At 39.9% G+C, this 144,179-nt stretch overlaps 4 protein-coding genes across 9 annotated transcripts in view; 3 read left to right on the top strand and 1 right to left on the bottom strand.

Annotated features, from left to right (window-relative positions):
• Positions 1-19,510, bottom strand: part of map6a (microtubule-associated protein 6a) — a 27,129-nt gene extending 7,619 nt beyond the window's left edge. For 4 of the 6 annotated variants that reach the window (XR_016117786.1, XM_089016509.1, XM_089016511.1 and 1 more), the window contains exons 1-4: positions 19,407-19,510; positions 18,518-19,225; positions 5,886-6,099; positions 3,649-3,863 (exon numbers count right to left, since the gene is read on the bottom strand). Coding sequence is in view for 5 of the 6 variants with exons in the window: in XM_089016509.1 (XP_088872635.1) it covers positions 3,649-3,863; positions 5,886-6,099; positions 18,518-19,215 (1,127 nt within the window). In the remaining variant the exon portion in view is untranslated. The other 2 variants (XM_089016513.1, XM_089016510.1) reach the window with 2 other exon arrangements.
• A 2,536-nt stretch (positions 19,511-22,046) lies between these two features.
• On the top strand, positions 22,047-41,838 carry mogat2 (monoacylglycerol O-acyltransferase 2). The gene is made up of 7 exons (XM_089016514.1): positions 22,047-22,179; positions 22,299-22,431; positions 23,497-23,675; positions 33,185-33,389; positions 36,481-36,655; positions 36,865-37,064; positions 40,750-41,838. The coding sequence occupies exons 1-7, from the start codon at positions 22,165-22,167 to the stop codon at positions 40,902-40,904; spliced, it is 1,062 nt and encodes a 353-aa protein (XP_088872640.1). The 5' UTR covers positions 22,047-22,164; the 3' UTR covers positions 40,905-41,838.
• A 4,415-nt stretch (positions 41,839-46,253) lies between these two features.
• On the top strand, positions 46,254-61,666 carry dgat2 (diacylglycerol O-acyltransferase 2). The gene is made up of 8 exons (XM_089017288.1): positions 46,254-46,413; positions 47,724-47,852; positions 48,094-48,201; positions 50,712-50,782; positions 54,787-54,991; positions 56,341-56,515; positions 60,027-60,229; positions 60,332-61,666. Exons 1-8 carry the CDS (start codon positions 46,374-46,376, stop codon positions 60,484-60,486), a joined length of 1,086 nt encoding a protein of 361 aa, XP_088873414.1. The 5' UTR covers positions 46,254-46,373; the 3' UTR covers positions 60,487-61,666.
• A 5,408-nt stretch (positions 61,667-67,074) lies between these two features.
• uvrag (UV radiation resistance associated gene) lies at positions 67,075-131,283 on the top strand. The gene is made up of 15 exons (XM_089017521.1): positions 67,075-67,429; positions 70,412-70,529; positions 70,709-70,743; positions 74,045-74,206; positions 74,416-74,490; positions 74,581-74,666; positions 77,523-77,628; positions 83,124-83,250; positions 94,267-94,351; positions 95,697-95,784; positions 96,002-96,062; positions 100,586-100,751; positions 110,062-110,137; positions 122,957-123,048; positions 128,934-131,283. The coding sequence occupies exons 1-15, from the start codon at positions 67,325-67,327 to the stop codon at positions 129,745-129,747; spliced, it is 2,196 nt and encodes a 731-aa protein (XP_088873647.1). The 5' UTR covers positions 67,075-67,324; the 3' UTR covers positions 129,748-131,283.
• Positions 131,284-144,179: the final 12,896 nt, after the last annotated feature.

The raw sequence follows: 144,179 nt of genomic DNA, 5'->3' as shown, positions 1-144,179 counted from the left end.
CGGCCCGCGAAAGCAAATCAAACTTGTTAAATTCCATGATGATTGCTAAAATCTGAGCCAAAATTTCATATTTTTGGAAGTCAACCACAATAAAAGTCATTATTCTTGACTTCAGATTTGAAAACGAGTTATTCATTAATTTGCTGTGTGCTCTATATGTAATATTTGAAGGGATTTAAACATTCTAATGGGTTCCCCAAATTCATATTGGCCCTCGAGAGGAAACCATAATTACAATGTGGCCTGCGGCAAAAAATGACTTTGACACCCCTGCCATAAAACATAATTTTCTACTTTCTAATTTTCTAAGCCTTAAAAGTACACAAAATAGACCTGATTTTATGTATAATAAATGTGGTATAGTATTATGATTAAAGAAACTGTACAGTACAATAAAGTCATTTTCTTTACCTTTGTGATGGTTGTTAATGGCTTGATGGAATGGAGTGTTCGGTTTCCTCAGCATTAAACACTTGATGAGGAACAGAGGCTTCTTTCAACATCTTGAGGAATGATCCCTTGTAGGTGCTTTCTCTGTGATAAGTGTATCTAGTTCATCAATTGTGATCTGTTCAGCTGGGTTAATAGCTTTTTGCATCAAGTGTACAGATGACTTGTGCGGGTTATTTGTGGAGCCTGATTGATGGGATATTTAACCTTCCAGTCTACACTCTGCTTTTGAACTATCAAAGTTGAAATGGGTCATAATTTCACTGTTTTCTATCCATTTTCTCACCATTACTTGTTTTGTCCCCTTTACTTTTTTTGTTTCAAGCTCTGTCCTCTCCCTTTCATGTGTGTGTGTGTGTGTGTGTGTGTGTGTGTGTGTGTGTGTGTGTGTGTGTGTGTGTGTGTGTGTTTTTCTCTCTCTGTCTGCATATCTCTTTAATGTTCAACCCCCGCCCCACACGGCTGGGTTCTTGACCAATCACGTGGCTTTAACCAAAGAGGCCATTTTGTTTTTTGAGAACGGCCTCACTCTCTCTGTCTATAACCCCATCCCCCACCGCTGCGTTCTTGACCAATCACGTGGCTTTAACCGTCACGTGGCTTTAACCGAAGACTGGGAGCGGGGAATACAGGACAAAAAAACTCCGCTGCCATTTCCTTGTTTGGAGAAAGGGCTCATTCACGAACGACACATTACTCATTGTGGCAGCTCCGTGTGTATCCCGAAAAATAGTTCGTATGCCAAGGTAAAATTTTCAGAAAGGTAATGTTCGTAAACCGAAAAGTTCGTAAGCCAAGAGGTTCGTAAACCGAATTCCCACTGTATGTGGTAAAAAAAATGTGCATGGTCAAGCGCTTTATTACATCTTCAGCTGTTGTTAAAGCGCTATAGAAATCAATATGTACGTATGCATTGTATTGTAAGTGAGCCGCAAGCGTAATATGAAGAGACTTTTCAGCCCCACGCAATAATAGTTACCTCTGCCCAGCGTTAAAAGTAGTTATGTCGTATGACGTTAACAATATCGTTCTTTTCGAAATTATATACAAATTCCTTGTAGATTAATCAGAATCAGAATCAGAAAACCTTTAATCGTCCCAAAATGGGGAAATTTAATGGGATTAACAAATTAACGGCTCCATTATACTGTGTATGTTACGCACGTGTATCGTGCTCTACCAAAGCTAACATTTGTTAAGTGCATACAATAGTGATTACAATGACATTATTAAAAACCATCTTAATTAGGTCGCCTTTTACATGAAAACTTTAAACCACCATTAAAAAAAAAAACTAAAATTAAGATTATGTCTTTACATTTTGGAACCTGGTATGTTTCACAACATACCTCTTATACATACAATATACTCAGCAACCACCATATTTAAGATCCTGGACATTAATAAATTAGTTTTAAAATCAACATACTGTACTTGCATTAAAAAAAATTGACAAGCAACAATAAATAAAAAATAATAATGTCAATATTATAACAGCTAATAATAGAAAATAAAATTCTTCCAGTCATTCATTTTCTGATCCTTTCTATCTTTACAAGGAGTTTATGCCAGCTGCCTTCGGGCAGTATTCGGGGTACACCACGAGATCATTGCCAGCCAATTGCAGGGTACACATAGATGAAGAACCATTCACACGTACAATCACAAGAAACCAGAATACACAGAAAAAACCCTCGCGAGCCCGCACAACTCTACACTGGAAGGCCAGAATTGAACCTTGCACCTATGTACTATGAGGCAGACATTGTAGCCAGTCGGCCATCGTGCCGCATCAAAGTCATATACAGATATTAATACAGCTAACATCCAACTTACGACCGAGTTCTGTTCCGAGCAAACGGTCGTAAGTCAAAATGGTCGTAAGTCGAAATCCATTCAAAATGTTGAATAGAGACTCGGAGGCTAAATGACTCCCACACTCCCCCCTCTGGTGCCGTCACACGGTCGATTGCTGTGCGAGCGTGACATGTTGGCTGGCTGGTCAAAATTGTCGTACGCTTTGCCTATCGCGTTGCGGTGCCAGGCCTAGAATAAAAAAAATAAAAATAGGGTCTGGAAGTCATGGTCGTAAGTATGGGTGGTCGTAAGTCGGATGTTACCTGTATCATAATTTTACGATCACAAGCTTGGCTTTTTAATTATGTTGGTTCCGCTCATGATGACATGAATGTGTATAATATGATGCAATTTTACAGAGGGTTCAGTTTTGCTATTAATGATCGCATCACTACGTTGGCTTCGGACCAGTGGCACTAATAGCTTTTATGTTTTATGTGACCCTCAAACACAATTTATTTTAGCACTGAACTCCCCCTGCTTCAAACCAATGAAGATGCTATTTCAATTAGAATTCCCTTGGAGACAATCTGAATGTAATATGCATATTCATAATTTTAATGCATAATCCGATAGAGTGATCCAGCTTGTCTGCTGGCAGCAAATTAAGTAAAAAAAATGTATTGAACTAAGCTCATCTAAAATAGGCAAGTGAGTAATAATGAGGTAAAAGCTCCTGGGGATACAAACAACTGCAAGTTTCTCATTGAAGACAGATTTAGCGATAAAGTCACAAATAATTACGATCATGCAATCGAACCTAAAGCATGAACGCATAAACAGCAGCAAAGAATGAAACAGCAGCTACAAAAAAAAAAAAAAGAAAACGATGTGGATCAGAGACACATGATTAACCAGGCATCACATTTATCAAAGATCTTCAGCATTCATCATTATTTCTATTCTGTGCTTCCAACCATTGATAATCTTTGATAAACTCAGAAGGATTCGCTCAGTCAATCAAGCCAGACACCAGAAGCGCTTGCAGTCGGTCGGCCTCATGCAAGTTTATCCATTGCATCGGGTATCCAGGCAGCCTGTCGTCCATAGCAACCGAGAGATGGAGGCGAGCAGAGTGGGGGTGGCGTCGAGTAGGAGAGGAAGGAAAAAAAAAACACTCATGCCCGCGTGTGATTGCAACGATCCAAATTAAACAATGAACATGTCACCTTATTCTATTATAGTACAAGAGTACAACAAGAGAAGGAGGGAAGGAGGATGGGAGAAAAGTAGAAGCAAAACAAAGGATGGCAACAAAAAAGAAAAAAAAATAGTTTTGCAGCCTCTGTGTTTACTTCCCCCCGAAAATATTGGATATGAAAGGTGCTAAATGGTTTTTACTCTTTCGCTTCAGCCAGTTTGTTGTTCATCTCTTTACTTTTCTCCTTGTCGCCCAATGCTGGCCGGCTCACGGGCTGGTTCTCCGAGGTCATCTTCCTGGAACCCCTCAGTGCCGCGCTTTGCTTATCTTTGGCTTTCTTCGCTGGCTTGCTTTGGCTCGATGGGACAGCCCCCGGCTTTTTGGGTTTTGTGCGAGGGACAGTAGACCTGTCCACCTGAGCAGATCGAATAGCAGACATGAGTGGAAATGCCGGAATTTGTGTTTTTTGTTTCCTCAGATCACTAACTGCGGAACAGTAAAGACAAGAAAGCTTTACAGTCATTGTGTGAATGTCGAGACGAGTTTCCAATATGGGAGACGAAGGGTGTTTCACTTTATGACAGAAAGCAAAACAGAAAGCAAACCAGGTATTGGAAAAAAATTAAACCAGGTTGTGGCGAAGGTAGTGTGATTTTAACTCATTCACTGCCATTCCCGAATATATTCAGGAATTGAAAATATGATGTAGAGCGCCATTCCCGAATTTGTTCGGATTTTGTTTTGTCTTGTTTTTGTGCCGATAAAGTGCTGACCAGACCTCTGGCAATGTTTTTTATCCTTCCACGAGGGGGCAGCATCTCCCTTTCTTCCATGTTAGCGGTTTGTTCCAGCTTCAGCTGTTGTTAAAGCGCTATATAAACCAATATGTATGTATTGCATTGTATTTTTGTCACGGTTTGCAAGGTGGTAATGGTTGTGGATCCCAAATAAGCAGGCAGGAGGGAGCAGCAGGTTGTAATTTACAATTTGTATTAAAATAAAGTCAGGAACGACAACAAAATCTAAAACATCAAAGTCATTCGAACAGAAACAAAAAAAGTATCAAAGAAAACCAGGTGTAAAAATCTGCCAAGATGAAACAAACCTGACAGGGTGAAGCAAACACATACAATGACCCGACACGGACTGGTCGTGCCGTGAGTCCTTTTAACTGCCACTGATTGGAACGACCAACACCTGTGCAGCTGCCGGCGGAGCCGACAGCGCTATCCTTTGGTCGCCAACCAGAACGTAACAGTCTGCCACTGATTGGAACGACCAACACCTGTGCAGGTGCAGGCGGGGCCAACAGCGCCACCTGTTGGTCGCCAACCAGATTGTGACAATTTTGGACAGCCGCCCTCATTTCAAGCGCATATAACTTCAGACCCATATAATTTAGGACTTTGCCTTTTTTTGTGATTAAAGAAGAGAGTCTAAGGTTTCTTATGCTGCATTGAACGTTTATGGAGTCCTAAATCTCAATACTCTGTGTGGAATTTGAGTGAAAATGACACAGACCCTGGCACGACAGTGGACACATCTGGCAGTGAATGAGTTAATAGATTCGATCAAAACACATTGAGAAATATTCTGTGCTCCGTACAAATATATTTAGATAGTATTTCATTTCTAAATATGTAACATCAGAATCATTATAGAAATCAATTCATTGAATGCATTATTATTAGTATTACTATTATTATTTTGTAGTATTGTGTTTAGTATATATTTAAAAGTACAGCTGTACTGTGGAGCAATGAGCATGTGTGTCTTCAGGGGTGCACTTCGAAAGCTGACACATGATTGATGGTTGAAAGCGGTCTATACCTGCCTTATTTTACCCAATTTCTCATCATCCGCAAGTGGAGATCTTGCAGTACCTTATGAACAACCTGCTTTGCGCACAAGCATATCCTGTACCCACTCCAGCGTGTCCATTATGCTTTTGACATTTGGGCCACACCTTCCCTATACTGAATTCAAAGGGAGTGAGGGAAGCTGGTTTGAGTGGCCAAGAATCAAGTCGGCTGAGTTCACTCCCACAATGGCGCAAATGCCCATTTTCTAACTGCGCTGTGAAAATGCAGAAAGAAACTCCTTCCATGCAGTTACTTTGACTCAATTTGTGTTAGGCATGAAAATAGAGCTCTCTGTGTCAGCAACCACTGATGATTCTATGAGGTAGTTTGATGGCAAAAGGTATTATTCCATCTGCTAGACTGACAGTAAGAGCCCTGCCACGGCACTACAGTGAACCCCTGCTAAAAATCTTTATAGTTGCCGAAAGATGCAGAACAAGCAGTACTTTCATCCAAACTAAATCGTTCAGCATTCACCGGTAATGTCTAAGGGTAATTGCAAATGTAAACATTTATGGCTTAAAGCAATCCATAAGGTTACACTTATAGTTCACACCCAGCAGTTCACTGTGCACCTGTTTAATGGGGTCGATGTATGGCTCGCTGTATAAGCTGCGTATCCTCCTCCTCTCGTGGGCCTTATTGTCAGTAGGTTGGAGCGGGGCTTGTCCCTTAAATGTTGCATTGTAGCTGGTTTCCAGGCTGGTCTTCTCATCCGGAGGTAAGTACTGTGACTTGGCACGGATCATCTGTGCAGGCTTTACGTCTCTATAAGCTTTAAATTCGGTTCTGCAAGGAGAGAAGGCAAGTGGTCATCATTGTTATTATTATTATTTTTTTAATGACAGTGAGTTTCTAAACAAGCATACTCTTGTAAATCCTTTTTAACCATATTCACACTGAATCAACTAAGTTATTTAACCCTTTCAGAGTGCCACGATTTGCAAGGTGGTGATGGTGTTGGACCCCAAAAATGCAGACAGGAGGCAGGAGCAGAGTGCATTTGACAAATTGTGTTAAATAAAGTCGCCAGGAACAAAATCTCAAAAAGCAAAGTCAACAGAACAGAAAGGTCCAAAGTAGCACACAAAACAAGGAGTAAAACCTGACAGGGCGAAACAAGCAATGACCCAACCATGAATGGTTGTGCTGGCAGTCCTATTAACTACTACTGATTAAAACGACCCACACTTGTGCAGCTGCAAGCAGGGCCCGACAGTACCACCCGTTGGCCACAAACCAAAACGTGTCACAGGCACAGCGGTTACTATAGTGGTCAGCAACTAGGTTATAGTGTGCATGAAAGTGGTCATACAGTTTTCTCAAGTATAGGTAAATAAATAAATAATAATACAGTGATACCTCAGCTCACGAACTTAATTAGTTCCCAGAAAGTGTCTGTAAGGCAAAAAGTGCCGAACATTTATTTCCCATAGAAAACCATTAAAAATGAGAATAATCCTTTCGCAGGTCCCCATAAAACATAATTTTCTACTAAATAAGCCTTAAAACTACACAAAGTATACCTTATTTTACGTATAATAAATGCGCTATTGTATTGTAATTAAATAAATAAACTGTACAGTATAATAAAGTCGTTTTATTGACCTTTGTGATGGTCGTTGATATAGTTGCCTCTTGATGATATCCGAGTGAAGTTTGCGGGCTTTCTCTCCCATAATACCCTCACTAACACTGTCCTTTGCTAGCTGGTTTTCATTAATCCAAATCAACTGAACTTTTTCAACCTCTTCTATTGCCTGAGACCATTGCTTAGACAACACACGTAGCAATGGTCGACTTGGCTTACTGGTACTGGGACGCTAAGTCACACAAGCGCACACCTTGTTCATGTTTTTTCGATGATCTCCTTCTTCTGCTCGACCGTAATTTTCTTTTGTGTCCTCTTCGTATTAACACTAGCCTGTGGTGGGGTCTTTTTTGGTCCCGTAATAGCGAAAGTACTGCACTCCATAACAAACTGCATCTGTACTCAAAGAACGGAGGTGACAAAAACAAGTCCCCCAGCCACCGTGGCGCTGTGTTGTTTGGTTCGTCCGCCTAAAACTAGTTTGTTAGCCAAGACCATAAGCTTGCGAATTTAATGTTCGTGAGGCAAAACGTTTGTGAGCTAAAGCGTTCGTAAACCGAGGTATTACTGTAATTGATGATAATGGATGGATGGATTGACAATACTAAAAAGGAATTTCTTCTTTTCAAATTCCATGTTTGGAAAACAACAAATGCATCTAACCCAAGTTTCTGGTTTTGGGCAACCTCATGGTGAATTTCAGATTCCATCTCAGCTTCCAAAATACAGATAGACTCTGATTTTTTTTTCAGTCATATAACTCAAGGCGCCCGTTTGTGAATTTGGCTGAGAGTTCTGCATCAAGATGGGCGTTCCAGCCTAACGAGGGGATGTCCTTTGCCGTGTGCTGGTGCCAGATCAAATTCATATTGAAACTTTTTGTATTCATTATTTAGATTTTGCTCTATGTGCATTGAGTGCTTTGAGTCCAACAATGTCAATGACGTGCACGCCGCTATAAAATTACTCTATGTGTATGTACTATTTGATTAAAGTCCGACATTCAGACCATGTCCCTAACCCTGTCAGACCATGTACCTAACCCTGCTTCATACTAATCCGATGACGCATATCAGTCTTCCCCTTTGGCTCTGGCGGAGTCATGAACGCACAGTGTAAACAATTGTGAGGCACATTTCAAGGACAACCAACGTCACTTTTTTGTTTTTTAACTGACATCAGAAAAACGTTTTATAGCATCTAAAATACCAAAAACACACAGTATGATATTTTCAGTCAAATGCAAAACACCAATAAAAATGACTTAAAGTGTCCAAAATCAGCAAAAAATTGAGCTGCGAATTGGGCATTTTCGGAAAGTCCCGCCCCCAGTTTGTGACGTCACGCCATGACGTCTTGCATTGCTAGTGAATCAAAACAATGGCTTCAGATTCAGAGAATATGCTTTCTTGTTACACATCCAGTTATGAATATGATTCAAATAGTTCTGAAGAGGAAAGCATACATGTTTGCAATCGATTAAAGAATTTATTTGTGCCATTTTGAGGCAACATTGGGGGTAAATCTCTCACCCAAAAAAAGAGGCACAAAATGGCGACCTCCTGTGGCCACCTCCGTTTCCACAGGCTGATAAATTCCTTATATGGCGCTTGGACGCCCTCTTCTCGCCTTCTGGCGGCTTTTGGGTGCAACACGAGGTCCCCAGACCAAACGAGTACAGCAAAATACATTGACGTGATGGAAGGACCGCTACAATGCGTCTTTTTTACGGTCAGGGGCGGTCCTTTAGTGACGTCACGTACGGACTCGTCACCAACTCAAAAACAAGAATCCTGAATATTCAGCGCATGTCTTAAAACGTAAAATATAGCTATATGCGGTGGAATCTTTGTAAAATACGCTCAGTAGAAGTCATTTGAAGCCATTTTACAAATTATGGACACAACTTGTCCGGGGACGTCGGTTGTCCTTTAAATATCCTTGCTTCCAGTGTAAATGAATTAAAGTGTTGCATTACGCAGTAGCTTCAACCACAGAGAGAAGAGGTCAATACTTGGCCACCGTCCTTCTGCATGCATTCCGAAAAAGTCTACTTACGAAAATAACAAAGTCAACAAATGTAAGGAGATGGTGGGATGCATTCTATTTATAGACATTTTGCACAAGTTAAAAGCTGAATGCTATAATGAGGTTGCATTTGGAACAATTACCCAACAATGCCTGAAAATGCAATTTTAAGTATGTATTTTACAACGCTTTCATGAACAGTCAATGCTATGTTAAAATTGAAGATGGAAAAAAAGTCATTTTAGGTCCTCACTGATATTTAGGAGGTTATAATTGCATGTTTTGCTTTTGGGTCATCGAAAATAGGCCAGTATTTCACAAAAGCTTTCCATGTTGCATGAAAGCAACATTTACATATTCAAGTTAAAATACAAGTGGATCATTTTGAATTCATCTTCCAGTTATTTAGTTTGCATGCATTTACATTTGAATGGCTATTCTGGCAGAAATGTGTTTTTACATTTATTAAACAAGCTACAGGGTGAAATGGCATCATGTGAAAAGAAAATTGTTCACAACACAAAGGCTGATGACTGGGGCATTACCCAGAGAAAAGAGAACTACCGGTACTACCATCAGTCCACTGGGGAGAGGGAAATCACACACAGGGAGTGATTACATAACAAGACTTAGGCTTGCTTTCAGGGCCAGGATCGACCAAGGGGCTGCATCGTAAAGACGGATTATACAATGGCATCCAAGGACGATGGTAGAAAACATTTATATGACACTACAGGGTACATGATGGTAACATACTGTAGATACCATTCATGGTCAGTGGAACAATAATGAATGTGTCCCTGAAGTCCTTATGTGCTTGAGAATTTTTGATACTTTTTATATTACAGTGGAACCTCGGTTTTGAACGACTCACAGTTCGAACAAATCGGAGTCCGAACAAAATATTCGAGAAATTCTTCCGGTACGACGTGTGAGTGCGTGCGCGAGGGTGGGAGGCTGAGCGGCGTACAGGTGTATCGCTCTCTTCGTGACCAACTGTTGTCGCTTGTGGACGTGCTGCGTTTTGCTCTAGCGTTTAATATAGGTGTACGAAGAGACCGGTCCAAAGAAAGTAAGTGCTGCTACAAGTGAAAAAAAGGAAAGTAGTGCATACAACTATTGCATTTAAGAAAGAAATAATCGCAAAATATGAAGGAGGTGTGCGAGTGTCTGATCTGGCGAGGGAATACAGCATGGCGAAATCTACGATCAGTACATTATTAAACAATAAGGAGACAAGGCTGCAAAATCTAGTGATGTGGCCCTGGGAGTGAGAGCAAGTGTCATTGGATAGATTTTTTTAAGAGAAAAGAACATCCTGTAGCCGAGTCATCCGTAGCTGTCACGTTCCGAGCGAGAGTGACGGCAGCTGACTCGTCAGAACGTAGTGGAATGTTTGGGATCCCAAAGCATGTGGGAGAGATGTACTACCCAGGCAGGATGTTTATTCACAAATAAAAGAAAACACAGCGAGTAAGAAGGCAGGGGGTGATCCGACCCGCTTACTACGCCAAAAAGCAAATGGCACACGAGGGTGCAAAATTACGCAATCCCGGAAGATGACATAAATTTACGGGACGCAGGGAAAATACCTCTTACACTTGCGCATCGAAGGAAGAGTCCAGGTACGGTGGCGAGTTGAGTCAATCATCCGGCATTGGCAAGGTGATCGCGAACCATATAAATGCCCCGTGATTAGAGAATTGACAGCAAGTGGAGGGCAGCTGGGAGAGGCAGCCCTGCCCCCTCGCTGTCAACTCGCACGTGATAGGAGCAAAGAGATTTGAACGTGTGAGCCCCCTCAGACAGAAGAGCTCCCAGAAGTTTTTATGGAAGGGGACTCCTTCCAAACAATAAATTTCCTTCCTCCGTCCGCCTGCGCCTTCTGCTGACCACCACAAAGGTAAAAAATCCTATTCATAATTCTTTTCTTTCCAAATGTACAATTAGCCTGGGTTACATTTATGTTTGTTATTTGTGTATTTGCCATTTTGCTTAACATTTTCTGAGATATACATTGCTTTTCATGTGTTGGTCAGCATTTTAATGTGCAATTGCATGCATAAAATAATGTATAAAATACTGTACTAAAAAGGTAAACATTCAGGGTGTTGGAACGGATTAAAACGATTTACATTATTTTCAATGGGAAAAATGGTTTCGGTGTTCGAACAAATCGGTTTTCGAACAGGTTTCTGGCACGAATTATGGTCGAGAACCGAGGTACCACTCATTGGAAAGAAGCACCGCAACAGATAAACATGCAGCACATCTGTCTGGGTTTGCCTTGAAACCACCAAAATAAAAACAATAATGTACATTTGCCTAAAATACTCTTTCCAATACTGAGATACGGTACTTCACATATAGACAATAGAAGAATTTAAAGGACAACTGACGCCTCCGGACAAGTTATAATTTGTAAAATCACTTCAAATGACTTCTACTGAGCGTATTTTACAAAGATTCCACCGCATATTTTACGTTTTAAGACTGGCGCTGAATATTTAGGAAGTCTTGTTTTTGGGTTGGTGACAATCCCTGACGTGACTGACCGAGAAAGCGACACACAATGCATTTGGGGTACTTTGTCTGGTCTGAAAACTTCGTGTTGATCCGTGTTGATGGCAAAATTAGAAGGAAAACACATAAATAACGCGATGGTGAATCGCTGTGTTGCGCCACGACTACTATTTGATACTAGTTGACACAAATTCCCAGAAGACAAATCAGCCCATTTCCAATGGAGCTTGGGCGCCATCTTGTGCATTTTCTGGGACGCTGCATTGGAATCCTGAGGGCTCAAATTGACACGGAAGGACTTCGATAGCAAACACTTATGCTTTCCTCTTCAGAACTATTTGAATCATATTCATAACTGGATGAGTAACAAGAAAGCATCTTCTCCAAATCTGAAGCCCTTGTTTTGATTCTAGAGCAAGGCAAGATGTCCTGGTGTGACGTCACGAACAAGGGGGCGGGACCTTCTGAAACTCGCCATCTCCGAGGTCATTTTGTGGCAGTTTTGAGACACTTAAAGTCATTTTTATTGGTGTTTTGCATTTGATGAAAAATATGAGCCTGCGTGTTTTGGGTATTTTAGATGCTTTAATACATTTTTCTGATGTCAGTTAGGAAACAAAAAAAATGGTGTTGGTTGTCCTTTAAGAACATCTCTAATATTAAGTTTTTTACCTGTTGTCTGCATGCATCATTGCAACACGAGCTACTCTTGTCAAAGTGATATTTCCGCTAACCCGCTGTGGTGGTTTATGTGCGTAAGAAAGCGTTCTACACTGCAACCAATCACTCGAGCTGACAGGAGTGGGAATACGCCAGGACGCAGCATGCAACTCTGCCTGCATGTGGCACAATATGGGCTGCTATACTTGGAAGACTCACATAGCCGAGCTGTGTTATTGGTGAATAAACATTGTCACAATGAATTTGCAAGCAAAGTAAGCAAAGAACAAATATACATATTTGTTCTTATTGAATATGAGATTTGAAAACAGGTATGGACCTACTCACAATAATTTTCCCATCTATTAATGTATTACCATTTTGTTGTCACAGAAGGACGCCATTTTAGAGAAGGCTGACAACCTCATAAGGCTCAATCAGTTAACCCTCAAAACCCACCTATTTTCTATTTTTGTGGTCATAACCAATGCCCCGTCACATAACAATATATTCTTTGGTGCCATTTTGTGGCATCTTGCTGCACACTACTTTGGAGTGATCTGAGAAGCTTCATGTCAAGGGTGTCAAATATGTATTTTTCACCGCGGGCCACAATGTAGTGACAATTTCCTCTCGAGGGCCGTGATGCATTTGGGGAAGCCATTAGAATGTTTCATTTTGTTAGGGCAATTCGCTATACGAACAGATTTTAAACATCTTTTCTGTTTCGGTACACACCATTTTATTTTCTCGGACTTCCTGTCATGGTGTAACATTTTGCCCGTGTTTACATTGTTTTATTTTCTCGGACTTCCTGTCATGGCGTCCATCTTTACAAAACGCTCTCCCAACCAGCCCCTCCCGCATTTTCTCTTCCCTCTTCACTTCTCCCCTCGGGCTGCCTGCCCCTCTGGGGGTTGGCAGTTACATTTTGTGCCGTCCCAAAGATTAAAGAATCTTTTTATTCTTACTTTCCATTCCTGCTTCATAAATAATGACCCTAACACATCTCCTCCGCATATTACATACAGAGCACACAACAAATTGGTGAATAATATACCTAATAAGAATAAGACATTTCATTCATAAGCGCCTTTTCAAAACCCTCCAGGGCACTTTACAGTCACAGAATAAGTTTCTTAGTTTTGAGCAGCAGCAGCCAGACGCGCCAGCGTTCATTCAACAAGGCCACCTCTCCTCCAACAGGAGGCAATTGCACCAGTAAAAATGCAAAGGTACATGGCAATACACTAAATAGATATATTTTTTTATTTTTACGATGAGCACTTACATCACAATAAACACTTGCAAAACGTGTCATGGTTGACATTAAAAAAACTGTAAAAGGTCATAAGTCTCCATTGGTAGATGTAGAAGGGCACGATCTTCTGCTAGCTGACTATCTCACAATTGGAAGAGAGGAAAACTGATGGGTGCCCAAACCTTTTTTGACTACTTTTCGATCGAAAGTATCCATCGGTCCGTTTTTAATGCGTACGTGCGTATCTGCACACACTTGCACATGCAGATAATGAGCAACAGCCATAACTGGCCCTAAAATGAATGAAAAAAAAAACAATAAAATAGGCACGACAGTTTAGAAAAATGATTTCTCGATGACTAATTTTCAAATATGCACTCGAGAATAATGACTGTTATTGTACGTCTGTGTAAGCTCTCAGTCGTACAGGAGTGGTCCATCGATGAGAAGGTTTCTTCAGCCGTCATCTGTACAAAAGTACTTTTGTACAGATGACGGCTGAAGAAACCTTCTCATCGATGACTGTTATTGTAGTTTACATGGCACAATTTGAAATATTGGTTCATACTTTAGCACTTGAAATGATTGATTTGCTTTCACGGGTCGAAAAAAATTATGTGGCGGGCCAGACCTGGCCCCCGGTCCTTAACTTTGACACCAGTGCTTCATGTAGTGCTCTGGTGCCATTTTAGTGTCTAGGAATGATTTTGAAGAAAATCACGGGGCTTCGTGTTATGCTTCGAGACTATCATCTGGTATCAATAGGAAATTATATGATTTTTTTTCCCGGCAATTAAGTCTGCATTTAGGTCTTCATTGCCATAAATAACAGAATTTCAAAACAACCCTTCACACTCAGATTTACAGTTCGGAGCAATTTGGAGTGGACAATTAACTCCTCAGGGATGTTTTTTTTATATAAGAGGAAGCAAGAGTACCTGGACCCTGGAAAGCACACAGAGAGACCATGCAGATTACACACGTCCAAGGCTAAAACGAGATCTGCACCTTTGACAGCCTTAAAATCCCGCCAACTTTTTTTCAGGCTCAAGTAAAATGTTGCGAGAGTGCTCAGCGCTGATAAAGCACGAGCAGTGTCTCCCGGAGTATTCCAGGGAATCAATGAACCCACAGGACCTCTGTGAATTCCTTTTATTGTTGGATCAGCGGCCATAAAGACTGGCTTTCAATCAATACTCGCTCATCCGGCCTGTCAGATCGCATCTCCTCTTTAGGGCAACGTATGATATGACACAGGTGAGTCATTGGCCACTATTAGCGGTAGCCTTTCATGTATGTAAATGATGGCTCAATCCGTATTTCATGCAAATCATTCAAGTGTATATACTGTATAAATTAACTGTTGTAACATGCGGGCAATATGATATTAAATAAAGCAGATTCTGTCTGAGCTGACAAGGTACAGTTGGAACAAATGACTATCTATTTGCTATCTGGAGAGCTAGCTAGCTATTAGCTATCTAGCTGGCTACCTAGCTAGCTTTCTATTTGCTGTCTATTAGCTATCTAGCGAGCTGCCTGGCTATCTAGCTGGCTATCTAGCTATCTATCTATTAGCTATTTAGCTAGCTATCTATTAGCTAGCTAGTTCACTTTCTATCTATTTGAGTTATTCCGGGTTGAGTGGACGCTGGCGTGTGTGGCTGCCGCTGCTGACCCATAGCAAAAAACTTGGCCCGTGACTGTAAAGTGACCTTGAGAGTTTTGAAAGGCGCTTATGAATGAAATTTATTATGATTATTATTATTATTATTATCAGTGGAGATTTTAAGATTACATTTGGCAACAGTATATGACCCTCGTTTAATGACAGACAACTTCAAAATCAGAGCAGTTTAGACAATCCACTGCACATTCTGGGAAGAGTGATATCCCACGGTTTCTAGTGTTGTGCTCCATTTTTCTTTTGTTGGAGTATTTTTTTTCATTTCTGTACTCAATGACAACGCAATGCTTGGAAGACTTCTTTAAGAGGATAATTTTCAAAATCTGCAATATTCAATCACTTTGCTGCTGTGGGCTCCAATCTGCTACCAAACTCATCCAGCAGGCGGAGGAGGATTTGGGAGACGTTTTGGAAAGAAACGTCTCTTCTGAAAGAAGATGGTTACAGTTCCCTGCAATAAAAGATGTTATACTATAAAATGGGAAAATATAGTCATTCTGAACTCGTTGAACCTGCAGCCTCTGCTTTGACGTCACCGAAAAAAGACCAAAAACACTTTCAGATGCTATTTTCTAACATTCGCTTTGTGAAAGTAGAAAAAAGAGATCTCTTTGTCACTCCAGATGACACAGTGACAAAGTAGGCTTTGTCTGATTTGAAAAAACAAGACCATGAACAAAAGGCTCAGGCAGCTGACATCGCTTCACTCCTGGCTTTTATCAGGCATAATATGGCATTTAAATGAATCTTAACCCTTTCATGCACCCTGTAACATGATAACCTGATAAACTGTCCAATGTAGTGACCGCTGTCCCTGAAAGGGTTAAATATGACTTTACCAAAGCAGTAGAAAATATCCACATAATTGAATGCAGTTGTAATTAGAATCAGAATCACCTTTATTGGCTAAGTGTGTAGAACACACAAGGAATTTGTCTTCGGTAGAACATGCTGCTCGACACAAGTATTGTCATAAAAAAGACATGACAAATAAGTATGGAGGACACTAATAAAGGCTAATTTAATCTAATCATATTCCTTAGTTTAAGTGGTAATGTCTGCTGGATTTGGTGCACATGGACCGGTAGCGCCTGCCTAAGGGGAGTAGCTGGAAAATGTGGTGGGCAGGGTGCGGAGGATCCAGTAGGATTTTACCCGCGCTTGTCTTGATTCTTGCAATGTACAAGTCCTCGAGAGTGGAATGATTTGTTCCGCTGACCTAACTGTCCGTTGAAATCGGATTTTGTCCATTTTGGGGGCGGCCCCGAACCAAACCGTGATGGTCCAACACAGGATTGATTCGATGACTGCCATGTAGAAATGGGGGTTTATTTTGTAATCAATTAGACTTTCTTATTCTGTGCCTTTTGTTTTTGCTTATACGAAGTGCTTTTTCTTTCCATTGTTTATCCAGCTTCATGATTGACCCTCACGTTTTTAAGTATTTACCTCTTAAATTTGTGAGTGTGTGAGTATACAGATATACGTATTCAAGTGCCAACAATTATCTGTTTTCAGGAAATCAGAAAACTTTCTGACACGGTACTTCAGTCCATTGTACAGTCGGAGCAAACATGAATGGTAGTCTATATGTATGTGCTTTACGATTAACTACCGATCTGTTACTGTTTGTACGCCGCCTCTTGCCTGAAGACAATTGAGATGGGCTCCAGCTGACGTGTGACCCTAATGAAGACGAGGGAAATAGGAAATGGATACATGGATGGATGGTCCATTTTCCACAGAATGTTATAGCAGATGATCGGTGATGTTGTATGTTGGCTAATAATAGCTTATCTGAATTAGGCTTATCTGAATTAGGCAATGATGAATTGAAAAAAAATGCATCAGGTCATGAACACTATATTTGGTGTGGTAGAATGAGCGGGATCAAGGTTGCGATGGCTGGATAGCGTTTTGGTTAAATGCGATGCAGGTCACAAGTTACAATGTTTGAAACTTCACCTGAATTCTTTTTTTACTCATAGATACAAACTATATACACCATATGGCACTGTGCAGCTGGAGTGTAGTCATTAATGTTTCAAGTTGAAAGAATTATTTATCCAGAGGAACCGTATTCCAAATGAGCACTTATGCCATTTCAGCATATGCTGTGTGATATATGCCCACCACCCATAATGTTAACCCACAGTTGACCTGCTTTGTGACTCCACTGGTAGCGTACGACAGAAGTTCGGGTGGGCTTGTGTCGTGCCATGTGGAGGGGGACAGTGCCCTGGGGTGCACCCTGCTCCACAAAATACACACACGCACGTACGCACGCACATGCGACAGCGGGTCTTCAACTAACTGAATTGCTTGACACACTAATCTCACATGGCATCAGACCACATCATCAGCAGTGATTCTTCCTATGGCAACTGAGTCATAACATTCACTTTATATAAAATTGCCATTTGTATTGTTTCAATTTCACTAAGAAAAAACAATGTTCCTCTCCAAGGCAATGACTTACTATTTGATCTAAAAAAAACAATGAATCGCAAAAGCTTAATACAACAATGCGCAGTGACTGACATGCATGGCTTAATGCTTCGTCATCCTCTATCATGGTTGTGAACATTACATAATGCAGATTACTCTAGTTGTGATGCTATGCACCCATCTCTTTCGACACAATGATATGATGAAAACATGTTGTAAAGTATTCTCTTGGTTGTTTTACTCTCTCCCTTGGGCTGATTTCAGTTCAAGTCTATCATAAAAAAAACAACCAAAAAACAAGGTGCAATATTCACTATTAATACAACTTTATCATCACGAGAATGTCAGTAATAGGTCAAATAGAAGAAAAATATAAACAAGCCAAAATATGCTGCTATCACTAACATAAAAACACTTTTGTATACATCTTTAGTGGTTTTTAATGTGCTCTACGGTTTTATCTACAATTTTATTGATTTTACCATGTAGGTCTTGACTCATTTGAGCTACCTTACGAAGCTCCAATGTGCCAGGTCATCGACAGGTAATATCAACTGTGTTTGGGTGGGATCAAAATAACTTTTCTTGCTTGCTGGGAAAAAAATTAAGACTGCAGCAAACCACAAATGTCATGAAAAGAGATAAATATGTTCATTATACTATTTTCTCACACCTAGGGACAATTTAGAGTGTTCAATCTGTCTGCCATGCATGTTTTTGGAATGTGGGAGAAAAACGGACGACCCAGAGAACCCCACACATGGACCAGTGGAAAGCATGCAAATTCCACATGAACACATTGAACTCAGTACTTCGGCACTGTAAAGTTAGCCTGCTAACCACCCGGCTATCTGGCGCCTTATGGAAAAATATTGTGATAAAATGAGAAATTGTGATGTGTTAATTCAGCTTCAAGGAGGCGAGAACTAAAATAAACTGAATTCGGGTATCAGGAGGTGACAGGGGGGTTCCTTATACAAGTAAACCAGTGTTGCGTGTTTCTACTCACTTATAAGAGCTGCCGGCTGCAATTTCCTGTTTAATTTGCCTGTTGACGGCATCTGCAGCTGCCCGTCCTTCCCCTTCCACCTTGAGTTTTTTCTCCCCATTTGCCTTTTTGCTCGACCGCTTTTTCCTTTCGTGGCCCTGGATGAGGTCTTTCTCTTGCACTTTGTCAGCAATGGCGCTCTTCTCCATGCCGCTTTCGGCGTCTGCTAGATGCTTTTTCCCATGTCTGGATCTGTCTAGTGGCCGGTTGTCACCCGCGGAGATGGTGACGGGCGGTTTCGGTATCCACGGGTGGTCGTACCTTTTCGGAATGGGCCACGGTTTGTAGTCTTTCTGGTATTGGGTTTCGCTATTGAACGGTATTTCTGGGCCGTGGTACTCGTTCTTGGGTTTACAGCTGGGTTCGGGTCGCACTCGCCAGTGTTTAAAATCCTCCCTCATGACAGAGCTGCACACTCGCTCCTCCGACACGCACCTCCGCTGCGCGCGTGGACCTGCGGTGGCGGTGCGACGATGGGTACGAGGCGGCTGGGTTTCTATGGCGACCCCGGCCCGTAATGGAGGCTGTAGTTGGACGTGCTGCATCTCCGAGGCGTCTGTGTACTTCGTGAACACCAAAGGCACCGCAATGTCAGCCTTGTCCATCTGGTTCCAGAAGCGGGCCATGCAGCACGCCCTGCTAATGCAGGGCCACGCCATACTGGGCTTCCTTGAGAAAACAGTAGACGATAAAGAATCAAAATGGTCCAAATCTGTTTTTTTACGAGATGCTGTTTACGATTGAGGCAAGACAGTATCCCAGCTAAGTCCAATGTTTTTTTCCGTTACGATTACAATAAACGCTGACCCATCGTACATTTACAGTACAACTCCATTGCAAATCATTTCACCTTAAATCGCAACGAGATGTTTCTGCTCAGATGTCGTCTGTGTCCGCATCCTCTGTGCTATATCACTCCACTGCAAGGAAAAAACGGCCCCGCCCTCACCCGCTCAACATAGGGAAACACGAACAAGGAAAAGGAGGTCAAGTTAAATTTAAAGCGGATTTCCGGTTCTATCATCTGATATTGGCGATAATTTAAGACCGAAATGTGGAAAAACACGAATGTCATGATATCATTTTTGTTGTTAAGAATATATTTTCAAGACTTAACCCACTGGCGTTTCAATTTAAATCATATATACGGAATAACTCCCTATTCTAGTCGGGCATTTTTTATTTGTTTTGAATAATAAAACTATTTCCGGTTACCAACTCTAAGTGTTTAACGTAAAAGTCTTGAAAAGGTCGCCTTCGAACTGATGATCAGGGGGATGATCAATATTTATGACACTCGCAATGACGAAATGATTATTTAAATCTCTGGATATTACGTTTATTTTGTTTTTTTTAAGTAATTTTATTAGAATCAGAATCAGAATCATCTTTATGTAGAACACACAAGGAATTTGTTTCTGGTAGAACACGCGAAGTGGCACTATACAGTTCCATTTTGGCTACTGTTGAAAGAGTTCAAAGAGTTAATGGCTTGGGGGAAGAAGCTGTTTAAATGTCTGCTGGATTTGGTGTGCATGGATCGGTAGCGCCTGCCTGAGGGGAGTAGCTGGAAAAGGTGGTGGGCAGGGTGCGGAGGGTCCAGTAGGATTTTCCGCGCCCTAGTTTGGATTCTTGCAGTGTGCAAGTCCTCGAGAGTGGGTAGGGCGGTGCCAATGATTTTTTCCGCTGTCCTAACTGTCCATTGAAGTCGGATTTTGTGCATTTTTGTGGCGGCCCCGAACCAAACGGTGATGGAAGAACACAGGATGGATTCGATGACAGTCGTGTAGAAATGTTGCAGCACCTCCTGTGGCAGGCCATGCTTCTTTAGCAGCCTCAGGAAGTACATTCTCTGTTGGGCCTTTTTCAGGATAGAGTTGGTGTTGACCTCCCACTTCATGTCCTGGGAGACTGTGATTCCCAGGAACTTGAAGGTCTCAACGGTTGACACAAGGCAGTTGGATAGAGTGAGGGGTAGCTATGGTGATGGATGTTTCCTGAAGTCCACGATCATCTCAACTGTCTTGAGCGTGTTCAGCTCCAGGTTGTGACGGCTGCACCAGAGCTCCAGCTGCTCCACTTGTTGTCGGTACGCAGACCCGTCGCCGTCTTTGATGAGACCGATGACCGTGGTGTCGTCTGCGAACTTTATGAATTTGACAGCTGGGTGCGTTGAGGTGCAATCGTTCGTGTAGAGAGAGAAGAGCAATGGAGAGAGGACGCATCCCTGCGGGGCTCCAGTGCTCGTGGTTCGTGTTGTGGATGATATATTTCCCAGTCTGACCTGTTGTGTCCGTCCTGTCAGGAAGGTGAGGGTCCACTGGCAGATCGTAGGGGAGACACCAAGCTGGAGAAGTTTGGGGATGAGGAGTTCTGGGATGATGGTATTGAAATAAGTTCATGTTGATGCCATAACATTTTTGAGAAAAATACATAGGCAGGTCAGCAAAAATAGTAGTTTTTATGTTTTACAATCCAACACAAAACAAATACTGTACATTGATTTATATAACGTTTTAACAACATATGTGTCGTGTGTACATCTAATTTGTTAATAAAAATGCAAACATGAACAGTTAACCATTATGATTTTCCACCACTGTGCCATGACATACGTAACTGTGGTTTGAAATTTCTTATCTAATTACAAAAAATCTATTCATTTATCTACCTATACGCCAAATGTATTGTTGTAGGCAGAAGTAAGGTAATCAAAAAGTCTTCCACAGGGTGGTTACCTGAATTCAGAATTCTCTAATAAGAATGTGGAATGAGGATTGGGACGTTGTTTGTTTGGGGGGCAAGGGGGAGGTTAAAAAAAAGACAACATTTTATCATTGTTATTGTCAATTGAATTACTCCATCAAAAACAAAAGAAACAAGGAAAAAGATGAGTTGAAGTTTGCCAAACACCGGCCTTGTTTTTCAATGGTAGCTGATATGTACAGTATGTGTGTGTGTGTGTGTGTGTGTGTGTGTGTGTGTGTGTGTGTGTGTGTGTGTGTGTGTGTGTGTGTGTGTGTGTGTGTGTGTGTGTGTGTGTGTGTGTGTGTGTGTGTGTGTGTGTGTGTGTGTGTGTGTGTGTGTGTGTGTGTGTGTGTGTGTGTAACAAATATGTAAACAGGCATGGTAAATATGACTACAGACAGAAAAGGATATTGCTGAGCCATTTTGATCATGTCAAGGGTTTTTGTGAAAATGGCGAAAAGCGATATTAAGCAAAATGCCAGCAAATAACAACACAGATTTGATTTCACTTTCCGAGGCCCAAATTCATTTTTTCCACATGATTGGCGATTTCCCCTTTCACAGAATGGCCATACAACATAGCATTTGCCACTTTTCTCTGTTTGAAAACAATTCTAAAGCATTTGTCACTGCATATGTGCAATTTATCTTCTTTGATCATCTTGAGATGTAGTTTTTTCTTTTGTCAGCCAGATGGTGCTGCCTGAACAAAGACATCCATTATGTTTTATGAAGCCTGCCCTTTGCCACAGACCGTTTACAAAAAAAGGCAAAGCAGGAAAATCTTTTTGCTCAGTGTTAATATACGCTCACTTTTGAATGTTCTGTCTTGGTTCGTGGCTTTCTGGGTCAAAGACCAGATGTGGTGTGATATGGTAAGCGAGATTTATCAAATGATACTTTGAGTGTCTGAGATAAGGCAGTCAATCAGGAGGTGATGAAAGCTAGGGCAGACTTTGGACCTTCTTCATTGCCTCATTTTCCTTCCCACCAGCTTCGGTTCTGCAAGTTGCCTGTCTTTCCTTCGAGCAACATGAAGATTGATTTTGCCCCAGTTGGCGTCCCCCTACACAGGCGACTACAAACTGTTGCCGTGTTGCAATGGGTTTTCTCTTTCGTTGCTTTAGGTAAGTGTATTTTATCACATTTCTGACTGTGCATATTGTTGAGTCCAGAGATTGGCATTTAATATACACTACTAGTGCAAGTCTACTACTCTTAACCCTTCCATGACCTAACTTGATAACGTAAGATGTCGTCTGTCGTAACCACTCAGCTCAAACGGGTAAATTTTTGTAGAAGACCATGTTTCAATTGAAACACTTCATCAAATGTGTTTTGCACTGACAGTGTATGAGTGGAAGTTTCTTCCACTTGCTGTAAGTCTCTTCTGCCAAGGCAATTTTGTGTCCATGAGAGGGAGCCAGACATCAAATGAATGAAGCATTAATGAGTTGTAACATCACCTCGCATATTCATGGTTCGGTATTTGTAAAATCAACTATCTACATGATTTTGGGGGAAATTACCCTTCACGTTTTGCTGGAAAAAAAATCCACCCTTTAAAAAATCAACTAAATGCTGTTTTGGTGAAGCGATGAACTTTGCCACCATCTTGTGGGATCTTTGTGCCATGGAATTGGGGAAGCATTGAGGAGACTTGTGGTGATTTTCCATTTTCACGGGTGTGAGGTCAACGTCATGCAGCAAATGTTTGTAACTGCATCAACACATTGTGCAATCATGCCGCTTTCTCCTCAGGCTGATTTCTTTAGGCCCGGGGTGTCCAAAGTCGGTGCTCGAGGGCCGCCGTCCTGCCTGTTTTCCAGCTCTCCCAGGAGCAACGCACCTGATTCAAATCATCAGGACCATTTTGATGCTGCTTCACAGCTGGCTGATGAGCTGATCATTTGAATCAGGTGTGTTGCTCCTGGGAGAGCTGGAAAACAGGCAGGACGGCGGCCCTCGAGGACCGACTTTGGACACCCCTGCTTTAGGCATTGGCCCGCCAACCTGACTGACTGTGTGACTTGATTTTATAGCTGAATAGCTTCAAAATCTGAAATTATATTTACATCAAGACCATCTGTGACAGTTTTATTGGGGGTTTATGATATTATGACATGGTTTATGAGGATCAATTCAGTGTAATTTGTAAACACTAATATATATATATATCTTTGTCTCCTCAGCACCCACATGCATCGTCATGTTCTTCTTCCTGCTGTTTACACGTTACTGGTTGATCAGCGTGCTCTATTCTGTCTGGTGGTTTTTTGACTATGACACTCCCGCACGCGGAGGGCGAAGGGTACCCTACTTGTGCGGAATCAAAGTCTGGGACTACATGCGGGATTACTTCCCCATCAAGGTGAGATGAAGACTGCTGCTGTTATTGATTTTTCAATTTTCAATGATTATTCAAAAGGGTCTTCCGAATTGAAATTGTCGGTAGGCTTTACCTTCAGCATTTCCCGAACAAAATATTTTCATATTCATTCATTCATTCATTTAATTTGATCTCCCCTCAAGAAGTGTCCCTTTCTGTGTCTTTGCTAGCAACAGGTCCAAAAACGCCCCCTTTTATTCCTGTCACGCATTGCAAGGTGGTGGTGTTGGAGGACCCCAAAAGTCAGGCAAGAAGGAGGCGCGGGTTGTATTTGAAAAAATGTATTAAAGTCGGCAGGAACAAAATCATCAGAACAAAAAGGTCCAAAGTAGCAAACAAAACCATCCATAAAACATGACCTGAAGAAACAAACCTGACAGGATGAAACATCTAATTACTCTGAATGGTCGTGCCAGGAGTCCTTTTGACTGCCACTGATTAAAACCAACACGTGGGCAGCTGCAGTGCCACCTGAAACGTAAATACATCAGAGAATAATTCTTCATCATACATTGTGACAAAAATATAATTTCGCTGTAATCTTAAATTCTTGATCAAGTTATTGGTGTCATTAATAGGTCAATGAGTAAACAGTGTCTAAGAATTTTGACTAGAAAAGTGTGACGAGTTAAAGCCTGTTTTAAAGGTTCCGTTTAAATGGCAAATTGTACAGTATAAGTTAGTTGGACTTCACCATGAATAACAGCAATTCGGAGATTCACGTTAGTTTAATAAGGTAAATCAGGTTTTCATGTTCTTATAAGGTTGCATAATTCGTCGTTTAAATATTTTTAAAGTGAAATTAGTATTCCCGAGTTGTAAAACAATACTGAGAATGTCATCACAATATTGTTTTGACCCACTTCAACTTTTGCGTTGAAACAAAGATGATCAATGATTTGAGCTAACTTTTGGTTCTGTGAGTTAATAATCGTTTGGACTGACATTTGCAAGTAGAGCGAACTTCAAATTTTTGACAGCGTCTTGGTCCACATTTTTTGGTTTGATGAAAGAAAATATGACAGTAAGCATAAACATATTCATTTCGACTCTTGGTTGATGAAATCCAACTTTGTAAATGAGGGATGAAATGGTCACATTTTGTGTCTATTCCTTTAAGCAGTGTCTGAAACTCATGACAAAATGTTAGCGGACACCAGGACAGACAACTCTGAAAAATTGCCTGCCCGGCCATAAAGTTGTCTGCCCCATTTTTCACAACTTGAAACACAATAAGATGACATTGTTGCGAAGTATAAAGGATATTTTTTTAATTAAGGAAGTACCTACCACAAATTCTCCCTTGCTTAATTTATAGTAAATATCCCTTGCTGAAGATTTTGCTCCAGTTGTTTGTCGTCATGGTGCACAATGCAATGTTTGCGTTGCGTTGTGTGCTAAAAGCCACGTGGACTCCTCTTTCTAAGCGCCTTTCAAAACTTTCAAGGACACTTTACAGTCACGATATAGTCCGAAGCACGAAACAGGCTTCTAATGGGCTGCCGAACGTTCGTTTGGCAATTTGTATAGTCGGCACAGCATCCCATCAGAAGCCTGTTTCGTGCTTCGGACTATACAGTGACTGTAAAGTGTACTTGAAAGTTTTGAAAGGCGCTTAGAAAGAGGAGTCCACGTGGCTTGTAGCAATTTGCTTGTAGCTTTTGCTTTATTGAATAAAACAAATGTTTGATTTGGAAAAAAAACAATCTTTTTTCTTTCCCTGAAAACGTTTTCGGCCACTTGGGCCGAGACGTTTTGCAAGTTGTACGCCCTACGTAAAAGTTGTACGCCCTGGGCCTCCGGGCAGACGTTATTTCAAACACTGCTTTACCGCATGAAAAGGGCCAGGCAGTCCCAAGGCAAACAATTATGCAAAACGACCAAATCTTAAAGGACAACCGACGTCTCCGGACAAGTTGTGTCCATAATTTGTAAAATATCTTCAAATGACTTCTACTGAGCGTATTTTACAAGGATTCCACCGCATATAGCTATATTTTACGTTTTAAGACTCGCGCTGAATATTCCGGAAGTCTTGTTTTTGAGTTGGTGATGAGTCCTCACCCTACGTCACTGAAGGAACGCCTCTGACCTAAAAAAGGACACATTGTAGCAGTCCTTCCATCACGTCAATGCATTTTGTTGTACTTTGGTCTGAAAACTGTAGGACCAAAAAGAGGCAGAAGAGGGCGACAAAGCCAAAATTACAAAATTAATTCCTTACATGGAGTAAGGAATTAATCAGCCTGTGGTAACGGGCTGATTAATTCCTTACAAAGCTTTGTCGCCATTTTCTACCTTTTTTGGGTGCGACATTTCCCACCCCTGATGCCTCAAAATGACGCGGAAGAAATTCTTTAATCGATTGCAAACATGTATGCTTTCTTCTTCAGAACTATTTGAATCATATTCATAACTGGATGAGTAACAAGAAAGCATATTCTCCGAATCTGAAGCCATTGTTTTGATTCTCCAGCAAGGCAAGACGTCTTGGGGTGACATAACGAAGAAGGGAGCGAGACCTTCTGAAACTGGCCACTTCCGGGTTCATTTTTTTTTTCAAATTTTGGACACTATAAGTCTTTTTTATTGGTGTTTTGCATTTGACTAAAAATATCATACTGCATGTTTTGGGTATTTTAGATGCTATAAAACGTTTTTCTGATGTCAGTTAAGAAACAAAAAAGTGATGTCGGTTGTCCTTTAAAACTTCAAGTGAGAAGCTGCATTCTTTCCAAACGCCAAATAAGACCAATCAAATACTATTAATGATCCATTGTATACATTTATACATGACTGAGTTCTCTCCAAATATCCAAAAAAATCCCCCAAAATATTGATGATCAATTATACAAATGTACAGAGACACTAGTTTTGAATTAATAAAAAAAAAAATCATTCAATGAGCAGTTGAAAGTAAAGTGTAAACGCGGGGTGGTGTTACGACACTGCTGTCTTGTCTTGCACAATGCTGTCCTGGCTGCTCTCCACTCACTTGACACCCAACTGTCACTGAGCTCAAATTTCACTCGCATGAGGATCGATCCCCGCCTCTCACTCTTCACCAAATGAAATGAATGAAAAATGAAATGAAAAAGGCAGATTTCAATATTTCTCTCATTAGCATTTTGAACATTTTGTGTTCACAAGCATCGGTCTAACACTTTCAGATTTCTGAACGAGGCAATTGTTTCTGACGGAATGATTTGATTCAAGATTTCACATTTTAGTTGTATTTTTTTTTATTATTAGCTCTGACGAAGTTGTAAGGAAGAATAAACGTCTGACTTCAGGGCGTCCAACTGAGGTCCTACATGTTTTCCAACTCTGCCTCTTGCAACACACCTGATTCAAATGAACTGGTTCAATGCCAGGCTTCCACCGAGCTTCATGATCAATTCATTTGATTCAGGTGGGTTGAAATATTTGCTGGAAAGCATGTAGGACAGTAGCCCCACAGGACGTGAGTTTGGCACTCCTTTTGTCTAAATTCTAAAACAAGCATGGTTCTTTGAATGCTGTCAGGCACATTTCCTAGTTTAGCCTGTTGTGTCCCTCTTGTGGTTAAGCACGCGTAGTGCATGCTGGATTCGTATTTCCAGTAATCCCTCATATTTCGCGGTAAATGAATCCAAGTCCACAGCTGCTGTGGACTGCAAATTTCCCCATTGTGGGACGAATAAAGGTATTCTGATTCTGATTCTGAATCTGAAATGGGGACAGTACCACTCGCAATAGACAACAAATCCACGAAGAGGTGTTATATAATAATAACCCACATGATAGGACACAAGGGTGACGAGGCTGAGAAGATGCACAGCCAATCCACGTGGCTATAAAATATGGGATATCGTGCTGTCATTGGATGATGTCAGCGCTGAGAACCAATCAAGCCACAGTCATATACAAAACCTCTGAGTCATTCAGCATTTTTTAAATTCTGAATGTTTATATTCCTGAAAAAAATATCCGCGATGCACTGAAACAGCGATAAGTGAACCGTGAAGTAGCGAGGGATCACTGCACAGTATTTTGTGATTGACAGCTTTTGAGCCAATACTTGATGCTACACTTGATGTTATATTTTAAATTGGGGTTTCAACACAGAGCACAGCTTTTGACATATTTGACAAGAGTGCAAAGTTCATTCCGCATACCAAACCAAAAATGCTTCTTGGCCAGAGAACATGGACATGAAAAAGGCACCCGAAAAGAAAAAGAGAAAAAAATCATTCCATTGTTTTTATACTAATGTACAAAACGTACATTTTAGTACAAGTTTTATAAGCAATAAGATCTTTTGTTGCATTTTCCCCAACATCAAACAATGGGTTTAAACCTATGTTTAATTTTACACTGTCTCATTAAATTTCAAATATTTTGGACTGTTTCCTGCCTAACCAGTTAATTTCCAATTATAAAGATGGAAAACCTGGAAACACGAATCAATGAATCATTTTCTTACCTTCATGTTAGTTTATTGAGTAGATCAGTTTCAGATGAGATGATAAAAAATGTTTTGTTCTTCAATTCTCGGAAATGTCGTTTCTTATGGAAATGACCTGATAAAAATAATCTGGAAGTAGTGCAGTTGTTTGAAATATTTTTGAGTCCCTGGCTTTTCTTTTTATCATGTCGTTTCTTATGGAAATGACATGATAAAAAGAATATTGAAGTAGTACAGTATGTGTTTTGTAAACGTTTCAGAACTGGTTTCACAAAAAAACTCTTTCAAATCAAAAATACAGCAGCGCCTTGAAATATGAGTGGATAACACGGGTTTTTGAGATATTAGTAGGACTGCATCAATTTTTGCAGTTTTAGAAACAATATTTGAACACAAAAGGTGGTGCAAAACTTGAAGACAGGCAATACAATAATACTCACAATTTTTATCATAAATTAAAAATGACGAACGTAGGCAATATCACAATACTTATATTGCTTCATAAATAAAACATAACAAATGTAAATTCCTGTTGAGTTATTTACAGAAGCAGTAGTGCAAAAATAGAGTTGTTATCCTTCAAAATACAGTAATGCCTTGAATATGAGTGGATGACATATGGTTTTTTTTTTTTTGAGACATGAGGAGGACCGCATCATTTCCTTCAGTTTTAGAAGCAATGAATATTTGAACACAAATGGTGGAGCAAAACTTGAAGACAGGTAAGATAATAATACTCACAATTTTTGGCGTAAATTAAAAGTGACGAATGTAGGCAATACAATAATCCTCATATTTTTTGTATGCTAAATTAAAAATAACAAATGTAGATTCCTGGTGAGTTATTTACAATAGCGGTAGTGGTAAAACAACGTTTTTATCCTTCAAAATACAGTGATACCTTGAAATATGGGTGGACGACATATGGGTTTTTGAGACATGAGGAGGAACGCATCATTTCTTGCAGTTTTAGAAGAAATGAATATTTGAACACAAATGGTGGAGCAAAACTTGAAGACGGGCAATATAGTAATCATGTTTTACCCTAAAAATGACAAATGTAGATTACTGGTGAGTTATTTACAGAGGCAGTAGTGGTAATACAAGTACTACTGCTCTTTATTTACTTTATATAGCTGCATGAGTGCATCATACTCTCTCTTGGTTTTAGATTGGTTGTCCTGCCACCACTCTTGTATAGTCTCTTGCACGGCGTAATCAATGAAGCTTGTAAATGTCAAAATGTGTCGTTTTAATTAGGGTCTGAAGCATAACATTTGTAATGCCAACTCGTGTAACTTTTCTTGGACACTTAGTACAGTATAACGTTAAAATAACTTGCTCACAATTCTTCAGTTTCTTCATGAGGTCCAAAATTTCTAGTCTTGAAATCTCAGTGCTCCCACGTGGCATTACCAATGTGTTAGTTCCACTGTCATCTGACTCCAGGTGGATAAGAGAAGGAGTGTTCTTTTCCATTCATTTCATTGGTGTCTTTTAACCGCTGTTTCTAATTATACCATGATCAGGTTTTGACGAAACCAGCTGACGCATGATCACTAAAGCCTTCTTTGGAGAGAAGAAAAGGAGAGATTGTCCTTGAGAAATGTTCGAAAATGCCCTCTCATTAACTGTGCCTTCTTGTGTTTTTAGTTATGTAGTGGATGTACTTCTTATATGTGTAGATACTGTATGACATCTGCTTGTCAAATATAATGTGTGAAATGCCATGAAGTCAAACAGTTGAAAGTAAAAGTGAAAGTGAAAAAGATTTGGTCATCTTAGGCAGGATACATTACTCATCGCAACTGAACACAACTTTATTTACAAAGCCCTTTCAAAAAAAACTGCAACTCAATAATATGTGCTGTACAGGAAAGTACAAATCAGCCATATAAAAATACAATGGTTTAAAATAGTCAAGACCATAAAACATGAACACTTTCACCGCCATGTGAAAAAATATGTCCAGTCTAGTGCCAGGGTTTTTGTCATTGTCACTTGAATTCCAGGACCAACAGAATATTGAGTTTTAGCACTCAGTCAGTATAGCTTTACAAACCTTAGACTCTCTTTTTTCATCTGAAAAAAAAAGTGAATCCCTAAATTATATGGATCTGGAGTTATGCGAGCTTGAATTGAGGGCGCCTGTCCACAATACAATGCAATATATAAATGTTGGTTTATATAGCCCTTGAACAACAGCTGAAGCTGGAACAAAGCGCTAACATGGAAAAAAGGGAAATGCTGCCTCCTTATGGAAAACAGAAAACATTGCCAGAGGCCATGCCCAGCGCTTTATCGGTACCCAAGCATGAAAAAACAAAACCCGAACAAATTTGGGAACTCTACGCAGTGAATGAGTTAAAAAAACAATACCAATTTGTTGGGCAAAGATTCAAAATATGCGTTGAGTTTTTAAGATAGATGGGGGGGAGGGTTCCTCCCTGAACCTTCGTTTAGTTCTCGCTACCACCAGTAGCATTTGGCCCAATGACCAGAGTCACAGGGCAGATATAGAGAGGTGGAGAAACTCAGAAAAGTCGAATGGGCTGAGATTTCTTTGAGATGAAAGACAAACAAGAATCTTCAAATGAGTTTATGGCTGACTGCATATTTTCGCACTGGTTCAGTACCAATTAAATCCAGAGCCAATGTTGCCGTATTATTTTTTTTACACTTTAGTTTGATTCCTTATCAAATTGCTAAATGTTAATAATTTTGATGCCCTTTAAAGGACAACCGACGTCACTTTTTTGTTTCTTAACTGACATTAGAAAAACATTTTATAGCATCTAAAATACCCAAAACATGCAGTATGATATTTTTATTCAAATGCAAAACACCAATAAAAATGACTGAAAGTGTCCAAAATCTGCAAAAAAAGTGAGCTGCGAATTGGGCATTTTCAGAAAGTCCCGCCCCAGTTCGTGACATCACGCCAAGACGTCTTGCATTGTTGGAGAATCAAAACAATGGCTTCAGATTCTGAGAATATGCTTTCTTCTTCCACATCCACTTATGAATATGATTCAAATAGTTCTGAAGAGGAAAGCATACATGTTTACAATTGATTGAAGTCCTTCCGTGTCATTTTGAGGCACCTGGACTGCAATGTAGCGTCCCAGAAAAGGGGCTCAAAATGGCCACCGAGCTGTTGTTTCCACAGGCTGATAAATTCCTTGGATGCCCTCTTCTGGCGGCTTTTGGGTGCAAAACGAGGTTTTCAGACCAAACAAGTGCAGCAAAATACATTGACGTGATGGAAGGACTGCTATAATGTGTCTTTTTTTGGGTCAGGGCGTTCCTTTAGTGACGTCACCTACGGACTCGTCACCAACTCAAAAACAAGACTTCCTGAATATTCAGCGCGAGTCTTAAGACGTAAAATATAGCTATATGCGGTGGTATCTTAATAAAATACGCTCAATAGAAGGAAGTCATTTGAAACCATTTTACAAATTATGGACACAACTTGTCCGGAGACGTCGGTTGTCCTTCCATCAGCGATTTCATTGAGGCGACACATTTGAAAAATCTAAGAAATTTGAGAGGGATCTTTTGATTACAAACATCAGGATCTGTCACTGAAGCTCAAACCAATGATTAACCCAGCTTGAGGGCTGCAGCTAAATGCCGCACAGCACAAACAATGTGGAACTAAACCAACACATCTCTGAACTCTCTTGACAAGAAAATCGTTGAAAAAAAAACTGATCTGTCATTTAGCAGGCGATTGAATAGAGAACATAAAAAGGACCTTGAAGTTTTGAAAGGCGCTTATAAATGAAATATATTATTATTATTATTATTATTATTATTATTATTATAAATGAAAAAAATGTGTCACATGAAGATGTGAGATGGTATCTCAGCCCCCAATCAAATCAAAACACTTTAACTTTGAATTACTGTACAAATCTCAGCAAGTCACTAGGTGGAGATTATTGTTTTTTTTTACCCCATAAAGGTGCTGCAAAACAAATGACACGAGGACAGAGATCAGTGCTGATCGTGACCTCCAATGCCATCTCTATAGTTTCTGCTGGGCTCAGTGAAACATGTAAACAATCCTTAGATTAGATATGTTATATCTTACTGTGTTGCCATGAGAGAAAATACTACCTGTTTTGCAGAATTCATTCTATATACTATCCAAAGTACATGTTTGTAAAGGAAATGCATTTCATGGGTCACCCTCACAACATTAAGATCTTGAAATTGGTAAACAAAATGTCTGATGCTTGTCACAGGTAAGGCCAAGAAAATGAAAACAAGAGTCTGTATTCTCTTTTCATGACAACATTTCTTTATAATTTGCTCCAACAGCCCCACTGGCCATTTGAGTCCTTTTACATCGATCTGTCAATAAGGCAAACAATGTTTCTTTTTTTAAATTAGGATTTGTTAATGTAATGTAATGTAATTTGTTTACATAAATTACAACTATGATCAAAATATAACCAGTTTGACTGACACCGTCAGGTATTGTGCCTAAATCAATTCTGAATAGTGACAAAAAATAATAGGTACTGTTGACTTTTTTTTTAAACATCAGAATCAGAAAGCCTTTAATAGGCCCACAGTGGGGAATTTTGCAATGAAATATATATTACATGAATTAGCGTTCGTAAAACAAGGCTTTTATGATTAAGGGACAAGTGCATCAAGTATTACAAAATTCTAAATGAATGATTCTGTCCTTTCATCTTCCTTTCATAACTTTGCTGCTGTGAAATGTAAATTTCTCCACTGCGAGACTAATAAAGGTAAATCCAATCCAATACTGTACATTGTAACATCTACAACAATCACTGTATGCATATATGTACTGTATATGTAATGGAAGGGATGTCGGATATTGTTGATTGCAGCATGAAAGAGTGCAAAGAGCAAAACGTGCTGGTGAAAAAAAGATAAGGCACATACTGTATGAGCTCAACACAGCTAATAATAGGAATAAGCCCATACGTACTGCTGTACAAAATTCCACTTAAAAAATTAACAGTTGGAAAAATACATATTTGTTTTAATTTTCCCCCAGTTGGTGAAGACAGCTGACCTGGACCCTCGACACAACTACGTTCTTGGCTTCCACCCCCATGGAGTCCTGGTGGCAGGAGCCTTTACCAATTTCTGCACCTATTCCACAGGCTTCAAGCAATTATTTCCAGGCCTCACCCACTACTTGCTCATGCTGCCCCTTTGGTTTCGAACCCCATTCTTCAGAGATTACATCATGTGTGCAGGTTTGTGTGAATTCGACTGGGGATGTATCCATACAAATCTTGAACAGAAGAAGAGGGCAAAAAAGCTCCGTGTAAATTGTCTCCTGGGACGTTTTGTAAGCATACATCAAATACACTGTAGAAGTCTTGGCGCAACACACAACGATTCACCATCGCGTTATTTATGTATTCCTTCTAATTTCGGCATCAACACGGATCAACACGAAGTTTTCAGACAAAACAAAGTACCGCAAAATGCATTGAGGTGATGCAAGGTACGTCCTTTCTCGGTGAGGGGCGTTCCTTCAGCGACGTAGGGTGAGGGCTCAAAAACAACACAAAAACCAACTAAAAAACAAGACTTCCGGAATATTCAGCGCGAGTCTTAAAATGTAAAATATAGCTATATGCGGTGGAATCTTTGTAAAATACGCTCAGTAGAAGTCATTTGAAGCGATTTTACAAATTATGAACACAACTTGTCCGGGGATGTCGGTTGTCCTTCAAATACCAATACACTGATCCCCTTTACCAGCCTGAGATTTAGCGTATGGAGTATCTGGAATAGGGGCCATGTCAGCCATGCAGAGGTACTTTCACTCACCTTTTACATCAACGACTGAAGCCTACTCAGATGAGAAGCATCACATCTTTGTGTCATGGTTTGCAAAGTGGTGATGGTGGGTGTGGATCCCAAAAACAGGCAGGAGGGAGCAGCAGGTTGTATTTGACAAATTTTATGAAAATAAAGTCAGCAGGAACAAAATCTAAAACATCAAAATTATCTGAACAGAAAAATACAAAGTATCAAAGATAACCCAGAGTAAAAGTCTGCCAAGATGAAACAAACTTAACATGTTGCAGCAAACACATACACAGCATATAATGCATACAATGCACTGCACAATGCAATGACCCAACACTGAATGGCCGTGCCGGGAGTCCTTTTGACTGCCTCTGATTGGAACCACCAACACCTGCGCGGCTGCAGGCAGGATCGACAGCGCCACCCGTTGTTTGCCAACCAGATGATGACACTTTGATGACAACCAGAATACTGTAGTCCGTTTGTGCTACAGTCATCTTCATTTTGGCCATTATGTATTCCTTTGACATTGTACCTGTAATGTTAGGAATGAGATGAATTCTCCATGTGACAGGCGGAATTTTAGGAAAATGTGAGGCAACTGTCACAGTAGGTGAGGTGGTAGTGGAGTAGGTGGACCCCAAAAATCAGGCAAGTCTGACCTTGACACAATGTAGTCATCAAACACTGAGGAAACAAAATCCAAAACAGGTAAAGTCTGGAAAACAAGAATTCCATGAACAACAAAATCCATGGCATAAGCCAAAAAAAAATGTGACATGACAATCAATAAACCAACAGAAGCAGTAGCGCAACAATGGCAGAAATAACAACAATGAGCCAACCGAGTGGTCGGGCTGGGAGTGCTTAAAAAAGAAAATCTACGAATGACTTGATGACCAACGGGTGTTCCACCAACCGAGCCAGCTGTTGGTCCCAAACAAATCAACCGTGACAACAACTAGGAACACAATGGAGTTGGATGTTAAAAGGGTCAAATAAATTAAATTATTCACAGGAATATGTTCCCTCGATGCCCATCGTAGTCTAAAAATGTCATTCTGATTAATATTACATATATACGATTTAAACTAAGCAACATGTATCGAGTCATTCTTAATCCATCTCAGGAAGCGGCCATGACATCAAATGACATCACAGTTGCATGATCAGCCAGGTACCGACCAATAGTAGGTTTGAGCTGCGTGTCTACGCCAGTGCTTGAACCGTATGTTCATCATAAGTACAGCTATCTGGCTAACTAGCTATCTATCTTGCTGTCTGTTAGCTATCTATTAGCTAGCTAGCTTTCTATCTGAGTTACTTCCAGGTTTAGTAAATGCTGGCGCATCTGGCTGCCGCTGCTCACCCACAGAAAAACGTATCCTGTGACTGTAAAGTGACCTTGAGAGTTTTGAATGGCGCTTAGAAATGAAATGTATCATCATATCAATCACAGTTCACCTGTTTTCAGGGGTTGCTCATGCAACGTTCACGAGCTGAGTCGTGATTGGGCATCACGTGAGCCCCTGTGCAACTGTGGTATTATTTACAGCACAGGTGTCAAAGTCAAGGCCCGCGGGCCAAATCCGGCCCGCCACATCATTTTTTTCGGCCCGCGAAAGCAAATCAAACTTGTTAAATTCCATGATGATTGCTAAAATCTGAGCCAAAATGTTATATTTTTGGATGTCAACCACAATAAAAGTCATTATTCTTGACTTCAGATTTGAAAACGAGTTATTCATTAATTTGCTGTGTGCTCTATATGTAATATTTGAAGGGATTTAAACATTCTAATGGGTTCCCCAAATTCATAACGGCCCTCGAGAGGAAACCATAACTACAATGTGGCCCACGGCAAAAAATGACTTTGACACCCCTGATTTACAGGATGAGAGGAAGTGGCAAGATAGACACCAGCTGAGATGGGTGAAAGGGATGGATTATACTACTTAATTCATATTCAACAAATGCAATATTACTTTTAAACTAGTTAATTTCACTTGCGCACCAAATCCTGCAGAAATTTAAACAGCTTCCTCCCCCAAGACATTAACTCTCTAAACAGTAACCCAAATAGAACTGTATTGTGCCTCCATTTTTCTTATGATGATACTAGTACACCGTGTTCTACCAGAGACAAATTCCTTGTGTGTTCTACATACTATAAATAAAGATGATTCTGATTCTGATTGATCTTTGAAATGTCCGTTTTCCTGATGTTGGCCTCATAGCATTGCTATGACTGTCATAAGTAAGCCCCTCAAAAAGAACATCAAATGCACTGACCGAATCACTTCCTTTTCAATGAACTCCATTGTCATTTTTTGTGGTACGCAAATGTTTCATAAGCGTTCATTTGAACATCAGACTTGATTCTTGAAAAGTTTCAAAACGTGTCCAAATTGATTGGGTCAATACTCGCTTGTACAACCTCTGGGCTATTAGATGTTCCGCTACATTTAATTAATATTTTCCTTCATTGCCAAAGATTGCGGAGTTATGCTTGTTTCTGTGCTGCAGGTCTGATTCCATCTGATAAAGAGAGCGCCAGTTATCCACTGCGGCAGAGGGGTGGTGGAAATGCTGTTGTCATCGCTGTTGGTGGAGCTCCAGAGGCCCTCGATGCCCACCCTGGAACGTACAATGTGCTCTTGGCCAAGAAGAAAGGTTTTATTAAAATGGCAATGGAACACGGGTAAGTGCCTGATTTTCCAAGCTTCTGTGGCTTACTGACATGATTGCATCAGTCTATTCATTTCATGCCTTTTGCAGAATGAGTGTGAACTTAAAAACAGGGGGTTATTCAAGTCACACTATTTATTTCCTGGAAAAGCTTGTCATATGATTTAAGTGCAGTAAATGTCAAGTAATTACTAATAGACTTATTATTATTATTTTTTGAAGAGCTCACCTGGTTCCAGTCTTCTCCTTTGGTGAGAATGAGGTTTTTGATCAAGTGGGGAACTCAAGAGGAACCTGGCTTCGAAGTGGACAGGAGCAGCTGCAAAGGATCATGGGTATCTCCCTGCCACTGTTCCATGCTCGTGGGATTTTCCAATACTCCTTTGGTCTCATGCCATACAGAAAACCCATCCATACTATAGGTGAGTAGACGAAGATAGACTTTGACTGATTTGACCTATGAACTGTGGGCACCAATGCCAACAGCGCCCACATTGTGTGACGTGGGCCAAAAATAGGTTACTGGATGAGCTTTAGACTTTGGTCCAGCCAAATTGGCTGGCGATATCCTGACCTACAATCTGATGTATTTCCCAACCTGATTTTGGCAGAGCGACGTTACGAATTTGTACATTGTAATAGGAGTTCGTAATCACCATTTACTATGAAATGGCCGCCCACTACAATGTTTAACATTTACAGATGTAAAAACACAAACATGTAACACAGTTTAGACATATCTACATATGTGTCTATGAAGGAAATCTGATTTTCATAAGACACAAAACAAATAACGACTGCATTCCGACTTTATCGCTGAAAACATTTTGTCAGTAAATGGGCAACTGCTGCAGACAAAGCCGTCAATTTAGGATGTGTGACGCCCTAAAGTCGTTTACGATCGTCTTTCAATCTGTTGGCCTCGATCTCTTTCATGATTTGTTGTTTTGTTTGCATTATGGATAACTGTAAAAATGGTTGATTTTGTTCATTTAGATGAGATTAGTTTTAACAGAGAGACTAGAGAAATTTACATTTCACAGCAACAAAATAATGAAAAGAAGAGTGAAGAAAAAGAAGTGTGAAAAACAAAATACAGGAGCTACTGTCAAGGCAGCCACACTCGCGTTGTCATCTTGCAGTCAAAAGAACAAAATTAAAAAATAATATGACAACACATTCGATCCTAAACACTTTCTGCACCCTCTTTGTTGCATGAAGCAGTTCTAGATGAAAAAGGAGAGGATCAAAGCGTCCTTTTCACCAATGCGCCAGGGATGTCATGATGAAATATGCACATCTGCAACAAGCTAAGTTTTGATAGCAAACACGAAGCTGTAGTATCCATTGAAGAAAATAGAGTGTCTCACATCTCCTGTCCCACGTAAATCCGCTTCAATTCCAAGCCGCAACATTTCCACATACGCACTGGCGGCCCGGTACTCGAGTTTAGTTATTATTATCATTATAATTATAATTATAATTATATAAGTAAAATTATTTGCAAATTTCCCCATTGTGGGACGAATAAAGGTTTTCTGATTCTGATGGTGAAATTAGAAGGAAAACACATAAATAACACGATGGTGAATCGTTGTGTGTTGCACCAAGACTACTATTTGATTCTCGCTGACACAAATTCCCAGCAGACAAATCAGCCCATTTCCAACGGAGCTCGGGCGCCATCTTGTGCATTTTCTGGGACGCTACATTGGAGTACTGATGGCTCGAATTGATACTCAAGTACTTCTTTCATCGATTGCAAATATTTATGCTTTCCTCTTCAGAACTATTTGAATCATATTCATAACTGGATGAGTAACAAGAAAGCATCTTCTCCGAATCAGAAACCATAGTTTTGATTCTAGAGTAAGGCAAGGTGTCCTGGTGTGACGTCACGAACAAGGGGGCGGTACCTTCTGAAACTGAAACTTTCTGAGGTCACTTTGAAGTAGTTTTGGGACACTAATTCATTTTTATTGGTGTTTTTCGTTTGACTAAAAATATCATCCTGCATGTTTTGGGTATTTTAAATGCTATAAAACGTTTTTCTGATGTCAGTTAGGAAACAAAAAAAATGGTGTCGGTTGTCCTTCAAGGTTAAACCAAGTAAGACAGTTTTGGATTTAAATTGGATTAGCCTTTATTAGTCTCACAGTGTAGATGTTTACATTTCATAGCAGCAAAGTTATTCAAAAAGAGAGTAAAGGAAAAGAAGAAGTAGAAAAACAAATACGTACAGGAGTTGCAGTACAGGCTCTCGCTGCGCCATCTTGAAGTCAAAACAACAAAAAAACGAAATAACAAATAATGTGACACAACTTAAAAAATGCAGGAATTCAATCTTAAATTAAATTACCCTAACAAATAAGAAGGATTTTAGAGATGGCCCTTGATGCAGTTCCACCTCCGCATTGAAGTTTTCCATCCCTCTAGCGCAGGGGTCGGGAACCTATGGCTCGTGAGCCACATATGGCTCTTTTGATAATTGCATATGGCTCGGCGATAAAACTAAATACATATTCTCGCCTTTCATTTTCTCGCTTTTCATTTCCTGTTGGGGCCGCAGTTGGCAAAAAGCGCAATTTTGATTGGATAATACTCATGTGTGCAATTGTCTCTATGCGTCACAGGTGCATCCATTCTTTTGGCTCCCACCGTTGCGCTTGTCTGTCTGTGTGTGTGTGCGTGAGTGTGTGTGAGAATTAATTGTAGCAGATGAGAGAGAGCTTTCCAGAATGTTGCTTGGGGCAAAGCACATTTTGTCCAAATCTGCTCAGCGCATGAATAGAACATTACACCTGGAACGAAAGAAAGGTTTTCCGTCTTATCAATGAGAAGATTGTCCCGCCGTTTCCATCGGCAGCTTTCGTCATGGAAAGTGGCTGGTTCCAATAAAACTAAGTCTCTTCAGTCCGCTTTCACGTTACAGGATGTAGATCAAATCATTTCATGGGCTTTTTTTTTGGTGTCATAGTCATTCGTTATTAAGTTAATGTGGGAATATTTTGCCTTTGGCCTTCCCTGGTTAATGACGTTTTACGTCGAAAGTTATTTCAGGGTGACTTCTGCATAACGGTTGGCAAAGGGCTATTTTGTATGGTTCAATGTCTTGAAATGCAATTCTTGGTTTGAGAACGAAAGATGAAGTTTTGTCAAAGCATGATTAAAGGACAACCGACGCCTCCGGTCAAGTTGTGTCCATAATTTGTAAAATCACTTGAAATGACTTCTACTGAGCGTCTTTGACAAAGATTCCACCGCATATAGCTATATTTTTCATTTTAAGACTGCCACTGAATATTCAGGAAGTCTTGTTTTTGAGTTGGTGACGAGTCGTCACGTCACTGAAGGAACGCGCCTGAATGAGAAAGCGACACACAATGCATTTTGGGTACTTTGTTTGGCCCAAAAACTTCGTGTTGATCCGTGTTGATGGCAAAATTAGAAGGAAAACACATAAATAACGTGATGGTGAATCGTTGTGTGCTGCACCAAGACTACTATTTGATACTAGTTGACACAAATTCCCAGCAGACAAATCAGCCCATTTCCAACAGAGCTTGGGAGCTAACTTGCGCATATTCTGGGACGCTACATTGGAGTCCTGACGCGCTTAAATTGATACGGAAGGACTTCTTTAATCGATTGCAAACATTTATGCTTTCCTGTTCAGAACTATTTGAACCATATTCATAACTGGATGAGTAACAAGAAAGCATCTTCTCCGAATCTGAAGCCATTGTTTTGATTCTCAAGCAACGCAAGACGTCTTGTCCTGATGTCACGAACAAGGGGGCGGGTCCTTCTGAAACTGAAACTTTCTGAGGTCATTTTGAAGTACTTTTGGGACACTTTAAGTCATTTTTATTGATGTTTTTCATTTGACTAAAAATATCAGCCTGCGTGTTTTGGGTATTTTAGATGCTATAAAATGTTTTTCTGATGTCAGTAAGGAAACAAAAAAATTGTGTTGGTTGTCCTTTAAGGGATGGTGTTTACTAGAGTGGACAATTTATCATGTTATCAGGTTACAGGTTATCATGAATGGTGCATGGGCACATATCACAGTCATTTACACTATTGCACCTTCTCACGTGTGTGCAGTCGGGCGACCCATCACGGTGCAGAGAAATGAGAAACCAACGATGGAGGAGCTTGATTCCCTTCACCAGTTGTACATGGACGAGCTCAACCAACTCTTTGAGCAGCACAAGACCAATTACGGCGTGGATAAGGACACTCACCTGAACTTTGTCTGAGCAGGACAACTTTTAAGTTGATATTTATTTTGCAAAGTTGTGGAAAAAAATTAATGTTGATTGGCTTTATAAACCCCAAATGTATTACTGGATGGTAAATAAAATGATTATGGCTATGTAACCAGGTGCCCCAATGCATGTGTATAAGAAATAAATGTGAACAATGACACTTCAGTACATCAAGACTTTTTTTTTGCATGAGGTTCTTTTTGTAAAATGACACACAAATATGTCCATTGTGACCCAAATTTAGGTCTTGTCTCTTTCAGTTAACTGTCTGGGTTTTGGTATTTTGTCCTAACTAACATTGAGACAGTGTCAGCAAAGATGCTGTTTAAATGATCATGGATTACATTTTCCTCCAACAGTCACTGCCATTGTTTTAAGTGCCGATCTCTGATTTATTTGTAATACTTACTGAAAATATACCTTGTTAATTTCATAAACTGTCTTGAAAACATTTTGGAAAATTATAAAACATCTCCAAATCAAAACTGCTTGATTTTACCTATGATATCCATCACGCTTTTTATACGAACTCTGCAATCTTATCAAAACACAACGTCAACCTGGATATTGTTTGATTACTGTAGTTCTGATGAAGCAATTATTCTGGTGTTGGACTGGTTTCCCAAATTGATAAGACTGTCTGTGAACTTTGGTAAATGCTCTTTTATGAGATGTTTGCTTGGGCTGGATATTTCCAAACTGAATGTCTGTCTGGCTGGACGATGCCCTTATTCTTTCAACACAATGCAGACTGTATGTGTGTGTGCGTGTGCGTGTGCGTGTGTGTGTGTGTGTGTGTGTGTGTGTGTGTGTGTGTGTGTGTGTGTGTGTGTGTGTGTGTGTGTGTGTGTGTGTGTGTGTGCGTGTACGTGTACGTGTAGTTGACCAATCACGCTGTTGCAGAATAAATACAGTACACTTTGGAGCACTGGTGTCAAAGTCGATCCCTGGGAGCCATATGTACCCCACATTACTTTATATAATAATAATAATAATAATAATAATAATAATAATAATAATAATAATAATAATAATACATTACATTTTAAGTGCCTTTCAAAGCTCTCAAGGACACTTTACAGTATATACAGTTTATATGGCCTGCAACTCATGGTGACTGAAATGTAAATTGTCATGTGTATGAAATAACTTTTGACATTTTGTTCGCCTCATACCTCTTATCTCAAAAATCATCGAGTAACAACAAATGGTTGACTTAAGCGATTTCAAAAGGAGTCATCCATCCATTTGGTGTGTACAAATAATAATACCCAAGAAACATTCATTCAGTTTCCCTTTCGTAACTGCCTTCTCTAAGGGAAGATGTACAGTAACTCCAAAGTGGCCCATGACAAACACATGAATTTAATACCAATTCTTTGGAACAAGTGTGTCAAACTCATTTTTTGCCACAGGCCACATTGTTGTTACAGTTTCCTCTCAGGGGCCGTTGTGAATTTGGGAAAGCCATTGGAATGTTTAATCCACCCCATATATTACATATAGAGCACACAACAAATTAATGAAAAAGCAGTTTTCCAATTCAAAGTAAAAAAAAATATGATTGCTATTGTGGTTTATATTGGACAATTTGAAATTTGGGTTCAAACATTAACAAGCATCATGGAATTTCACAAGTTTGCTTTGCTTTCGCGGGCCGAATAAAATGATGTGACGGGTCAGATTTGGCCTCCAGGCCTTGACTTTGGAGGATATATGGAACAAAAACTTCGCACAAAGGCAGTGGATTCATCTTTTGACAATTTGTGGGTCCAACATTAATATAATTATACCGTAATTTCCGGTGTAGAAGGTCCACCAGAGTATAAAGCGCACCCCCAATGAATGGTGTATTTTCAAACACTTTCCATGTATAAGACACACCGGACTATAAGGCGCACCTTCAATGAAAGAAAAAAGCCTTCTAAATATAATACGTATATGAATACATAATGGTTTTCCAAATATGAGGTACACAACATAAGGCGCTATACAGAGGAGGCTGGGGTTACGCACTAATTCTTCTACAGGGGGAAATGCAGTCGCTGGCTGTTGACAGTAGTTCCCAGACCTGTTGTGGCTCAATATTACTGCACATATAAGGCGCACCTGCGTATAAGGTGCAGGGTCCAGCTTTTGAAGAAAATCAAGGTCTTTGGGTGCGCCTTATACACCGGAAAATATAGTAGTTGTTATGTACAAGTGATAAAATATCCATCTGCCCGGTATCCATTTTCTGATTCTCTGAATCCTCACTGTGGGGTGTGCTGGAGTCATCTTCGGGCAGGAGGCTGGGGACAACCTGAACTGGTTGCTAGCCATTCGCAGGGTGAATAGAGACAAACAACCATCCCTGCTCTTAATCACACCGAGGTACAATTTAGAGTGTTCAATCGGCCTGCCATGTATGATTTTTGGAATGTTGGAGGAAATCGGAGTACCTGGAGAAAACCCACACAAACACGGGGAAAACATGCCAATCATCTTTTTTTTTTTTTCAAAGACACTCCTTATCATGAAATAATAAAACGTGTGTGTTAGCATTTGATCTGAACAGTCACGGTTCGCTTTGACACTGTACAGAACTGATAAGTGTTTGGCCTCTGCTTGAGAGAGTCAATTTGAGGTCAGAGTAACACTATGATAGACTTATTTTTGAAGAAAGTGATCAAAGGGCAAAATAGCACCGCCGTGCTTATCTTTGATTCCACCTGGAAACAAAATAAAACATATTGGCAAAACTCCAGGCATAGACATAAATACATGGTGAGACAGTAGAATGATTCTCCGGACATGTTATTTGGTAAACTGGCACCGATCAGTGTGATCAATCCATAATTTTGCTAACATTAAAATAAATGTTGTATATATTAATTTACCTTAGACCATGACGTCTCTGACCCACTGATCATCTCCTCTTTCGTCTAGAACTGCTTCATGTACTGAAGTGTTTGTCTTGTACTTAAACATCACAGATTATATGCGGAAAGGCGTTAATATTATGCAACTTTCCATTTGTTCATGTTCCTGTTATGTTTATAAATTGGCTTTGTATTAGCTATTATGTGAAGTGCTTTGTTACTGCAGCTGTTGTGAAAGCGCCATATACATTAGGAGTTATTGTATTGCATTGCATTGCATTGCATTGCATTGTATTGTATTGTATTGTATTGTATTGTATTTTCTGTCAATATACACACTCACATTAGTGACGTGACTTTGTGTTACTTCCGGGTTGAGTGAACGCTGGCGCGAATGGCTACCGCTATTCACCCACAGAAAAAAAAGTTCTTATCCTGTGACTGTAACGTATATAAATAGTGATGGCATTGAGCTGGTTAAAAAGGCAATGGATTTGAAGTCACCAGGATGTGGATCGACATTCCATGTATTTTGCTGGACACTTGTCGTTATGAAGTGATGCACATGTGCCTTATTATTTGTACATTTGTTTTATTGAAATAATGCAAACATTCGAATCACATGTTTCCCTGTTCATCTCTTTTTGCTAAGGATTGATTGCACAGCAACAGTATGCACTCCTCCATGGGATTTCATCACACTGGATATAAGCGGTGTGATGAAATTCAATTTCTATTTGCTTAATAAAGTCTTTTGCCATTTGTGTCTTATGCACATATAGTTCATCGTAAAATTCTGACTCCAGCATGCCCAAGAACCCAGACAGCTTTTAGACATTCCTTGACTTGAGCTGGCAGTGAAGCAATGACTCCCATCCATCAAGCAAAATGTTCTTGCAATTATACTGCAGATTGCATTTTGCATTGCAAACATTTGTCAATTTGACCCACTGAACACTTTCGAAATCTTGTTTTTTTTTCTTTCAATTTGGTGACTCGTGTTGCTTTTGCAATCTAAGGTACCCAGACATATGCCATCAGGTAAATTTACACTTTCATGCATCATGTAACCTTATATTAATGTGTCCCAGAAATAATCTTTTTAAGTTTATACAGACGAAATGATTGTTTCTCCTGAACACATTCCCAGTCATTTGTGAGCATAGTAAATTGATTGGATTTGATTGGATTTGTCTTTGATTTGGATATATATATATATATATATATATATATATATATATATATATATATATATATATATATATATATATATATATATATATATATATATATATATACAGTGAGACCTCAACTTACAAACACCTTAACTTACAAACTTTTCGTCTTACAAACGTCAAATTTATGAAAATTAAACCTTATAATAAGCACTATTTATAATACACACCCTGGCGGAGTGATCTTCGGCGGAAGCACCCGACCGAACAGCACCAACAGTCCTTATGGAAGGTGACTCTCCTTCCATAAGCCATCAAAGACCATCAAAAAGATAAATAAAACTTTATTTTACAGGACAGTTTATTTCTTTAATTACAGTCCTCATGCAATTCCCTTTGACCTTCGACCTCCGACGCCATTCCATCAAGCCATAAATGACCATCACAAATGTAAATAAAGTGACTTTATGATACAATGCAGTGTATTTCTTTCATTGCAATACAATAGCATATTTATTATACATAGAATAAGATATATTGTGTGTAGTTTTAAGGCTTATTTAGTTGAAAAGTATATTTTATGGAAACCCGGGAACGGATTATTCCCATTTTAATGGTTTCCTATGGGACATTTTTTTTAGATACACACTTTTCGCCTTACACACTCTGCCTGGGAACCAATTAAGTTCGGAAGTTGAGGTCTCACTGTATATATATATATATGTTTGCCACCTTTAATCTAAGTGATTATAGGGAGGCATGATGCTCGACAGTTTAGCACATCCATTCACGACATGGAGATGCAGGGTTTGATTCCCGCTCCGCCCTTCCTGTGTGGTTTGCATGTTCTCCTGGTGCCCCCACCTGATGCCTTTGGACATCTGGGATAGACTGCATCAACCTTGTGACCCTTGAGAGAACAAACAAATCAGAAAATAGATGAATGAACCATTTTTGCCCTAGAAGAGTAACACTTTCTTTTTATTTCATTCATTTATTCATGTCATTGTCAATCTTGAAGGGGTTACTGTATTCATATTCAGAAAAAAAGTCATACTCATTTGGTGGAAACAGAGTCCCCCGCACCCCCCACCCCCGTCCCAATCACTTTTTTGACTGTTTGTGGCTGCTCCACATGACTTGACTTCGACTCTATGAATAAAAGGTGCAACTGGGACAAGTTGCACACCCACGTGTTGTGTGTGTTTGCTTAGAGCACGCCGTTAAATTCACCCACGTGCACACGCGCGCGCACCCGCTTGACTCCTCCCCAGCAATGATTAAATGCCGACCGGCCGTCTCATGTCCTTGCAGTTGAAATCAGTCATGACGGGGGAGCCGTGAGCTAGGACCTTTTCGCATCGTAGCCTGTAGACATAGTACATCCGATTTTCTTTCCTGGACGGTGTTGACAAACAAGAAACATGAAGACCATCCTTGCCGCATACTCGGGGGTGCTTAAAGGTAAGCACCGGTGCACGGAAAGCTGCAGGTATTGCCTGGATCAAACAAATTAGGTGCCATTCCTGGACACAGCATACTTAAATACCACTATGAATATATGTAGTTCGTACATGCTCGATTTTATGATTAGAATAGTGAATGCAATGTGTTTTTATATGTTGTGATATTATTTTTAATGTGAAAAATAAATAAATGACAAATGTTTATGTTTTGGGTTGATAGATCCTTCCAACGTTGTATACTTAATCCAAAAATACAGCAGTAAGTGATTTTGAGACACAAAAAACTTTGTCCAAACATGACAGCTCCTGTTTTTCCTAAATATGTAAATTTATTACGGTGAAGAGAAAAAAAATAAAGAGAGCTGTCATATAAATGTACCATGTTTTCTGCTGTAGAAGGTGCACCAGAGTATAAGGTGCACCCCAGTTGAATGGTGTATTTTCAAACGTGTTCCATCCATAAGGCGCACTGGACTATGAGACGCACCTTCAATGAATGACAAAAGATTTCCAAATTTAACATATCGATATGTTATAGTTTTACAAATAAAAGGGCACATGACATTATAAGGCGTGACAATAGAGGCTAGGGTTACGCACCATTTCTTCAACAGGGACAAATGGACATCGTGGTTGCTGAGAGTAGTTGCGAGACCTGTTGTGGCTTCACATATAAGACGCAGGATAGTCATATGAAGAAAGTCAAGGCTTTTTTTCTGGTGTATAAGGCGCACCCTTATACACCAGAAAATACGGTAGATCTTTTCCTCCTCATGCTTTTGTCCAATCCACACGTGCCGACTGTCACTCTGCTGACGAGGGTATGCCAAGTTTGTGTACTTTTCTGTCTGATGACCCCTTCGATCTGGATCAGCGAGGTCATTGGAGATCAACTGCCAGTAAAATGGTTTGCTTAAGTGGTGACGGTGGACCTAAGTAGTCATGGGGTCTTAGTTTTCAGGTACGGTGCTCGAGGGCTGGGTTATTTTCAGTGTGGAATAATGAGATTAGTCAAATCTGCGGTGTGTTCCTGTTGGATCACAGTCATACTTGACTCTTACCATGTATAAGTTGTTCCTCCCCCACTCATGCAGTCTTCTCACATGTTACTTCATGGCTTCAGTGTACTTTGTAATTGGACTGCAAAGGATGGATGGAAATAACGGTTACTTGTACTTGGATTTAATTCTTTACAACACTTATTTATGAAAGGATGCGATCACCAAGGCTCTGAAGATAATTTTGCGGCCTGGGAAGCTCTTCGAGCAGCTAGAAAAATCTTCTTTTATTTCCTTTATTCCTATCTAGGCACCGGCACCAGCATCCTGTCCTCCCTGCAGGACCTGCCTTTGGCTTTCTGGCCATGTGGATCCAAAATAGAGAAACATCTCCAGGTCATCTCTGTGCTGCAGTGGGTCATCACTTTCTTAGCCTTGGGTATGTGCAAGTGTGTGTGTATATCTATGTATAATGGTACATTTCAATTAAGATGGAAGAAAATCAACAAAAACTTAAAGAATTAGCATGTAGTCTCATTATTGCCAAGTAGGTCAGTTCAGTAAGCTGCATATTCCTGCTCGGGCCTTGTGGAGATTTTGTCCTCTTTAAACTGATCTAATTGGATACTTTATAGTTCCCACTTTTCACAGTAACCCATCCCTCTTGTTGTTTTTTTCAGGGGCAGTCTGCACTGTGCTGCTAATCTACATGTTCTGTACCGATTGTTGGTTTATCGCTGCCCTTTACACCTCTTGGCTCATTCTTGACTGGAACACCCCCAAACAAGGTATTTTCACATTTTCTCTCATTGTTGTTATGAAGAACAAACATGTGATGTGATTCTACTAATCTCATGATGATGGCAGATTTCCGGGCCATACCCCTCTAAAAATCTGGTCAGAATTTGAACAAAAAAGGACATCAATTGCGTCATTATATCACCAGTGAGCGGTTGGGGTTTTTGAAGTATGAAATTGATTTGGAGAGTCGCGTACAAAGATTCTGCTCTGTTTGGTAATCAATGCTTTGAGTGTCCATTTTTGCAATTGCGTGAATGAATGAAAAGACTTGTTCAGAAAAGTGACACAAGAGCCTGAATGCTGACAAAAAACATGCAGAATTCTACAAATTTTCTTTATTTTTGGTAAATTTATGATTCGACTGATGGGATTTTTCTGCCCAATGTCAGCGGCGGGTGTTTCCGTAATCATGAGTGCTATTGACCGACTTTCACCGCAAAGATGGATTTTTATAATCTCGAGATTAATTTTGTGAAACACAAAATTTAACACAAATAACTTTATTGCAACATGTTTTAAATCAATCGTTTACAAATGCTAACGACCAAAATTTGCCATGATTAGCAAAACGCTGGATTCACTCGTTCAAAGTTTTGAGATCTGCATCATAAATGTCCTCAAAATAACATTTTATTAAAATCAGTTCAGCTTTCTGAAAGGCCTATGATAGATTCAAAAATGCATTTTATACGGATTTTTATGACAATACAGAGTTGGACCATGAAAGTTTTCAATTCATAACATAATATACATTAAAAGGACAACCGACGTCTCCGGACAAGTTGTGTCCATAATTTGTAAAATCGCTTCAAATGACTTCTACTGAGCGTATTTTACAAAGATTCCACCGCATATAGCTATATTTTACATTTTAAGACTCACGCTGAATATTCCGGAAGTCTTGTTTTTGAGTTGGTGACGAGTCCTACCCTACGTCACTGAAGCAATGCCCCTCACTGAGAAAGGACATACCTTGCATCACCTCAATGCATTTTGCGGTACTTTGTTTGGTCTGAAATCTTCATGTTGATCCGTGCTGATGGCGATATTAGAAGGAAAAGACATAAATAACGCGGTGGTGAATCGTTGTATGTTACACCACGACAACTCTTTGATATTCGTTGACAAAAATTCCAAGGTGAAGAATAAAACTATTTCCAATGGAGCTCTGCCGCCATCTTCTGCATTTTCTGTGACACTACATCTCAGTCTTGATCCCTCAAAATGACCCGGAAGACCTTCTTTAATCGATTGCAAACATTTATACTTTCCTCTTCAGAACTATTTGAATCATATTCATAACTGGATGTGTAACAAGAAAGCTTATTCTCTTGAGGTGAACTGGGTGCGGGACTTTCTGAAAATGCCCAATTCGCTGCTCATTTTTTTGCAGATTTTGGACACTTTAAATCATTTTTATTGGTGTTTTGCCTTTGACTAAAAATATCAGCCTGCATGTTTTGGGTATTTTAGATGCTATAAAACATTTTTCTGATGTTAGTTAGGAAACAAAAAAGTGATGTCGGTTGTCCTTTAAAGCCATATTGCATTGGTAAGGGAAGTGAGTCTGCTTCCTGACTACTGTACTGTTCAGGTGCCCTTGAGCAAAGCACTAAATCCATCACACATCACTAGCAATGCTATACTGTACAATACCATGCTACACTATACTAGATTCAATTGAATAATTACTGTTACTAACTACGATTAAACAAACAACTAAATAAATACGTAAATAAATAAAGAAATACATAAACACATACACAAATACATATATAAAAAATAAATACTAGTGCAGCGTGTTCGACCAGAAACAAATTCCTTGTGTGTTCTACTACTTGGCAATAAAGAGGATTCTGATTCTGATATAAATAAACAAATATATACATAAACAAATACAACATACGTACGTACATAATAATATTAATAATAAGTGTTAATAATACTTTTCATTCATATGCGCCTTTCAAAACTCTCAAGGACACTTTACAGTCGCAGGATATTTTTTCTGCGGGTACACATACAGTACATACATACATACATGCTGAACATACATTAGTATATATTAATATATACATACATACTTATATATATATATATATATACACACACACACACATTTTATAGCATCTAAAATACCCAAAACATGCAGGCTGATATTTTTAGTCATTAGTAAATACAGTAAAGTCTCGTTATATCGATATTCAAGGGAGTCCGAAAAATATCGATATAACCGGGACTATCGATATATCCGACCCTGTTTGCATGTAATTTCCTCCGTGCGTGCATAGAAATAGTATCGATATAACCGGGACTATCGATATATCCGATATCGATATAACGAGACTTTACTGTACATACATACAAACTACAGTAAAGTCTCGTTATATCGATATTCAAGGGAGTCCGAAAAAATATCGATATAACCGGGACTATCGATATATCCGATATCGATATAACGAGACTTTACTGTAATTGCAATATTTTTCCGAACTAGGTGGGAGGAGATCTTCCTGGGTGAGAAGTTGGACAGTGTGGACATACTTCCGAGACTACTTTCCAATAAGGGTGAGAAATCGCAATGGTTTGTTGTTTATCACTGAGACAACCTCACCTTTGATCAATCATCGAAGTTCACGGAATGGCCAATCTTAGTCACTGGGAACAAAGAAAAAAAACACTAACTGCTGAGCAAGTTTGTTTTTCTGATGATGTTTAGGTATGACTTCACAGATGAAACTTATCAGAGGTTCACCTATCGGCTGCGTGTTAACGTGTTGATGTAACTTTGTCCTGACTGATAGACTAAAAGGTGAAAATTGTTTTTTTCTCTTTTTTTACACAGTATCCCCCTACATCACAGTCCAAAGCCCGAGTTTTTATCTTCAGATTTTGGATGTTACTAGAGAATAATAATAATAATAATAATAATAATAATAATAATAATAATAATAATAATAATAATAATAATAATAATAATAATAATAATAATACTTTACATTTTAAGCGCCTTTCAAAGCTCTCAAGGACACTTTACAGTCACAGACAAGCATAGGTACTATACTAAATAAAATATAATCACAAATAGAATGCAATAAATAAAATACAATTATAAATTGAAACAAGAGAGAGAGCTACATAGAAAAGGCAATTTTAAATAGGTTGGTTTTGAGATGGGACTTGAAGGTGGGAAGAGAATCGATGTTACGAATGTTGGGAGGAAGTGAGTTCCAGAGTTTGGGGGCAGGGCAGCTGAAGGCTCTGTTACCCACCGTGCTGAGACGGGCAGGGGAGGAGGGCACACAGAGGTGGAGGGGGGAAGAGGATCTGAGGGAACGAGACAGAATAGAAATTTGAAGGTCAGATAGGTATGAGGGGCAAGGTTATGGATAGCTTTAAATGTATCAAGAAGAATTTTAAAGTTGATTCTATATTTGAGAATTCATTGAAGACTAATGTCCAATTACTCTTCAGTGAGATCCACAAATACTGTGCAGAAAGTACTATCTACAGTGTGTTGACGAAGCCAATGGGATGGACTTGAGGTGATGCCGTTCGAGGTTGAACTTTGTCCATCACATTGATCTGTACTTGGGTTGTGCCCTGTGGACCTTAGGACCATTTTCTGTGTTGTTGTTGTTGTCATCTTGACAAATATCAGTGATGCAAAAGGAACAAATCCCAAGCGTAGAGCAATCTTTGCTGAGGTCTGCTTTTTCAAGTTAATCTTTTGAAATTGTTTCCAATAGGCCCTCCCCAACACACAAACACACACAGACACACACACGCACACATACACACACATACACACACAGTCACACACGCACACATATTCCCGTTCCAATGGTTTTGTGAGGTCCGGATAACTCCAGATAAAGAGTGAGGACCACCGTTGCTGATAAGTTTAGAGAAGAACTAGTGTTCCATTTGAACACTAAATGTCACCCCATTTCCCACTTCAACGTCTTTATAAACAAAGAAATAAAAAGTGGATTTGAAACTGAAATAACAGCAGGAGTGAGGTTTCTGAATAGCTACATTCAAAGTCCTCACCCCTGTAGTCAATTTGGTTAAAATATCGTTTTACTTTTTGTGGTATGAACTTTTTCCTCTCATTAACCACGCACACACACACACACACACACACAGAAACACACATCGTGAGTAAAAAGTGTGTGTATCCAGTGAAATTAAAATACACACCAAAAAATCATTTTGGGTGAATTTGAGAGGACCTCTCTGAAACTTTAACAGATGGATATATAGACCCTCTAGAAGCCTTTAGAATGAAAAAATGTGAAGACGGCAGAAAGGTCCTCACTTGTCAAAAATGTCCTCACTACGTATGGTCTAAAATGTTAGTGGCCCTCACAAGACTAGTCATACAAACACACGCACACATACACATACATACACATAGACGCACACACTGCATTTTAGAAGTACAGTACCGGAATATTTCTGCATCCATTTGCGAATTAGTTCCTATCATTTGTGAACAACTAACTGTTATTTGCATGAGCTCGAGTCTGACTGAGCAAAGTTTAAAGGAAATCAGGAGTTTGACCATTGCGAAAGCAGTGATACGGCGCTCTGGGCAAATCTCAAAAGGCTCAGTTTTTGTTGAAAGGCCAAGAAAGCCAAGAAAGGTCTTCCTTGGCATTGATTTTACTCACCATGACAACCAGGTGGAGTTTTGTGATACAAAGGGGATCTTGAATGTGATCTCATTTGTTAATGTGGTTATGCAACTGTTGTTTGAGCAGCTCCTCATTATTGTGTACACGTTGAGTCGGCTTTTAAGAATGCCGGACAGATCAGGACACAGTTGACGTCGTCTCGTTCAAATTAATTGACGACCATAGCATGCCGGACAGATCAGGACATGGATGAAAAGGTTTCTTCAGCCGTCATCTGTACAAAATTTGAAGGTTTCGGACGTTTCGCTTCTTATCCAAGAAACTTTGTCAGCAAACTAAAGTCTTACTGGTAGTTTAGGCCCTATATATATTTCCCTACTGTCCAGACATGGCGGTGCCGGACTCTGCTATGATAGATCCCTGCTTTCAGGTTGGGGGGAGCAGAGGACTACTCCCAGCCACTCCACTGATTCTTCCTATTGTTCTGACTAACGACTGGCCTGAATGCCCCACTTCCACCGGTATCACCTCATCAGTATTACTAAACCTAATTTGCCTAAGTAGGCTGTTGTACGAACGATCCAAATTGAACCTCACCCCACCAAACTGGTTTAATGAAGGATTTAGTTGTTTTATGAAAATTGCTTTTTTTACTCCCCTTTCAAACCATCTATGTTCTTTCGCTAAGATTTTAACCTCATTGTCGTCAAATGAGTGGTTGCTAGCTTTTAGGTGCATATGTACTGCCGATTGAGGCCCACTAGTATTATCCCTGCGATTGAGGGCCGAAACGACCAGTAAGACTTTAGTTTGCTGACGAAGTTTCTTGGATAAGAAGCAAAACGTCTGACACCTTCAAAAAAGTACAGATGACGGCTGAAGAAACCTTTTCATCGATGACGTAGATCAGGACATGGTTGTAGTCATGTTCAAAGTAATTGACGACCATAGCATGCAAAGTTTAAATTTGTAGTACGTGTACAAAAATTAAACAAAAAAAACTGCAAAGTTAAGTGTTATGTCTTGTTCATGTCAGCCTGAACCGGTGCACGGGAAAGTACTGCACACTGGGTCATTATTTTATAATGGCAGATGAGGCATTTGATAAGGAATGACCTGGTTTCGTCATTCCTGAGAGAGAGAGAGAGAGAGAGAGAGAGAGAGAGAGAGAGAGAGAGAGAGAGAGAGAGAGAGAGAGAGAGAGAGAGAGAGAGAGAGAGAGAGAGAGAGAGAGAGAGAGAGAGAGAGAGAGAGAGAGAGAGAGAGAGATATTGGTCAATTCAAACACTATTTCAAATGAATATCGATTTTATGACTTATTTCTCAAAGACAGTTTCATTCATGTGTCTGAACACATACCCTCCAAAGACTTTACTTTGGAGTGCTAAAGGATCCTTTTTAAATCGCTACCAATATCTCAAATTATCATACGTGATAACAGAAACATTTTGCAATAAGTTTGTTAACCTGTTTACACACACTTGAGAAATAATTTAGCAAATATTGATTTCAAAACTAGTGAGCCACCATTTTGGATGTGTGCGTGCGTGTCTGTGTACAAATATGATGTGATGATTAAACATTTATTCGGTTGCACTGTTGTAACGGCCCTCCGAGGGAAGATGTAACTCCAAAATGGCCTGCAACAATTTTTTTTTAATTTTTAACCAGTATTTATGTATATGCTTATTTGTGTTTTGTTTTGGTTTTGTTTGTTTACAGATTTCATTGCATTTTCAGCTCATTGGAGACATAGTTGTCTGACATCGGCTAACCAAATGTGCATTTTTTTGGAACGCCCTCAATGACTTTATGTACTGTATTTGTGCAGACAAAACACATTGTCATGGACAAACAAAATAAGAGTTGCGTTTACGTTGGGATATTTTTTGTCTTTGAAACCTGCCTTTTTCTGTTTCTGTTGTTCCCCAGCTAATTAAAACCCACAACCTGCTCCCCAATCGAAATTATATCTTTGGCTACCATCCCCACGGCATCTTCTGTTTTGGGGCTTTCTGCAACTTTGGGACGGAGGCCACAGACTTCTCCAAGAAATTTCCAGGCATCAAACCCTCTCTAGCTACTTTGGCGGGGAACTTTCGAATGCCTGTCCTCCGAGACTATCTGATGTCTGGAGGTGAGCGTTCTTCTGTTGAGCTCTTCTAACGTGCTGATAATGCTGATAATTTTATCTGTCAGACAACAAATCTTTGCCCTTTTGCACAGCTGAAATTGCTTCTGTTTACTTCGCTTTACTTTGTTCGCCAGAACGTGATTGAGTAAAGGTGTGTTTCGATTTAAGGTTACTGTAGGACAATGTTTCCCAATTTTAGAGCAAGGATCCATATACATGTGCAAGTCAAACACACTAGGAAATACTTCAGTAGCGTTAGGTCGGAATGTATCCAGACTGAAAAATGTGTGGTGTGATTTAGTACGAGTCCACTAGAGGGTAACATTAGCCAGGAAATAACTGACCAACCTTTCTTAATGATGTCCAGTTTTTCTTGAAAAGTCTGTTTTGAAAATGGGTTGAACAGTAAATCTCCAACCAAATCTATTTCTTGTCCTCCTTCAGCCGTTGTGGGTCGATAAAACAGCTATTAAATCAACACAATATATTTGCTTATGCAGCTCGCTAGCGAAATGGTGTGCTAGCTCTGGCCAATGTGCTCTTGTCACGTGGAGCTTGTGATAAGAGCAGTTTTTGCTAGTGACTAGCCAATCATAGTAAATGGCTACCAACGCCGTCAAGAAGGCATTGATACCCATTTTTTGTTGCCAACTCAAAATCGGATTTGTTCAAGCAACAGTTTGATCAGCACATTTGATGCACTTAGGCCCGCAGAACTGATTGTGACGGCGTCCAGGTAGATTTCTCCTCCCTGGTAACAAATGATGTCTGACATGTGATTGGTTAAATGCTTAAATACGAAAACACACATCTGGAAGCAGCGCAACAGGGGAAAAGTAATGGAAAGAAGCTGAAAGACAATTTGGAATTATTTAATTAGAATTCATGGACAAAATATCACTGACATCAGTGATTGATTCGGATAGACAAGCAGAGAAGGCTAATAATAATCAAAATGATGGGTCATTATGTATTTTGGTTTTCAGGTCAATTTTTAATATCCATGAAATTACAGCGAGGCGACAAAGTCAAAAATAATATTTGCTGTTATTTGGGTAAACGGCAACATATTTTATATTTCATTTAAGAAAAAGCTAAATTGTTACTCAGAAATAAAATATTACACATGATATTCATTTTCATGAGATTAAAAGGTACTGTATAAATAGGGGATGTGTGGATAAACGAACAAAAAAATAATAAAAATATAAAAGTAATAATAACCTTCATGTATCCATGCGATAAAATATATATTGAATTATTTATTAAAATTTTAAAACAAACCTATTAACAAATCACAGTCTTGATCCATCCATTAACCAAACTGCTTTATCTTCCCTCAAATGTTTCAGGGATTTGTCCTGTCAACAAGAACTCCATTGACTACCTGCTGTCATGCAACGGCACAGGAAACGCAGTGATCATTGTTGTCGGAGGCGCAGCGGAGTCGTTACACAGCGCGCCGGGCATGAACTCTGTCATCCTCAAGAACCGGAAGGGCTTTGTGAGAATGGCACTGCAAAAAGGGTGAGTGGGAACAACTTGGCATGATCCATTTTCAGATTCAAATATTAGTTAGCGCCACAAGTCACATTGTAGTGATGGTTTCGTTTTGGGGGGGTGTTATGAATGTGGGGAAACTATTAGAATGTTTAATCCCCTCCCCATATTACCTATAGAGTGTACAACTAATTAATGAATACTTAGTTTTCAAATTTGAAGTAAAAAATAATGACTGTTATTGTGGTTCACATAATACAATTTGAAATTTTAGTTCAGACTTTAGCCAGCATCATGAAACTTCACCTGCTTGATTTGCTTTCGCTGGCCAAATAAAATGATGTGGCGGGCCACATTTGGATTGGATTAAGCCGTGGATTGATCAAAGTTATGAAAGAGGAAAGGAAAGGAAGAAGTAGAAAAACAAAATACAGAGCTGCTGTAAAGGCAGAGACTCTCGCAGCGCCATTTTGAAGTCAAAAGAACAAAAAAAAAAAAAAAGAAATAATATGACAACACAAAGACAATCATCGAATCCATCCTGTGTTCTTCCATCACCGTTTGGTTCGGGGCCGCCACAAAAATGGACAAAATCCGACTTCAACGGACAGTTAGGACGGCGGAAAAAATCATTGGCACCGCCCTACCCACTCTCGAGGACTTGCACACTGCAAGAATCCGAACAAGGGCGCGGAAAATCCTACTGGACCCTCCGCACCCTGCCCACCACCTTTTCCAGCTACTCCCCTCAGGCAGGCGCTACCGATCCATGCGCACCAAATCCAGCAGACATTTAAACAGCTTCTTCCCCCAAGCCATTAACTCTTTGAACTCTTCAACAGTAGCCAAAATGGCAGTTTTTTTGACGACGATACTAGTGCAGCGTGTTCTACCGGAAACAAATTCCTTGTGTGTTCTACATACTTGGCAATAAAGATGATTCTGATTCTGATTCTGATCATTGATTGATCTCCAGCGCTTTCTGCTCCCTCTTTGTTGTGTGAAGCAGTTTTAGATGTAAGAGGAGAGGATCAAAGCGTCCTTTTGACCAGTGGATCAGGGACGTCATGGTGCAATATGCACGTCTGCTACAAGGCAAATGTTGAAATCAAACATGAAGCTGTAGCATCATTTGACGAATACATATTGTCTCACATCACCTGTACCATGTAAATCCGCTTCAATTTCAAGTTGCGACAGTTCCACATACGCATCGGTGCTCTGCGCTGACGCTCCTTTCTTCTTATCGCGGGATCCTCAAGCCAGGCATTCATCCGGCAGCAGACTGTCCAGGAGCACTGAACTTTCCGCTGAACAAAGTGGGACTGTGAAAATGTTATCCCAATCGCCCCAGAGCTGTCCAATGATGACAGTCAAATGGCACCAACATTCCTCCCAATCAAAAACAGTGCTGGCATATTCGTGAATTTGGCATTGAATTGACACCTGTGACTTAGCGGAATTTGTCAAATCAAAGTTTTTCTAGTTCCAAGCACGTTACTGCAGGGCACGTGCTTGGAACTAGGGATACAAGCGCCTGTGGCAGTAGTACATATTTTATCGTTAGTGGCTTGCAAAGAACCCAAACAATCCTGATTATGTCAAATATCACTGAGGATTATGAACGAGTTTCACCTTTTAAAGCGGATTTGAGCTAGGTAGAAAACAAATGCAGTTATGCAGACATATTACAACATAACAGCATTGTAGAAGTTCAGACAAATAGCCTCCTGGCAGGATTAAACATCACTCGCAATTAAGCTAATAACTCGACTGTTATTATTTTTTAATAAAGTTGGAGCATAAAATTCAATTTGACACTGCAGTTCTGGATGGGAAAATCAAGTGAAATATTGAATGAGGCTATCATTTCAAAACATAGATGTGGTTCAATAATTCAGTTGAAACTTAATATTTTGACAACAAAAACAAACCTGACTGAGCTTTCACCACATTTGATGCAGGGTCACATCTGAAGCACACTGATGTGTGTGTGTGTTTCTTGCTGGCAGCCATAACAACAACTTCAATCTGTTTTTTCTAATTGTTGTCCATCCAGTAGGCCGAACAGCTGTTCATGCCTTCTTTAATGTGCGGGCAATGTTGGTAAAGGACAACCGAAACCTCCGGACAAGTTGCGTCCATAATTTGTAAAATCACTTCAAATGACATCTACTGAGCGTATTTTACAAAGATTCCACCGCACATAGCTATACAGTAAAGTCTCGTTATATCGATATCGGATATATCGATAGTCCCAGTTATATCGATACTATTTCTATGCACGCACGGAGAAAATTACATGCAAACAGGGTCGGATATATCAATAGTCCCGGTTATATCGATATTTTTTCGAACTCCCTTGAATATCGATATAACGAGACTTTACTGTATTTTATGTTTTAAGACTCACACTGAATATTCAGGAAGTCTTGTTTTCGAGTTGATGACGAGCCCCTAAGTGACGTCACGTAGGGAACGCCACTGACCGACAAAGCGACACACAATGCATTTTGGGCACCTTTTTTCGTCTGAAAATTACATAAATAACGCAATGGTGAATCGTTGTGTGTCGCACCAAGGCTACCAATTGCGGTAAAACGCATAAAGAAGGTGTAAAGTTGACACAGATTCCCAGCAGACAAACCAGCCCATTTCAAACAGAGCTTGTGCGCCATTTTGTGCATTTTCTGGGATGCTACATTGGAGTCCAGACGGTATGATAAGGAAGGACTTCTTTAGTCGATTGCAAACATTGATGCTTTGCTCTTCGCAACTATTTGAATCATATTCACAACTGGATGAGTAACAAGAAAGCATCTTTTCCGAATTTGAACTCTTTTGATTCGCTCGGGCCAGTTTGTGACGGTGTATCCTCGTGTGACGTCACAAACAAGCGACGGGACTTTCTGAATCTCGCCATTTCTGAGCTCATTTTGTGGCAGTTTTGAGACACTTAAAGTCATTTTTATTGGTGTTTTGCATTTGACTAAAAATATCAGCCTGCATCTTTTGGGTATTTTAGATGCTATAAAATGTTTTTCTCATGTCAGTTAGGAGACCAAAAAAATGGTGTCGGTTGTCCGTTAAATGTAACATAATAAAATTTATGACATAAGCGTTCTGGTGTTCAAGTGGTTACCCCATCGACCTTATAGTGCAGAGTTTGTGAGTTTGATTCCGACTACAGCCTACCTGTGTGGAGTTTGCTTATTCTCCCATATGCCTGTGTAGGTTTACTCTCTCTCCTCCCAGTACTCCGTTTTCCTCCTACATGCCAAGAACATCCATGGCTGGCTGACTGAACGTACAAAATTGTCCCTAGGTTTGAGTGTGAATGCGAATGGTAGTTTGTCTCTGTGTGATTGGCTGACAACCAGTTCAGGGTGTCCCCGACTACTCCCCAAAGACAGTTGGGATAGGCTCCAGCAACCCTTGCGACCCTAATGACGATAAAGCGGTCTGGGAAATGGAGGGATGGATGGATGAAATAACATGCCATCTATTTGATGATATATATTTCTGTCAATGTTCTTAGGTCTGACTTGGTTCCAGTGTATTCTTTTGGGGAAAACGATGCATACAAGCAGGTAATCCTGGAAGAGGGCACTTACTGGAGAACTCTCCAGAAGAAGTTACAGAAGTTGTTAGGCTTCGCTCCATGCCTTTTCCATGGATGTGGCCTCTTCTTTGGCAACTCCTGGGGTATCGTGCCATACGGCAAACCGATCACAACCATTGGCAAGTGCACTTCAGCCTCTTGACACGTAATACACCAATTGACTAAACAGTTCGCCACAATGATCAGTGTGTTTGATTTTTTTTTTTTTTTTTCATTTGCAGTTGGGGAGCCGATCACAGTGCCAAAAATAGAGGATCCGTCAGATGAGATGGTGGATCTTTATCATGCTATGTATGTTAAGTCCCTCCAGTCCCTGTTTGACAAATACAAGACTCGTTTCGGCTTGAAGGAGAGTGACATTCTGCACATTGAGTGAAAGAATTAAGGGCAAACTGTAAACATTGAGATCTGTGAAACTTCTAAAATATAGATTGTCCACAGGGATTGGCAGGTTTTGAGAAAATGGCACTTTGGCTCTGACCTATATTTGAACATGACACTGTGGAATCCCTAAACCCAAGTGCCTTTTGTGTGTATATTTACATTTTCGTCCTGAAGGCATCCAACTCAGTATTGTGTGTGTCATGTAAGTGCAGAGCTGAAGGTAAAGACTTAAAAATATATGCGTTCACATAATTCCCCACAAAGCTCTGTAAAATGTTCATTTTTAAAAGCACAACCAATGCATATTAAGTGTACCGCTATCATAATCTAATGCACAAACCCAAAGATGAATGGGGTTGCCGGTCAAAGACCTAATGTGTCCGCATGAACGCACATACATCACCAAACGTCTTCTGAAGGAAAGCCTCTATGTCTCCATGGGATTCCTGTGTCTATGTGTTTTTTTTATTTTAGACTGCCATAAAGTATTAATTGTATTCAATATCGAGGAAACAAAGCCTGTGTCTGTGCTTGTCTGTTGAATGAATATTTCCATTGCACTTTGTCTCACCGATTCTATTCCAGGGGTATCGTCACTATATATATATATATATATATACATATAAAATAATGTTTTGACATTGAAGATGGTTCAAGTTGGTATTCAGGTGTGAATGGATGTGTTCTACCGTGAAATGTTCAGTCGTGGCCTGTATCCGCAAGTGCTTCTGGAGGGTCTATGACTGCAGTCCAGAGAGATAATATAAATAAATATACTTGTTTTTAATTTGAAAGCATCCTGGATTACTTTTCAAACATGCAGTCAGTGTTAATTGGGCAAAAAGGAAGTACTGTAAATGTCTTTCATAATGCCTTATTTGTATTACCGGATATTGAAAGGTGTCACTCTTTCATAAAAAGTATGATGGGCTGCATGCCAAAAATCATCACAAAATTTGGGTTTGGGATTTTTATATTTTAAAGGTAGGTGTTTATTTCTGACTGTCATTTGGAGAATGTCCAATGGTTTTGCCATTGTGAATTTAATATAAAGTGCAGTTTAATTCATGTTGATACAACTGCAAGTATTGCACGGCAAAGATTTGTCTGTTTGATGTATGACGTGTGCCGAACTATCTTACATTAAATTAAACTTTTTTATATTTTCAGAAGCAATGTATGTGGACTTTTTTTCCATTGGACAACAGAAACAAAGTCATTCTCTTGCCATCCCTTATAGCTTAAAATGTATTTCGGCTTTTATATCTGCACCAGAATACAAAACACTTTATTCGCCTCTTACAAACTAAATACCATCCAGTACTTTATGCAAACAATTCTATCTGTTGTTGTATCTTAAGTCTTATCTGAGATCTTTCTCATTTTGTTCTGAGCACTTTATCGGCAATGTGATGTCTATTGCCGCTAATTTTATGAAAAAAAACGGACACATTTAATTATCCGGAAGTTTTTAATTCACACGATTAAGAAATTGCACAAGTTGGTAATTGTGCTGGCATTTTGTTCTTGATTGGCGCGGTGACATCAATGGCGGTGAAAAATCACGTTTTTGATCCGCTACATCTTACAACGCTGCAGTGTAAAATATTTTCAGAGGACCTGAAGTTGAAATTGAAAAATAATGCCCTCTTGGGGACATATTGAATATTACACTCACTCAAAATTAGCCAGGTCCACTTGACATTCAATGGAGGGTACCGTACTGTAATTAGATTCGATTCGCCTTTATAAATCTCAGGGTGGAGAAATTAATTCCACTCCGTTGTCGTTCACACCATCAAATATTTTTCGTTTTCTCCCATATCACAAAAAGTTGGGATCATCTGTCAAATTCAGTCTCAGTACTGTATTGTGGTTTTGAGATTCATCGAGTACACTTCTAAATAGTGATATTGCACTCATAATGCTTTACACCTCAATACTCTATTACAAAAGCGTGACTAAAAAACACACGACAGTGAAGGATATGAGTAATGATTCAACCTTCATGTAATTGTTAAATCTGGAAAGATGCACGCCATGATGAGCAAAAGCCTAAAACGGAAGCATGCGATGCATTTTAGCAGCCGGGCAACTATCGTATCTAATGGGTAAGGGTTTAAAGCGCTTCTCTGTGTCTTAGACATTACTTTTTTTGCCAGTGACCTAGGCAAACACGAAAAAACTTAATGAGAATAATAATAACAACGCCTAAAGATATAGCCCAACAGCACTTATCGTAACTTACTGCAGCAATCATAACTTCGATGGCAAGCCACACGGCACCGTATGTTAATATTTTACCTGTTTTATTGTATTATTTTTAAAATATTTTTTTTCGCGTGAAAATAAGAGAATAATGTAATGTGATTTGGGGGCATTGTACATTGACACAAAAATAGATATTAATACCATGCACAACGACACAAAATGTTTGTTTTCCCCCCTACCCCCCACCCTTCGGATGATGTAGAACCAGTCCACCATCGATATTTGGGGTTCATGGAGACATAACTTGATGCCCCCAACCCCGAGAAACAAAAATCAGGAAATATGAACGGGTGTAAAACTGTTTCACTCAATATCAACACAACTGTGTACGACACAGTTCACAGCGTTTAACATATTCAGCAATTCTCTTCAATGAGATCAGAAAACCAGTATTCGTCTCACAATGGGGAAATTTGCAAACATGTAATATTTCTCAATTCATTAAAGGACAACCGACATCACTTTTTTGTTCCCTAACTGACATCAGAAAAACGTTTTATAGCATCTAAAATACCCAAAACACGCAGTATGATATTTTTCGTCAAATGCAAAACACCAATAAAAATGACTTAAAGTGTCCAAAAACTACTTGAAATTGAACCCGGAAGTGGCCAGTTTCAGAAGGTCCCGCCCCCTTGTTCGCGGTGTCACCCCAAGACGTCTTGCCTTGCTGGAGAATCAAAACAATGGCTTCAGATTCGGAAAAGATGCTTTCTTGTTACTCATCCAGTTATAAATATGATTCAAAAAGTTCTGAAGAGGAAAATCAGAATCAGAATCAGAATACCTTTATTCGTCCCGCAATGGGGAAATTTGCAGTCCACAGCAGCAATAGAAGAGGGATGGGGTTGGGGTGGGAGTGAAAGGATAGAAAACAAGATATTCTAAGCATAACAAAATAAAAAATGTCAACTGTATACTGTGCAAATGTAGATGTGCAAAAACCGTTCTATAAACAAGACTGTACATAATGCAGAATCAAGAAATGCATTTAGATATATTGCAACAACCCATATTTACAAGTGTCCAGTTTTTTTTTTTTTTTTCACATGTGATCATTGGGAATTGTGAAGCCTGACAGCAGTCGGGTGGTGATGCTGCCTGACCAGCAGACAATGCCATAGTGGATGGCTGATGCCACCACAGAGTCATAGAAAGTCTTTAGGAGTGACCCCTGAACTCCAAAAGACCTCAGTTTCCTGAGGAGGAAGAGGCGACTCTGTCCCTTTTTGATTAGGGCATCCGTGTTTGTTGTCCAGTCCAGTTTATTGTTGAGAGTAACACCCAGGTACTTGTAGGAGGTCACCCTCTCAATGTCCGAACCCTGGATGTTCAATGGTGCAGGTGACGATTGTTTCCTGCAGAAATCCACCACCAGCTCCTTGGTTTTGCCGGTGTTGATCTGGAGGTGATTCTGCTGGCACCAGTCCACAAAGTCCTTTGTCAGTCCCCTGTACTCCCTATCGTCTCCCTCTGTAATGAGGCCGACAATAGCTGAGTCGTCAGAGAACTTCTGAAGGTGGCAGGTTGGGGTGTTGTAGTTGAAGTCCGAGGTGTAGAGGGTGAAGAGGAATGGAGCCAGGACTGTTCCCTGCGGCGCTCCGGTGCTGCAGAGAAGCCTGTCCGACTCACAGTTCTTTACCCTCACGTACTGTGGCCTGTTTGTGAGGTAGTCTGTAATCCAGGATGTGAGGTGATGGTCGACTCCGGCATGCTGCAGTTTGTCCCCCAGTAGACTTGGCTGGATGGTGTTGAAGGCACTGGAGAAATCGAAGAATGTGATCCTCACCGTGCTCCCAGCATTCTCCAGGTGCAGCAACGCCGTATGGAGGAGGTAGATGATGGCATCCTCCACACCGATGCTGGGCTGGTAGGCAAACTGCAGCGGGTCCAGCGATGAGCTTGCCAGCGGTCGCAGGTGGGCAAGGACGAGTCTCTCCAGCGTCTTCATCAGGTGAGACGTCAGCGCCACCGGTCTGCATACATGCATACAAAGCATACATGTTTGCAATCGATTCAATAATTTATTCCGGTCATTTTGATGCATCTGGAGAGAAACGTAGTGACAAACTCTTTAGTACTCACAGTACCCAAAAAAGGCAGAAGATGGAACAAAGCTCAGTGGAAATTGTCTTTGTGGACGTTTTGTAAGCGAACATCACATACACTGTAGAAGTCTTGGCGCAACACACAACTATTCACCATCGCGTTATTTATGTGTGTTCCTTCTAATTTCAACATGAATTTCAACACGAAGTTTTCAGACCAAACAAAGTACCACAAAAGCATTGAGGTGATGCAAGGTATGTACTTTCTCGGTTAGGGGCATTCCTTCAGTGACGTAGGGTGAGGACTCGTCACCGACTCAAAAGCAAGACTTCCGGAATATTCAGCGCGAGTCTTAAAACGTAAAATATAGCTATATGCGGTGGAATCTTTGTAAAATACGCTCAGTAGAAGTCATTTGCAGCCATTGTACAAATTATGGACACAACTTGTCCGGAGACGTCGGTTGTCCTTTAAAGGTACATAACCGTTACCAAATATGGATTTAAATTGCTTTACACAATGCGCATAGAGGATATGTTTTCACTTATATCGTTAGCTAGCTTACAATTGTTTTGATAGTAAGAAAGTCAGAACAAATACTCGCTATAGACCTTAAAACTGGGAGTAACTTTGCCACCGTGACCTGGTATAGTTCTCCTATCTGGCTGTCCAGTGATCCCTCACTATTTCGCGGTTCACTTATTCAGAATCAGAATCAAAATCATCTTTATTGACAAGTATGTAGAACACACGAGTACTTTTGTTTCCGGTAGAACACGCTGCACTAGTATAATCATAAAAAATTGCAAAGAGGCACTATATAGTTCTATTTTGGGTTACTGTTTAAAGAGTTAATGGCATGGGAGAAGAAGCTGTTTAAATGTCTGCTGGATTTGGTGCGCATGGATCGGTAGCGCGTGCCTGAGGGGAGTAGCTGGAAAAGGTGGTGGGCAGGGTGCGGAGGGTCCAGTAGGATTTTCCACGCCCTTATTTGTTTATTGCGGTTTCAGTGCATCACAATTTTTTTTCAGGGAAAAAAACGTTAAAAATAAAAACATAGCGAATGACTCAGAGGTTTTGTACACAACTTAGATTGATTGGTTCCCAGCGCTGACATCACCCAATGACAGCATGATATGGTTTACAGCCATGGTGATTGGCTTGTGCATATACTGTACTCAGCGTCACCCAGCACCATTTTCTGTCATATTACGTGGGTTATTATTATATAACTATACTTTTTGGATTTCCATCTATCGCGAGTGGTCCTTTACCCCATTAACCGTGAAAAACGAGGGATTACTGTAATCACAAACTAAGGATGTATCGGTTCAACCAATGACTTTGTTCTCAAACAGTTACATTGGCTTTTGATGTTTTACTTTTATGAACGAATCTATTTCATTTGATTTGATTTTTTTTAATTTTAAACGGATTATTTTCTTACAGACAGTGTGTTGTCGGTATTCAAATACATTTTAAATTAGATATCAAGTATGAAGTTGACAGGATTAAGTTAATACAACTATCGATGAGAAGGTTTCTTCAGCCGTCATCTGTACAAATTTGAAGGTTTCGGACGTTTCGCCTCCTATCCAACAGGCTTCGTCAGCGAACTATAGTCTGACTGGTCGTATCGGCCCTATTTATATATCCCTAATGTCCAGCCATGGCGGCGCCGGACACAGCTATGATAGGTCCCTACTCTCAGGTTGGGGGGAGCAGAGGACCACTCCCTGTGGCCCCACTGATCGTTCCTACATTCCTGACTAACGACTGCCTCTTGGATAGGAGGCGAAACGTCCGAAACCTTCAAATTTGTACAGATGACGGCTGAAGAAACCTTCTCATCGATGGACCACTCCTGTACGACTGAGAGCTTACACAGATGTTTAATACAACTATTAATATAGTTTGATGCCACCTGCAATTATCTGCGCCAAACAATACAATTGCATAGAATTCTAGCACGTGAAGTCACGCTGTTTGGGGACTACTTCCTTATATTCCGCTTCTTTGACAGATTTCAATGTAGACCCGCCCATTGTGGAAGAGGACCTGAAAAGCAAGGCAAGACGTCTTGGGGTGACACCACGAACAAGGGGCGGGGTATTCCGCTGCTTTGACAGATTTCAATGTAGACCCGCCCATTGTGGAAGAGGAACTGAAAAACTAACCAATCTTTTACGAGTCTCGCGTTGTTTCCTGACGATGGACGTCATATTTTAGCCAATTGGAAGCGCTAGCGTCACAGCACTTAATCGGAGACGGATTTCCTAACAGTGTAGCAAAATTGCCTTTCCAGTACTTTGTTTACGTCTCGATGGTTTGCTGACAGTTGGTGTGGCTTGTTATTTGCAAGAAGAAAATAAATAAAGAAAGGAAAAACCATTAGTACGGTTTTCGTGCGGATGGCTTGACTTTTAAGACTCAAAGCCACGTTATCTGTGGATGCTGATCATGAAATGTTTTGTTGAGTGAGGGCGCCCCGCTTCAATGCCGACAGGAGGATGAGCTCCATCACCGGTCGGGTTCTCGCCATCGCCGCCGTCTCTGCTTCCAACTCTGGAGCTTCATCATCCCGATCCTTGCACGTCGAGCTCACGTCCCAGCAGGTATGCATAAAGCTTTTCAACACACCCTGACACGGATAAGCATTCAGATGACCAGCAAGCGACTGGGACAGTGCTGCCTCGGTCTCTGTGTCTTGTGAGAGTTGAGAATGCCAATAGCTACTGCTGCCCGGAGTCAAGCGGGCCTGTCAGGCTAGCTCGGAAGCTAACAGCTGCTAGCTTGCAGGTCGCTAGCTTTGGTGAAACACAGAGTCCGTTAAAAATACTCCGGAATATTCGACTCAGTCTCCGGTTTTTCCGGGTTGTTTTCAAAATGTGCATGGACTTGTTTTTTAGCCCCCTGGAATAAATATGTCAGAAAAATCCTCCAAGTAAACTTTGTGTTCGTGCTGCCAAGTGACAGGAAGCAAAACCATGGCATATGTCATTACTGGGGGTTTACTTACACTGAACGAACATGGTAAACTTAAATAGTTTTCACCCGACGTCCACTAAATTGTGCCTGAAATAAGATTCATTGACATTTGCCAGTGTAAAAGTTCTAAAGGTGTGCTATTAACAATCGCGAGTCTTTCGGTAGGCTCTTATACATGCAAGTGCTTAAATGATTTAGAAATAACAATATTGTGGCAATCTTAATTCCATTGATTGCCTCACCATGGCTGTAATCAGTTTATTGGGTAAGCCTTATAGGAAAAGTGTAACATTTACAAAGCGACACTCACGGCTAAATGAATGTTTACTACAACTACGTATGTACTTGTTTCAGCATATATGTTTAACGTTTGTTTTGAGCACGTTTTCATACATTTGCGCGGATTTATAATACTATACTGTACGGTATTCTCAACTTGTCACTCACGTGTACTGTAGTCACATGGGCAGCATTAACAGAGTTCGTTTCAGTTTTCATTCATACTGGCCCATGTCAAAAAGATTTGGTCCGATGAATGATGTGCAGATATTTGTCTTCTTCAGTGAAATAGTTCTACAATTTTGGGATGGTTGTGACAAAGTAAAGGGGAAGAAAAACAAAAGAGATAATTCTTGCAGTATTGACATAATGCAGCATCAAACAGAAGCCCAGTGTGCTATTTTTTACAAAAGTACTTTGTGTCAAGTGACCAGTTTCGAAAATCGTCCGCCTATTTTTCTTGTCATTTCTTTTAATGTCACATGCTCACTTGCATGACTTTACTCGCCAGAATATGAGGGCATGAAGAACGTGTTCTTATGTTGCTCATGCACCAAAAGTGGATACCCATGTTTGCAAAACCACCTAATGACCTTAAACAAAATGTTATTGATTTATAAGAAAATATTCATTGTCTGCACAAAATGAAACCAATAAATGGTCCCGCCCTTTGTTTTCATGTTACTTATGTAGATGCACATACGTTCATGTGGAGATACAGTAAATGCAGGGATGCAAAGTATTTTTAAATCATTTATCATTGAGAATAGTAAAAACATACCGTATGGAAATCACCTATGTGTCTGGTCATTTTATGGCTAATCTCTTGCCCTTTCGGAGTTTGTTTTTGTTGGTTTTATAGGGTGATTTTTGGCAGCTTTCTTCCCTTTCACAGCAGTTTCACGTTGCAGTCACAAATGTTCGTCTCTGTCTGGGTTCACATTCATCCAGCCATACTGACATTTGAAAGTCCGACATGGAACAATCAGTGTTCTTGTGTCTGAGGCTCTTAATCGTTTAGGGAATCCCATGACTTCCATATAATCTCAGTATGACTGCAGGCGTGCAACTGAACCTGTTGTCACCAGGGACATGGTGCACCATTGTAAACACGTTTTGCCAAAAGGAAGGGCCATGATCGACTTTTGTTTCACATATTTTATTTCCAATGTAGTATGAGTTGGCATTGCCACCTGCATGGCATAGTAGTTTTTAGACAATGGATTCTTCTTCTTCTTTTCCTTTCGGCTTTTCCCTTCAAGGGGTCGCCACAGCAAATCAGTGTCCTCCATCTTTAGAGGTTTGAGCCGCATGTTTGTTTTGGCCAAGCTTTTACGTCGGATGCCCTTCCTGACACAACCCTCTGTATTTATCCGGGCTTGGGACCGGCACAAGAATTAACAATGTTATTTTTAAGAGCAGCAAAGGTTGAATCTAGGCAATATGACTGAAAATGTCCAGTTTGCTCGATCTGACCTTTTCAGATTACCATGACCTGGATGACTGAGAATCTAAATAAACACAATGTTTCTCAGCCTATAAAAGGTTGACTTGTGACATGTGTTGACCTATTCCCCTCTTCTAGTCCATCATTCCTAAAAAATATTTAAGTGCTCTGTGTTCTGGTTACAAACATCACCAACCACTAAAATAAGATAGTACTGTACCTTATGTTCTGCTTTATATATATATCGTTCCAAAGTAGAAATTGCACCAGTCATAAAATGACTAACAAAGTCAAAACAAACCAAATAAATATCTATAAGTCACAGTATTATAAATCTCATTTTTGGCGGAAATATCTTTACATCCAACACCAAGAACACTGTGAAAGGTAATGTAAAATTAAAATAAATTGGAGAACAAGAGATTGAATAAGTGTACAATATGCTAACGGGCCACGATGCATGGACAACGTCATGAGAACATGCCTACATCGCCCTGTTGCGGTTTAATGTGAAAATAACGTGAACTGATATAATGTGTTAATTAAACATTTAAATTGCTCAAAATAAGTTGCACCCCCAGCCAAACTATGAAGCAAACAGGGACTTATTGTCCCTGTACATTATGAGCACGTGTCTGTAAAACCTGGCGAGTTCTACCATAAATATGTCATACCAACATTGCATAGAATTGTTGATGTCACTGTCACTTTTAGTGTCTTCTGTATCCGCACTAGTGCCATGGTGCAATTCTGGCTATGTCTTTTCAAATGAGTAATTGTTTCATCCTCTATCTCAAATTGAATTTGACAATTTTGGCTTTGTTTTTTTTTTTTTTTTGACGATCTCTTATAGATGTTCCATTTTATTCTGTTTGTCTAACAGAGACGATTGCGTCATCTCCGGAGTATCGCTGCAAGAAACATTGTCAATAAGAATGGCTCTCCTCTACTGGACACCTACTTCACCCTCCATCTCTGTATAGGAAATCGCATTTCTAGTGGTCAGTGTGAATTGAACTAGTAGGCCTTATTCGAGAGAATATTGTTATCTTGCCCATGTTGCCAGGCAATCTTACCAAAACAATCATAAAATGAAAAAACAACTTTAAATTGATTTCTGTAACTGATTTTACTTCATTGTATGTGTCCTTTGAATCACTCTTTCCTCATGTCCTTTTAGATTTTTACAAGAGTGAAGTCATACGTGACTCACTGGTGAGTATGATTTTTATTTATTTTATTTTTTTGCCTTTACAAGCTTCACACGATATTTGCCTTCTGGATATGCTGAGAATGTGTATCACATGGTCATGACAAGACAACATGTAATTGGAACAAGATGGGGTTCTGTGATACGGCCTGAAAATAATCATTTTTGAACAATAAACATTTTTGAACAATTTAAAATCGTCAAATTGACAAAAATGTCCTTTCAATGATTTATATGGATAAGCAAAAACATAACATGAAGACAAGATGCTGCTGTCATGTCAAATTAACCTTTGCCCCTGAAGATGTAAACAAATTGCTGCATACTGTGTGTAGCATGCCAGAAGGTTGTTTAGCTTTTGGCAATTTTTTTTGACAATGAAATCAAGTCCATATACAACATGAGGCTTTATACATGGTCTGGTACACATTACGAATGTGTGTGTAAGATTTTATTTTTTTCACCTTTAATTCTTCAGCTAAGTCAAAACCTATTCCAAATGACTTACAAAACGCTGTTTACTGACTTGTGTTCAATGTAAACCGCGTGCTTCATCCAGCTATGATTTTTTTTTTTACGCAAATGTTGCCCAAAATAAGATTCATTTCAATATCAGTAAATATTCTCGCCCTATTTACAAGACCTACAGTTATAAAAAAATACAGGAGCACTTACAAATTACGATAAACAAAGGCATCATAATTTAATAATAATAATACATTTAATTTATAAGCGCCTTTCAAAACACTCAAGGTCATTTTACAGTCACAGAATAAGCATCTCTGTCGGTGAGCAGCGGCAGCCACACGCGGCAGCGTTCACTCAACCCGGAAGTAACTCAAATACATAGAAAGCTAGCTAGCTAATATCTAGCTATCTAGCTAAATGGCTAATAGATAGCCAGTCAGTAACTAGCTAGACAGCTAGCCAGATAGCCGGATAGCTAGATAAATAAAAAGAAGTCAAAAGATATTTATTGTGACTGTATGGTTTCTTCCAGTCTGTGGATCTTGACCACCATGATCAGGATATCACATACATTTATAAACTGCAATGTTTTTTTACTTTTATTTTTTTGGCAAGGACGCAGAAAATAGGCCTGTGAATATTGGATTCTGTTGTCTTTGTGTTGCACCACCATGTGTTCAACTATCCATTGCTTCAACGATTTGTTAGCTCATCGATGGAATTTTGCATTTTTGGTTACCATTAAGCTAAGTAGACTTTTCCAAAGGCTGTTTAAAAAACTGAAGATATCATTTTCTTTGTTTAGGTTTAATTTGACAGTAATCTTTCACTGTGAGTGCCTTTAAATACCTTCACGGGTTAGAAAACAATGAATCATTCTTACTGTTTTCCAAACTGCCACTTGTTGGTGAAATAGACCAAGTGATGGCTCATATATTGAAATACTCAAAAGTCGGGTCATTCGTATCTCAAGGCAACACTCTTGGTATCGGACACTCCTTGAATTTTATTTTATTCTTTTATCGTATGAATTGGAGGAAATCATATGAATTGGAGGAAATCAGCACAGACCTTTTAGCAAGGACAGAGGAAGAAAGAGTGTGTGTGTCATGACATGAGCGACAGTGACCATGGTTGCAAAGGGGCTCAAGTGCCTTTGAATCGGGTCCATGTGACTTTTGGTCAGTGTCTTCATTTGTGGACTGATGAAATTTTATTTGAGTTTACCAACATTTTGATCTCATTGAGGGGTCTCAAACTCCGGTCCTCGAGGGCCGCTGTCTTACATATTTTCCAAGTCTCCCTGTTGCAACGCACCTGAGGCTGTGTTGCAGGGAAACTGGGAAAACATGTAAGACTAGGGCCCTCGAGGACTGGAGTTTGAGACCTCTGATCTAATTCATTTCAATGTCAATTTCACTTTTTAAAATGATAATCTTTTTAAGTGAGGCTCTGAGTCTACTCTGGGTCTCTGTCTTCTTTTTCTCTCGGCTTTTCCCTTCGGAGGTTGTCACAGTGAATCAGTGTCCTCCTTCTTCAGAGGTTGAATTCGTTAGATTTTAAATGAAATATTTCAATACTACTCCATGGAGGCTTCAAATGTTGTTGGCAGCCTTGCTGTTGAGCTAACCTAAGCTGGTTTCAGACATACTGCTCGATGACCCCTGCCCCCATCCTCTCGGGATACAAGACCTCATAAAGTATGACCAGAAGTCATGGCTCCTTTCAACTCTGTGCTCAGTTTCCACTCAAACAATTTACTGCTCTTGTGTCTTAGTCTTCTCGAATTCTGACTCAATCCTGTCATCTTGAGAAATGTTTCCTGTCGAATCTTCCTGTTTTCATTCAGCAGTGGTTTTGGACTTCCTATTAGGTGACTCTCACTAGTTCTGTGCTCTGTCACATGATGTTTTATGTTTTATTTTGTAGCTCAATGTGATCTAGGGATGAACAATGAATCAAATGCATTTCTTCATTCAAGTTTAATAAATGACAGATTTCAAATAGCAAAGGCTACACTTGAGAGGAGGGAGTCGGCGTAGGTTGTGTATCAAGTAAACCACACCTGTGCTTCATTTCGGACGTTCGGTTGGTAGGCTATATTTTCAATGTAAGGTTTTATTTATTAACCGGTACTTACTTATGTAGTTAGTTATGACTCGTATTATTAGCACACTTATCTGGAGGAAATTTGTTGTCATAGTAAAAAGTCCATGTATATTCACGGTTCATCCGTCATTTACCTTTGCATAAGTTTGACCTACAAGACCATAAAATAGATATTTATTCAGTCTAACATTGTTACTTCTAATACAGATTCATCAATTTAAAATAATATTATATGAAATCGCTAAAAAAAAATACTTTCCAAAATTTCAGGCCTCATCCTCTCCTGTCTGTCCGCCAGCGGAACTCTAAAAGATATTAATCTCTTATTCAGGCATTCATTTAAACATATCACTGAGAGAAGAATCAGATATTGACAGCAATCTTCAAACATACATCGAAAAGTATTTTGTGAAGTCACGTGATTCAAACAACATAATTGACATCTGCTTACAGTGTGTGTAGTGCTGCTTTTTGTATTTGCACCTCAACATAGGATGGAGTAAATGAGTTCTCTTCAACCCTTTATTGCACCGTACAACCTCATAACATAAGACACGGTCCACAGTAGTCACCACTGTCACTGAAAGGGTTCATAATGCAAAAAATGACATTATGACAGTCACATCATGATATCATCTTTGACATTTGATGAAAGAGAATCTGTTCTTATTGTTTCAAATTGTCCGACAGTAACATGCTGTACTGGTGATCTGTATGTGTGTTCCTAAGAATCCTACTTGGAGGAGTCTGGACTTTGGGATGTTGCCGGACCTTCTGGATACCTCTGTGTCTTGCTTTGTGGTGAGAATCTGGGGAGGACAGGATGCACAGTACCAGCTTCTCATAGAATGGAAAGTTAATCTCGATGGTCTCCGATACACGGGGCAGCAGGTCAGCCACCACACATGAAACTATGATGTCATCATAAATATTATACTTGGGTTGAATGCGATATAAATTGATGAACATTGACATTACTTTGCATGGAGCGTCCTACAATAACTTTATACAATTTACAAAAACTGTTATTTGTTCACCCAAGCAGATTCAACAAGCACCTCTGTTTGTCTAATGAGCCTGTATTGTTGTGATTTCCACAGATTCGATCCTGGAATACAAATGAGATTATATTTGGATTGAATGATGGCTATTACGTGGCTGACTTTGACCATAAAGTATGTTTATTCGTCCAATATCCAGAGAGCTCCTGGGTCATGATTTGTGATAATGTGCCCGATTTCCTCGCAAATGTACTTCTGTCACAGGACCATTTGGAGTGCAAGAAAAATAGTCTACTTCAGGTCGACCAGAGCTCAGTCAGAAATTCCTACAGTGTTTTCTCCTTGCTCAGGTAAGCTAAATGACATGAGAGTTGGGTTTTTGGGAAAATCCAAGTTATGGGTTAAAATATTTTTGTGTGTCCATGCTAAAATTAAAGTACCGTAAATGATGACATACAGAATTTTGTGCTGCCATATAAATTATTTTCTTTCAATTTATAGATATTTATATACAGTAAAGTCTCGTTATATCGATATCGGATATATCGATAGTCCCGGTTATATCGATACTATTTCTATGCACGCACGGAGAAAATTACATGCAAACAGGGTCGGATATATCGATAGTCCCGGTTATATCGATATTTTTTCGGACTCCCTTGAATATCGATATAACGAGACTTTACTGTATTGTGAAATGTATTATTGGGCACATCTGGGTCACAGTTGAGCAGTTCCGGCTTTCAATGTCGAGCCCTTATGTGGAAAATCAGGGGTCACCCATGCTGGTTCTAGAGAGCCAATGCTATAAGGCTCTTCCAACACACCTGATTCAAAATGGTGGTGGAAAGGGGTCCTCAAGCAACATAGTGGTGACTCCTGCATTAAAAAAAAAAAATTGGGTAAATGTATGCTTGCTGTCTTATTTGCACGGTAATGAAATACAGTACACTGTACTTAGCTGGCAAAAAAAGATGCAGTTCAAACTAAGACCACCAGAGGGGGGTGGTGATTTGTTGAGTGTATATCATGAGGGAAATCATAGCTCATCATTTTAAGACTCCAAACTATACACTGACGTTTGTTAGTAAACATTAGTTTGCTTTTTAGTGTCTATAAAATGTAAGAACTACTTACAGAAGCCACAAGGGCATTCCTTGGGGGAACCCTGTACTAAATATAGCCACATTAAGTACTGTACTATGCTAATTACACACATTTAGCCAAAGGTCTTGTATGGTTGAAGTTAAATTCTACCAATAATAAGAGAAAAATGCCAGTCATTTGGGTCTTTAGGAGGGTTTCCACGAACATTTTCAGACCATATAAAATTTTAAACAAGGGTTTGAAATGAGTCCCATGCATTCGCAGTGTAATGAAATGAAAGGAATTATGCAATGTAGTCTTTTTAACGCTACACATTATATCTAGACATATCATTGGTTTATATGAGAGAGAGTGGAGACCAAAGCCACTTCACAACTCGCTATACTAGTTTAGTTGAGTTTACTTCTGCCCTTTTGCTTCTTCTGTTATTACAGCTTTCTTTTATGCTTTCTTTATTTTTGTCCACACCCAGTGGGACTCCACATGGTTTAGCACGGTTACGGTGATCTATCTTTGACCCTCCTGCTGCTAGCCTTCAGGTCCTTACACCTATTAAGATTTTTCCCTGTGTCGGAGTGTTGATTTGCTAAAAAAATGGACAAAGGTTGGGGAAAAAAACCTTGATTAAAAAAAAAAGAATCAACATGATCATTATACTCTATGTTTTCAGTTTATGTGTTTAGCATGCTTTTGTGATGATATTGACATTTTGAAAATTGGATAAAAATTTAGAAAATTACGATTATTTTTTTTTTTTCGGGAGAATGAAGATCAAGTTGGAAACTTCAGAATTTTGTCCATGCGTGGATATACCGGTAACTTAAAAGTTTGGGTTTTATCCGACACCCTGTTGTATCGAATGTCACTGTCAAAGGTTCTAATGTTTTTGTTTTTCTAGATGATTATCATCTTCAAGGGTCGATTGCACAGCCATAGTCATAACTTCCCGTAAATCCTGTATAGTTGTTTGGTGTCTGACTTGTGTTGGACTAAGTTGCTGTGGTTAGTGAGAATACTCAAGGGTCCCCGGACAGTTGCCCTGCAATTGAACCCCTATGGGTGCAGGTGGCACTATCCGCCAGCTTCACTCTGGTTCATAGGTTTTGCGATTGTGCCTGAGCGCCAGGCCAAAGGTAAAAAAAAAAAAGAACGATGGGGGCTGACATGCGTGAAAAGAAGAGTGTAGATAACTGTTCTCACCTGGCGGTGGGGAGACCCTATCAGATTCTCCAATTGCAATCACCTAAACACATGAAGCTGTCAAAACAAATTAGCCCTGATGTTCCAACCCTCTATCTTCAACTGTCATCACTGTCACCTCAAACAGATTAAAAAGTGGGGGCATCAAATATGAAATGATTTTACTACAGGTGGCCTCAATTACCTTTACTTTTTTTTAAACTTAGCCGCAGGAAAGTTAGATCCAAACGCAACCGCCGATAGTTTCATCATGGGGGGAAAAAAGTCCCCTGAGGATTTTTAAAATGTTCCCAGCATAATTCAAGTCGGTATAAAACAGACTCTCGCACAAAATCCACAGTACATGCCACAGGAAATCTCAATTCACTTCACTCTGACCAGAGATATTTTATCCAGGTTTAAAATTGCATTTTTGTCAAATATTGGGTTCAGAAATACATGGTTATATACGGCACCTGAGCCGCATTTAAGTCGTCCATCTCTGGTCTAAGAAATTGTAGATGCTGTTTTCACTCTTGCTCTTTAAACAGTGGCATCCCAAGAAGGAGTTGGAAAAATGACCTAACCCCCCCCCCCCACCCCCCCCCAAAATATATATATATATATATATATATATATATATATATATATATATATATATATATATATATATATATATATATATATATATATATATATATATATATATATACACACACACACAGTAAAGTCTCGTTATATCGATATCGGATATATCGATAGTCCCGGTTACATCGATATTTTTTCGGACTCCCTTGAATATCGATATAACGAGACTTTACTATATATATATATATATATATATATATATATATATATATATATATATATATTTTTTTTTTTTTTATATATATATAAATAATTTTTTTTCCTTACTATAGGCTCCACACAGCCCAACGAGCCATCAAACAGACCCAAGTGACAGTGCTAAAGATTGGGAAGGAGATTGAGGAGAAGTTGAGAACAACAGCAACATGCACAGTGCGGGTGAGTGCAGTCACACAGCAACACTGAATTTGATTGCGCTGATAACTTTTAGCCTCAGTTGACCGAATTGCCTCTGTTCAGTCACCCTCATTGGCTTCAATTTGTAAATTTGTCACTTATCCACATAACCACTTGAATTTCACATTTATTTTGAAAAAAATATAAATAAAGATTGGATGAGTTAAAAAAACGACTTTACCTAGTGTCTGAAACTCGTGACAAAAATTTAGCGGACACCAGGGCAGACAACTCTGAAAAGTTGCCTGCCCAGCCATAATGTTGCCTGCCCCATTTTTCACAACTTGAAACACAATAAGATGACTAATCGCAAAAAAAAAACAACACATGTTACAAAGTATTAAGGATTCATAATAAGAATATATAACAGAACAACACTTTAAAATTAAGTAATTGATGTACCTACCACAAATGCTCCCTTGCTTAATTTATCATAAATATCCCTTGCTGATGATTTTGCTCCATTTGTCCAGTTGGTCCATACACTGTTCGGCATGTTGCACAATGCAATGTTTGTGTTGCGTCATCTGCAACAAGCTAATGTATGTTTACGTTTTGTAGCTTCATAAATTTTGTTTGCTTCTTTTGAATCTTCTGTGGCTTCTGATTGGCTGCAGAGTACGCAAATTGCAAACAAACGGAAATTACGAAATTTCCAAACCGAACGAAGATTTTGAAATCGGAATAAAGCAAACATTTGAAAAAAAAAACAACAATAATAAAAAAATATGGCAGGCAGATTGAACACTCCAAATTCCAAATTGTCCCTAGGTGTGAGTGCGAGAGTGACTGTTCTATGTCTTTGTGTGCCCTGTGATTGGCTGGCAACCAATTTAGGGTGTCCCCCGCCTCGTGCCCGAAGACGGCTGGGATTGGCTCCAGCACCCCCCATGACCCTAATGAGGAATAAGCGGTACGGAAAATGGATGGATGGAAGAATGGATCTTCTTCTTTTCCTTTTAGCTTTTCCCTTCAAGGGGTCGCAACAGCAAATCAGTGTCCTCCATCTTTAGAGGTTCGTTTGATCCGCATGTTTGTTTTGGCCAAGCTTTTACGTCGGATGCCCTTCCTGACACAACCCTCTGTATTTATCCGGGCTCGGGACCGGCACAAGAAGACTTATGTCCCTTTATATATATATATATATATATATATATATATATATATATATATATATATATATATATATATATATATATATATATATATATATATATATATATATATATATATAGAGAGAGAGAGATTTTTTAAGTTGTTTGCCGCCAGGGCGGTGCCATTCTGTAAGTTGGACGCCCAACATAAAAGTTGGACGCCCCGGGCAGACGTTATTTCAGACACTGCTTTACCATAGGGCGGTAATTGCTTCGGGCTGCGATTTGCTGCCCATTCGCCTTTATACTAATAAGCACTCTGCTGAGCCTATTGCTTGAAAAGCGCAACCGAATTTAAGAGCTTGTATCACCCAAACTAATACGGGATGTAATTTCACACACTCCCTGACCAGTGATTGTTTCTTTCCATTTTGGTTGCTTAACGTATCGGTGCAGAAGGAGAAATAGTCCATCTGTCAAAATGGATCCAACATCCATTGTTTATGTTGCCTTCCAACTGTCGTATCCTCAAGTGGAATACAAAGCAAACGCACGAAAGCATAGCTAACATTTTTGGAATTGGTAGCCACACAGCTGTGAAAGCGAACCTCTGGTCCCTGGTTTGGATTGGATTGGATTGGATTTGCCTTTATTAGTCTCACAGTGGAGAAATTTACATTTCACAGCAGCAAAGTGATGAAAGGAATGAAAGTAGAAAAACAAAATACATGAGCTGCTGGAAAGGCAGCCACTCTCGGGGCGCCGTCTTGAAGTCAAAAGAACAAAAAAAACTAAATAACAAATAATATGACAGCGTAGATGCAATATGACAAAACAAAGACACAGAGAGACATTCATTCTTCAGGACTTGCTGTACCCTCTTTGTGATGACATGAAGCAGTTCTAGATGAAAGAGGAGAGGATCAAAGCGTCTTTCCACCAGTGGATCAGGGACATCATGGTGGAATGTGCACGTTTGATATATTTATTGTAAATACTGTACAGTACTGGCTTTATATGCTGCTCGTTGAGTGGCTTGCGGCAGTGATAGTTTTTCTTTTTTTATCCAGTAGGTAGACTTTCCTTGAAGAGGAATTCATATCTTACTGGACCTTTCAGTCAGTTGGATAGTGACGTTAGATTCACCATGAGTAAATATGTAGCCTGCTGAATAACACATGGAGATTTTGTTTCTCCGGTGTTGACACATCGGTGATGGTGGCCAGTGTGTGCTCGTCTAGTCATGTTCATAAACATGCTGTGTTTACATTTAAGGCTTTTTCATCAGGTGGGAAAGAAGTGGCGGGCCACCCCCAGGTCAGTGATGAGATTCTATCTCAGGTGGAGCAGTTCAAGTACTTTGGGGTGTTGTTCATGAGTGAGGGTGAGAAGGGGCGGGAGATCGGAGTTGTGTCTGCAGAGGTGTAAACTGTATTAGCTTGTCATGGCGAAGAAAGTTCCCGAATTGATTGAGGAATTGAAAAGTGTGACGTGGAGCGCCATTCCCGAATTTGTACAGGTTCTGTATTTTCTTGCCGGGGTGCCGATGAAGCACTGGACAGACCACTAGCTATGTTTTTTTCCCTTCCACGAGGGGGGAGCATTTACTTTTTATCCATGTCAGCGCTTTGTTACAGCTTCAGCTGTTGTTAGTGCGCTGTATAGATCAATATGTATGTATTGTATTCCGTACAGCCGACCAATTTCAAGCTCAGATAACTCCAGACCCACAAAACATAGGAATGAACTATTTTTTCTGATGAAAGAAGAAAGTCTAAGGTTTCTAATGTTGTATTTAATATTTATGTAGACCTAAAACAGTCTGGACAGTAGGGATATATATATAGGGCCGAAGCTACCAGCAAAAGACTTAAGTTCGCTGATGAAGCATCTTGCATAAGAAGCGAAACGTCCGACACCTTCAAAGAAGAACAGATGACTGCTGAAGAAACCTTCGATGGACCACTCCTGTACGACTGAGAGCTTACACAGACACGTAGTCCTAAAACTCAATATTCTGTGGGTTCTGCAATTTGAGTGAAAATGACAAAAACACTGGCGCTGGAGTGAACACATTTTTGCACATCGTCTGGTGCTGAATTAGTTAATAATACCCATTTTTCCCACTTTCCTTACCCCCAGACGTTTGTAATAATTAAAGGCATGCCACTCCATTGGCTTGACTTAGTTGCACCATAACACGCAGTCACCATTGTTTTGACACAAAGATGCCTTTTCAAAGTCTTGTCTGTGATATTTCCTTCTTATTGAAAACATTCCTTCAAACCCCCATTCAGAGCTCACATCAGCTAAAAAAAAGACTTAATCCTTGTTTTCTACCATTTGGTACCTGCCCACCAACTTGGAATGAGTGCTGTATTGTGTCGCTCTTCTAAAGGTTTTTCCCCTCGTTGCCTTTGTAGAGCTTCCTCTGACACTGTGAGCATCATAGAGTGAGCCTAGATCAAAGTCTCACAGAGTGACGGCCACCAACCTCATTGCATGGCCCTTTCACCCCATCACCCACCCTCAGCCATTAATCTCCTGGGTTCCAACGTGCTACCCCCACGCTTGCTGTGTATTTACACAGCTGACCCATAACTGTTTGATGTTCAGTCGAAATCACAGGCACAGTGCTGGTGCGCGCGTGAACGACTCATCAACTGGGCTGCTAAAACTCTATTCATTTGTGTCCAAGCCATTGGTGGTTTACATACAAAGCATTGTGTCCAAAGCTCATGTCAGGACGTACACTCCATTCAGCTTTGCTCTTCTGTGATTACGTTTAACTGTCATGTTCTCTTCATTTCTGTACTTTTTAAGAAGCGGAATCTTTGTCTGATCCTCTCCTACGATCCTTGTCTAAGTAGTGTGAGGGTTGCGGAGGTGGTTGACTTGCTCCTGGATCAAAATCAAGGTTGAATCTTTCACCGTAACATGGTGTGCATGGCTGTCGTAAGCAGTTAAAAATGTCCCTTGTATTTTCGTGTGTATGTAATTATATCTTCCATAAATTGGCATTGAATCAGGTGATCAATTAAAAGAAAAGTGTGTTAGAAATTAAAAACATAAAATTAGTTATAGTATAAATAGTAGCACATCGACTCACAATTTCAGTGTTTAAAATTGAGCGTTATATCACACTCGCTGTTTTTCCTGGTTCTGCAATAGACATTTAGTTACACCAGAGGGAGATGAGGTCCTGTGCAACTTCCCGAGTCAGTTTTTACTCTGGATGTGACAGGAAGGTTACCCATGATAGATACAGGTCACACATCCTACCAATCAAGGATGGTTGGAAACTGCCCAAATTGCCCTGGTCTCATCAGTAAATATAAATGAAAACCGACGTATGACTGACGTCCAAAACAACGGGTGTTGTCCATAAAGTTAGGTTCTTGCTTTAGCAATCAACCAGAGTTGCTTTTTTATCCTGCTTGTCATCATCTGAGTCACAGGTAACTTCTTGCAGATCCCAGCTGTCTTTGGTCAGGAGTTAGGGCACACACTGGACCGGTGGATAACCAATGACAGCAAACCATTCACAACCACCCCTACAGTGTGCATGATTTTGAGTCACTTCAATCAGTCAGTTCAATTAAGTATGGAAGGAAGGAAGCAAGAGGACCTGTAGGAAAAACAACCACAAGCATGTTGTGGTCATGTTAATTCAGAACAGTATGGACTGAGCCATTTTTTATTTTTTTTTGTTGTCTGGATTTTTTGGGAGCCGAGGGTGAAAATAAACATTTGAGGGTAGAGGTTGAAAAAAAAAGTTTTTTTTTTCCAAAAAACCCAAATCCTTACGCCCAAAGCATTCAGTATACATAATAATGCTTGGATACATTATACGGTATTCAGGAGAAAAAAACTATCCTACCCACCTACTCCCAACGATATTAAAAACATAAAATGGAAAAAAAAACTCTTGGAAAAAAATCACCCACAGGAACCCACGACTCGTTGGATTAAAAAAATATATCTAGATACAAATACTTTTACCAGTCATGTTCTTTGCTGTTTGGTCATGCAATATAGATTTTTTCCAATTTTAAAAATATGACCCAAAAATGAAGTTGTAAAACAATGTTTAATACATTGTTGATCAGAAGATCAAACCATTAGTTTTTCAACATCGATTTATCCACTCCATAGGGCACTTATGCTCCATATCAGCAGGCCTTGGTTTCAACACCGTTTTCGCAACACTGAGCAGGATCAACAGGATACAGAATATATTTATGGACACACCTTTGCTGTTGTGCTTTAAAAATATTTTTGAAGGGGCGATAAGGTTTTAAACACAAACACTTTTGTGACCGCTTCGTGAATGCTTTCCTTAAATTTCTTCACTTTGTGTTCCTTTTTGTTTGCTCTGAGCAGAAAAAGGAGCGGGAGTGCATGCAGCTGCGTTTGGCTGTGCTTCATAGTGAACTGCAGCGGCAGAGGAAGGCCCTCAGCAGAGAAATTGATGTGCGGCAGAAGGACATGGCACAGCTTCAGATGAAAGGTAAGATGTGCAGGCATTAGGCAAACAGACTTACACCACATATAAATGAATTTATTGATGCCAACAGGCTTTTGAATTCACCCAAACAGTTATTTTGAATGCTCTCAAGTCACCTCAAATGTATTTCAAATGCACATTAAAACAACCAGTGCTGGACATGGAACAAAAAAAGTCAGACAACAACAAAGGATGAAACAATAAATTCAGAACAAAGACAAGAAAAAAAGCCCCAAAACAATAAAATTAAAATACAGTCTCTGCGAGTCAAAAGCCAAAGAATACAAATTAGCTTCTGAGGGGTGTAGAAGCTCAGAGAGATAAGGTAGGTTCAGAACATTTCAATATTTGAAAATAAGAGCATCTTAAAAAATACTCTGAAAAGTATGGTGAGCCACTGAAGGAATGCCAGAGAGGAGTTATTTGATCCTCCTAAGAGTACCGGTGAACAGTAGCATTTTGGACCAACGGGAGATGTCTGATGGAGGATTGGCTGACTCCAAAATAAAGTGCATTAGAGTAATACATCAGAGATGTGACAAATTACTGTTTCAAAGTGCTGTTGAGAAACTAGAGACTTTACTTTTGCCAGCCGCCTAAGATGAAACAAGCTGGAGTCAACAACAGTACCAATTTGCCTGTCCAGTTTAAAATTGAAGTTTTGATCTGTTGGCTTTAGATAAGAAGCAAGTCGGCCCAAGTGCGCATGATGAAATCTACAAGCCCCAAATATTATCACTTCTGTTTTTGTTTCATTGAAAGTCAAGAAATTCAGGGCTATCTAGTTCTTGATTTCCTCAAAATAGGACACAATTAGTTTATTAAATTGAGGTTGTAGCAGATGATGTTGCTTGTCATTTTACAGTGATACCTCAGTTTACAAACTTAATTGGTTCCCAGAAAGTGTGTGTAAGGTGAAAAGTTCGTCTGCCCAACATTTATTTCCCATAAGAAACCATTAAAAATGAGAATAATCCGTTCCTAGCTCCCCATAAAACATAATTTTCTACTAAATAAGCCTTAAAACTACACAAAATATATCGTATTTTATGTAGAATAAATGTGCTATTGTATTGTAATTAAAGAGATAAACTGTAGTGTATAATAGTCGTTTTATTTACCTTTGTGATGGTAGTTGTCAATGGATGACAAACTTCCAGGCTGCCTCTTGATGATATGCGAGTGAAAATGCCGTGCTTTGTCTGCGATAATACCCTCACTCACACAGCTACTTTTCATTAATCCAAATCAACAGAAGTTTTTCAACCTATTCTATTACCTGAGACCGTTGCTTAGACAACAAAGAAACACCCTTAGCCACACGTAGCAATGATCGCCTTAGCATACTGGTAGTGGGATGCTAAATCACACAAACACACACTTCGTTCGTGTTTCTTGATGATCTCTGCCTTCTCCTCGACCGTAATTCTGTTTTGTGACCTATTCGACTGAACACTAGCCTGTGGTCGGGTCTTTTCAGTCCCATAATAGCAAAAGTATCCTCAATAACTAATAAAGGCATATCCAATCCAATCCAATAACAAACCACATATGCACTCAAAGCAAGGGGTGATGAAAACAAGTCCGCCAGCCACCGTGGCGCTCCGTGTGCTTTGGTTCGTTTGCCGAAAACTAGTTTGTGTGCCAAGATTATATTCTCGCGAGTTTAATGTTCGTAAGGCGAAAAGTCATTTAGCTAAAGCGTTCATAAACTGAGGTATCACTGTATATCCCACATCATAACTTCAATTCATTTGTCGTTCTGAGTGTTGTGTAAAGTGCCCTTGAGCCAAACCCTGGACACTAAACCATTCCTGGGAGAATTTTTTTGTCAAATGCTTTAAACTGAGTGAATGCTGCTCAACAACCGCTGTTAGCAGTTTGATGTTAATACAGCTGTTTATGTAAGTGTGGAACTAATTGGAGCTCACCACCACAGGTGTGAGGAGACAAATTGCAGGAAATCAAACCACAAGAGTACAGTAACAAAAAAGACACAGTGAATGGAATGTGTAAAAACACTCCCACAAAAACACTTAAATTAAAATATCGTGCCATATTTTTTATTCAGGCATTCTTTTCCATGGTTTGACCCAATTCTGTTATGTCTGCAGTTTCTTGCATTGGTGTTATTTGACCTGAAATGTAATTTACCGCAGTTTCCCCCATGTTCATTGGGAAGTGGAAGGTGAATGCAAGGGCATGGCGCACAAGGCTTGGTTTGGCAAGCTCACTAATGAATTAACCAAAATACTTGCGCAGGTGTACTCAGGTATGCTAGCGCCAAAGTATTTTGCTAGTATGTGCTTCTGTCTGTTTTTTTTGGGGGGGGCTCAACTATGTTTCACTAGACTGTTATTAAAAAAGCAAAAAAGTGCCTTTCTAACTAAGGATCACCAAACTATACTTTTGAACGGTGCTGTGTTTTCTTAAAATGTTAAATCAGCCCAAAACAATTTGTTTTTCTAAAATGCAAAATTGATGACAATCATGGAAGACAAGTTTTACCGTTTTTATTTCAGCAGCACATTTTTGCCCTGATTCGATTTATTTACGGACATAAAGTGCTTTTGATGGCGCTTAATACGGCAGTGGAACGCTTTTTTTCTTACTTTCAGTTGAACGTTTGTTTGAATTTACCCTCAGCATGACTTTTTTTTTAAACATTTTTTTTATTCTTCAAAAAAAGCATGGACAAACGATTTAAAGGACAATCGACGCCTCCGGACAAGTTATAATTTTTAAAGTCACGTCAAATGACTTCTACTGAGCGTATTTTACGTTTTAAGACTCGCGCTGAATATTCAGCAAGTCTTGTTTTCGAGTTGATGACGATGCCTGACATGACGTCACGTCTGGAACGCCCCTGACCCTTGAGAAAGCGACACACAATGCATTTTGGGTACTTTGTTTGGTCTGAAAACTTCGTGTTGATCCGTGTTGATGGCGAAATTAGAAGGAAAACACATAAATAATGCGATGGTGAATCATTGTGTGTTGCATCAAGACTACTATTTGATTCTAGTTGACACAAATTCCCAGCAGGCAAATCAGCCCATTTCCAACAGAGCTTGTGCGCCATCTTGTGCATTTTCTGGGAGGCTACATTGGAGTACTGATGGCTCGAATTGATACGCAAGTACTTCTTTCATCGATTGCAAATATTTATGCTTTCCTCTTCAGAACTATTTGAATCATATTCATTACTGGATGAGTAACAAGAAAGCATCTTCTCCGAATCTGAAGCCATTGTTTTGATTCTCGAGCAGACGTCCTGGCGTGATATCACGAACAAGGGGGACGGGACCTTCTGAAACTCACAATTTCCGAGGTCATTTTGAAGTAGTTTTGGGACACTTTAACTCATTTTTATTGGTGTTTTGTATTTCACTAATAATATCAGTCTGCGTATTTTGGGTATTTACATGCTATAAAATGTTTTTCTGATGTCAGTTAGGAAACAAAATAAATGGTGTCGGTTGTCCTTTAATGTAACCGGTGATTCCATTCAACGACGTGTTTTCCTGTGTAAACTCGACACATTACACATACAGTGCTAATTAGACTGAGGTTTCTTTGTAGATTTTAATAGACAGCTTTGCACCTTGGTGTAATTGCGACATGATCCATCCCTCGAGGCCTTCCGGAATGGATTGTTATCCTCCATTCTTCAGTGCAATCTTATCTGTACCTGGCCGTGTGGTCTTCACATTTCACACGTAGCTAAAGGGCCCATTAGCAAATAATTCAAGCTCCCCGGAAACTGGCCTCTGTCAAAACAAATGGCCTCAAAAACCCAAACATCTTGGAAATACTTTCTGCGCGTGCGTGCATTTGTGTTGCGTTGCGTGCCTGGATGAAAACGACAGGAGCAGATAAAATGCGTTGAGCATCGGACACCTATGTTTTAGTGACAAACCAATGAGAATATTGCTCAAGACTTGCCTTTTTTCATCTTGGACATTGTTAGCACAGTAAACACAAACCCTGAGCTATTTATATTATCCTGATGACAGCTATAAGGGGCCACTCGGTGCCTGCTAATCCACTTGGTGGGACAGACTCCTGCTAATTTACTTGACTTACAGACTCCTGCATATTTTGTGTGCAATTCATGACAGAAATCTTCGGCGAGAGTCGTTATTTGCTTTTAACAGATGTGAATTTAAAATACAAGCCATTCAGCCCTCCCTCCTAAAGTGACGGATCTGTTGGAGAATTTCCTTTCTATGAGCTTTAGAAAACAACATCAGGCCATGAACAGTGTTTGTTAACATTGGTAAAATGAGTGTTTCTTATGCTCTATCTAACAGTTAGAGTTATTGGCTGATAAATGTCAGTTGTGTGTTTGTTATACCAAAACAAATGAACTTCAGAAAAGGTATTTTATTCAAGCTCAAAACCATTCGGGTTCTCCCACCGGCAGCTCAGCGGGACGAATTTGCTTTTTCCAGGGGTCTCGACTGAAACTGACTCGGATTCCTGATTTAGTGTCCTTTTTATTCTTAAATCATAATGTTGTGTACCGGTTGGTGGAATTTGGTACAGCACACTCAGTATGGTCTCATGGTCTCAAAATTCTCTCTGTAACTTCTGAACTGGTTTGTTCGGAGGACATTCATGCAATAATTATGGCCGCTTTTTGCAGGTATTGAGCTTTTTCTTGAATTGAGGCAGAAGAAGGACCATCTTGACCATACGCCATGACATGTATTCTGTAAATTCGATGGAATGCAGGAAACATACTTTAAGTTTCGTGTCCAAATAACATTATTATTATCATGTTAGAGCATCCATTTAAAGGACAATCGACGTCTTCGGACAAGTTGTGTCCATAATTTGTAAAATCACTTCAAATGACTTCTACTGAGCGTATTTTACAAAGATTCTACCGCATATAGCTATATTTTACGTTTTAAGACTCGCGCTGAATATTCAGCAAGTCTTGTTTTCTAGTTGATGACGATGCCTGACATGACGTCACGTCTGGAACGCCCCTGACCCTTGAGAAGGCGACACACAATGCATTTTGGGTACTTTGTGTGGTCTGAAAACTTCGTGTTGATCCGTGTTGATGTTGAAATTAGAAGGAAAACACATAAATAACGCGATGGTGAATCATGTGTGTTGCACCAAGACTACTATTAGATACTCGCTGACACAAATTCCCAGCAGACAAACTGCCCATTTCCAACGGAGCTTGGGCGCCATCTTGTGCATTTTCTGGGCGCTACATTGGAGTCCAGATGCCTCAAAATGAGACGGAACGACTTCTTTAATCGATTGCAAACATTTATGCTTTTCTCTTCAGAAATATTTGAATCATATTCATAACTGGATGAGTAACAAGAAAGCATCTTCTCTGAATCTGAAGCCATTGTTTTGATTCGTGAGCAAGGCAAGACGACCTGGCGTGACGTCACGAACTGGGGGCGGGTCTTTCTGAAAATCCCCCGTTTCGAGCTGATTCGTGGCAGTTTTTGGACATTTTTATTGGTGTTTTGCATTTGACTAAAAATAACAGTCTGTGTTTTGGGTATTTTAGATGCTATAAAACGTTTTCTCTGATGCCAGTTAGGAAACGAAAAAAAATGGTGTCGGTTTTCCTTTAAGAAAACTTCACAGAAGAGCAATGGGCTCATAGTTAGTGCGCTGGGGCTAATTTTGCTTGAGGCAATCATAGATTCATTTAAAACCAGCCCTTAACTCATTCACTGCCAGGTGATGTGCAAAAATGTGTCCACTCCATTGCCAGGGTTTTTGTCGTTTTTCACTCAAATTGCAAGACCCACAGAATATTGAGTTTTAGGACTACATAAACATTCAATGCAGTGTAAAAAACCTTAGACTCTCAGAGAAAAAAAGAGTTAATTCCTACGTTATATGGGTCAGTGGTTAGTGCGCCAACCTCACAGCAGAAGTTCCGGGTTCAATTCCAGTACCGTCCTCTGTGTGTGGAATTGGCCTGTTCTCCTCAGGCCTGCATGGCTTTTCTCTGTGTACTCCGGTTTCTTCCCACATTCCAAAGACATGCATGGCAGGCCGATTGAACACTTTAACATGAGTGTGAGCGCATATGTTTTTTTTGTCTCTGAGTGCCCTGCAATTGGCTGGCAACCGGTTCGGGGTGTCCTCCACCATTGCCCGAGGACGGCTGGGATAGGTTACTGTTGGGGTAATTCGCTATACGAACAACTTTAAAGATCTTTTTGCATCGTTTGTTTATGTTTTGGACTTCCTGATACATCATCCTGCCTGCCTTTACATGATGTCACATCCTATTAGGTCCGTCTTATAAATGCTCTCCCAGCGAGTCTTTCATCCTCTTCCCTCTTTTCTTTCTGTCCCTCCTCGACCTCCCACGATGTCTCTTCTCTCTACGAGATTAAACTAATTTATTCTGTTCAACACCTGTCTTCCTGCTGATTTAACCATCCTCTGCTATCAACACCCTCAGAAGCGATGAACCAGGAACGAACGATCACTTTCAACCCATTAGTTCGACTCTGAATAAAGCGGCGCAGAACATGGATGGATGTAGGTTGTACTTCCCCACATAAGTGACACTTTTATTCAAAGTTGGAGCTGGCATTTTCTGGCTATAAAGACACAGACTAAAAAGCATGCATCCTGTGAAAATCTGCAGCATGTACCCCACTACACCTTCCCTATTGTAGAGGTCGCAGAGTTCAGGCCTTATTGCACAACGCTGCACTGGAGTTTGTCATGCTGTGAAACCCAGCCAAGAACCGTGGGACTCGAGATTGTATTCGTCAAGAGATTTTAGTGCGCTTCCTGATGGATTTATTGCCATGATGATCATTTCAACAGCAGCTGGCACAGCCTTTTTCTTTATATATTCACAGTAAAGTATAGATCCTCAATAGCAGGATTTTTTCTTAAACATGAAATTAGACAATTCGAAAGTCTACTGCACGTATATTGCTGTATTTTATCTTTCTGTGCCAGTAAAGTTGGTGATGAGATGGAAGAAGAGATTGGCAGTGCTGGGAATTACATGAAAGCAACAATGCAATAAGAGATATGGCCTGTCTGATCTGTGTCTCTTTGAAGAAGAACTGCTTTTTTTTTCTCGCCCCCACCTCTGTTCCTGCGGGAGTTTGAACTCAATGTATAACAGAATAGCCCTGGGTGCGAGTTTTCTAGTCAAAATCTGTTTCTGCTTTAGAATATTGCTCAAGGTTAAAGTCATCTGAAATAGTCTTTGCTCACTTACACGAGCAGCAAGGTGACCCGCTTATTAAAAATAATCATTGTATATGTGATATGCAGGATTTAATTTTTGCATTGCTATCTGCGACTTGAAGTTTGAACCGTGCAACTACTGCAGTGTCCTGGATAAGTCTTCTACCCAATTGTTGTTTTCATTTAACTACGGTGTCATTAGATCTCACTTGCTCTGTATCCAAAACAAGAGCACCCTCACACAAGGTTATTCAGTCTTTTTGTCTCATGTAAGCGTGCTTTGCTCAAGCCACTTTGTAAAATAAAAATTACCTGAGAAACTCAGAAGGAAAGTCATAGCCATCGGGCGCAGTTTGGAAATATTGTGTAATTAACGTAACGTCACTGAAGAAAAGACAGGAAGCAGAGCTGGAGGTAGCAGAGCTGAAGATGTTGAGGTTTTCTTTGGGAATGACCCGGTTGGATAGGATCAGGAATGAGTACATTAGAGGGACAAGTCATATTAGAGGCTTTGCAGAGAAAGTCAGAGAGGCCAGACTGAGATGGTTTGGACATGTCCAGAGGAGAGAGAGTGACTATATCGGGAGAAGGATGCTGAGCCTTGAACTGCCAGGCAGGAGACCGAGAGGAAGACCGAAGAGGAGGTTTATGGATGTGGTCAGAGGACATGAAGGTAGCTGGTGTGAGAGAAGAGGATGCACAAAACCGGGATAGATGGAGGACATTGATTCGCTGTGGCGACCTCTGAGGGGAAAAGCCGAAAGGAAAAGAAGATGTGTAATTAACGTGATTGTTACTCCCCACGGTTTGCATAATAAACTCGTCCTTTACACAGTTAAAAATAAAATAAACATATCCACATAAGGCTGGGTGCCTTATGTCTATGTTTGTTTTACAAAGGTTGCAGTACTGTTGTGTATTTGAAGTGTTGACACAAATATTTTTTGGGGTCAGATCTCAATTATTATTCATTTTCTGTATATTTTTTATACATTTTACAAACTCACTGTAATTAAGAGGCACTTGCGTGTCACCATTTTGGATCCAACAACAGAAAGTAGTGGTGGGGACACACTTATTCCGCCATATTGAGGGGGAGTTGCTTGAGTGTGTGGTAATGTGGGCTTGCGTATGGCATCCAGAACTTCATTTGTTATTAACCGATCGTTAACTCATTCACTGCCATTGGCAAATTTATTCAGGAATTCAAAGGCATGACGTGGAACGCCATTCCCAGATTTGTTCGGGTTTTGGTTTTTCTTGCGGGGAGGTTCCAATAAAGCGCTGGTCAGACCTCTAGCAAGTTTTTCCCTCCCACGAGGGGGCAGCATTTGCCTTTTGTACAGCCACCCACATTTCAAGCTCAGATAACTCCAGACTCATATAATTTAAGAATGAACTCTTTCTTTCTGATGAAAGAAGTGAGTCTAAAGTTTCTTCCGCTGCATTTAATGTTTATGTAGACCTAAAACTCAATATTCTGTGGGTCAATTTGAGTGGGTCAATTTGAGTAAAAATGACAAAAAACCTGGCACTGGAGTGGACACATTTTTCCTCATCTTCTGGCTTCAAGGACAACCGTGTGTCCTTAATTTGTAAAATCACTTCAAATGACTTGAACTGAGCGTATTTTACAAAGATTCCACAGCATATAGCTATATTTTACAATTTTTGGGTGTCTTCCTCTCTCTTCATCTCCCCATCACTCCCTGTGCGAAGCAACTTGAAGTAGCTGTGGCACCTGCCGTTTGAATGGTTGTCAAATCCAAATGAAACGAAAGCAATCATTCATATCAAACATCAATTGTGTACCATCCTTCGGCGGGCCGGATTAAAAAGACCAACGGGCTGGATCTGGCCCGCGGACTGTAGTTTTCCCACTTTTGTGCTAGAGATTAAGTCAATATTTTATGAACATATGAAATCAGGAAATATTCTACCTCTACCAATAATTCTACAAACTAAATTCCCTGCGGCAAGCTTACCCAAGGCAATCAGGTCCGGGGCAAGGGAACAGACCAAGTACAGTCCTGAGATCCTTGATGATGAATAACAAATTTGAGACATGTTCTCACTTTCCTGGTTACGGGTCACAGTGTCCCCCCTATGGAGTCATGCCTGGAGGTGGCAGGACCCAGCCACAGTCTGCCCAAAAAGCAACCTGAGTACCCCTTCGCATGGGCTCACAAACTATAGAAGGGCATGAAGCGCGGTCATCAGGGCAAGAATTGAGCCGCGACTTCTCCACATTAAAAGGAGCCAGATAATGTGGCTTAGGCTAATGCTTACGATGTCTCCTCGACACTCCCCAAGTGGGGTGCTTTTGACATGTCCATTCAGAAGGAAGCTGAACCAGGACACACTTGTGAGACTATGCCTCCCGGCTGGCCTGAGGTCGTCTAGGATTCCCTCTGAAAGAATTAGAAGTTGTGACAGAGGAAGGGGAAGTGTGGGCTCGTGAGAATTAATTGGTTTAAAATCACTGATGTTGAATAAAGATGTATTGGACAATGAAGTCAACATAAACATACTGCAGCGACCAACATGAATATACAGTAAAGTCTCGTTATATCGATATCGGATATATCGATAGTCCCGGTTATATCGATACTATTTCTATGCACGCACGGAGAAAATTACATGCAAACAGGGTCGGATATATCGATAGTCCCGGTTATATCTATATTTTTTCGGATTCCCTTGAATATCGATATAACGAGACTTTACTGTACTTTATATTCCTTTCTTGTTAAAAGAATGTCCACCGACGACCTATTTTACTGTTTGAGTCTCAAAATTTTTCTTCCATCTGAGGCTTTACCACTATTTTTAGGACAGTCCAGGAAAATGTATAACTTCTGGATATGATCAAAGGGGGAAAATGTTTTCCCACTTGGTCTCGGTATTATGCAGAAAAGAAATACATCGTGTGACATGACTCAAGATGCTTTGTGGGGACCAAGTCTGTGAAGAGGAAGATATCAATTACAGAAACTGGAAAGGAAAAGTCCCTCACATTGCAATGTCTCTCCAAACTTATATTTATGAAGTAGCATGCAATCTTTATGAAGCATGATCTCGAAAACTTTGCAAGCCATTGACACAACTGTAAACCCTTCTCATCATTGTGAAGAAGCAGCAAGAGCAACAGCAGACAGCCACATTCCTCAAGCCTTAAAGTCTTATCAAAATTTACAGCTGCTCCCAAAGCGCCTGAACGAAAACATGCGAAACTACGGTAATGTTTGAAATCATATCATTGTTTTGGGTTCATAGTTTGTGGTATTTTTATTGGTTTATCAGAATCAGAATCAGAATACCTTTATTCGTCCCACAATGGGGAAATTTGCAGTCCACAGCAGCAATTGAAAAGGGATGGGGTATGCCTTTAAACATAATTATACTCGTATTTAGGGGCTGACTGACCCACCCCCAGTTTGTACTCAGATTTGCATGTTAGATTAGATTTAGTTTCTAAAGAATTCCTTTTTTATTGCATTAATTAAATCATTGACAGCTTCCAATTTCTTTGTATCAACATGCTGCATAATGACAAGAGTTTCTGTTGGAGTTTCCTTTGTCTTCATTGTGTACACCTGCTGATGTTGTGATCGGGTCTTCAAGCTTCATCCTTGCGTGTCTGATATTTATATTTTGTCATCAGACGAAAGTGGATTTTATTCCACTGAACAAAATGATGCACTTTACGATTTCATCCAATTTGGCACTCTGCTAGTTCTTCAGATGGAGCAAGATGAAACACAACTAACCATTAACAGAAGCACCCTCCATCCCCCACTTGTTGTCTTTTAGGGGAATTGTATTCTGCTCAACATCAAAGTCTGAAGGAGGAGAGCGAATCCTTAACTATGCTGCATAAGGAATGTACGGCCAAGAGGTATGTGTATTTTTAACCACCCTGATCACCGAAGACACTTTTTAATGCACACTACTATCGGATGTCGCCCAATGTGTTGCTTAGCGCCTGAGATTACAGCCTGCAATATACCTTTTATACTTCATATTTGTTTTCAATTCAGAGTTTGCATGTCATGTTTAAAAAAAAGTATAAGGTTGTTTGAATTGGCCTCAGGGTTTACTGAATGTGCAGCGGCTGTCTGTTCTGCATCCAGTTTTGTTCATCTGAGAAGTGCCAGGCAGTCACAGATGGTGAACCAGGGACTTCTCAAGGCCAGAATACATGAAATTAACATCAACACCAGTACATCTGCCTAATATCAATTCCTTGGAACTACAGTACATTCTCTTATTCAACTATAATTTATTGTCAAATTTAAATGGCTGTAAAACATTTGCAAAGGAAATTGCACACGCGGCATGGAGCTGTTCTTGCCAGTGCGTTTTATTTCCAAATAAATATGCCATGATGGATTATTCTCATGACATCACACTGGGATTCATTGGGTTTATTGTGCTCCACTGCAAAAACAATGTGTGTCCAAAACACATTCATTTCATGTGGAACTCAGGTTGTCTTTTTTAAACCATAACTAAGATCACAATATTGATTAAACCTGTTCCTCCTTAATTTTTGACAAATGTTTATCATTTGTCAAAAATTAAACAATTTTGAATGGTTGCCACTGTGAAATGGTTTTTCTTTCTTTTCTTTTTTTTATATTAAAAAATGTCAACATCTTAGGTTTTGAACAAACTCAAATAGTGGTACCTTGAGGCTTGAAAGAGCTGACTTTATAAGATTGTACCATATGCGGAGAACACACTTGCATGTTCGTGGAAAGTGATTTGTGAACAGTGTGCATCCCGGTTTAAATGATTAGATAAGGCAAAGCCCGTTGGACAATTTGACCGATTTCAGTTGAAACCATTAAACTCTAATCTGGCGCCTCTTGACTTGGCAAAACAGGCGCGTGTTCAAAAGAAGTGAATGATAGGATGCCACAATCTCTTTTGGAATGATACTAAATATTGTTTCCGCAAAGATTTTAGATAATAACAGATATGATTTGGGATGGTTGGGAGAAGAGTGATGGAAACAATTAAAAGGTGTTTACATTTTTGCTTTGTCAGCGCGTTACATTTTGAATATGTTTGCAACTTTATGACATCTGCAGTAGTTGAGAAAGCTCTAGATAAAGAAAATTGTTGTATTGTTTTCTCTTTTGCATAGCTCGAACCATTTTTTTTCATTACCCGCTAAATCAAGCAAATGCATTTTCACATCTCTTGTGTTGACTGCCTTGGATGGTATCTCTCCCCAGAGAGCAGTTCCTGAAGTTGAATGCCCAGCTCACCATCCGCTGCCGCCAGCTTCTGTCTGAGCTTTCCTACATTTATCCAATTGATGCGGTGAGTGCAAAGCCATTGTTCAAAAATTTGTCACAGTAAAGTGAAAAGAAGAAACAATTCACATTGTTACACATTACGCCCGACTTTTTTTTTATTAACTACTGTGACATATTTTACTGTCCCCATACTTTGAATGTTCGGGAAATTTTCTTTGGTCATAATTATTTTAATACTTGAAATACCTTTCCTGTTCCTCATTTTTATTTTAATTCCACAGGCAAGTCCGTCAGATTATGTTATCTGCGGTGTAAAGCTGCCAAATTCTGAAGACTTTCAAGGTAATTTATTGTCTACCAGCATGTGTTTCATGGTTTTACTTGGATGAGCTGCAGCAAGGCATGCCGAACAAATATTTTATCTTGGCGACCACGCTGCCTTTAATGTAGCTATAATGTGGGGAAGCCATATTATTCAATATGTAGCAAGTTTAAAAGACTTTCCTACATGCATTAATGTTTAAATCACGTCCAAAAAAAACTCGAGCTGGAGTTTTAATGTTTAATTTTATCCTACTGTGGGAAACTTAAAGCAGTGTATGCTATGCATTTTTGCGTCATTTGTCAACTGACTGAGCTACAGGTAGCAGTAGTTTGTATTGAATGAATATTTTTAATAATATAAATGATCATATTTTCCGGTGTATGAGGCGCATGCAAAAGCCTTCGTTTTCTTCAAAATATAACCCTGCGCCTTATATCTGGAGTCACATCAGGTCTCGCATATACTGTCAGCAGCCACAGATTCCATTTCCCACCCTGTAGAAGTAGTGCGTAACCCCAGCCTGTACGGTAGCGCCTTATAATGTGCTGCGCCTTATATTTGGAACAATTTTATGTATTTATATACAGTAAAGTCTCGTTATATCGATATCGGATATATCGATAGTCCCGGTTATATCGATACTATTTCTATGCACGCACGGAGAAAATTACATGCAAACAGGGTCGGATATATCGATAGTCCCGGTTATATCGATACTTTTTCGGCCTCCCTTGAATATCGATATAACAGGACTTTACTGTATTATTTTTGGAAAATGTTTTTCATTCATTGAAGGTGTCCGTTGTGCCTTATAGTCCGTTGTGCCTTATAGTCCGGTGCGCCTTACAGTCCGGTGCGCCTTATATGTGGAAACAATTTTAAAAATACATCATTCGATGGGGGTGTGCCTTATACTCCACCGTGCCTTATACACTGGAAAATACGGTAGATTCGTGGCACGGTAGAGGAGCAGAAATTGGAATTGACAACAAGGTTGTTCATACTTTAGAGTGTTCACACAAGCGTTTGTCTGCTGGTTTTGGCCTGCTCTCAGCAGTCTTGTAGAATAGGCATTTGGCGAAATTAAAAGTTATTGGCCAAACACAACCCCCCAAAGAAAAAAGAAAATGAATAAGTAAGCCAATGCCAAAACCCAAAACACTGATAGAAATTATAATACTGTACAGAAAAAAAGCATCTAATTCTGAAGTGCACCATTCATATATAAACAAAATTCGGATGTTTATTTATTTATTTTTGCCCAAGGTATATGAAATGACTTGTTTTCTGCACGAAAAGATGGTATGCATCCATTGGATGGGGCTACACTAAAGGGAATAAAATAGGCGGTGTTTTGTATTTTTTATTTTTTTTTCCTTTCAAAGACAACCCAAGCCTCTTTCGTAAGTGAACATTAATTGGCTATGTAGAATATGCGTATCGAATACTGCTTGAGAAAAGCTATGCACCATTACAAAAAGCAAGATCCATCAAGGCACACTCGAATGAGTGTGCCGTGGAAGAATTGAAAGCCCTGACCTCAACCAAACCTTCAAATCTTTTTGGATAAACTACAACAGAGATTATGAGCCATCTGGCCCACAACTCTGGTCCAGCATCTCACAAATGTTCTTCTGGATGAATGGATAAAATTCCCCCAAAGACACACTCCAACATCTTTTCTTAGCAGAGTAGTGGAAGCGGTCATATCCGCAAAGTGGAAACATTTTTTTTTTTCTTCCATTTTCCCTTCTCGTACGCTTCCCATAGCCAATTACATTAGGTCAAACCGTCCATTATCTCACAAAAACTGAGATTGCATTCTAAAAGTTGATAAATATTCTATTGTATCGTTTCAAGGGACAGAATCAAAGAAATGACACATTGTTTACAATGTTCAGCAGCTTGAGAACAGCTGGTATAACTGTAATTTTACATCCCAATGAAAATAGCTTAATAAGTGTAAAAAGTACACTACTTTCCAAAAATATGAAACCATTAACTCATTCACTGCCATTCCCGAATGTTTTCAGGAATTGAAAATATGACGTAGAAGGCCATTCCCGAATTTGTTCGGGTTTTGGTTTTTCTTGCGGCGGGGTTTGGTAAAGCGCTGGGCGCTGGTCAGACCTGTGGCAAGGTTTTTCGCTTCCACTAGGGGTCAGCATTTACCTTTTGTATAGCCGCCCCAAATTTAAATGCAGATAACTCTACAGTACAACCAAGTGAGCTCGAAATAAACTTCTTTTTCTTACGCTGCATTGAATTATGGTCCTAAAACTCAATATTCTGTGGTTTTTGCAATTTGAGTGAAAATGACAAAACGCCTGGTACTGGTGTGGACACATATTGGATTGGATTGGATTTGCCTTTATTAGTCTCTCAGTGGACGTCCCAGTGTTGGTCAGTCACCTGATGATCTCAGTTACTTTAGCAAAGCAGTGGTCATCTTGGCAGTGTATTTGCAATCATCATCATATTGGAATATTGCCCTGCTGCACAGTTTCCAAAGTGAAGGACTCACGCTCTGCTTCACCTCAATGAAGCGCAGCTCCCCAGTGCCAGCAGCACTCATGAAAACCTCAGACCGCTTAACTGGAGGCCACACATGTCTTTGGACTCCTTACCTCCTTGCCAACGCAGATGCTTAACCTCATCTGAAACAAATAAGTAGATATTTTTTTCAAGACCCCCTTCAGCCCCAAACCATTTGTCAAGGAAAACATTTCTTGAATTTTCATGTATATTTTGTTTAGTTTTATCTTTATTTTTGTTTTATTTTGTGGTTTTCCTTCCAATGCAATTCAACGGCCATCAATTACATACAGATCGTCTCTGTTTGCGTTTCAGCCTTGTTCCTATCCTCAGTGACTGTTAACGGTCGACTGGATGTGTGACCATGGACCAATAAACCTGACTCTTTGACATCTAGATAAAGACTTAAGAGCCAATACACATTAAAAAATGTCATAAAATGTCAACTGGGTGACTTTAAATTGGTTGAGACGGCAAATCCCTGTAAACATAGAATAGTTACTTACAACGTGTTTGAAAATATAGAACGAGCAATGGCAGAGACATGTACCGTATTTTCTGCAAGTCAGTACGTATTTATCATAGACAACATTCATATTGCATATACAAAGACGCCTTCTTGAATACGACAACGCTGCAGCTGAACTGGTTGTGGCAATTGAAGCAGATCGTGATGCTGCATCCTCCATGGAGATGTGTCCTAAAGCGAAAAGTCACTGGATTCATACAGAATTTGTGGCTTCCATGAAATCTTGTATTACACGGTTGGAGACCCTCTTGAGTTGCCGACGCTAATGTAATATGTGTTTCCTCTACTACTACTACTACTTTCATGCTTTCATTTTTTTCTACTTTCATTTCTTTCATAATTATGCTGCTGTGAAATGTAAATTTCTCCACTGCGAGACTAATAAAGGCAAATCCAATCCAATCCTCACTTGAGACTATCAGCCTTTCTTGCCACATGCAGAGATTTTTTTTAAGATGATTCATTGTACCTCATCACCCCTCCTCTAAAATGTGTAAGGTCAACCCTAGAGAGCCACATCAAGTCCAAAATTGTTAGCTGGTTTATACTGGCCTACGGGGGTGGATGTTCCACGTTAGAACCCAGGGTCAGGGTCATTCAAAGCCTTTAATCCTGCTGGCCAGCAAAGTCATTCTGCATGAAGGCACATCACTTCCTCACATTCAACCAAGCTTTCTTTGTCAACTTAGCTTGACAAGGTTAATCGGTCTCTTCTTGCACCCTTAAGGTTTGCCTATGGCTAATTGCCTCTAAACTGAACCGATATTCATCTACTCGTTTCCCACCGCTCAATAGCACTCGAATGAGGCGTGTGTGCGTTGTGTTTGTGTGGCTTTTTGAAAGTAACACAATTAGTTTTGAGAATATAAAACAAAGTATGATCACTGTTTTTCTAAGCCAAAATAAAGTTTATTTGTTGAGGTTTACAATTTTTTGAATGTGATTTGAATATCAGATGTTTCTGAGCGCGTTTTATGACTACCGAATGTTTCCTTTTTAAAGAACATGATCTGGTTGCATATTGTTCTAATCTATGCTACTCCACTGACAGTCTTATTTGATTAAATACTCTTTCTAAATATTGGCTCTTTTACATTGAAATTTCTGGCATTGACTTTGTAATTATACTCATGCAAACATGTTTTCCTCTTATTCGCATATCTTAAATTAATTTCATGTTCTGCTCAGGCAATGTTTCAATAGTAATGTTGAGGGCGTCAAAAATAATTTCCTTGTTGGATGCTATTCACTAGATGGACATTCTAATATTTAAAAAAAAAAAAAAAAAGAAAGCTCTCAAAATTAGACTGTGAGGATTATCTGCTAAAATACAGACATTTGGGATCTACGTGTTACATAAAATTTTAGCTTTGATTACTTGATACCTCTCCACAAAAATATTGGGCACTTTTCAATCATAGAATCTCAGCTTAATGCAGTCTATGATAATTTTTTTTTTTTTTTTTCTATCTGCAGCAAAGGATGATGGAAGTGTGGCCGTTGCCCTGGGCTACACTGCACACTTGGTCCTGATGATCTCGTGCTTCCTGCAAATCCCGCTTAGGTATCCGGTCATCCACAAGGGTTCACGCTCCTCCATCAAAGACACCATCACTGATAGACTTAATGAGAAGGAGAGAGAGTAAGTAAACAAAGAAAGTATACATTTTCAGTCGCAATTTGTTTGACCTCAAATCACAAACACTTAAGATTTTAAACAACCACATGGTTGACCAAAGATTTCGCTCCAGTACATGTTTATAATAGTATTGTTGTTTTTTTTTTTGGCAGTGTTTGATTGCTTGCAATTTTCAAAGCAACTTTTCGAAACAATAATCTATTGTCTGTTAATGTCACTGTCTTGTAAAATTAATGTCAATGTGGGTTTGGCAAATATGTTTTGCTCGGTGTTGTCATTAGATCACAAAAAAAACATATTTGTTTTTCAATACTGTGCGATGCCTTGCTGTCGGTTGATCGTAACTTGTACACTGCCAGACGTGCAAAAATGTGTCCACTTCCTTTCCAGGGTTTTTGTCATTTTCACTCAAATTCCAGGACCCACAGTTTTAGGACTACATAAACATTCAATGCACCATACGAAATCTTAGACTCTCTTCTTTTATCAGAAATAGAGTTAATTCCTAAGTTATATGGGTCTGGAATAATATGAGGTGTAAGTGGGGGCGAAAGGCAAATGCTGCCCCCTTGTGGGAGGGAAAATATTGCCACAGGTCTGAACAGCGCTTTATTGGCACCCCCCCAAGTAAAAACACAACCCAAACAAATTCAGAAATGGCGCTCCACATCACATTTTAAATTCCTGAATAAATTTGGGAATGGCAGTGAATCAGTAAATCATTTTTCTGAAATGTTCTTTTCATTTTTCTGAAAATTTTAAGCTTATTCTGAACACATGGCCCGCCATAAAAAATTAAATATCAGTCCTTTGTCTGATTTTATCCCTTAACGGTGTTGTTTTGCAGGCTTTTCACACACGTTTCCGAATATTGCTTTGTTGCTAACGGGACTGAAATTTTGCCAGCATAAAATATATATTTTTTAACATCCTGCCTTATTTGCTCCTTTCAGTAAGTGAACATTTACCATTTATCAGTACAGTTTCCCCTTGTATGAGGTGTAACATTTAATTTATTATACCAGGCCCCCAAATTATGTATGCATAGTCTTTGTAAGATGTATATTTTATGCACAGACAAAAGTAACTTTTTTCCCAAGTATTTGTAATACCCAGCCGTCCTCGGACAAACCTGAAACACCTCCGTACTGTGAATTCATTCAAACCACATGACACAAACTATTCTACAATAAGGGATTGGCTGATAGATAAACATTGACTCCATCCATATTTGTCATCCATAATAAGACAAACAATTGGGAGTACCAGCCCCCCCCCCCCCCACCCCAAAAAAAAGACAGACATTATCAGACCCAGTGATTGAATGACCATCGCGGTGTGTATGATTAGGTCATGACAACAGCTGGGGAGAATCAGTTGTTTTAAACTCCCATGTGACAGGAGGGGGGCCTCACTTCACTGTATGCATTTCTAGTTCCTGCGTGCAGGATATTCACACCAGGATCCAGCATCATAAATAAACTTCTAGTCTGTATGCTTGACAGACACAACAATTCACTAAGTGCCCTTTGGTGTGCAAGAGTCAGGTCATTCCGAAAGGAAGGTTCCACGCCCCCAGTACGCATTTATGACCCCAGAGGCCTACAAGGGCGTCCTCACAATGCAAAATGATGTGTGGGTAGACGGAAAGCACCTAGCCATCTTTAACAATGTTTAAAAAAAAGCAAGTGATTAAAGTGTCGGAAAGAGGCAGCCAATTGAGATAAGTGAGGTGGCATGAGAATGGGTTCTCAAAGTGTGGTGGGATTAGCGAACAGTCAGTCTATTGCATTCGCCTACTCAATAAGGGCATGGTTGTTTCGTTTTTATTTGAGATCCCTGCCGCAGTGAGGCTTCATGAATTATTCTTGTTAACCTGCTGTGAGAATTATAACTTGATCCACTTGTATATTTTATACTGCATTCTGTACAGTGCGCAGTTCTTTTTCTAAAACATTTATTTTTGTGCATGCTATACATTGTTTTTCTTTTCTAATCCCCCTTTAACCGCCTTTAATTGTGATGCTGCCCATTGTGGGACTCTTGAAAGGTTTTCTTATTATTGTTATTGGAATATAAAAATGTTTTTATTGACAAAGAGAATGTGACAACAGATGCAGCTATAACAAAGCACGTTAGAAAACAACAAAACAAAGTGAAAACGGTCAATTGAAGAAAATTAATAGATAATCCTCATTCATATACAGTAGATACCAGAAAATAATGGTCCCATGTCGGTCTCTTATTGGGTCAAAAGTATAATTATGTGTCTTCAGATGAGTTTTAAAAATAAAAAGGGATAGGCCTTGCCTAACATTTAACGGAAGGTCCTTCCCCAGGGAAGGACCGGTAACAGGAATGTTTCGATCCCCTCTGAGGCCCCGTTTTGGCCTCGGCACTGCCAGTGGCTTCTGTTCCATAGACCGAAGGTTTCCTGGCAGGTGGACGAGCTGCGCAAAGTGAAAGTTGAGTGTTGAGCCCTGATTAAACATGGCAGACTTTTCATCATTCCAAATGCTTGAATCCATTTTTCAGATTTTGTAAAATTAAGAGATTATTTATTTTTCCTTTTGTGAGGTGTAAATCAATGTTGGTGTCAAATACACATAATTTATGTGAACTGTGTTAGTCAAGGGAAGGCTTGAACCAAATTCTATTATTCTCCAGTATTTGCAATTAGGCCATTGTTTAAGTACTCTTCACTTGTATGCAAATAAGATGGCGCTTGGACTGATTGTCTGAAGTTAGTGGCCCCCTAACTTCCATGTTTTGCACAGATTTTTAGTTAGAGTGTCAAGCCCAGCTACAGCATGGGGGGTGATCTGGAGAGATGTGAGCCAGATGTTCAGTGTTTGGTTGAGAACAGTGCCCAGCCATTGAAACAGTAAGTGCAGATAGCGCTCAGATCTCGCATTGAATAAAAAAGAAATCATTATCAATAAGTAAAAAATAGGTACAGTATATATATTGAATGTCAAGTATGGATGCACAAATTGACCTAAGTTGGGGTAGGAGGCCAACAAGTAGAACCTGTGAACTCAATGAAAAGCGGTTATTGTTCCAGGGACTCAACAACTTCAAGTCTCTTAAGAGGCAACATATGCACTGAAGGTGAAGAGGGACCCACATTCAAACTACAACATTTGACCTAAAGTTGCTCTTGACGGGGCCGTAGGGCAGGTTAAATCTGCTGAATACACATCCGTGTAGAAAGCACAGTCGCTTGTGAACATATTTGCCCCACTCTTGAACTATTCCTCACATTTCAGACAAGGGATATAACATTTTATTTTATTTATTCTTTATTTTTGGGGTGGGACGCAATCACGAATGGAAGTGAAGTTCATACGATATTTAAAATTGTTGCACCTGCTCTGTGATGGTCTTACATGTCCAACTATATTGAGGACAAATATCATCATAAAGACCGATGAACACACCAGGCAGGCCCGAGAGGAAGTTGTGGAGAAGTTTGAAGCAGGATAAGGATCTGAAACATTTCACAAGCTTAAGCCTCTGGCAGAGCATTGTTTGATAAATCATATTGAAATGGAGAGAGCTTAAGACCTGTTCAAAGCTACCAAAGCTGTTCCTCTGAAATTTTAAACCAAAGAAGTTGCGCAATGATCAGAGATGGCGCGAAGATGCCCATGATCATTCTAAAGTTTCACAGCAATGGTGGGAATTCTGTCCGTTGGACAACTATTAGTCGCACATTGCACAAATCTGGACTTTATAGAAGTGTGATAAGAACAAAGCCATTTCTGCAAAGACAGCCATAAAAAGTCCTGTTTGAAGTTTGACAATGCAGCTGGGGGACTCAACGAATGTGGAAGTATGATGTTCTGTTGTCAGATGAGACCAATATTTTGGGCTTAATGCAAAACTTGGTATCTGGATGAAAAGTAACACTGTTTGAAAACACCATATCTATTGTCAAACACGGCGGTGGAAGATGTATTGTCTGGTGATGCTTTTCGTCAGCAGGTTCAGGGAAGATAGTTTAATGGAAAACGGATATAGCCAAATACAGGGGCAACTTTTAAAAGACCTGAAACTGGTTCAGAGGTTTACTTTGCAACAAGCCGTTGATCCTCAAAAATCTACAATGGAATGGTTCAAAACTAAACATGTCCAGATGTTACAATAGCCAAGTCAAAGTCCAAACCTGAATCCAATTGCCAATCTGTGGGAAGATCTGAAAACCTCTGTTCACACTCTATCAAATCTATGCGAGCCGGAGCTGTTTCACAAATGGGCAAAAATTTCAGTCTTGATTTGTGCCAAAATTAGACGTGCCCCAAAAGAATTACAGCTGTAACCGCAGCAAAAACTGAATCTATAAAATATGTACTCTGGAGGAATGAAAGCTCATGGCCCCATATAACGGTGGCTAAAATGCGTCAGACAGCATGACAAGACCAAAACTGAGTAATTTCATGCGAGGCACTTCACGTGGGCGTAATGAATTTTTGATTGAAGACTGAATTGAGACACCTCAAAAAATATATATCTGGCTCTTTTCCCTTTTAAGACTTTTAACAATATTTTGAATATTTTGGTGTACAATGGCAATTGTCTGATGAGAGAACGTTGTAGGCCCAACGAGTGGACTGCACAGCAAGGCTGCACAACAGATTGAAAAAAAAGCATGGTTATCGCAATCATGGGCCAATACATTTCATTTGAAAATATGCGCTGTTAGCTTACGTTGACAACTGAAATGTGCATCACTGTGCAATTGGTGACCAGTACCTACTAGAGGCCTCACTATAATTATGCTTAAAATATCTACCTCTAAAATGGGCAGCCTCCATGTGTAGAGTTTGCAGGTTCTTCCTGGGTTCACATGGGTTTTCTCTAGGCCCTACAGTTTCCTGCCACATTCCAAAAACATGCACGGCAGTCTGATTGATCCCTCCAAATTGTCCCTTGGTGTGAGTGTGAGGGCGAATGGTTGTTTGTCTCTGTGTGCCCTGCGATTGGCTGTTAACCACTTCAGGGTATTTCCCACCCATTGCCCGAAGACGGCTGGCATAGACTCCAGCACTCCCTGCTTCCTCATCAGGATACAGTGGTCTAGAAGATGAATGAATTAATGTATACCTCTAAAATGTATGTCATTAGTCTTTTTAAAGGGATGCTTGAGTGAGAAGTATGCTGATTATACTGCCGGTCATATTCAGTTTGACATGGCAGAGCTTGTGTTTTCTGTGTACAGTATTTTGCACTCCATCCTTCATACCAACATCACACAGGTTCCCCCTCCACGAATATCCCTCCAGAACTGTAATTAATTTAACAGTGTTTAAGATAGAGGACAGCCTCACCGTATGCAACTGCCACTGGCCGAGTGATTAAAAGTTTTCCGTTTCCGCTCTGTGCATTCCACTTTCATTTCTCCCATGCATGTTCCAACTGTACTCTTCAGGCCGCATTCAGTGATTGTAATTGTTACATCACTTTGTTGCAATGCTGGTTTGCATTCTTCAGTTTTTCGATAGCGTAATAATATCTGTCAGATCTGATCAAATCCTGCGTAGCCATCAGAGTTGCACACGTCAGCGTTCGTGCTTCCATTCTCACACTTCCTTCCTCGCTCCCCAATGCTGTGTAATAATATAGTTGACTTTACTGGATGTCCCCGGGTGGAATTCCTGGTGTTTGGTGAACCCGAGTCTTTCTAGTGTGAATTTTAGACACAGTGGACAGCAGTCATTAATCACCTGGCGGTGACGGAGCTCTTGCTTTTTGTGGGGTAGCAATATTCCGAATGAGTGTTGTGTTGTTGCTCACTTTCTGTTCGTTATATCCCTAGTGTTAAGATATGACTTCTGGTATTTTTCCTTCTTAACGAGGCCCTAGCTAAGATGTACGGCTGAGCTAAAACATACTCATCGTTTTACTTTGTGGCCTTCGCAGAGTCATTATGTCATTTTGAGAAAGCTTTATGATCCATTTTTCATTTTTAACAGTTCCCAAGCGTCGTCACTAAAACTGCTTCTACATTCTTCTCCTTCAGCCAAAATAAAGAAAGGATTAAAAATTGCAGAGCAGTGAACATCCATTTTTATCACCCCGGTTCAAATTACGGAGTTAACGTTTATGCCTCATGCAAATGAGCCGTTGCTCACCCTGACCTTTTACACCAGGAAAAATATTACTTTTGTGTAATTTTGACGACTCGAGGTGGGCTAAGGGAGTGGTACATGGTAAGAAGTAGAGAACACCCGTTCAAAAGAATATTGGGTTTTAAACTCATGGTAACAGCACCACGTCACTAAACCTAGCACTTTAAATGAAATTGTTGAACAAATTGGAAGCAGCTTACATTCACACAGCCGAGGGTCCAAATAATGAGTGGAGAACGGTTGCGAGGACAAGCCGCTTGCAGATTTCCTCTGTGTCTGCATGGAAAAAAAGTGAAATAAAAAAAATAAATAAGGATACCAAACAATAAGAGCTTTTGTATCTGTTCATAAGGTGTATGCTTAACTCTATGCCTTAAAGCTCATCGGCATTACTTTAAAAGGCTTCAAATCTCAAATGATCAAATGACAGATGGAATTTTAATAACCACTTTCATAAAAGCATTGAACAGAAAAAAATGCTTTGAATAAACATCATGTATCTCAGCAACTAAGTCACCATATCACCTGAAAGTATGGTCAGTCCTCTATACAGTCCTTCCATAATCTAAAATGTGAATTGTGGCGTCACACAACTATTTACTCAGGCCCCTTTTCAAATACAAGCAATAAAAAAAATGTGTACTATACTTGGTTCGTTAATTGTAACTTTTACAGAAACATTTTTCCTTCAGCATATGCCCTCTGAAGTGACTTTTGTGTTTGTAGTTGTCGAACAGGCTTGACCAAAGTATCCAGGCAGGCCCTGAAACTGCCTGACAACCTCTTGAAGTAGGTGGCAAAGTGGCCACCTTTGAATTTGATGTCAAGAATTAAGTATTACACTGCTTTGAAAGTGAAAATGCTTAAAGATTCTTATCATCAAAAATATGAGTTCTAAAATGCCGTGGATTGAGGAAAAGGTTTCTTCAGCCATCATCTGTACTTCTTTAATAATAATAATAATAATAATAATAATAATAATAATAATACATTTCATTTCTTGCCTTTCAAAACTCTCAAGGTCACTTTAAAGTCACAGAATACGTTTTTCTGTGGGTGATCAGTGGCAGCCACACGCGCCAGCGTTCACTCAACCCGGAAGTAACTAAAATAGAATGGTAAGACAAATAGATAGATAGAAAGCTAGCTAGCAAGCCAATAGAAAGCTAATAGTTTAAGGTGTCGGACGTTTCACTCCTCATCCAAAGAGCTTCGTTAGCAAACTAAAGTTATGCTGGTAACTCTGGCCCTATATACAGTATATCCCTATATCCCCTATTGGGCAGTGGCATGGGCAGTGGGCAGTGGCAGGTCTGTGTGATATGTGATCTTTAGGTGTCCCAGCCACCACGAGTCTCCCTGTCTAAGTGAGCATGCCACATAGACAGTAGTTATTGTAGGGTCTGTCTACCTACGCATGTAAAGCCTGGACACAGCAGATTGCGTGGAGGAAACCACTAGACTGGTTCAACGGGCATGAAGGTGGGCCCAGCAAAGCGTTGTGGAGCGCAAGTAGGGCACAGTGAGACACGTAGAACACTGTGGTCATCCACTGCATCTCGACCCGCCCGCAGCCGTCTTGACTCCGTCTTACCACTGGATTCAGATGGACTGGGACGAGAGAGTGAGGCAGACGACATTGCACAACTCTCCTTCACTTTAACAAACTCACACGCAAGTCATCTTCACCACCCCCAGTAAAGATGGTCATCTCTTGTCAAAGACGACGAACACCATATCCCTAAAAGATAGAGGTGGCAGTGCCAGACCTCTGCTCTGGTAGGGCCCTACTCTAAGGTTGCAGGAGGAGTAGACTACTCCATGAAGCCAATATGATAAAAACATTACAAATGCCATGGAATAAAGTAACCAATTCACAAGCTGCAGGAACGTCTGAATTTGTATCACTTTTTATGTAGCACTTTCTCAACTGTCACAATTGTAACAAAGCTTTTAACAGAACATTAAAACATAAAACAACAAAATAACAAAAATGGAACATATTCACTTGGAATGCAACTTCAAACTGCTATTAGCGTGATCTCCTGACAGACAAAAGAGTCTAGTAAAGTCCCTCTTATTTTCTTCCCGACTCTCCTCCTGCCTCAGGCAGCTGGAGGTCATATCAAAAGTTCCTCCGCTTGCTCTCTCACAGGATTAACAAAAGACCTGAAGCCCCCGGGTGAAGACACAGACACACAAAAACTTGGCTTGCAACAGTGTCCGCTTATATGGAGACATATAGGCACATGTTCACTCACATACCTCCGAATACATGAACGCGTGTGAATGACACCTTTAAAATGACTACGCTTTGGTCAAACTGTTGCATCATGCAAAATGTCGTTATGATTTTTCACAAAAATGTACCTTTGGTCGGGCACCAATCACAGAGAGGTGATGGATCGTTCAAACCAACACACTGCTCCTTATGACTAGGGGACAAAAACATTGTCTGTAGACAAGTCTTCAAAAGCAAACATTCGTTTGAGCTTCTTTCACCCTATCCCATTATAGCGTACCCCCGCTGAGTAAGATCTGGAGGTATATGCATGTAATAATAGAAAAGTATGCCCCCAGCATTAAATTCCCGGTAGCAAAGGCAGTTTCCCAAGTTTATATCAGCATATTCTTCAGGGGCATCCGTTTGTGTACAGACTGGCTGAAACATCTGGCTGGCAGCAATGGGATTTTCCTATTTTATTGATAGGAAAGCTTCTATTTGTTGGAAATAGTCTGAATGATCAAGTTGTTTGGACTCTTCCACCTTCAGTTAGATTTTTCAGTTTAACAGGGCATTGAAGTAGCATGAATGTGGAAGGCTCCTATTTGCAGAGCCAGCATCTTCAAAGATTATCCATTCTAAGCGCTGCTGGCTATATGAACTGAAACCTTCTACATGAATTATTTGCAGAATGCACCACCAAAGAGCCATATACTACAAAGTAAAAATGAGCTAGCAATAAAAACAATCAACATTCCTGTAATGCGGAAAATCCCAAATTGTTGAATGTCAGATTGTTATACAATATTCCGTTATAATAAATGTGAAATTGGCAATGTTTGTTTGGCTTGCAAGTATTTATTTGAAGGCGTATCAGCTTTTCTTGCATATTATAAATCAGCTGAAAATTTGCTGAAGTCTTGAATAGAATATTTTTCTTTTCTTTTGTCATCCACAGATTCCCATTGTATCCCAGAGGAGAGCGGTTTCATTTTGAATATGGTGTCTACTTACTCAACAAGAACATCGCTCAGGTGAAATATCAACACACGTCCAGTGCAATGAGTGCAAATCACGTGAAAACATCAACCATTTATCGGTGGAAATGCATTCATTCTCCAAGGGTGTCACCTAGATAAACAAAATCTACCTATATTGTATAGCATATGTAATGCTTTGATGAATTGACTGACAAAAGTGAGTCTTCGCAGTCCATCCATCCATCCATCCATCCATCCATCCATCCATCCATCCATCCACCTTCTGCTGCTTATCCAGGGTCGGGTCGCGGGGGCAGCACCTTCAGTAGGGAAGCCCATACTTCCCTCTACCCAGCCACTTCTTCCAGCTCGTCCTGGCGGATCCCAGGGCGTTGCCAGGCCAGCTGGGTGACATAGTCTCTCCAGCGTGTCCTGGGTCGTCCCCGGGGTCTTCTGCCTGTGAGGCATGCCCGGAACACCTCATCAGGGAGGCGTCCAGGAGGCATCCTATTCAGATGCCCGAGTCACTTCATATCCCTCCTCTGTATGTCAAAGAGAAGGGGCTCTCGGTGATATTGCAAGAACAAAAATAGTCGAAATAAATCCATTCATCCTTGCATCTATTTTCCACCTCTTATCTGGGGTCAGTCGCAAGGGCAGCAGATTTGACAGGGAAGCCCAGACTTGCCTCTCCCCAGCCACTTCTTCCAACTCTTTCACAGGCATCCCAAATCGTTCCAGGCCAGGTGGGAGGCATAATCATTTAGTGTCCAGCCGGTAGGACATGCCTTAAACACCTCACGATGGAGGGATCTAAGAGGGATCCTAAGTGGATTCCCGAGCTGTTGGGGTAATTCGCTATATGAACATCTTTAAACATCTTTTTGCATCGTTGTTTTTGTTTTGGACTTCCTGATACGTCATCCTACCTGCCTTTACATGATGTCACATCCCATTACGTCACATCCTATTGCGTCGCACCCTGTACCCTGTCCGTCTTATAAATGCTCTCTCAGTTTCGTCTCTCTTGCACTCGTTTTTTTCTTTCTGCCTCTCCTCGGCCAACACCCCACGATGCCCCTGCTGTCTACAAGATTAAACTAATTTATTCTGTTCAACACCTGGATTCCTGCTGATTTCAACATCCCACGATGTTGAAATCACTTCACGATCACTTTTAACCCATTACGAGCCATCTCATCTAGCTCCGATCAAGGAGCAGCGGCTCAGTCCTGAGTGCCGCCCAGATGACTATTTCTAAGGGAAAGCCCAGAGACTTTTTAGAAGAAAATCTTTCTTGGACCAGGGATCTTATTCTTTTAGTCACTACATCAGAGCCAACACTCTGTCTCTCACTTCACCCGAGTGTCCCAAACAAATGTGGTCGCAAATCCGATGACACGTCCACAAAGTCAATCATCGAACGACGACTTAGGGTGTCCTGTTCCCTTGTGCACATATAAGCCCTTATAGCTATATGTGGACTTGGTATCAGAGCACTTGACACCATTCCAGATCTCACTGTCATTGCCCACCTAAGCGCTGAAGTCCCCCCAGCAGAACGAAGGGATTCCTAGGGGGGAGCACTCTCTGCATAGTTTAGCTGTCTTGGGTTGTCTTTGAAAAAATCACTTCATGGTATTTGTACACAAATTGTCATTAACAAAGTATGTTGTCGTTGCTCCACACATAATATCACAGTATTACGTGATGTGCTCCACATGTGGACCCACCTGCGGAACAGATGATGGTCGACATCTGTTTCAGAATGACCCAAGTTTGAATCTGTATTGGTTTTATGGACAGAGGTGAAAACGATCTGCCGAGTCTGTAAGTCAGTCTGTCTGGATCTTACTTTCGACAAGATTCCTTTGAACCTTCTTTATTTATGTTGTTGTTTTATCAAATGAAAATGTTTAACTTTTGATATAGCACAACAGACTATTGTTTAAGATTTTATATCAGTAAACTTTTATTTTATTTTTTAACTCCTCAAGACTGCCTTCTATTAGTGGTCAAATTAAACTTTGAGCAAGCATTTTACCAAGTTCAAGTCATTTTTTTCCTTGGCATGTCAGAGTCTGATTGTGGCTCTGGTGGTGTTGGAGTCTTGATGGGAAAATTCCAACTGGCGCGGAGCTTTATTTCTTCTCGCTCGAAGGTTTTGCTTAATTGTTCAAGGGCCATAAGACTTTTACTGGAGGTTCATTTAAAATGTGACACCTGAAATAAATCATGGAGTAGTGATTCATGACTTAACCGTGAGAAGTAAATAGGGGGAAAAAAATCAATCTTGTTGGCTAATATTGGAAGTTGTAGTGGTGTGGTTGTTCCTTGTTGGGTTCTTCGCCAATTAAGTGACTGAGTTTAAGTATTATTTCTGAATGATATACATCTTTTTTTTATTTTTCATTTTTTATTACCGGTGGGAGTTACCCTGCACCATTCACCATCAATGATTGGTTTCAATTTTCAATAAAGCACTACAGTATTACCTTGGTTTTTGACAATAATCCATTCCAGAAGGACGTTCGAAAAGCGATTTGATTGAAATCCAAAACTATATTATGATCCTTCTATGTGGGGCTAATCCAATTTAAAAAAAAAAAGTTACATTTGCGTAAATCACAACAAACACGTCTGCTCTAGTACGTGTCACTTCCTTGTGTAAGGAATCCAAGAGCAGTCAAGTGACATTTTCAGATTTGCTTTGTTTGGTCGAAAACCCAATTTTCAGTCAGAATCTGTGGCGTAAAAATCTTGAACTTTCTGCTCGAAAATCGATTTAGTCAAGAAAAAAGATGAAAACAGAGTCATGACTGTACTTTCTATTTCTTTAATGCCTTTGATATTCAACGGATACAAAACTATTAACATGCCATTTTGGGTTCACTTGTTTGTAAAGAGGAGAAAAGTTCTGTTATTTTTTCGTAAATCTCACCATGTCAAACATATTTTTATAATGTTTTTTTATTTATTTATTTACACATTTATTTAGAGAACGTGGATCCTATTCACAATTAAGAGCGTTTAACCAGGTCCTTTCTACTCATAAAAATTCATCAAATCACGAACCGAATGAGGATTAAGCGGTCTGGAAAATCGATGGATGGATGGATCATGGTTGGCTTCAGAGATGTACAGCAATATCGGCCTTCTGCTTGGACGCATATGGTTTACTTTCGGTTTTCTCTCTTCCACTTAATCGTGAACTACATTGTTGTGAAATAACCATCCGGGGCTGCTTAGGCGATAATGATGAGATACAAAATATCCTGCTTTTCAAGAGTACGGCCTGAACTCAATCAGGTCTCAGTCACTAAACATGATAGGTTATATTTTGTGGGCCTAAGGCACAGGAAACCAAGTGCTGGGAACGAAAACAGAGCAAATCTGTTGGTGGCTAAGCGGGTCAGCTCGGGATTCATCTTTGTTTCCGTCTTCTGAGGAAAGTCTTCCGCTTTCTTTGGGCAATTTCGCACGGTGCAATGCAGGCAGGAGGCCATCTTGGTGGTCTTGTGTTGATGTCAGAGCCCCATCTGCAATTAAAAGTGGCATTTGTGGCTCTATAAAAAAGATGGTGATTACTCATGGATGTCTGGTTAGAGGTCAGTTGGAAATGGAAACATGATGAAATTGCTTTTATCATGGATTGAAAACGAAGACCAAATGTTTTTGATGAGGTGTTGAAACTATAAACTATTTGCATTCCGTGATGAGATAAACGTATCTGCAAAACACATCAGATGCCTTTTCTCTTGTAGGTCCAAATGTTTTGATTGAAAAGAAGTTGTTTTTGTAAAAGGTGGATATGTTCGATCTTCCTGCACCACAGAAATATTGACTCTGACGAATGAAGCGCTTTCAGTTATATTCAAACAAACTATTGGTCGTAGGCAAGAAACTATACCGAATCTGTACAAAACATCTTTGAATTTGTTCCCAGGAACTCGAATAGTGTACATATGTGGAAAACAACACAACAATGTGATATTTGATCCCAAAAGCATTACTCCTGGAAGAGAGATCTACCTTGGAATGTCTGAAGCATTTATCACCATTTTCACTACTTCTGAGAGGAAAAGGTGGGGGCTTGACAGCCTTAGCGGGATTTTTCTGGACTATTGAACTATTCCAGGTTTCCCTCTCTGAGTCTTGTGTTTCATGACTCGCGTACATTCCGAAGAAAGATTGTATGGAAAAAGAAAGCATCAGAACTGTGCACAGTTATGACCACAGTTTCCTTTAATATAATTCCACTTTGTCAGAACGCATCCCACTATACACTTTTCTGTTTACCGCACTCCCAAACTAAGGCTCTCCAGACACTGTACAGTATGTCAAATAAAGTTTGGAGTGAACTAATCTTTTCAGCCTATATATAGTTTATATGTATGTTATAGCTACAGAAGCAATTTCCAATTCACTTTTTCAAAAAATAAGAGGAAATATTCCATTGGAGCTCACATAACAAAATCCAAATGCGTACACATGTGACTGAGTTTTACTTAGGTGATACTGTACGGTCTTAAATTACAGCAGTAAATGAATCACGACTTTTAAAACTTGAAATATTGCTCACTGCCTGCCTCCTCATACCCTAACTCCACAACCATAGAATTGGGATCACAAACGTTGATCCGGACTATGCAGCTCGTATGTGAAGAGAAACTTGACCAGCTTTTTACTCTCCTACGGGAAAAATGAAAGCCCCTTCATACACAAATTATAAAAACGTAGGTCAGGATTTTTAGGATTTATTTACTTTTTGAAGTTTCTTTCATGTAAAGAAAGCATATTTTCTGAAAAACTGTCTGCTGTAGTTCCCACTGTCCTGCAATGGGTTAAATCTGATGAATTGCAGATTGCATTTCCGCTGAGCAAATCATCTGAAAAGATGGAGAAAAATGGATATACTGTAACAGTCCAGTGGTTTTCTAAAATCTTCAGTTAAAATGATCATTTTTGCAAGATTATTTTTACTCTCTTTGACAATAAATTTTCATTGACACATAGTGTTGTCCTTGGTTGTTCTTAGCAACGGCTTTCAGCCATTTTTAGAACATAACAATAGTTAAGTGTGACAGTTATTTTTTTCACCAAAGTAGGTAACGACTGTCCATCTGTTTCCATTCTGGTGAGGCATTTGCACATCTTTGGTGCGCGGTTTGTTTTGCCACCCTGCAAAACTAATTATGTCTCTGAGAAAAATGATCTGATGTGCCACCGCTAAATTATTGAAGAAGTTGAAACAATTGTTATTTTTTTTATGTCCAATTTGCCGTGTGACACAAAATCCATCTAACAAGTGAGAGATTTCTTCATGCTTTGGTTGTCGATATATGTGGGGGAGCTGCATAAAAAATAGTGTGCTGTAATTATTGGAGATGTGACTTCAATTCATGTCTTTGAATTTCCACATTTTGTGGTTTACTGTTGGCCTGTCCATGACCAAAAATTTACATTAAGTACAATGGTGTGTGGTTTTGTGTGTGCCTTTTTTTGTTTTTAGTAATTTTGTTTTGTTTTCATTTTTCATTTTTCTGTGGCTTTTGGGCTGCTGTAAAAAAAAACGAATTGCATTGTTTACTTATTTGCGTGTCTTCTGTAGTTTGGGACAAATGTCATTTCTGATACGACACATGCAAAACATACTCTCCAAATGTGGTTCAGTTTGATTGTGTGTCTGAATGCTGCTTGCTGGGAAGAAAGAAGAAAATCTCATCGTTGTTTCCAATGCAAACATATTAAGAGCCCTTTAACAAACTGGGGCCGAGGACTTTATGATCTCGAATCCCAGAGTTTAAATCACAGATTACAGGACCTTTCCTTATCTGATTGCAAGCAAAAACGCGGGTCACATTCCACTTGGGAAATTAATGTTTCTCCTTCTTTCCAAAAAGCATTGGACCACAAAGGCCAATTCATTTGTTGCTGACTGACTGGGCTGTAATAGCCGACAGTATCGTTTTTGTATTTTTAATAACATTTTATTTTGTTTTGACGCTTGCTTTTTTATTAATTTTACTTTACTGTCATTAGTTTTTACAGCAATTTGAGTGTTGATCAGAATTTGGAGTGGACTCGGGTTCATCAATATTATGTCAGGTGTAAAAATACTTGGGGACAAGCGAAGAGTATACTTTACTCTCACGTTAAACACGCTGACACATGCACAAAAACATTTTTATTCGCTGTGAATGGTGATACATTTTTTTCAAATGCGGAACCGTCGTTTCATAAGTGCTATATTTTTAATCCTGCATGGATGCCAGAACAATAATTACAATTCATAATAATTAAATGAATGATTCTCACGTCCATCCTTAATTGCCATTCGACAATGTTATCATTTATATCAATTTAGATACAATTTTCTGGATTGGTCGGAATCAAAAATATTAAGTTGGCGTCTCATTGCCATGCAGTTTTTTAACAATCATTTCCCATTTTTCTTTTTTGTAGTAAATAGTATTTCTTCCTTTCAAGCAGGAGAGCATCATGCTTTGAAATTAAGACTACAAAGCACTTATTTAGCATATTTTCAAAGGGGTGCCTCATTGTTACGTTTGGGTTCATAAGGCTGACATGGAGGATTGATGATCGTGTGGTATGCCAATATTGCAAACAGGAAGTAGCCCTCAGTGTTGTGACTTCACATGGGCCACATTGGTTTCAGGTTACTTGACTGCAGTAGCCTTAGCACCGATGTCTCACTTTGGTGAGAGTATGAACCCCCGAGATCACACTAACCTTGAATTATTGTGACTTTTCCAATCGGTTGATTTGCTTTGACAAAAAAAAACCATTGCCATATGAACAGAACACATAAGGACAGTAGCCCTTATTGTCATAACTAATGTCATCAGTACTCCCCTATTGTGCTGCCACAATCTTTCCCAAAATTATTTACATTTGCTGACTGACTTTGGCAGCAATAGGATACATTTTAAAAGTGTAGCAACAAGATATGCAAGCGAACAATCTGGTTTGAATTTGACTCAGACGGGCTCGGTGGATACACCACACCTGTGTTACATTACCGCAGAGACAAAAAAAACAGGGCCGGACGGGTGTTAAAGGACAGAGTGCAATGAAGAAGAGTTTTGAGTAAGGGATATTTAAAAATTGCTTTATTACATGCCTGGTCAAAATGTCAAAAGTTTCAGGGTGCACAAACTGTTGTGTTTCATCTCCTGAGGAAGGTTTTAAATACAGGATGGAGGATAAATTCAACAGGCCACCGTGAATGTACAAGTTTGAAAAATTCTGATGAACATGAATATTTTGTCTTGAATGAATTTATGTTAATTATTTTGGTATGCCAATTAAGACCTTTAAAAAGGTAATGTCAGAACAGGGCTCAGAGTGCAAACATCAGCTGAGGTGTGATTGATAGGTACCCGACCCACTGAATACCAGATCTCATTTTAAGTTGACAGCGAGTGGCCAAATTAGAGATTCATTGGACATGAAAAATAATTAAATTACATAATTAATTAGGACAAAAATGTACTTTTTACAACTTTTAATTTCACCATTAGGTATGAGTTTTACCGTTGTATAAGGCGCACCACATCATAGGGCACAGAATAGTAGCAGTTGTGGTATGTCCCTACTAGATAGCGCTATGCAATAGGTAATACAATAGTTTTATTTATCCAGAGCCTTCACAACCGCTGCAGCTGTATCTAAGCGCTTTACAGAACATTTACGCACCATAACAAGGCTTAAATAATTATTCACTATTGATTGATTTTCAATTACACTGTTCATGATAAGCACTTTGTTACAGCTTCGGCTGTTTTTAAAGTGCTATAGAAATCAATATATATTGTATTGTACACTCATTTAAAACAGATTATTTTCTTACAGACAGTGTATTGTAGGTGTTCAAATACCTGACATGTTTCGGCGTATACATCCGCCTTCGTTGACGTGACTTGGGCGCCGAAACATGTCAGGTATTTGAACACCTACAATACACTGTCTGTAAGAAAAAATAAAAATGTTTTAAATTAGATATCAAGTAGACAGGACGAACTTAATACAACTATGTATTGTACACTATTTAACAACGGCTTGTGATGCAATATAGGAGGTTTCACTCAAGTGGCTACTTTAGCAATCCTTTTTAGTTCACATATTGAGATGGAGTACCCCGATTTCAATGGTACTGGTTTTCACAATGGTAAATCGCTGCAGGACATACATTTTTTTGGGGATTATTCACAATATTTATTGAAAGTGAGGAAAGCCAGTGAGGCTGTCATCACAATTCTGTGTTTCGATGTTAGTCAGACTGCACACATGGGGGTTCAAGTGCAGGTGAAACTGTGACTGTTTGCAGTGTGAAATAGATCAGCATTGGAACATTGTGTGATAGCAGGCATCAGAAGCCATACAGGATAAAGGTACAGGTAAAGAAATTCTGCCAGATTTTTAGTTACATCTGTGTAAGCTCTCAGTCGTACAGGAGTGGTCCATCGATGAAAAGGTTTCTTCAGCCGTCATCTGTACTTCTTTGAAGGTGTCAGACGTTTCGCTTCTTATCCAAGAAACTTTGTCATCAAACTAAAGTCTTACTGGTAGTTTAGGCCCTATATATATCCCTACTGTCCAGACATGGCGGTGCTGGACTCTGCTATGATAGGTCCCTGCTCTCAGGTTGGGGGGAGCGGAGGACTACTCCCTGCCACTCCACTGATTGTTCCTATTGTCTGACTAACGACTGGCCTGAATGCCATCTGAATGCCATCTATGTTCTTTCGCTAAGTTTGAAAGGAGCGTAAAAGAAGCAATTTTCATAAAACAACTAAATCCTTCATTAAACCGGTTTGGTGGGGTGAGGTTCAATTTGGATCGTTCGTACAACAGCCTACTTAGGCAAAATAGGATTAGGAATACTGATGAGGTGATACCGGTGGAAGTGGGGCATTCAGGCCAGTCGTTAGTCAGACAATAGGAACAGTCAGTGGAGTAGCAGGGAGTAGTCCTCTGCTCCCCCCCAACCTGAGAGCAGGGACCTATCATAGCAGAGTCCGGCACCGCCATGTCTGGACAGTAGGGATATATATATAGGGCCTAGACTACCAGTAAGACTTTAGTTTGCTGACGAAGTTTCTTGGATAAGAAGCGAAACGTCCGACACCTTCAAAGAAGTACAGATGACGGCTGACGAAACCTTTTCATCGATCTTTTTAGTTATTTTTCACATCAAATTATGAATTGATTGGAGAGAGTATGTGATTTAAAATTTGTGTTTAAAAAAATTTGCTGTCGGTTAAACGGCATCCTTTACGGCATCCTTTACTTACTTACTGAATTTGTAGCTTTCAATTCTTTTTATTTTTGGTTTCACACAGAGCCTTAGTTTGTACGCTCCTGTATTTTGTTTTTCTACTGTCATTCCTTTCATAACTTTGCTGCTCTGAAATGTAGATTTCTCCACTGCGAGATAATAAAGGCAAATACAGATCCAAATTATTACAGGCCATAGACTCTGGGAGCTCACATCACAGCTATGGATGAAGAGCAATGTCCAGGTAAAGCTCATGGTCCTTGACCAGACGGATAGTCGCTGACACACAAATTGCAACATGGAATCTCACCCAACAATTGACCTTTTGTCCGTCATGAGTGAAGATGCAAGATTATGCTTTGCTAGTGGGCCCCATCTGCTTCGCCACATCATCCGCAATTAATCTCAACGTTCCTTTCGGCCCCCCCGCAGACACATTTGGATCTCGGGTTGGTTGATTGATAGTGACACACTAAGGGAAACGATCATACGTGGCAGAAGCTAAGCTTTCATTGTTTAATGTACAGAGCTGATGATAAACAGGCTGATTGGGTGGCTGGCCTGTACTGTAAGATTTCTATTGGCTCTTTTCTCCTGAGATTGTGTTTATTTGTGGTGAGTATATTGCCAAAAATCTGCAATACAGACTGCAAAGTCTTTGTGTTACATGTCTTTGTAATCGGGATGATCCAAATGTGACCCATTGTTCATTCAAACCCTCACGGTCACACCAACTGATTGCCTACCACACGATGTGTGGTAGGCAATCACACATATTGCGCAGTCTCCAAAGCCCTGAGTGAGATTTGTTGAATAATCAAACAGGGAAGGTGTTGAGACACGCAAAGACGTGATCAAGCATGAGGAGACCCGAACAGATCTGTTTCAATATGTCATCATGTGAAAGAGCCAGTGGGAGCCCCAAACTCCACCCTCTCTCCAACTAAAACCTCTCACCTTACAACTTTGCTCAATGGGACATGAAATTTCTCACCACGATCTGGTTAGCCCCATTACAAAGAATCCTGTGGGCAGTTTGAAAGCACGCTCAGGTGCACATATGGATATGTATGAAAGGAACTCCACTCGCATTCATCACCAAAATGAATGAAAAGGAAACTAAAAATGACTGGTAGTTTGAAGTGCAATTATCCTGAGCATTTTGTGGGATATGTTCCCTTCCACACAGATTTTTCTGATTTCGGTTATGACAGTTACAAACTATTCGTTCTATTAAATGTTTAAACTTTGGCGGTTTGGAGGAAAGAAAAGCAGTGTCCCGTTGTCTGGTCATTTCAAGTTGTAGAATAAGCAGTTGCCACTCAACTCCACTCCCATTTAACACACACGAGCTTTTAAGAGTCCTTTCAGCCAGATTTCTGTCCACCCCACGGCATGAAAACAGCTTTCCTGAAAATGACCTCTGATATTCTCATTTCATCTGATGCCAGTTTACTATCCGCCCTCATCCTCCTTGCCCCTTTGACATTATCTCACACACCATCCTTCTCAATAGATTTTCCTCCATTGGTATTGCCCACACCGCCCTAGTCTGGTTCCATTCATGCCTCAAAGACTAAGCTCACTTCATCAAGCTGTAGTCTTTTTTTATCCAAGTCTCATCCAGTTACTTTAGGTGTGTCCCAAGGCTATGTCCCATACTTTTCCTTATCGACCTCTTCCCAACTTGGCATTTTTTTAATAAAATCTTATCTCATTGTTTGGCAGATGATACTCCACACCATTTCTCCAGCTAACCCAGCATCTCAGTCACTTTCTCCACCCTCACTTTCTGTCGGAAATCAACTTTGGGTTCATGTATAAGTTCGTGAACCTTAACCTTGACAAAGCAGAATTTCTTCTGGTCTATACAAAAATTATACTATCCAAAGTTGGCAGTTTCCCTATCCCTATTGACCACTCCCAAGTTTCCCCTTCCTCTCAAGCCAAGAGTTTGCGAGTCGTCTATATACCACAAGCACCGTATATCAAATAACATAACCCGGTCATCCCATTTCCACCTGAGCATCATCACGTGTTAGAAAAGTTCATCTTGAACTCAAACTAGTTCAGTTTGAAGTTCAGAATTCAAAAATTTGAACTAAGTTTGAAAATGAACTAGCTCATTGTTTGTTTGTTTTTTCAATAGAACCTAATTGTGTTATGGTTGGCCCTGTGGACAAAACTGTGCCGTCATCTGGTCAGGTCCCAAGGGTTGGACTGAGCCATGATAGGTTTTTGTGTTGATCAGGTATCTTTTGGATTCTTCTTTCAACAGCTGGGGTTTGAAACAGCTGTCTTGTGCAACTCTCGCGGTCTGAGTTTGCATTTCAAATAGTCTGAGGTTGTCATGGCTACAGTTTTCATAGCTCATATCACAGATATGGACAATCTTCATACCGCCCCATTGACAACTGTTAAACAAGGACTTTTCATATTATTGATTTGAAAAGTCCATATTTAAACATGTTTTTTTTCATGAATAAATCATGAATTTGACCCATAACCTGTTCAACTCACTTAAAAAATACACCAGGGTTATTTAGATTTTTTTTAAATCAAATATTGAAATTTGTTTTTGTGTTTCAGTTCACTTTGTTTCACTTTTGTAAACCTAATGCATTAGGCTTGGGGAAAAACACCTTCATCTTGCACGTTTTTTCACAAAAGAACATAATTAAATTAGACATATTTACCTCAGGATTGTTTTTCTTTTTCTTCTTCTTTATACTATTATTATTACTGTTTTTTTAACTTGCATCGCTGAATGGATTTTTGACCTTAGCAGTTCTCATGGGATCATAATCCTTTATAAGACCTACTGACACTTAACCATCACCCCTTCCCAAGAAAAGCATATATGAATCTATTTATACGTCTCTGATGACTTGTTTGAATCTTGCCCTCAAGCTAGGTGCTTTGAAATAAGCAGCCCATTAGATAAGATCAATCTGTTTTAGTATGGATGTAAAGAGAAGAGGCGTTACTATGGCACCGGAGTGGAAAGAACAGATGTCAGCTGGAATGGGCAGTGGGTGTGTCCATTTCTGTGTGGTTGTGTGTGGGCCTGTAGACGTGTGAGACACAAGGGCCTCTGTGATTTATTCAGAATGTGTGACATGATGCTCTTATCCTGCTCAGTAATATAGAGCAAATAAACTTGGCCGGGCTAGTGATGGTTTGATGTGACAATGCTCAACTGTTGGGAGATTGTGGTACATGAACCACCATTTGAAGAGGACTTTTTAGTTTTGTTTTTTAAAACAGTTTTTCTTTTATTCTTTTTACCACCCGCATCTTACCCGTGTCTCCCTACACCTTCTCCTCTGTGCTCCATATGGCTGTTATCAACTAAAGATGTCCATTGTGGATCAGAGAAGCAATAGTCTGATGTCAAGAGAAAAACAGTGTAAAGGTGAAGGAATGTGCGAAGTCCCCCTCTGTGGGTGGGAGTTCATGTCAGAACACAATGATGTGTTCTGACAAGTGTGCAGTTAATATGTTGGGTGTGTGGTTAATATGTTGTGCTCATTGTTTTTGTTGTTTTTTGTTTGTTTCCTTCACGCCCCCAGCTAAGATATCAGCATGGCTTGACGACCCCAGACCTGCAGCAAACACTCCCCAACCTGAAGAACTTTCTGGAACACGGCCTGCTTGTCCGATGGTAAGCTCACATGTGTTGCACCATTAAGCTCACATGTATTGCACTATACAAGCAAAATATTTAGAAATGTTTTTCAGTGAGAGCCACACATACAGACGCGCGTATACACACACACACACACACACACACACACACACACACACACACACACACACACACACACACACACACACACACACACACACACACACACACACACACACACACACACACACACACATATATGTATATGTGATTTCAATAAAATGTCAGAATTTATTATTTAAAATAACTGTGATAATCCTCACCATTAATATGAATGGTTTTCTGTTCCTCATAATTGGTAAAAATCCAGCCAAACTATTGGAATGAAAGTCCACTTGCCACGTCCATATGCGAAGTTACTGCTCGCTCGCCTGCACACTGCTCATTAGCTTGCACGCTTGCTTTTTGCTGTCTCTCGCAGAGTATACTGATGCTAACGTTAGCATGGGGCTTGTCAAAGTGCCACTAACATTCGACTGTTTCATTGATGATATTGTTTCATTGAAATTACAATGGCGGTAGAACCTTTTCTCTCGACAAAGTCAAATCCTTCAGTCCATTCAACCTGAAGTGTACGCTACTCGTCTTCTCTTTTTACTTGTCCGCTTATTCAAAAAGGGGCGTTTACCTGTTTCGACATCAACGGCACTTAAGTCAGTGTCATCCAATCAAATTGCGCTTTCAGCCAACTGCAGCATGAACAGGAAATTAATAGCGAAAAAGGGAGAATATGTACCGTAAAGTCTCGTTATATCGAAATTGTCGGGAGTTGGAAAAAATATTGATATAACCGGACTATCAATATATCCGATCCTGCGCCGAACTGCATTAAAAGTAGGCAATAAATGGGGGATCTTTGCTATGGCATGTAATTTTCTCCTTGAGTTCATGGATTGCGTATCGGGCATGCTTTTGTACTGTAGTGAAGTGAACTTATGTAATAGTCACATAATAAGTCACTTAATAAGTGACTTATGCATAAAATAAAAACGTCTTTACACTTTTTTAATCACTACTGCCTTTCTAAAATTCAACCAATGCAAAAAACCACGAACGCCAGCATGTACATTTGAAAAACAGTGATTATTGCAAGTGATAAATATATCTGAATACAACACAATTAAATATATATATGGAAAACAAAAACTGTGACGTTTACATTACTGACGTTGATAAAGTATTCTGCAGCATGTCGAACTCTTTCGCAAATTCTTGTTGGATTCTCCTCCACTGCCACTATTGCCTTGTAGTTTGTTCCGATATCACAATTCTTACGTTTCCCCATGGTTGAAATTGGTGTTGAACAACTGTACATAAGAAGACTACAGTATGTTTCAGATGCTATTGCAGCAGTAATGAAAGATGTGAGCAAGACACGAAAACTGGTCACGTGACCAAGGGTGTTACAGATACAGATTTCGCTAATGGTGGTACTATATTGAAATCCTTAAACAAATATCGATTCAGCTTTAAGCTGCTTTTGTATCGATATAAGCAGGGAGGCTGGCGGGAGATGAAAAGGGCATCGTAGTAACCGGATTATCGTAATAACCGGGTATCGTACTCACCGGAACTAATTATATCATAAAAGACTAGAAATTTGCCGGGAAATGAAAATATTATCGTAATAAGCAGTACTATCGATATAAACGATATCGATATAACGAGACTTTACTGTATTTAGTTTTATCTGCAAGCCAGATGCAATCATCAAAAGAGCCATATATGGCTCGCGAGCCATAGGTTCCCGACCCCTGTTCTAAAGGGAGCACCACATCATACATATACATTTTCAAGACCAAGTGGTGCTTGACTGAATACATTTCAGTCAAATATTTAATCCAAAGGCGAAATGAATCATGCAATGAAATGCCATCTTAATTTTTTTGCTTAGTGTTAACACTTCAATGATTTTATGATTTTTTTTTTTGTGTGTGTCAAATCCAAGGCCTGACCAAGCACAAAGCTGTCTTTCATCTCCGCTTCCCTCTACGGGATCTCAAATGTGTTTTACACACATTCATTGAATAATCTTGTGTTTTGAAAGAAGAGAAGCCATCAAAAGTCTGCGCTCTCCAACGGGCCCGTCCTCCGATTACCTCCTAATGGGAAGTGGAAGGGCCCAAAGATAGATGAGATCAAAGCTTATACCCTGCTTGGTGTGCATGTGTGCTGTTGCGTACATACGTGGGTGAGACAACCAGAACAGGCACAAAACTCAATACTAATTCCCATTTCATCTGCTTAATCGAAATGTTTTCCTCTTGCCGCAATAAACACATGCTGACCATTAAAAAGCCTTCATGCTTCCCCGTTGGAATTCTGACCACAGGTAATGAAAAATGCAAGCAAAGTAGAAGCTATTAACATGGGGTTCTTTCCAGCTCCAGCTCGAAATTTAAACCAACAACCAAATCCTTATATATGAGAATTATTTGTCCTGCCTGATAAAGGAATTTACAGTTTCTTTCACCCCAGTTAAAAATGCTTGCCAAAAACTTCAAACCTCCATAATCAACGATATGATACCTAATTTTAATCAGATTCTTTTCTTACAGACACTGTATTGTAGGTGTTTCAAATACCTGACATGTTTCGGCGTATACTTCCGCGAGGATGGGTGAAGGCGGAAGTATATGCCGAAAATTGGACACCATTTTCCAGTCGCAGTCTTTACTCCCCACCAAGCCTTAATCATTTGGTTCAATTTGGATCAATTTGGTTACCAAGAATGTTGTCACTATTGCCTGCCTAAGATCAAATCACGGTGGTTGACTGGTGAGCACATCCGCCTCACAGTACAGTAGTACAGGGTAGATTCAGGGCTCTGGCTTTCCCGTGTGGTGATTGCCAACTCTCCCCGTGCCTTTTTGGGTTTTCTCCGCGTGGTACGGTTTCTTTCCATATTCCAAATAACATGCATGGCAGATGGCAGCTTAATGGAACGGTTCGGAAAATGAATATATATATATATATATATAATATATATATATATATATATATATATATATATATATATATAATATATATATATATATATATGCCATGCATGTCAACCCTCGGCGTTCAGTAGTGCTTTGTCTGTTTCAGTCCACAGATTTGAGTGAGGTGTCAGTTAATACACGTCCACTAGAGCGTACCGTAGCCAGGAAATAACTTGTGACTTGAAGAAACTTAAAGGACAACCGACGTCTCCGGACGAGTTGTGTCCATAATTTGTAAAATGACTTCAAATGACTTCTACTGAGTGTATTTTACAAAGATTCCATCGCATATAGCTATATTTTACGTTTTAAGACTCACGCTGAACATTCAGGAAGTCTTGTTTTTGAGTTGGTGACGAGTCCTCACGTTACGTCATGAAAGGACCCCCCCCCCTCGACCGACAAAAAGACACATTGTCGCAGTCCTTTATCACGTCAATGTATTTTGCTATACTGTTTATCTGAAAACCTTGATGTTACATCCAAAAGCCGCCAGCAGAGGGAGTCCAAGCTCCATGAAAGGAATCTATCAGCCTGTGGAAACGGGCTGATTCATTCCTCACGAGAGCTGGTCGCCATTTTTGGGTCTGACATTCCCCCCTGCCCGTTTGCCTCAAAATGACACGGAAAAAATTCTTTAATCGATTGCAAACATTTATGCTTTCCTCTTCAGAACTATTTGAATCATATTCATAACTGGATGTGTAACAAGAAAGCATATTATCCGAATCTGAAGCCATTGTTTTTATTCTCCAGCAATGCAAGACATCTTGGCGTGACGTCACAAACTGGGGGCGGGACTGAAAATGCCCAATTCGCAGCTCAATTTTTTTTGCAGATTTTGGACACTTCAAGTCATTTTTATTTGTGTTTTGCATTTGAATAAAAATACCAGACTGCGTGTTTTGGGTATTTTAGATGCTATAAAACATTTTTCTGATGTCAGTTAAAAAACAAAAAAGTGGTGTCGGTTGTCCTTTAAGAAATGCTGCCATTTAACTGTTCGAATATTTACTGTGAATGTGTAAATTGATGATATCCTCATAAAATTGCAAATAATATTTGCTATTTTTGCTAGCTTTGGAGCTGTCCAACCTTACTTAATGATTTCGACCTATTCTTGAAAAGTATGTCTTAAAAAATGGCTTTAACAGTATATCTGCAACAAAATCCAGTTCTTCTCCTCCTTCAGCCATTGTGGGTTGACAAAAACCCTACGTATTAAATCAACACAACCATATATTTGCTTATGCAGCTCGCTACAAATACAGTGTGCTAGCTCTGGCCAGTTTGCTCTTATCTTTTTCAATCTATTGTTTTTAAGCAGCGTTTTCTATTGAATACTATTATATACCAAATGGTGAGTATAGTTTTGCTTTTTGGAATGTTGCTGTGCCAATGGCCAGTTTGTGTTTGGGCGCCTTTTACTGACCATCTTCATCTTTATTTAGTTCATAGAGTTGCTTGTTCTGTAGCCACAAGGGGACACAATCCAGTGTCTTCTTGTGCCGGTCCCAAGCCCGGATAAATACAGAGGGTTGTGTCAGGAAGGGCATCCGACGTAAAAGCTTGGCCAAAACAAACATGCGGATCAAACCTCTGAAGATGGAGGACACTGATTCGCTGTGGTGACCCCTGGAAGGGAAAAGTCGAAAAGAAAAGAAGAATTAGTTTTTTTATTGTTAGCTACCTGATTGCCTTGGCTTCCATGTTTCTGTATGATAGGGACGTTGCTGTTTGAAGTCTGTCATAGAGCGGACGGGCATTTCCAATGCTTCTTCACAATTGTTCTGCATGTCACATTCTCTTCATGTAAGGTTTCAAGGTCAATATCAGCGGCCCTTTTGAGTCTGCCATGTGTTGGATGGTGGAACCATCCACATGACAAGTACACATTCAACGCATTACTTGACAATTTCTGTCAGACATGTCCAAATGAAAACAGTGAGGCAATTCAGTAGCGAACATGAATCTTCTGAGAGCACAAAGAGAATCTTTTTCACCTTTGAACCCACTTAAGAGCTAGCAGAATGGTACGAATAAGGAGTCTGTGTGTATTATAAATGGCTATGCCTATCAGAAAAGGGAGGGCCCATTTAAGTTAATTTATGGCTTCACTACTCAGGCGAGGTGGGCTGTTTCAGATTGCGGGTCTGTTATCTGTTACAGCGGAAAATGTCTGGCATACTTTGGTGAGCGCCTGCTGTGCACTTGTGGATGACAGCGAAAGTGCAGGCTCACAAATGTTGGAAAGTAGAGTGCTTTTCAGAGTGATGTAGCTGCAGTTAGTTTTAGATGTAGGCTTAAGAACAGAATACTGTAGATTTTGATGTGATTTTTTTTATTTGTATGTTAACTCATTTACTGCCAGACGTGCAAAAATGTGTTAATTTCAGTGCCGTTTTTTTATTCACTGTCACTTGAATTCCAGGACCCACAGAATATTGAGTTTTAGGACTACATAAACATTCAATGCAGCGTAAGAAACCTTAGACTTTCTTCTTTAATCAGAAAAAAAGAAAAAAAAGTCTGGAGTTATATGTGCTTGAAATGTGGGTGGCTGTCGAAAACTCAATGCAATGCATACATATTGGCTGATATAGCGCTTTAACAACAGCTGAAGCTGGAACAAAGCGCTAACATGGAAAAAAGGGAAATGCTTACCCCTTGTGGAAGGGAAAAACATTGCCTGAGGCCATGGCCAGTGCTTTATTGGCACCCAAACAAGAAAAAACAAAACCCGAACAAATTTGGGAATGGCGCTTCATGTCATAGTTTCAATTCCCGAATACATTTGTGAATGGCAGTGAATGAGTTAATAAGTAGGGATAAAAAGTGTGCACGATTACTGATTTGGTGTGTTCCATTCCTCCACAGTGACCGACATCATGTATCCAGCGCCATCCCAGTACCAGCCAAGTCTCACCTCGGCGTGCCCACCGCCTCAGAAGTCACCTACCCACGGCACACCAGCTCCCCAGACCGCGGACTGAGGAAGAGAGCGAGCTCCGAGACCGACAAGTACAAGACAAAAGCTCCACCCAGTTATGGCACCGCCGTGGGTCAAGAGGCAGCCGCGATAGCCCAAACAATGCAATCATCTCCGCCTAAACTCTTGTCTTCCTCCCTGGATGCCAACATGGCCTCACTTGACCTCACCGAGCCCACTGAAGCCAAAGAGGAGGAAAAGGCGATCGAGGAGGTTAGTGATGCAGCCTCCATAGTGGAGATACAAAACAGCACTGACAGAGAAACAAAGGTCCACCAAGATCAGACGGAAGAGCAAAAGAACCAGACTTCTTCTCCATTAGGAGGCACCACTGATGATCCAATGGCCGCAAGTCAGCATGCAAGCGGCATGAACGGCTCTCTTGTTCCAGGACCAGTAACATGCTTGATTCCAAGTCCTGGTCCATGCTGCTCAGTGGAGCAAGCCGAGGAGATCATGGGGACCGAGGCGACCAACTTGGGCCTGGGAATTGGTCTACGGGTGGGTTTAGAGCTTGCGGAAGAGACCCGGATGGAAGACTACCGCTGCATTCCAGTGGACCAAGCGGTAGCAGTGGAATGTGATGAGCAGGTTCTGGGGGAGTTGGATGCCGCTGGCTTTGAGGAGTTCTCCAGACGCATCTACGCCCTGAATGAGAACATGTCCAGCTTCCGGCGACCTCGCAAAAACTCGGACAAGTGAGGCAGGTGAACTGGAGGAGAATGGCAGGCAGAAGTAAAAGAAAAAAATTGCACAGGGATTTTGGTCACAAATAAGGCAGGGATGTGAAATGACAGGACAATGGTGGAATTATCCTGGAATAATGACCGATTTGCACTTACCACAAAAAATTCCAATGCATATTTTAAAATGAAATGCAATTACACTTATAAGTATCGGGACAGCCATCTTTTTTTTTCAGAGCTGGCATTAATATATATATTTTAGCAATGGAACCAATTATACTGATCATTCAATTCATTTCACTCAGAAAATATTGGACCTTACTATGAACCATTTCTATCATGTAAACAAAGCACCATTCACATCTTGTTCACGAGCGACATATACTCATCCAAGAACAATTGTTTTCTGCCGGAACTCACAACAATCTACTTTTCCCTACTAACATACCTCAGGATTAACTTCTACCAAACAGGTTTTTGCACGCTTCACTGTTATGACTCTTGAATGGTCAAACCGTCGACACACGGCCTGTTTTTTGATCTCACTCGTGGAATTGATTGTTAATTGCAACTTCAACCAATTGGGGCATCCACCAAAGCATTACTCCACTCATTACAACGCTTGTATGAAAACGGGAGTTAACATTGTAAAAGAAGTTCAAACCAATAAAATAAAATTACCAGTATTTATGTTCGATCAAAATATTTAGTATAACACCCAACCCCAGTGCACACCCTACACTGTCATCATTATTACAGCAATGACCGTAATCATTGCTGTAATAATGATGATGAACGGCGTACATGCTAATGTAAAGATGCTTGCCGAACCTTGCATGGCAACGGTGACGAGCACGTGGGAATTTGTATACATGCATGCCAGGTGTTTGTTCACATCAACAGGCACACAAATCACTATCCCACTAATGACCTTTAAACAAATGGGAGGTGGTTACTGGAATTTGCTTTCATGCGCATTCACTCAATTCCCATAAACTCCCTTGGACCATTATGATTGTCTTTTATGTCGTTCTTCCCCATTGTTCACATAAGTAGCGAAATACACTGATTCGTATTTAGTAGACCTTCAATGTTATGTCTGTAATCAGATGGAAGTGTAATGATATTATGTATCTCCATTCATTCATCTGGGATTTTCATCTCAGTGATCGGAATACTTACTGATATGCAGAAAAACCGAAATAATCAGTTTATTTATGTCCCAGGAATGTTGTTTTTATTTTTCTGATCAACTAAAAGGTTTGTGTTCTAGCCCCTAAATTAAAAAGAATGTATATTCTAAAGTATATCACAACCAATGTGTTGGTCCTCAATGTGGACAACAGGAGTGTCAAGATCATCCAATGGCAGTTTCATTTCAGCTCCAGTTTTGTCCCGATGGACGTTTAGGAGGTATTTTGTGTAAAATGACTAAATGAACTATGTTATGATCATTTCTTTCGACTGCAAGGTGGTTCAGTAAGTGACCATGTACATATACTTTTGTATGGGTTTCTTTTTGTTATTAAAGACTTGCAGTCCATTTGATGTATACTTCTGTTTGTTTATTTATTGACACCATTTTGTGTTATATGAAAATATATATATATATATATATATAGTAAAGTCTCGTTATATCGATATCGGATATATCGATAGTCCCGGTTATATCGATACTATTTCTATGAGCAGAGAGAAAATTACATGAAACAGGGTCGGATATAGAGTCCCGAGAGAGAGAGAGAGATAGATAGATATATATATATATATATATAGTGAGAGAGAGAGATATAGATAGATATATATATTTTTTTTTTTATATGACGTATTTTATGGTGTATGAGGCGCACCCAAAGGCTTTGATTTTCTTCAAAAGATGACACTGCGTCTTTTACGTAGTTGAGCCTTAATGGTGAAGTAATACTGAGCCTCAACTGGTCTCAACTAATTTCAGCGGCCACAAATTCATTTCTCATTGTAAAAGAAGTAATGTGTAACCCCAGCCTCTACTGTAGCTCCTTATAATGTGGTGTGCCTTATATTTGGAAAACTGTTATCGATTTACAGATTATTTTTGAAAAATGTTTTTCATTCATTGAAGGTGCACCTTATATATGGAAAAGTTTGAAAATCCACCATTCATTGTGGGTACCCCTTATACACCGGAAAATATGGTATGCATATGTATTTTTTTAAACCTCACTAAAGTATGACTGAAATAATTTTGGCCTCTCAGTATTAATCAAAATTACCCACCTTTGACCCTGAAAGATTTCCAGATGCTGTAAAAACCAGTACTTCCACTTTACTTGAAAAGGAGCATTACTGTCCAAATTAAGCCCAAGGGCTCAGTCTAGCCCTCACATCATTTTATTCAGCCCACGAAAGCAAATCAAACTTGTGAAATTCCATGATGCTTGCTAGAGCAAAAAGGCGTTTTCATGTTTATTATGTTTGTTAAAGTCATTATAAGTGCCTTGCACGCTGGGTCTGAGAGGACAGTCATTTCATCCGTGGATAAAAAAGGGATTTGATACCCCTCCTATATAGGAAAGGCATATTTACAGTAAGTGTGGCCAATTGATTGATTAATAAAAATAATAATAATAATAATAATAATGCATTACATTTTAAGCGCCTTTCAAAGCTCTCAAGGACACTTTACAGTCACAGACAAGCATAGGTACTATAATAAATAAAATTGAATCACAAATACAATGCCATAAATAAAATACAATTATAAATAGAAACGGAGAGAGCTACACAGAAAATGCAATTTTAAATAGATGGGTTTTGAGATGTAATAATGATTGATGTATTGATTGACTGATGGATTGATTGATTGATTGATTGGTTTGTTGTTTTTTTTTTGGTTGGTTGATTGGTTGACACAATTCATTCATCACTGCATGGCTTGATATTGATACAGCACTCACCACTTTATTGTCCTCAAATGACCGCCTGATCCATAAGTCTTATAGCATGAAGTGACAACAATGCAAGAGTCAAACATCACTTTTGGCAAGCACCCAACTCTTCGATTGAACGTCAACATAGAATTCGAAAGTACTTCGTCATTCATTAGCAAGCTGAGACGTCATTCAGGGACTCAAACTTGCTTCATAAGTGGAATGAACAGGTGTCTCCAGACAATGTTACAAGTGCAGAGGGAAGGAGACTCCACAGCGTCACTCAAAGCCCAGACGTGGATGTTTCCACTCATCCTGGCCCTGCTCTGACTATCCACTTGGCTGGTTAACAGTAAGCACGATTTTCAGCTCAGCTGTGGAAACCATCTCCTAAACCGGACGATTTGGATAAGATCCCAGTGCCCTCAATACAGTTGCAGCAATAAAAAATATATAATAAAAACTTTGCTTTTTGGCCAAACCTTTCCCTGACCCATTTTCCACATGTTGCAGCAGCCTCTTGAATTAAATTTTGTTCCAGCAATAAATCAACCAAACAATTGAGGAGCAATGATGTCATCACATTAATGTGACAATTGAGTTGGGAATTCATCCTTGCGGACTTTTTGATGTGCTGTAATTATCTACCGGGAGGATGGATGATGCAATTGACACCCAAAATACTATAGTGCTCAACATATAGCACCAAATGGATTCCATCCGCAGCTGACGATCATATACAATAAGTAAAGGCATATTACTGTATTTAAGAAAAAAATGTGTTACTTATGATGTAATGCTTTTTCATTCATTGTGTTTTCATGGATTACACCAGATCTCTTTGTTGTAGTTACATTGAGACCTCAACTTACGAACTTAATTGGTTCCCAGACTGTGTAAGGTGAAAAGTGTGTATCTCAAAAAAAAATTCCCATAGGAAACCATTAAAATGGGAATAATCTGTTCCCAGGTTTCCATAAAATATACTTTTCAACTAAATAAGCCTTAAAACTACACACAACATACCTTATTCTATGTATAATAAATGTGCTATTGTATTGTAATGAAAGAAATACACTGCATTGTATCGATGAGAAGGTTTCTTCAGCCGTCATCTGTACAATTTTGAAGGTTTCGGACGTTTCGCCTCCTATCCAAGAGGCTTCGTCAGCGAAGTCAGCGACCACTCCTGTACGACTGAGAGCTTACACAGACGTACTGCATTGTATCATAAAGTCACTTTATTTACATCATTTATGGCTTGATGGAGGTCGAAGGTCAAAGGGAATTGCTGTTTGGAAAGAGGCGCATTACATGAGGACTTTAATTAAAGAAATAAACTGTGCTGTAAGATAAAGTTTTATTTACCTTTTTGATGGTCGTTGATGGCTTATGGAAGGAGAGTCACCTTCCATAAGGACTGTTGGTAACTTAACCTCTGGTGCTGTTCGGTCGCGTGCTTCCGCCGAAGATCACTCCGCCAGCCGTGGTGGGTGTGTATTATGAAAATAGTGCTTATTATAAGGTTTAATTTTCATAAATGTGACGTTTGTAAGACGAAAAGTTTGTAAGATAAGGTGTTTGTAAGTTGAGGTCTCACTGTACAACAAAATTACACTTTACAGCCCTGCATTTATTTTGAATTTCCTGTGATTTCTTCATTTCTTTATTTATGGGTCCCATAATTTCTGGTGTATAAGGCACAAACAAAGGCTTTTCTTCAAAAGATGACCCTGCGCCTTATACGTAGGTGCGCCTTATTTGTAAAGATATATATATAGCCACAACTGGTCTCACAACTACTGTCAGCACCCACTGAGTCCATTTTCCCCCCGTAGAACAAATAGTGAGTAATGACAGCATCTATTATCGCACTTTGTATGTATTGTGGTGTCTCTTATATTTACAAAACTTTTAGATATTTATAACTATTACATTTGGAAAACTTTTTAGATTCATTGGAGGTGTGCCTTTCAGTCCGGTGTGACTTGTCTACGGAAAAAGTTTGAAAATACATATTTCATTCAGGGTGCGCCTTATATTCCGGTGTGCCTTATGCACCGGAAAATACAGTGTGGTCCAGCGCAACCCTTATGATAAGGCGTTTCACATAATAGATGTCTGGATTTATTTATTTTTTCAGTTTTTTGACATTTATTTTGAAAATTCCATCTTCTTAAACCGTCATGGAATAGTTTTTCTACCTCCCACACATTGAAATCCTTATCAAAGTTTGTAAATACACCATTCATTCAGAGTGCACCTTATACTCCGGTGCGCCTTATACACCGGAAAATAGAGGTGTTTTTGTGTATATACAATGTGGTCCAGCGCAACCCTTATGATAATGCAGTTCAGATAATGGATGTCTGAATTTTTTTTCCTGTTTTGTAACATTTATTTTGAAACTTCCATCTTCTTGAACTGTCATGGAATCGTTTTTCTACCCCACACATTGAAATCCTTATCAAAGTGTGAAAATACACCATTCATTCGGGGTGCGCCTCATACTCCGGTGCGCCTGATATACCGTAAAATACAGTGTGTGTGTGTATATATATATATATATATATATATATATATATATACAGTAAAGTCTCGTTATATCGATATTCAAGGGAGTCCGAAAAAATATCGATATAACCGGGACTATCGATATATCCGACCCTGTTTGCATTTCTCCGTGCGTGTATAGAAATAGTATCGATATAACCGGGACTATCGATATATCCGATATCGATATAACGAGACTTTACTGTATATATATATATATATATATGATGATGCCCAGTGCAAGTGCCTTATGATAAAGTCTTTCAGATAATGGATGTCTGGATTTTTTTTCCAGTTTTGTAACATTTATTTTGAAGCTTCCATCTTCTTCTGGAATTGTCATGGAATTGTTTTTCTACCCCACACATTGAAATCCGTATCAAATCATATTTTGTTGAGAGAAGCACATCCTTATTACACACATACACACAGGCATCCATTCATCTATTTTCAATACTGCTTATCCTGAACGTAATTGTGGGAAGTTGCCAGAGCCCATCTCAACTGACTACATTGCAGACTGGTCGCCAATCAGTGGCATGGCACATACAGAGACATGTGACGTTTTACACTCACATTCATATCAGGGGAACCGATCCCATGATGGTCGCAGGTGTGCTGGAGCAAGTCGCAGCCCTCTTTGGGAATCCTCAACCAATTGCCAGCCAATTTAGAGAACAATTTCGGGACAATTTAGAGTCTTCAAATCAGCCCGCCATGCATGTTTTTGGAATGTTGGAGGAAACCGGAATACTCGGCTAAAACCCACCCAGGCCTGTGGAGAACCTGCAAACTCCACACAGGAAGGGATTGAACCCATGACATCTGCACTATGAGGTCAACGACTGGCCCACCAGGCCACCCTCAACACTTTTTCTTCAACATTTTTCAAAAAGGAGAACAAAATATAATCTAGCCAAAACAAGAGTGCACCGCTCCTAAAATCACTTTGGATGGACAGCTCACTTACTCCCAGCCCACAAGAGGACACGGGGGATACAAAATGGACCAAAGGATGCAAGAAACAATGACGAACACTGTTTGTTTATATATTTATTTATTCAAACTCTTATTTTTGGCCCATCAAGAATGCAGTTATGTACCGCTGTGTGATAATGGGACACACATGGGCACTATCGCCGCAAATAGCAGCGTTTAGGAGGGAATTCTTCAAGGTTGTTTAACAACTTTCCTCATTAATGACCTCATGTGTGCAATTGTCTCATCTTATGCGTCACAGGTGCATCCATTCTTTTGGCTCCCAGCGTTGCGCTTGTCTGTCTGTGTGTGTGTGCGTGAGTGTGTGTGAGAATTAATTGTGGCAGATGAGAGAGAGCTTTCCAGATCGTTGCTTGGGGCAAAGCACGTTTTGACGAAATCTGCTCAGCGCATGAATAGAACATTACACCTGGAACGAAAGAAAGGGTTTCTGTCTTATCAATGAGAAGATTGTCCCGCCGGTTCCATCGGCAGCTTTCGTCATGGAAAGTGGCTGGTTCCAATAAAACTAAGTCTCTTCAGTCCGCTTTCACGTTACAGGATGTAGATCAAATCATTTCATGGGACAGCTTTTGGTGTCATAGTCATTCGTTATTAAGTTAATGTGGGAATATTTTGCCTTGGGCCTTCCCTGGTTAATGACGTTTTAGGTCTAAAGTTATTTCAGGGGGACTTCTGCATAACGGTTGGCAAAGAACTATTTTGTATGGTTCAATGCCTTGAAATGCAATCCTATGTCGGAGAACGAAAAATGAATTCTTGTCAAAGCATGATTAAAGTTAAGCCAAGTAAAACAAGTTTGGATTGGATTGGATTAGCCTTTATTAGTCTGGCAGTGGAGAAATTTACATTTCACAGCAGCAAAGTTATGAAAAAAATAGTAAAGGAAAGGAAGAAGTAGAAAAACAAATACAGGAGTTGCAGTAAAGGCAGCCACTCTCGCGGCGCCATCTTGAAGTCAAAACAACAAACCTCAATAACAAATAATGTGACACAATTTAAAAAATAAAGTAATTTAATCTTAAATTAAATTACCCTAACAAATAAGAAGGAGCTTAGAGATGGCCCTTGATGCAGTTCCACCTCCGCATTGAAGTTATCCATCCTTCTAGCGCAGGGGTCGGGAACCTATGGCTCGCGAGCCACATATGGCTCTTTTGATAATTGCATATGGCTCGGCGATAAAACTAAATACATATTCTCGCCTTTCATTTTCTCGCTTTTCATTTCCTGTTGGGGCCGCAGTTGGCAAAAAGCGCAATTTTGATTGGATAATACTGGTCGTCATGTTGAAACAGGTAAATGAGCCCGACGAGTCATAAAAATGACGAGTACACTTCAGGTTGAATGGACCGGAGGATTCACCTTTGTGGAGAGATAAGGTTCTGATTCTAAATTGCAATGAAACAATACCATCGGTGACATTTTAACAAGCCCCATGTTAACGTTAGCATCAATATACTTCTGCGAGAAGTATATTGCAGATAGCAAGTGTGGAAGCTAATGAGCCGTGTGCAGGCTAGCTAGCAGTAACTTCGCCTACGGACCGGAAAGTTTACTTTCATTCCGATCGTTTGGCTGGATTTTTACCAATCATGAGGAACGGAAAACCATTCATGTTAATGGTGAGTACTATCACAAAGTTATTTTAAGTCATACATTCTGATATTTTGTTGAAAAGTGGCCGTGTGTGCGTGCGTGCACGTTTGCGTGTGTGTGTGTATGTGGCTCTCACTGAAAAACATTTCTAAATATTTTATTTTTATGGCTCTCAGATGTGTGTAGTGTAGATTTGTGGAGCCTAATTGATGGGATTTTTTAACCTTGCAGTCTACACTCTACCTTTGAACAATCAAAGTTGAAACTCTCTCACTGTCGTCTACCTGTCTCTTTAATGTTTAAACCACCGCCCTCACTGCTGCGTTCTTGACCAATCACATGGCTTTAACCGAAGACGGGGGTGGAGAATAGAGGACAAAAAACAGTGGCCACCATTTTCTTGTTAGGAGAAGGGGCTCGTTCGCGAAAGACATATCAATCATTGTGGCAGCTCCGTGTGTATCCCGAAAAATAGTTTGTATGCCGAGGTAAGATTTTCATAAATGTAACTTTCGTAAACCGAAAAGTTCGTAAGCCAAGGGGTTCGTAAACCGAGGTTTCACTGTAATTGCAATTGGTTCTCAGCCACTTTCATGTATTTATGTTGTATTGATGTCTGAATACTATGATGTTCTAATTGTTCTTCACTGTTGGATGCGGACATGAGGAAACAGGACTGATGGATTTAGTTTTTCTACATTGAGCTCACTTTGAATGTTAAAGTATTGATTAATATGGTGGAAATCTGTTTTTCCCCCTACATTCGCAATGAGTTTCACTGTACTGTAATTCACTTGAAATTACAGTGTCTTTGGAGTCACGACATGGAATTTTCAGCCCCTCACAGCCAAATGGAATCCAGCCACGTCGTCATTATCTAAGTCCTTTCTGTTGTCTATTAGGACTACACATTCGCTTCTTACATGACTAACGAGCCGTGAGGAAAAAAATTGTGTTCATTTTTTTGCATTTTTTTATGTGTCTCTCTGAGCTGACCTCAACTGGGCTCGCAATTGACTTTTAACACAATCCACCCATTTTCTGGCATCATGAAGTCAACAATGCATGTTTGGCACATTTTTAGATGACAACCAAGCCAGGCATTCTATCACATCATGATGCTGGATCTGGAATCACTCTCATGTACTGTACATTTACGGTAGTTCTTTGCCTTATATGTTTTTTTTTAAACCATTGCGACTACGGTTCCAGATTACAGAAATGATCTCAGTTCCTGTGGTTTATCATGATCATGTCAGACTAAAGGGATAATCAAACTCCTTGCTTGGAGGGATCCTTCAAAATGGCAGCGCTGGACTCCTTATTCACTGCCAAATGAAGTGTAAAAATGTGTCTACTCAAGAGCCAGGGTTTTTGTCATTCTCACTCAAATTGCAGGACCCACACTGTATTGAGTTTTAGGGCTCAGGACTAAGCATAAGAAACCTTAGACTCTCTTCTTTCATCAGAAAAAAGAGTTAATTCCTAAGTTGTGTAAGTCTGGAGTTATCCAAGTTTGAAAATGGGGGCAGCTGTACAAATGACAAACGCTGCCCGCTCGTGGGAGGAAAAAACATTTCCAGAGGTCTGACCAATGCTTTATCGGCACCCCCCTGGAGAGAAAAACCAAAACCTGAACAAATTCAGGAATGGCGATCCACGTCATGCTTTTCAATTCCCGAATAAATTCGGGAATGGCGGTGAATGAGTTACGTAATTGTGTTCGTACAACACACAATGGAAAAATCGATGTGATGTTTGTGTGACAAATGCCCTTTTATGTCTTTTTAATGTTTTTTTTTACGTCTTGTAATGCCGAGGCAAGCATGATGCACTTATGTTTTACCACCCATGGAAATTTATGTTGTAAAAGAATTTGATTGAAGATGCGTATGTGTGTGTTTCCAGTTAATCGGGTACCAAAATGATGAGGTGTAGGCATTTTTATAAATGATGTCAACCATAGATCATGAAATGGAATTTATTAGACAATAGGAAAACAGTTCACACGTCTCCATCATGGCGGTTCAGTACATTGAATGATAGCTTAAGCGACAATATGTCAAGCTCACCTACAATATCACTTGTACGGCTTTAAAAAAAGAAAAAAGCTGACATTTTGACCTTGAGAAGGATTATTCATGTTCCAATAGTTCCTCTGGAAAAATCAACAATTGCAAATTGGAACAAATTAGAGGTCAACCGGCATTCATCCCAGAACAAATTGTATTTGACCTTAAGAGTTTCCACTGTAGCTTTTGAGGTTTATTTTGATGTATTTTTTTCACTCAGTGAGCACCAGATGGTCAACAGTACAGTTGACATTCTAGGAATTTTCAAGCCCATCAATGTATGTTGCCACCGCTATCACATTCATAGAACATCATGAATTCACAGGAACCTTTGGGAATTTGTTCATCACTTTTTGTCCTGAACTCATTCACTTCCATTCACAAATGTATTCGGGAATTGAAAATACAGTAAAGTCTCGTTATATCGATATCGGATATATCGATAGTCCCGGTTATATCGATACTATTTCTATGCACGCACGGAGAAAATTACATGCAACCAGGGTTGGATATATCGATAGTCCCGGTTATATCGATATTTTTTCGGACTCCCTTGAATATCGATATAACGAGACTTTACTGTATGACATAGAGTGCCATTCCCGAATGGCACTCTATGTCATGCTTGGGTGCCGATAAAGCTCTGGCCATGGCCTCTGGCAATGTTTTTTCTTTTCCAAAAGGGGGCAGCATTTCCCTTTGTTTCCATGTTCGCGCTTTGTTCCAGCTTCAGTGGTTGTTGAAGCGCCTTATAAACCAATATGTATGTATTGCATTGTCTTTTGGACAGCCACCCTCATTTCATGCTCGCAGAGCGCCGATGCTTATGTGAAACTGTTGCGGCTTGGAATTGAAGCGGATTTATGTGGGACAGGAGATGTGAGACAATCTCTTTTCGTCAATGGATGCTACAGCTTTGTGTTTGCTTTCAACATTTAGCTTGTAGTAGACGTGCACATTCCACCATGACGTCCCTGATCCACTGCTGAAAAGGACCATTTGATCCTCTCCTCTTTCATCTCGAACTGCTTCATGTCACAAAGAAGGTACAGCAAGTGCTGAAGAATGAATGACTCACTGTGTCTTTGTGTCATATTATTTGGTATTTAGTTTTTGTGTTTTGTTTTTCTACTTCTTTCTTTCATTTCCTCTTCCTTTCATAACTTTGCTGCTGTGTTACTTCCGGGTAGAGTGAACGCTGGCGCAAATGGCTGCCGCTGCTCACCCGCACAAAAAAAAAAAAAGTTCTTATCCCATGACTGTAAAGTGTCCTTGAGAAGAGAGTTTTGGAAGGCGCTTAAAATAAAATTTATTATTATTATTATTATTATTATTATTATATAACTCCAGACCCATGTAATTTAGGAACTAACCCTTTTTTCCAATGAAAGACGAGAGTCTAAGGCTGTCCTGAATGATTACATAGTCGTAAAACTCAATAGTTGTTGGTCCTGGAATTCAAGCGAAAATGACCAAAACCCTGGCACTGGAGTGACACATTTTTGCACATGTCTGGCAGTGAATGGGTTAAGGGGAAGATTTCCATGACAAAAACTCAATGAATTTTGTCGAACTTCCCAAACGATGAGACCGCAAGGTTGGGAAAAATAGTACACTTTCCACTTCCACCCAATTTGTGTATTTCTTTTAATTAAAATGTCATGTGAAGATGAACTCAGCACTTTTGGGGACAGTGGTCATGACAGTGGACAGCTTCTCGTGTTCTCATTATTGGTGCATGAAAGGGTTAAACTCTGAATCGTTTTATTTGGATGAGCCAGTACACAAAGCATACACGTCTGAAACACATCAATGTGTCTTTGCTTGACTTACAGTTGAAGTGATGGCCGATAAAATGACACATTACATTTGCTCGTTCTTCTTGGAGGAAGTCAGAAAATCTATCGTTACGGTTAGTTAGCCAAACTATATAAATAACAAAACCGCTCAGTCAATGACGATCCGTACCATCTGCTCGCAATCAATTTTTCTGACAAGTGACACGTATTTTCAAATCAAACCATTCGACCGCAAGACCGTATTGTTTCACCAAGGTATGCATCCGGTCACCGGGGCAACACTGTTTGTTGTGCCTGTTGCTTCTAATCGCAATGGCCGCTCAGAAACCTTCAGCATGGTTTCTGTTACTCGCTGGAGTTGTGTGATGAATGCCGCCAGAGCCCCTCGTCTGCCAGGAAGTCAGATGGATAATCTGGTAAGTCTGTTCACTAAAACCGGTATCCTTGTTTTTTATGATGAAGGGGGGCAGCGTTCTTATCACGCTGCACATTTTTCAGAGCTGTGTCGGAGACAAAGTCCACATACTCCCCTATTGTGTGTGGGGAGGATTATTTTTGCTGCACGCTTTCCTTGTTATTCCAGAAGGGCCTTCGAGTTCCAGTTCCTCGACACGACCAAGACAGGGGGGGGGCGGGCTCTGTTTTGAAGACCTTCACAGAATTCGTTGGACCCACCGCGAGGCAGCGTGGAGCAGTTTACAATCACTCCCAAGATGTCAATCTATTGCACAGGTGTCAAAGTCAGGGGAAAGGGGCCAAATCTGGCCTGCCACATCAATTTATTCGGCCCGTGAAAGCGAATTAAACTTGTGAATTTCCATGATGTTTGCTCAAGTCCGAACCAAAATTTCTAATTGTCCCATTTAAACCACTGTCGCGGCTTGGAATTGAAGCGGATTTACGTGTGACAGGAGCTGTGAGAGAGAGTCCTTTTGTCATTGGATGCTACAGCTTCATGTTCGCTTTCAACATTTAGCTTGTAGCATACAGAGGGTTGTGTCAGGAAGGGCGTCCAACGTAAAATCTTGGCAAGAACAAACACGCGAATCGAACCTCTGAAAATGGAAGACACTGATTCGCTGTGGCGACCCCTGAAGGGAAAAGCCGAAAGGAAAAAGAAGTTGTGCACATTTCACCATGACGTCGCTGATCCACTGGTGAAAAGGATGCTTTGATGCTCTCCTTTTTCATCTCGAACTGCTTCATGCAACAAATCGAGTGCAGAAAGTGCTTAAGATTGAATGACTGTCTGTGTCTTTTGTGTGGTGTCACAGTATTTGTTATTTAGTTCCTCAGCCCGGATCATCACTAAAACCTCCTCCTTTCACCACATCACCCCTGTCCTCCAGATGCTCCACTGACTCCCTGTTAAACTTCGTCTTGAATTTACAATATCTGCTTTCAAATTTCCGTTCCCTCTCGGTCCCACAGATCCTCATCCTCCCTCCGCCTCTGTGTGCCCTCTGCCCGTCTCACCACGATGGGGTGCAAAGCTTTCAGCCGCTCTGCTCCAAACTCTGGAACTCACTTCCAACATCCGTAATATTGACTCCCTTCTTACTTTCAAATCCCACCTCAAAACCCACCTGTTTAAAATTGCATTCACAGTCTAGTTTAATCGGCTATTTTATGATTTATCATTTTATTTATGGTTTTATTGTTCTGTGTATTAATTGTAAAGTTTCCTTGGGTGTTCAGAAAGGCGCTTGAAAATTAAATGTATTTTTATTATTATTGTTTTTTGTTGTTGTTTAGATTTCAAGATGGTGCCACGAGAGTGGCTGCCTTCACAACAGGTCCTGTATTTTGTTTTTCTACTTCTTCCTTTCCTTTCCTCTTAATTTTATCACTTTGCTGCTGTGAAATGTAATGTCTCAAATGGAAGACTAATAAAGACTAATCCAATCCAATAGAAATTTGTCGAAGTTTTGAATATTTACAATTACTAAATTTTGGTTTAGCCGTTACAGATGGATTTGTACGATATGCTGTCATATTTTTTGAGCGATTGTCGTTGTACATCACGGAAAGTATTTTGGGCTACATGTGGCCAGGTTAAATACCAAAATCCAGGATGACATTTCAGATACCACCTCTATACCCTGCATGTTGACAGACCTTATATCAGGTCTGCCTCATGAGTAGCATGAACAATTTAACCTTATTTGAGTAACTCTCACCAACACAGATCACAAATACTTTTTTTTACACTTGGGAAATGTTCTCAGTACAGTATCCTCATCCACACACCCCACCCACAAAATACCCAGTGCATTATTAAAAAACAACAACCTAGTCTGATAAAAGTTACTCTTTAATTATGTCTTCAATTTCTAGACATGCAACACTGGCTACTGGCCATCCTGGCTCAAATTCTTGGCCTCAAAGTGAAGTTTAGTCAAAAAATGACGAATTTAGTTGTGGCGTGGTCGTGATATTAAGCCATTAGAAGCAGTTACATTTTAGGTTTGAATCTTTTATTCCAAAATGAATAAAATGACTCTGACATTTCTGACC

This window comes from Hippocampus bargibanti, linkage group LG16, assembly GCF_051943395.1.
Source record: "Hippocampus bargibanti isolate YZ-2025 linkage group LG16, ASM5194339v1, whole genome shotgun sequence".
Lineage (NCBI taxonomy): Eukaryota > Metazoa > Chordata > Actinopteri > Syngnathiformes > Syngnathidae > Hippocampus > Hippocampus bargibanti.
Note: the sequence above shows the minus strand (reverse complement) of the source record. Positions and strands in the feature narration are given on the sequence as shown.

What these genes read in the sequence shown, in the direction of transcription:
- mogat2 (XM_089016514.1), top strand. An exon ending in GGGATTACTTCCCCATCAAG is followed by an intron (nt 23,676 to 33,184) that starts GTGAGATGAAGA and finishes ATTTTCCCCCAG; the next exon opens with TTGGTGAAGACAGCTGACCT. An exon ending in AAAACCCATCCATACTATAG is followed by an intron (nt 37,065 to 40,749) that starts GTGAGTAGACGA and finishes ACGTGTGTGCAG; the next exon opens with TCGGGCGACCCATCACGGTG.
- dgat2 (XM_089017288.1), top strand. Translation starts at nt 46,374, where the DNA reads ATGAAGACCATCCTTGCCGCATACTCGGGGGTGCTTAAAG. An exon ending in CATCACTTTCTTAGCCTTGG is followed by an intron (nt 47,853 to 48,093) that starts GTATGTGCAAGT and finishes TGTTTTTTTCAG; the next exon opens with GGGCAGTCTGCACTGTGCTG. An exon ending in CTGGAACACCCCCAAACAAG is followed by an intron (nt 48,202 to 50,711) that starts GTATTTTCACAT and finishes TTTCCGAACTAG; the next exon opens with GTGGGAGGAGATCTTCCTGG.
- uvrag (XM_089017521.1), top strand. Translation starts at nt 67,325, where the DNA reads ATGAGCTCCATCACCGGTCGGGTTCTCGCCATCGCCGCCGTCTCTGCT. An exon ending in TCCGATACACGGGGCAGCAG is followed by an intron (nt 74,207 to 74,415) that starts GTCAGCCACCAC and finishes TGATTTCCACAG; the next exon opens with ATTCGATCCTGGAATACAAA. An exon ending in CTTAATGAGAAGGAGAGAGA is followed by an intron (nt 100,752 to 110,061) that starts GTAAGTAAACAA and finishes TGTCATCCACAG; the next exon opens with ATTCCCATTGTATCCCAGAG.